The sequence below is a fragment of the Panicum virgatum genome, chromosome 9N, assembly GCF_016808335.1.
Source record: "Panicum virgatum strain AP13 chromosome 9N, P.virgatum_v5, whole genome shotgun sequence".
NCBI classification, from domain to species: Eukaryota; Viridiplantae; Streptophyta; class Magnoliopsida; order Poales; family Poaceae; genus Panicum; species Panicum virgatum.
This window is the reverse complement of record NC_053153.1, coordinates 52,388,673-52,529,251: the sequence shown is the minus strand read 5'-3', so window position 1 is coordinate 52,529,251 and position 140,579 is coordinate 52,388,673. Positions and strand designations below refer to the sequence as shown.

General features: G+C 46.8%; 9 protein-coding genes, 1 long non-coding RNA gene and 1 pseudogene across 20 annotated transcripts in view; 6 read left to right on the top strand and 5 right to left on the bottom strand.

The window, feature by feature from the left end:
• Nucleotides 1–3,062, bottom strand: part of LOC120688181 (transcription factor MYBS3) — a 3,259-nt gene extending 197 nt beyond the window's left edge. Inside the window, exons 1-3 of the mRNA XM_039970362.1 lie at nucleotides 2,553–3,062; nucleotides 856–1,064; nucleotides 1–555 (exon numbers count right to left, since the gene is read on the bottom strand). The exon at nucleotides 1–555 is cut by the window's left edge and continues 197 nt beyond it. Coding sequence (XP_039826296.1) covers nucleotides 91–555; nucleotides 856–1,064; nucleotides 2,553–2,823 — 945 coding nt within the window. The 5' untranslated portion in view covers nucleotides 2,824–3,062 and the 3' untranslated portion in view covers nucleotides 1–90. The remainder of the gene's footprint in view (nucleotides 556–855; nucleotides 1,065–2,552) is intronic.
• A 16,316-nt stretch (nucleotides 3,063–19,378) lies between these two features.
• Nucleotides 19,379–25,627, top strand: LOC120688180 (U-box domain-containing protein 35-like). 4 transcript variants are annotated; one of them, XM_039970361.1, is made up of 12 exons: nucleotides 19,379–19,605; nucleotides 20,179–20,419; nucleotides 20,508–20,626; nucleotides 20,900–21,021; nucleotides 21,098–21,294; nucleotides 21,593–21,849; nucleotides 22,113–22,223; nucleotides 22,484–22,597; nucleotides 22,852–22,953; nucleotides 23,040–23,468; nucleotides 23,738–24,493; nucleotides 24,848–25,627. In XM_039970361.1, exons 2-12 carry the CDS (start codon nucleotides 20,221–20,223, stop codon nucleotides 25,046–25,048), a joined length of 2,607 nt encoding a protein of 868 aa, XP_039826295.1. In that variant the 5' UTR covers nucleotides 19,379–19,605; nucleotides 20,179–20,220; the 3' UTR covers nucleotides 25,049–25,627. The 4 variants fall into 4 exon arrangements, with proteins under 4 accessions (XP_039826295.1, XP_039826293.1, XP_039826292.1 ...); XM_039970358.1 differs by having other exon boundaries at nucleotides 19,433–19,605; nucleotides 20,201–20,419; XM_039970357.1 differs by having other exon boundaries at nucleotides 19,434–19,605; nucleotides 20,193–20,419.
• A 20,308-nt stretch (nucleotides 25,628–45,935) lies between these two features.
• LOC120688179 (homeobox-leucine zipper protein HOX1-like) lies at nucleotides 45,936–47,817 on the top strand. The gene is made up of 4 exons (XM_039970356.1): nucleotides 45,936–46,318; nucleotides 46,461–46,831; nucleotides 46,968–47,047; nucleotides 47,166–47,817. Exons 1-4 carry the CDS (start codon nucleotides 46,114–46,116, stop codon nucleotides 47,464–47,466), a joined length of 957 nt encoding a protein of 318 aa, XP_039826290.1. The 5' UTR covers nucleotides 45,936–46,113; the 3' UTR covers nucleotides 47,467–47,817.
• A 2,983-nt stretch (nucleotides 47,818–50,800) lies between these two features.
• LOC120688177 lies at nucleotides 50,801–55,290 on the bottom strand. 5 transcript variants are annotated; one of them, XM_039970351.1, is made up of 6 exons: nucleotides 55,135–55,290; nucleotides 54,897–54,973; nucleotides 54,627–54,755; nucleotides 53,901–54,509; nucleotides 53,679–53,819; nucleotides 50,801–51,745 (listed from the first exon to the last, which is right to left on the bottom strand). In XM_039970351.1, exons 1-6 carry the CDS (start codon nucleotides 55,262–55,264, stop codon nucleotides 50,933–50,935), a joined length of 1,899 nt encoding a protein of 632 aa, XP_039826285.1. In that variant the 5' UTR covers nucleotides 55,265–55,290; the 3' UTR covers nucleotides 50,801–50,932. The 5 variants fall into 5 exon arrangements, with proteins under 5 accessions (XP_039826285.1, XP_039826288.1, XP_039826286.1 ...); XM_039970354.1 differs by having other exon boundaries at nucleotides 54,897–55,022; nucleotides 55,135–55,270; XM_039970352.1 differs by having other exon boundaries at nucleotides 54,627–54,732; nucleotides 54,897–55,022; nucleotides 55,135–55,270.
• A 3,356-nt stretch (nucleotides 55,291–58,646) lies between these two features.
• On the top strand, nucleotides 58,647–61,028 carry LOC120688176 (annotated as a pseudogene).
• Nucleotides 61,029–67,019: 5,991 nt separating this feature from the next.
• LOC120688175 (phosphatidylglycerophosphate phosphatase PTPMT2-like) lies at nucleotides 67,020–73,036 on the top strand. Its single transcript, XM_039970350.1, has 6 exons — nucleotides 67,020–67,566; nucleotides 67,941–68,063; nucleotides 68,806–68,899; nucleotides 71,554–71,636; nucleotides 71,723–71,812; nucleotides 72,445–73,036. Exons 1-6 carry the CDS (start codon nucleotides 67,312–67,314, stop codon nucleotides 72,841–72,843), a joined length of 1,044 nt encoding a protein of 347 aa, XP_039826284.1. The 5' UTR covers nucleotides 67,020–67,311; the 3' UTR covers nucleotides 72,844–73,036.
• Nucleotides 73,037–74,180: 1,144 nt separating this feature from the next.
• LOC120688174 (WD repeat-containing protein WRAP73-like) lies at nucleotides 74,181–78,433 on the top strand. 2 transcript variants are annotated; one of them, XM_039970348.1, is made up of 6 exons: nucleotides 74,181–74,469; nucleotides 75,042–75,530; nucleotides 76,112–76,333; nucleotides 76,443–76,530; nucleotides 77,224–77,337; nucleotides 77,700–78,433. In XM_039970348.1, exons 1-6 carry the CDS (start codon nucleotides 74,353–74,355, stop codon nucleotides 78,086–78,088), a joined length of 1,419 nt encoding a protein of 472 aa, XP_039826282.1. In that variant the 5' UTR covers nucleotides 74,181–74,352; the 3' UTR covers nucleotides 78,089–78,433. The 2 variants fall into 2 exon arrangements, with proteins under 2 accessions (XP_039826282.1, XP_039826283.1); XM_039970349.1 differs by having other exon boundaries at nucleotides 76,446–76,530; nucleotides 77,700–78,359.
• Nucleotides 78,434–79,493: 1,060 nt separating this feature from the next.
• On the top strand, nucleotides 79,494–87,532 carry LOC120688173 (protein ARABIDILLO 1-like). 3 transcript variants are annotated; one of them, XR_005680996.1, is made up of 12 exons: nucleotides 79,494–81,205; nucleotides 81,281–81,439; nucleotides 81,521–81,601; nucleotides 81,701–81,832; nucleotides 82,758–82,885; nucleotides 83,010–83,097; nucleotides 83,445–83,539; nucleotides 84,055–84,118; nucleotides 84,222–85,045; nucleotides 85,621–85,842; nucleotides 86,022–86,106; nucleotides 86,901–87,532. XR_005680996.1 is itself a non-coding variant. In XM_039970345.1 (12 exons), the coding sequence occupies exons 1-12, from the start codon at nucleotides 79,847–79,849 to the stop codon at nucleotides 87,075–87,077; spliced, it is 2,766 nt and encodes a 921-aa protein (XP_039826279.1). In that variant the 5' UTR covers nucleotides 79,495–79,846; the 3' UTR covers nucleotides 87,078–87,532. The 3 variants fall into 3 exon arrangements, 2 of the variants coding, with proteins under 2 accessions (XP_039826280.1, XP_039826279.1); XM_039970345.1 differs by having other exon boundaries at nucleotides 79,495–81,205; nucleotides 84,870–85,045; XM_039970346.1 differs by lacking the exons at nucleotides 85,621–85,842; nucleotides 86,022–86,106; nucleotides 86,901–87,532 and having other exon boundaries at nucleotides 84,198–84,314.
• A 3,825-nt stretch (nucleotides 87,533–91,357) lies between these two features.
• On the bottom strand, nucleotides 91,358–92,862 carry LOC120688172. The gene is made up of 3 exons (XR_005680995.1): nucleotides 92,593–92,862; nucleotides 92,386–92,524; nucleotides 91,358–92,264 (listed from the first exon to the last, which is right to left on the bottom strand). It is a non-coding gene; the product is annotated as an uncharacterized LOC120688172 (long non-coding RNA).
• A 4,267-nt stretch (nucleotides 92,863–97,129) lies between these two features.
• LOC120688170 (palmitoyl-protein thioesterase 1-like) lies at nucleotides 97,130–113,238 on the bottom strand. Its single transcript, XM_039970344.1, has 11 exons — nucleotides 112,465–113,238; nucleotides 112,372–112,392; nucleotides 112,237–112,290; nucleotides 111,679–111,729; nucleotides 111,459–111,521; nucleotides 107,610–107,675; nucleotides 100,247–100,285; nucleotides 99,532–99,654; nucleotides 98,607–98,699; nucleotides 98,302–98,461; nucleotides 97,130–97,310 (listed from the first exon to the last, which is right to left on the bottom strand). The coding sequence occupies exons 1-10, from the start codon at nucleotides 112,480–112,482 to the stop codon at nucleotides 98,354–98,356; spliced, it is 636 nt and encodes a 211-aa protein (XP_039826278.1). The 5' UTR covers nucleotides 112,483–113,238; the 3' UTR covers nucleotides 97,130–97,310; nucleotides 98,302–98,353.
• A 6,874-nt stretch (nucleotides 113,239–120,112) lies between these two features.
• LOC120688169 (pentatricopeptide repeat-containing protein At2g44880-like) lies at nucleotides 120,113–123,878 on the bottom strand. The gene is made up of 3 exons (XM_039970343.1): nucleotides 121,987–123,878; nucleotides 121,053–121,124; nucleotides 120,113–120,608 (listed from the first exon to the last, which is right to left on the bottom strand). Exon 1 carries the CDS (start codon nucleotides 123,812–123,814, stop codon nucleotides 122,207–122,209), a length of 1,608 nt encoding a protein of 535 aa, XP_039826277.1. The 5' UTR covers nucleotides 123,815–123,878; the 3' UTR covers nucleotides 120,113–120,608; nucleotides 121,053–121,124; nucleotides 121,987–122,206.
• Nucleotides 123,879–140,579: the final 16,701 nt, after the last annotated feature.

The following is a 140,579-nucleotide window of genomic DNA, read 5'->3' as shown; positions in this document are numbered from 1 at the left end:
ACGGTTAATCTTAAATATGAAAAAAAAAAGCCAAGGAGGCAAAGCTTATTTTGCCAGGGTTTCACCTAATGCAGTTTTGTGTGCTGAAGATCAGGCCTGAGCCCTCGTTTGAGGATTTGCATGGAAAGCTGATTGTCTATTTTGACCCCCTAGCAGATTTAACGAAAGAGAAGTTGATACTGTCTCCTGACCAGATTCCCCTATGCTTAGCTTCGACATGCCCACAAGCTCATCAACGTTAATTGGATTCTTGGAATGAACTGCAACAGGCTTGACAATCTCGTGTGTTTCTTGGGGCAGATCATCTCCATCTTTCTGGTTTGGCCAGAACGGAACTGAGAATTGCAAGAACGGTGAGAAATAAGCTGGAAGAATCACCGGATAGCTTGGGTGCAGATTCTCTGGCATGAGAGCAGAAGTTGTGGAACTTTCTGCAACAGCAGAAGTATCTGACTCCATCGATTCTACCTCCTCCACAGGTGGTGGCAATGGTGATTGATTTAATACTGAGGCTTCTGGTTCTTGACTCCCAGGAAGGGGTGGAAGGTCCATTGACTGTAAAACAAAGAGAACACAATTCAGTTCTAAATTATATGCAAAGCACAATAAGAACTACCTAATGAGCCTCAGGACAGGACAATGCCATAGCTGTCCATGGCTATGGCTCCGTGAAATACACAAGCTAAAGAATTAGATCGAAAAAACTGCACTAGCATAAGTAACACGATATATATTGCCACAAAAATTAGTGATGAAGCAACTACTACACATATATATAAGTATGAAAAAAAGGCCATAGCAAGCAACATATGCATTAATATGCATTAAAATCAAGGATAAGATCAATCAGATTACCTCATCAGGCACCATGTCAAAAAGGCTAGACCTTCTCTTCCTTCTGCTCATATTCGATTGGCGTATAAAATATTTTTGAGCGTGACTTGCTACTTGAGTGGGTGTCCTTGAGACCACGAAATTACGAGAAATGCCTCGCCAATCACCTTTTCCAAGCTTTTGTAATCCCAGCAAAAACCTCCGGTGTTCTTCTTCAGTCCAAGGAACACCTACCAGAACAATCTTAATCAGCAAAATGGCATATAAAGTCCAGAATGCAGCGAGGCAGTAATATGCGAAGCTACAACAAGCCAGTGAACAGAAATTGACGAACACCAGCATACTAAATGAAGCATGGGAAAAGTTAGCAACCTACTCCCTCCATCCAGTTTTCATGGGTGCATAAGCAAGTTTCACAGAGACCAAGGAAGTGTTAATTCCCCCTAAACCAAACTACCGATCAGATGTGGAAGTCACAGTAGAGAGAGGGCTGCGTGCTGCGTGCTGCGTGTGGTAGAGAACTAGGACTCCGCGAGGAGTACTCCTTAAACGATGGATCCATACAACGGCCGCCAGACCACGCATTAACGAGCCAGGCACCCATGAATACTGGATGCTTTCCCAACCTTATACACCCATGAAAACTGGATGGAGGGAGTACTTCGCTATTAAACACAACATATAGGGAGGGTACCATCGATACATAAAGGACTAGTCAAACAGCAGAAAACCAGAACAGAGCCAAAAAGGATTGGCATAATCTGAATACAACTGCCCCTTGATTTGCATTAAAACACCTACCACCCACCACCAAGTATAAACCAAGAACTAGAAATCAATGTTCTCAGAAAATCTCACAAGAATCAGCAGCATAATCAACACTAAAGACAGACAGGCTTTGCAGACCATTGGTACTCATGAATCAATCATTTGATTTTGCTCTGAACCTATGAACAACTTGTTTCCTTATTAAGTATGGACAGATTGAATTTGGCACTGCATAATTAGTGTTTGCATCCCAGTGTAGTAGTGCATTTACACCAAGACTTGTCCGCTGGCACATGTACGGTAGACCTAAGACTATGTGTTAGCAGCTAGCGCATCAGTTTATATTGCTCTGCATGTCCTGCCTCATGAGGTGGCCTATACCCCTACAGCCTTTCGGCATCACCAATTTTTCAAAAAATTTCCCAAATAAACTGATGCCACTGCTTGGAACAATCCATACCCCTTATTCTAATAAAATTCTGGAGCTGAGCTTCTTGAAACATCCCCATAATCCAATCAAACAGTTCAGGAGTCAGGACCTCCACAGGTGGTCCTAGTACCAATAACGGATCAAATTCGAGCGCCATATGCATCAACCCAAGTAGTACCAAATCCACCCATTTGTACAAACTACAACAGTACTGGTAGTGCCGTAGTACTATTAATGCTTTTCTCGCAGCTAGGCTGCCCCAATAACTCAGAAGGGGCTAGTACTATGTAGGAATATCCATTTCCCGAGCTTACACGACTCCTAATCACTGAGCATAAATACATAAAAAAAAGGAGCAAAACACCAGGTAAATGAATGGGAAAGCTTGGAGCTATTTGGGACTGGAAGGATCTAGTATCTGGGGTCCCGCATGGGCGCATCAGCTTGGAGTGAGACGGGTGATCGATTAGAGATTTAGAGGGGAGGGGGAGGGTAGAGATCGGTCGCCGGATGCGCTCACCCTTCTTGCGCTCGCGGCTGGCGGAGGAGGACCCCTGGACGAAGTCGTCGGATGCGTAGCCCCCGCCGCCGTCGGCGAGGTCGGGCCCGTCGGCGGGGGAGGCGCCGCCGCTGGTGGATCCGGCGGAGAGGAGGGAGAGGTTCCCCATGCTGGCGCTCTTGCGGATGGCCGAGCCATCGGTGAGGCGCACCCCGAAGATCTTGACCCCGCGGTTGGGGCACGTCCGCGAGTTGTGCCCGTTGTGGCTGCAGTGCGAGCACCGCCGCGTCATCGCCGCGCCGCGCCGCGCCGCCCCCGCCTCCGGCAGTCAGGTAGGGCTCGCGCGGGCGCCTCGGTCCGCGGCTGCGCGAGTCGGAAGAGGAGTGGTGGTGGTGGTGGTGGTGGTGGTGGTGGTGAACTGGTGGTGATGGCCTGATGGTGAGGAGCGGGGGCAGGGGAGGAAGCCGTGTGTGGAGAAGAGAGGAGGCGAGGGGGAAGGGGAGAGGAAGGGGGCGGATTAACTGAACTGCTGAGTGGTGATTGGTTAAGGTGCCTTTTGTCCGTGGACACGGCTTGCGTTGCGCCCCGCGTGCGCGCTCCTCTCCGCTCGCTGCGCCGTGCTCCCGTCTCCTCTCGTTTCGTTTTCATCCCCGGGTCCTCGGACCATTTCATCCACATTTCCTGTCCACTTCGTCGTGTGTGGTGAGCAATGGCAGCAGGGCCGGCTCAAGGGGGAGGGCAGCCGGGGCGACGGCCCGGGGCCCATAGAGAAGGGAGGCCCAACAACATTTAGTATGTCGTAGGTACTATTATTTAGTTTAACTCGGAGTATACGAGCAAGCAGCCAGACACGTAGCTAGGCACGTAGATCTTCCAGTAAATATTAGGAGTCACACATGTGACTGACAATCAAACTATCAAACATAATGAAATATTTTTTTATCCTGAAACAATTTATTGTTCCAGCAATATAAAAATCGTTCCATGTTAAAAAAAATATTTCAATTTGTTAATATTTACCGTGAATTGATATATTAGACCTACCTAACTTCTTATTTTCGGCCCATCCTGCCTAACATCCACTCGGGGTCCGAGTAACGCATGGTCTTCCGAACTTCCACTCTTTTGCACCGCGATCGCAAGTCGAAGTTCACCATTTCGTTTTCATCTGCTTTTGCCCGGGGGCCGGCACCGGATGTTCTCCTTCTCCACCAGACACTGACACCGGAGACCGGAGACCGACGCACTCACGCACAGGCCGGCTGATGTTGCGGCACCGTGACCTGCGCGAACATTTGCTGCCTTGGCGCTAGCACTAGCGCTCTAGCAGGTTGTAGGTATTTCTAGTTTCATATTCTACCTTTTTAGTTTCTCATATTGATATTATTATTTATTAATATCTATTTTATTTTTAATTACTATTATAAATAAAAAATAGTTAGGCTAAAGGGCCGTAGTATCAGGCTCGCCCTGGAGCTTTTGAAAGCTATGAGCCGGCCCTGAATGGCAGACCACGCGTCGGTCCTGTCCGTTTCTCATCTGTTTCAAGACCCGGGAGGGCATATTTCTTGCCGCTGGGACAAGTAGTCGTCGCGATGAAATGCGACTTTTTTTGTAATATATAACTTTTTGCTTAATATTAGGAATTGAAAACTTCATGTACTGTCTTGTAATGGAGATCTCTTGAAGGGGATGGATGGTTGTAGCGGCTGTTGACTCAATCGGATGGGAATTATGCGAAAGCTTTGCAAAATTATTAGCTACTATGCTTACCTTAATGTTATAATGATCCCAATAGTGAATGCAGTCACATGAACATTTGATTGGAATCATCCCACTGGAAAACATTTGAAATATCATAGTCTTCCGGATTCGGGCTGTACATTTGTTCCTTTCTCCTCTTGCCATATGGGTAGGTCCGATTTTGTGACAAGATATGTTGTCTGCGACATGGAATGATGAAAGTTTGCAACGGAACCGATTTCTTGAGCGGGTCGATAATGTAAAGAGGGGTAGAGGTAGATCTAAATTGACATGGGATGAGTCAGTTAAGAGAGACCTTAAGAATTGAAATATCTCTAAAGAGATAGCTTTGGATAGGAGCGCTTGGAGACTAACTATCAATATGCCTGAATTTTGAACTTATTTCTTTCGGGTTTCATCCCTAACCTACCCCAACTTGCTTGGGAAAAAAGGCTATGTTGTTGTTTGTTGGTGTGCGGCGCTGTGACAAAACCGCCAAGTTAAACGGCTTAATTAAGCGTAATGGCCATCATTTGAACGCATCAGACGCATTAACTTAATTAAGTGTAACCTGACAGCCTGTTTTCAACCCACAAGCCGATCGAAACACACCAGAAGTCTCGCGCGACGGCGAGCGCAGACGGTACCAGCATGATATAATTTCACAAAATTAGATAATAACATAAATATTTACAAAACATCTTTAAATTTAGAATTTACATAAAATAAATGACAGCAGCGGAAGAGAATATGACATGAGAGAAGTAAATTTGATTGAAAACCAATAAAACAAAACGATAACTATGAACACGTGAGGACGTCACATCGAGCCCACTGATGCGAATCCTGGTTAGCTTCTATACCTGAAACAGGGTAAACAACAAACCCTGAGTATACTAATACTCAGCAAGACTTACCCGACTATGGGTATACATAGCCCACATATCTAGACATGCAAAGCTTTCTGGCTGGTGGCTTTATTTGCAGAAAAGCATCTAAGGGTATATCCTTAATTTCAAAATTTTAGCTCCAAATTATAGTTATAAAGTTGCCACACATCTATGATTTGCAGATCTATAACAATCAATGTGAAAACATAATTGATTAAATAACATCAACATGTATCATATCATTTCGTTTCATTTCCTTACTACGATGTGACTCGGAGATCAAGGTGCTCATGTCCGAGAGCGACTGACGGCGAATCGATCCGATTTAACCTTGCAAGGTGAACCTAACCAACACGGCACGTATTTGCCCCGTCGGACAATACGAACCAACCATTCCCCTCCCCGTCTCGAACTACAGGACCGCCCCACCATCATATGGTCAGCCGAGCTCAATGTGAGACCACCAAAAGTAAACATATGCAACCCCATTTCTCCGCGACTACTCGACTACCCCAGGAGGTGAGTTGGAGTCCTGTACTTTCGAGGTGAGGCAGTACTCGGCTTACCGGTTTCGACTACCTCCTACTCCCGGTATGCGGTTAGTACAATTCAAACATGATCAGCAGGGCTAACAAGGGTACGGTCCTCAACCGACTCGAACGGGACTAAGACACCCAGGAACCCTGTCCTGTTGCCATACCTATATCTCATCATCATTCCCCCGTCCGGTCTCAAATTTCCAATCATTTCATATTGTATTCCATAACTCATATACTGGAATATAAAGATAACTATAAATCTCGCGAGTAACCAGAAATTACTCGACTTTTGCCCTATAGCTCGCGAGTGACAAGAAATCACTCGACTTCTAAATATCCTATATCTCGCGAGTGCAAGAAGGCACTCGACTTCTATCGAGAACTATTAAGCATAGCATTTCTATCGTCCTATGCATGCTAGTATAACTCAGGGAAACCTAGGGATCATGCAACTAGGGTTCCACTCAATTCCTGAAACGTAATGCACAAGTAATAAATACATATATAGGTATCATAATTTCAAATAATAGGATGTGCACCGGGGCTTGCCTAGGATTAACACTAGGTCAGTGTTTGTTAGATGACACTCACTTGGCGAGTATTCCGGTCCAAGCATGTACTCCTAGTTCTTTGCCTCTTCTGGACATGTCCACCAAACATCGTCTTCGTGTTCGGTTCCAATATCACGTCCTTCACGTGGTTCATCTATCGTACCTAAATGAGATACAACAATGCATATGTATGAATGCATGGAAGTGCAACATGCAAGGCATTCATAAAAGTACAACATACTAGCATAAGCACCTAGAGCTATTTAACTTAACTATCACTCAAGCATCTCATAGAAGATAACAAGCACATCAATCATGCCACACAAATTAACTTAAATTGAACCACTGCAAGCATCCACCATTCATGAAATTAGCCAAACCTTCCAGCCAACAAAATTTAACATGATTCACCCAAAACGATATACTTGATGTATCAAACCATGCAGAAAAGAATGGATTTGCAATACTTTTGGAAAGTGAAATATATAACTAGAAACTAAACAAATGCAAAAACTTAACTTGAAGACATGATCTAGCAACCAAAATTTACCAGCATGATGAGCTATTGATAAAGCATGCAACAATATTTTGCCAACATTTATTGACAACAGAAAATATTTAATTTAGCCCTAGCGAAACAAACAGAACAAAAATAGATTTACAAACATGCACATAGCTTCTGGTTCTAAAATTTTTACAGTGAACTAAACATGCAAAGAGTAAGCTACTGCATAATTTTCATAATTTTTGAACATCCAAAACTACAGATATTATATAGACAAGCGTAAACAAGCATTAACCATGATTAAATCAATACATCATGAAAACATTAAACAAACAGCAGGTTAAATATTTTTCCTAAGTTCTATATGCCAACTCAAAGGTAATACAATTGGTTTTACATTTTTACCATTTTTCTACTATTTACTATGCATTTTCAAAGCTTGCAACCACTTAAACTAATAATTAAACTAGAGCAAAAACTATTTAGAAACTGAAGATCAACCTGTAAGGAAAGTTGTAGATCTTAGGACAAGGAATCCAACAAATTTTAGTTTGCATTTTTCTGATTTTCTATGATTTACTATGATTTTTCAAAGTTTCAGCCAATTATTGCAAAACAACCCTTCGCAGCACTATTCATTTGAGTCTATAGCTATGCAAATAACCCCCTGAACTTGTTTAAATTCTTGGCCGAGGTCCCTGGTCGCGAAACAGAGTAGGGGCGGCGATCTCTGGCCCGATTCCGGTGGCAGGGCTCAACGGCGGCATGGGGAAAGTTGGGGAAAAGCTAGAGGAGGTCGAGAGCTACCTCGGGGAGGTCTTGACGCAGGCTGGGACGGCCGGAGGCGGCGGGGCAGCGGCAACAGGCGGTCGGCGGAGGCTCTGCTAGTTGGTGGCGACGATCCGGCGGCGCTAGGAGGCGACTGCCGGGTCTGGGAGATTCGGGGAGGCGAGGTGAAGCTAGCTTGGGAATCGAATCGGGCCGGGATGAGGTGGAGGGGCGGCTCCATGACGCAGGGGCGGCCGGCGGCAATAGGTGCGGCGGTGGTGGCCGGCCGATGGCCTTGGACGGTGGCGGCGGGGCTCGGGAGTTTTGCGGAATTAAGGGGAACCCGTTCCCGTGGTTAGTCAGGGTCAAGGAAGGCCGGAAGGGGAAGCTCCACGACGGCTCAGGTGGGGCGGCGGCCATGGCGTGCGGCGTGCGCGGCGACGGCATCCACGCGCGAGCATGGGAGGCCGGCGGGGTCTGGGCGACGACGGCAAGCACGCAGGGGAGGTAACGAGGAGGCGAGCTCAAGAAGGCTCGAGAACGGCAACGCGGCAGCAGGGGTTTGGCGGGGACGCACGATGCGAGCGGCGCCGTGGCCAATTTGGCCACGGTGACCACGCACAGGGAGAGGGAGAGAGGGAGAAGCTTACACGTGGCTTGAAATTCTTGACTCAATTTTAAACAATTTGAAACTTCAAACCTTAATTACTCACTCCTAATTGAGGGGTGTTACAGGCGTCACGGCCACACAAGTGGAAATGGAGGTTGGGAATCTTGGTCTAGGTGGGACGGGCGTGGTGGCACGACCCGTGCGCACACCGGATACGGCGTCCGCGATCAAATCATTGACGTGCCGCGTGCCGACAAAAATATGGACGCTGAGGAGATCAGTCAAACCGCAGCAGCCCGCGGTCGCAACTCGCAAGCATCCAGTAGCGCGTGATCGCCCGCGGCGGGCCTCCGTGTAGGCTCCTGTGCGGGCAAGGCTTGATCGATGGGAAACAAAAGGCAAGAGGCGCATGCAGTTCCTGAAACGAGCAGCGCGTGGTCCTTTATACCTTTTACAGGAACATATAGAGATCAGGGAGTCTGAACTCCGAAGTAACCTGCAAAATCAAAAGGGATCAACCCATGAGACAGCTCCCAAAGGCAATAGATTTTGATCGGCTCCGAACCCGACATTGCAATCCCTCCAAACAGTGTGCCGCCGTACCACCAGATCACGTCAAGCGAGAGGCAAGGACGGCTTATCTAAACCCAAAATGTTATCTTTTCAGAAGTCGGAACTGCTATTAAAATAGCTTTCCCGGGAGCTCAGCAGACGAGCCAGATAAGTAGTAGGAGATAACTTAAGGAAAAGGTTAGCAGATTTGTCCTCAGATAATAAACAAAAATCTGGAGATTGTATGGCACCTTGAGCTGACAGTGACTTCTCAGCCTAAATTTGCTTCCTGTTCTTATTAAGAAAAAATTATACTTGATTAAATATGTGGACCAGAAAACGACCGTAACAAAATAAAAAATCAGGAGTCTATATCGTCGCGACCGAGTGACGCGTAATTATCCTCATCATCCGATGCTACAAAAAGGGATGGAGATTGCATACATGACTAGTCATGTAGAGAGAAAGCTGCGTGCCAACCCCCAAATCGTCATGACATAATTTTGTGTGATGCAGCATGCAGGTGGATGGAGGATCACTCGCAAGATCAAGATATTAACCATATTTTATAAATGCTCTAGTTTCATATCAATCAGCTGCGGCACTAGGTTGTATCGACAGTTTTTTTTTTTGGGTGTGTGTCCAGTCCATGTCAAGTCAAACCAAATCCACACACAGAATTATGATTTCGGAGAGTGTGCCGCGGCACGTTTTTCGTTAAGGAACAAAAAAAAGAACGAAGGACGACCCTTCCGGAGAGAAAGATTAAAACTGAAATTAGCTATAGTACACAAGGGGTCTGTTGATCCCGCAGTACTGTTCGCGAACACCAAGTATTATGGTAATTAGCCGTGCAAATGGGTTGGATTGAAATATATTTAATGAGTTGGGTTTGGATATAGAGTGTATTTGAGTGGACTAAAATGGATTGTATTAGGTAATATGTGGGGCTTATGTAAATGCGGGTTGGGATGAGCTGAAATGGATACTTTGTGCAAGACAATATGACTATGGCCTTGTTTAGATCCCAAAATTTTACACCAAAAAATGTCACATCGAATGTTTGGACACATAAATAGAGTACTAAATAAAATTTATTTGCAAAACTTTTTGTACGGATGGGTTGTAAATCGCGAGATGAATTTAATGAGCCTACTTAATCCAATGATTTGCAACAGTGATGCTACAATAACCATTTGCTAATTATAAATTAATCGTGGATTAATTAGGCTCATTAGATTCGTCTTGCGATTTACAACCCATCCGTGCAAAAAGGTTTTGTAAATAGACTTTATTTAGTGCTCCGAAATAGTAAGATTCTTTTCCAAAAATTTACGCCAAAAAAATCTAAACACACCCAATATATAAATGTTGGTCCTGTATTAAGAGCTGGACTCTGAAAATAAACCTCACGTTCGCACTATAAAATTTTATTAAAATTGATTGAAATTTGTTGAAGATAACTCAGTATGACTAGCAGCTATTCTGTCCAAAGCAGTATGACTAGAATTACATGTGGGTCCCACGTTAAGAGACAGACTCTTTAAATAAAACCTGACGTTCACACTATAAAATTTTATTGAAATTGACTAAAATTTGTTGGAGATAACTCAATATGACTAGCAACTACTCTGTGCAAAGCAGTGTGGCTAGAATTACATGTGAGCCTCACGTCAAAAGCCGGACTCTGGAAATAAAACATCGCATTCACACTATAAAATTATATCGAAATTGACTGCAATTTGTGTGAGATGACCCAATATGACTAGTAACTACTCTATGCAAAGCAGTGTGGGTTGATATACACATGGGCTCTACGTAAAAAGCAGGACCCTGAAAATAAAACTCGCCTTCACACTATAAAATTTTATCGAAATTGATTGAATTTTTTTGGAGATGACTGCAGGTAACAGTGTGGCAAGACCTACACTATAAATGTTTTTAGAAAATATATTTTTATTGAGTTGTACCTATAATTTGGCTAATAAATTATTACATTATGAGCTGAAACGTTTGGGTTGCGTTGGTGTGTGCTGGTGGTGGTTAGGAGTAGAGTGGATAATTTTAATTTCTCTCATAATAATGGATTGGTGTGGGTATAATTTGATTTTCAACTCTGCAAGCCTAACCGTAGGGGAATAACTTTCTGTATGGCGCACTTTTAAATGGACAAGATTTGTATGTAGAAGTTTCCTCTCTCCTAATAAACTGACTCCAGTACAGATGGGTGGCAGCGTAAAAATATATCAAAATTCAAGGAGCATGACAATTAGATCTCGTTTGGATCATTTTTAAAGGTAATGCTAGAATTAGACATCCATCACGAAAAAAGAAAAATCAGACGCTCAGACTCATACTACAAAATTCAAGTGCCGATGTTGCAATTTTTTTTTTATGTTATGTAGTGAATTTTGCAGGAAACATTATGTTAATGTTGAGGTAATAATTTTTCATACTCAAATCGGATATCTTGTATACATATTTGTTTTTGCTGCTGCAAGCATTGATTTCGTAATAAGCATTGATTTTTTATGTTGCAACTGTTATGACCGACGAGAAAGGGTCTGTAGATCTCAAGTTTTTACACCAAAAAATATCACATCGAATGTTTGAACATATGTATGGAGTACTAAATAAAGTCTATTTACAAAACTTTTTTTGCATAGATGGGCTGTAAATCGCGAGACGAATCTAATGAGCCTATTTAATTCATGATTTGCAACAGTAATGCTACAGTAACTATCTACTAATTATGTATTAATCAGGGATTAGTTACTATCATTAGATTCGTCTCGCGATTTACAACCCATCTGGGAAAAAAGTTTTGTAAATAGACTTCATTTAGTACTTCAAATTAACACTGGTCCCATCGGATGTCTCGACACTATTGTTGGAATATGGGGGGCTTTTTAGCCCAATTATTCAATAATTCAATGGAAAAGAATTAAACCTCACTACTAATGCTAGGGAGTCATGAGGATGTTAATACCATATTATAATTGAGGAGAGTGATGGTTGGGTAATAAATAGAGATTAAATTAGAAGATTGATGACCGGTTAATGGTGCAAATTGATGGCCATTGTTGCATCTAGAGGTGTCCAGGTTCATCCCCCCTTCCTCTAGGATCGACTATAAAAGGAGACCAGCCCCTCTCATTTTAACACAACACTCTCAAGCTCTCAGGTACTCCTGCTTAGGAGACCTCTCCCTTCTCCCTTAGCTGCTTTCTGCAATCCCCATCGCTAGCGCTGCGAGCACAGTTCTGGTGAGAGCAGGCCTCCGAAACCTCTGCAACGCTGCGATCCTGCTCGGGATAGCGAGGCAATCAGGTTTTTGGGGAGTGTCTTGACGCGGCTGCTCGCTCCCTGATCGACTACTTCGTCTACTTCCCGGTGGCCGAACGAACGTCTACGTCCTCGACTTTCTGGTGGCCGAACGCCTACGTCATCTACTTCCTGGTGGCCGTACCTGTGTGTCCCCAAGTGAACATCAAGATCGTCTCGACTACTTCCCGACGACCATCTGCACTGCATCGACTAAGCTCGGCTACATCAAAAAGCCATGACCGACACAATGTCCAGTCATGGGAACGGCGCACCCGGTGCCTCCGGCACTGGTCCCGCCTTAGGGTACACTCTAAACCAATTCTGGTTTATTATTTTGTTCATGTTTATTAGTGAGAATAATATGAACACCAACACATATTTTGTTAGCACAATATCACTCATTTATGCCATGAAATTGATAATAGCATTTGGAATTAAAATATATCGAAAACTGTCTATATTTCTAACAATCCAAAAACCTGATCTTGTTAATAGGCTTTCGGTATCTAGTTTTGCTGCAACAATCAAACCACCACCTTTTAATGGTTCCAATTACAAACGTTGGCAAGAGCGGCTTATACTATGGTTAACAGTGCAGAGAGTGATGCATGTAAAAGAGGGTAAGTCTGAACAGTTCACTCCAGAGGAAGGGAGTGCGTTTGATGAGGCTGATACCCTCTTTCGAGGCTGCGTCGTTAGTGTTCTCGCTGAAAACCTGGTGGATTCTTATGTCCGACTGCCAACTGGCAAAGCATTGTGGGATGCTCTTAAGGCTCAATATGGAGTGTCTGATGCCGGCAGTGAGTTGTATGCGATGGAGCAGTTCCTTGACTATAGGATGGTCGAAGACCGTTCTGTGGTGGAACAGGCTCATGAAATACATACTCTAGCAAAAGATCTAAAAAATTATAGCAAAGAGTCCCCATGCATATTACCCGATAAGTTTGTGGCTGGAGGTATTATCTCTAAGCTGCCACCTTCTTGGAGAGACTTTGTTACTTCACTAAAATACAAGAGACAGGAGTTCACCATAGATGGACTCTTGATGTTGAGGAGAAGGCGAGAGCAAATGACATACGTGGGAAAGGAGTTGTTGGTGCTTCAAGTGCCAATTTTGTTCAGAAGAATAACTCCCACAAGAATAAGAAAAAGCCACCGTTGAACCAACCAAAGACTAAGCAGACAACCACCTTCAAGAAGAAGAAGAAGGGAGCTTGCTATGTGTGCGCTAGTACGGAACACTTTGCTGCAAAGTGTCCGAACCACAAAGGCAAGGATTCCGCCAACATGGTAATTAGCGAGCCTGGAGGAACATCGGGGTACGGTAATTCATTATCTACAGTTCTTTCAGTTTTTTGTTCACCCGAGTGATGGGTGGACACTGGTGCTAATATTCATGTTTGTGCTAATGCTTCTTTATTTTCTTCTTAACAGGTCGAAGGGACTTCCTCCTTGCTGATGGGGAACGGATCGCATGCGTGTGTTATTGGTGTTGGTGCGGTAAATCTGACGTTTACTTCGGGGAAGACCGTGCAGCTGAAGAACGTGCAGCATGTCCCCACCATCAAGAAGAATCTAGTCAGCGGCTCTCTACTATGTAGAGATGATTTCAAATTAGTCTTTGAGTCCAATAAATATATCATGTCTAAGTTTGGTACTTTCATTGGAAAAGGTTATGAAAGCGGAGGTTTGTTCCGTCTTTCTTTGTCAGATGTTTGTAATAAAGTTGCGTACAATGTTATTAACGTTGATGAATCAAATGTTTGGCATTCGAGACTTTGTCACATTAATTTTGGTTGTATGATGCGCTTAGCTAATTTGAGTTTAATTCCAAAGTTTACTTTTGTCAAAAATTCTAAGTGCCATGTATGTGTTGAATCAAAACAAACTCGCAAGACTCATAAGACCGCGGAGGCTAGGAGCTTGGCACCTTTAGAATTAATTCATTCCGATTTGTGCGAAATGAATGGCGTGTTGACAAAAGGTGGTAAAAGATATTTCATGACTTTGATCGATGACTGCAATAGATTTTGTTACATCTATTTGTTGAAGTCAAAAGATGAAACTTTACACTACTTTAAAATCTATAATGCTGAATTAGAAAACCAACTTGAAAGAAAGATCAAAAGAGTTAGGTCAGATTGTGGTGGTGAGTACTTCTCAAATTTATTCACTTCATTCTGCGAGGAACATGGTATTATTCATGAGAGGACGCCTCTCTATTCACCTCAGTCAAATGGGGTTGCCAAAAAAAAGAATCGCACTCTAACTGATTTGGTTAACGTCATAGTAGATACAGCGGGACTTTCCAAGGAATGGAGGGGTGAGGCTATATTGACTACATGTCATGTCCTAAATCGTGTTCCTACAAAGAATAAAGAGATAACACCATTCGAGGAATGGGAGAAGAAAAAGCCAATACTTTCATAATTACATACATAGGGTTGTTTGGCAAAAATGCGTGTGCCAATAACCATGAAATGTAAGTTTGGACCTAAAACTGTGGATTGTGTCTTTCTAAGTTATGTTATTCACAGTGTTGGGTATAGATTTTTAATAGTGAAATCTGGAATACCTGACATGCATATTGGTACTATAATGGAGTCCAGAGATGCTACATTTTTTTGAAAACATTTTTCCCATGAGAGATGGAACAAGTTCATCTAGGCAAGAGTTCATCGAGGATGATAGCTCTGCTGAGCCGATAGAACACAATAAACCTACACTTGTGGAAAATCCTGAGGAGGATAACAATGATGCTCCTAGAAAGAGCAATGATTTCATTGTACACCTCATGGATGATACACCCTGAACCATTGAAGAGGCATATTCATCTCCTGATGCTGACTATTGGAAGGAAACAGTGAGGAGTGAGATGGATTCTATTATGTCTAATGGAATCTGGGAGGTCGTTGAACGTCCTTATGGATGTAAACCAGTTGGGTGCAAGTGGGTGTTCAAGAAAAAATTTAGGCCAGATGGTACTATTGAAAAGTACAAGATTAGGCTTGTGGACAAGGGTTATATCCAAAAAGGAGAAGATTTCTTTGACACTTATTCACCAGTTGCCCGATTGACAACAATTCGAGTGTTACTTTCCCTGGCAGCCTCTTATGGTTTTCTCGTTCATCAGATGGACGTTAAGACGGCTTTCATCAATGGAGAGTTGGAAGAGGAGATCTATATGGATCAGCCAAATGTATTTGTATCAATGGGTCAAGAAGAAATGGTTTGTAAGTTGCTGAAATCTTTATATGGTCTCAAGCAAGCGCCTAAGCAGTGGCATGAAAAGTTCGATAGAACTTTGACGTCTGCTGGCTTTGTTGTGAACGAAGCTGGCAAATGTGTGTACTATCGCTATGGTGGGGCTGAAGGAGTGATTTTGTGCTTGTATGTGAATGACATACTGATCTTTGGCACTAACCTTAATGTGATTAAGGAAGTCAAAGACTTTTTACCTTAAACTTTTGAGATGAAAGATCTGGGAGAAGCTGATGTTATCCTTAATATAAAACTGGTAAAAGAAAGCAATGGTGAGATGATTCTTACACAATCTCACTATGTGGAGAAAGTGTTAAATCGTTTTGGTTATAGTGATTATAAATCTGTCTCAACACCATATGATGCCAGTTTAATTCTAAGGAAGAACAAAAGGATAATGCGAGATCAACTGAGATATTCTCAGATTATTGGGTCATTGATGTATTTAGCTAGTGCAACAAGATCTGACATCTCGTTTGCTGTAAGCAAACTGAGTCGGTTTGTTTTAAACCCGGGAGATGATCATTGGAAGGCTCTTGAAAGAGTAATGCGATATCTAAAGGCCACAATGAACTATGGAATTCACTACACCGGGTACCCTAGGGTACTAGAAGGGTATAGTGATTCAAACTAGATTTCTGATGATGCTGAGATAAAGGTCACAAGTGGATATGTGTTTACACTTGGTAGTGGAGCTGTTTTCTGAAAGTCTTGCAAGCAGACCATCTTAACAAGGTTGACTATGGAAGCAGAACTCACAGCATTAGATACCGCCACTGCTGAGACTGAGTGGCTTCGTGAGCTCCTTATGGACTTGCCGCTAGTTGAAAAATCGATACCGACAATTCTAATGAACGGTGACAATCAAACGGTAATTGTCAAGGTGAACAGTTTAAAGGATAACATGAAGTCATCAAGATATGTGAAAAGTCGATTGAAATCTGTCAGAAAATTGAGAAACTCTGGAGTAATAGCCTTGGACTATGTTCAGACGGCTAAAAATCGAGCAGATCAGTTTACAAAGGGTCTTTCACGGAATGTGATAGACAATGCATCTATGGAATTGGGCTTGAAACCCACGTGAGTCATTCTATAGTAGAAAACCAGTCCTATGTGATCGGAGATCCCGTGAAGTAGGATGGTGAAACAAACTAAAGTCTGACTGAGAGAAGAGAACCTTTGTAAAAAGGCTCATTCTGTGTATAAGGTGCATTTCTCTTCTAATTTGTATGGCATGTTGGTCTATACCTTAATGTATTCCAGATGGTTTCTTTAAAATAAATGAGTTGTTTTCTTGAAATAAAGATGCTGTCCTACAGAACATCTGAAAAAAACACACCTATATGAGTATGACTACTGGTCATAGTCTATGAGAACTGGGTATTCTCTAGAAACTCATGAAAGGCCTGGAGTATGACTTATAAGCTCCAAACCGCGGGGATGCTTATGCAGCCTAGTACCAATGTGGGGCTCTGGTCAAATTTATTTACACAAGATTGGCAATTCAAGGCATAGTCCATTGTACAGTTGTGAATAAGTGTAGCATTTGTCCTAGATGAAAGTTCAACTTAACAGTCTCTGTCAAATACTGATATATCAATGAGGGAATGAGAGCATTTTTGGTGTGGCTTGAAATTCTTGGTGGGGATTGTTGGAATATGAAGGGCTTTTTAGCCCAATTATTCAATAATTCAATGGAAAAGAATTAAACATCACTACTAATGCTAGGGAGTCGTGAGGATGTTAATACCATATTGTAATTGAGGAGAGTGATGGCTGGGTAATAAATAGCGATTAAATTAGAGGATTGATGACCGGTTAATGGTGCAAATTGATGGTCATTGTTGCACCTAGAGGTGTCCAGGTTCATCCCCTCTTCCTCTAGGATCGACTATAAAAGGAGACCAGCCCCTCTCATTCTAACACAACACTCTCAAGCTCTCAGGTACTCGTGCTTAGGAGATCTCTCACTTCTCCCTCAGCTGCTTTCTGCAATCTCCATCGCTAGCGCTGCGAGCACAGTTCTGACGAGAGCAGGCCTCCGAAACCTCTGCAACGCTGAGATCATGCTCGGGATAGCGAGGCAATCAGGTTTTTGGGGAGTGTCTTGACGCGACTGCTCGCTCCCTGATCGACTACTTCATCTACTTCCCGGTGGCCGAACGAACGTCTACGTCCTCGACTTCTTGGTGGCCGAACGCCTACGTCCTCTACTTCCTGGTGGCCGTACCTATGTTCCCCAAGTGAACATCAAGATCGTCTGACAACTTCCCGACGGCCATCTGCACTGCATCGACTAAGTTCGGCTACATCGAACAGTGCTGACCGACACAATGTCCAGTCACGGGAACGGTGCACTCGGTGGCTCCGGCACTGGTCCCACCTTAGGGTACACTCTAAACCAATTCTGGTTTATTATTTTGTTCATGTTTATTAGTGAGAATAACATGAACACGAGTACATATTTTGTTAGCACAATATCACTCATTTATGCCATGAAATTGATAATAGCATTTGGAATTAAAATATACCGAAAACTGACTATATTTCTAACAACTAGTAGTGCTGAATTTTTATCCTAAAATTTGGATGCCTCGTCGTCGTTGCTGCATGTGGCCGTCCCCACGAAATGGAATGTAGCTGCAGTTCATACTTGACCATACATAGTTGCAGTAAAAATGTCCTCCAAGGAACAGGTTCCCAAATCAGAACTGTTACTATGGTAAACGATGGATTCACACTCCCAGACTCACTCACGCAAGAGATGAGTGAGCGCAATGGCCTGCTGGACTCGAGTGATTGTGTTTGCTGCGTCCATCCGGAAGCGGAGCTGGATCGCTACCTTACAGAAGATTTGGCGGCGGCCTTGATTTGATGGAGGCCGGAGCACGCGACGTCATTCGCCAAGCGGAGGGGCGCTGTGGACTCCCGCCCGGGGCATCTATTTCCAAGCGGATGGGAGGTGTCGCGTCGCACAGATCTCTGTGCGCTGCCGTCTCCCACGCCGCCTCGACCCGGCTTCGTCTCTACCGCCCCCCTCCGTCCCCTCCACCGCCTCAGCCGGCGTCCCCTCCACCGTCTCCCCCGCTGTCTCCGCCTCTCTCGGCCTCCTCTGCCGCCGGAACAGCCTCCGCCTTTCTCCGTCGTCGCCTCTTCGCCGCTGCCGCGTCTGCCTCCACCGCGTCCGCCGCCTCCGCCTCCGCTGGAGCTCGCCGGAGCACCTCTGTCGCTGGAGCTCGCCGCCTCCGCCTCCGCCTCCGCCGGAGCTCCTCCGCGGCCAGAGCTTGCCGCCTCCACCTCTTCTGCGACGCGCGTGATTCTAATCGCGCGCACGATAAATAGACACCCCTCCCGCCGGCCACCTCTGACGAACGGGACGGACTAGCACCACCGACCGGGGCTCCTATACATCTTGTGGAAGGTGGATAATCTATTCATCTTTAAAGCTCATTCGGCCCAATTAGCTGCTGCAAATATGTCTAATATTTTGATAGGATTAACTCAACAATTTTTTTAAATAGGTTCAACATTTGACAGCAAAATGTTGAAAACTATATAAACAAATGTTGAAATTGGAATCATGGAATGTTGAAATGTTGAATTCGAAATGTTAAACGCGACCCGCCATCATCTTCTCCGGCGAGGTAGCGGCGCGGAGCCCGTGCGCCGGCGTGGCGCAAGCGGCGACAACGGCGCGGAGCATGGGGCGACAGCGTGGCGCAAGTCGCGGTGCGCGGACCCAAGCGGAGGCGCACGGTGGCTGGAGGCGGCGGCCGGATGCGGCACGCGGGGGCCGGAGGCGGCGGCGGCACCTCCAGGGCGCGGCGGGCGGTGGGACTTCGGGGTGGCGCGCGGGGCACAGCAGTAGCCATGGGTGGCGGCGGGGCATAGGAGAAGAAGGAGGCATGGGAGGTTTAGGATTTGTGTGTAGATCCAGTAGTTGTAGATGATTGCACGAATCTCAAACACTAGAAGATATGTTGAAAAAAAAATTCCGGAAGATGGATAGGTTTCCAGCCACCGACCGCTCTGCCGGCGTGCGTCTCCGTTTCTGGGCTGGGCCAGAACAAACTGCACGCGCCGGAGCCCACTAAAAACCAGCTTTCCAACGCAGTAGTCTGGGCCTCATATTGGCAGTGCGACGGACCCGCTGCTGCGGCTTGCTTTTTCTTTCCCCTCCCACACGGGTTTTGGTTGATTCCGCTCCTGGACTTCCGCCTCCGCTCCTGCTTGGTGGCGGTGGCGAGGCGGCGAGCGGCGGCCGGCGGCTCGACTCGGGAGAAGCCACGCCGTCGCCGTCGTCGGAGTTTAATACGACAGCGGAGAAGGTAGGGTTCGGGTTCCCGATCGCTTCCCTCATTCCCCTTTTTTTTTCCCCCTCAAGTAGAGGTCGTGATGGATGAATTCATGAAACGCGAATGCGTGCGGGTGTTGCGCTCTACTCCGTTTTGATTCCCATTCATCTGCGAGGCTTGCTGGCTTGTTGTGTGCGCGCGCGTGCGGGCGGGGCGCACGAGTGGGTGGGTGCGCTTGCTCGTGTGCGAGGGTGCTTGCTCGCCTGGGGCGCGTCCGTGCGTGTACTTGTGCTTCGGCGCGCGGCGGTGTGCGCGGGTGTGTGCTTGTGCGCCCGTGTGCCTGGCTTGTTTCATTTCCTGCTCGATCCTAGGGATGTGATGTTCTAAGGGTTCTCCATACGGTTTGGCTGCAATTGTTTTTCTACATTGTAGATAGATGCAGTGTCCCATGGTGTTAGCGGCATCTTCCCCTTGCAGTTTCTGAAGAATAGTTTGCAGAAATTTCCTACTTATGTTGATTTTATACCACAGCTAGTGGATGATGCAATTACTGGACTCAGGGTCCTGTTGTTTAGGTTGTTGATCATACAGTGTTCCTCACTTTAGGGCTCTTGTACAAGGGATACAGGCAACACAAATTGCAAAGCAATGGCCACCAAGGAAGAAGCTGTGGTCCCTGAATCATCACCATCTAGTGATCCACCTATCACTATTGGGCTGGCCGTGAGTAGCTCCAAGTCCAGCAAGTATGCAGTGAAATGGGCTCTGAAAAATTTCAGTGCGGGAGAGAGGACAAGGTTCATGCTCATTCATGTCCGGCAAAAGGTCACACTTGTCCCGACCCCGAGTAAGTAGCCATTCTTCAATTCAAATATGCACATTCTCTTGCAGTTGCAAAGCTTGTTGGCACTACAATTTTGCTTGGTTTTATGTAGTGGGCAACTATGTTCCTGTTGATCAAGTGAGGGATGACATTGCCAGTGCATACGAAAAGGAAGTCGAATGTGAGGCCCAAAATATGCTCCTTATGTACAAGAACATGTGCAATGGAAAGGTCCGAGGCTTCTATTCAAGACAGCATTTCTTGTTCTTTGTAAAATTTCATTCTCAAGTGCACACTCAAACTGAATAAAAATAATGAAATAAATGAAATAACTAGAATGTGCAAGAATAATCAGGCTTACCATTTGAATTAATTAACTGTGTTCAGTATAGTCTTTTCAAGCACATCAGATAAATTTATCAAAACAGGAGAGAGCTTCAGCCAACAATAGTTCTACGAATTTTCAAACAACATGCTTTACGTATGTGATGCCTTGGTTTTCAGGTTGAAGCAGAAGTATTGGTTGTCAAGGGTGATGACGTGGCAGAAACTATTTCAGGTGTTGTCTCAGCTTGCCAAATCCACAAGCTTGTTGTTGGTGTCTCTTCTCAGGGCAACTTTTTGAGGTACTCAAAACCTGCCCTGTACTAATTGATTATGAAATGGAGATGAGAACTGTGCTATTTTGGTGAAATGGCTTAGGAAATCCAAGGGCACTAGGACATCCTCTCGAATATGCAAGAGTGTTCCAAGCTTTTGTATGGTGTATGCTGTTTCAAAAGGTGGCTTGTCCATGGTTTATTCTCCTGGATCGGAAGATGGCAACAGTTCTGAGATATTCCAGGTCAAGGAGAGTTCTAACAACGAGCTTTATTCAGATGATAAGTCATCAGTATCAGGTAAAGTATCTGGAAATTTCCATTGTGTTGCCAGGATAGCATGATAAATGACTCCAACTTGATTTCTTTGCTCTATTTTACCGACCAGAGTAGTTGTGTGGACCCTCCTTGTACTCATGAAGCTGATATAGAAAGCATGTTTGCTACATTTGTACTCGTGAAGTTTGGAGCACCTAATTTCCTTTTTGTGATCTGAATGGTGTATTATTGGCCCTTTGGATACCAATGAGAAAGGAATGGAGATCATTTGGTTCAGCACAAATCAGTCCAAGAAATTTATCCTTTTCATCCCATGCAGATATTACACCTTCCAGAATTTCCGGATCCAACTTGCCAGGGGGAAATCTGGATAGTTCCTCCTCTGCAGATCATAATCGGCCACGCTCTTTACAAGAATATCTCACTGGAAGCACTTTAACATCTATTGTTGATAAAGATCAAAGTGGCAGTCCTCGTGGTGGTGATCAAATCACTGAATCTAGTAACTTGCCAATCTCAGACAAAAGTCCAACTGTGAGCAGAGCACTACAGGAATTGATGCGCTCAGAGGACAAGGTTAGTCATGCATTTTTCTTCAAATTTCTCTTCATCTTGCTGCATTATGAGGTTGAATTATCATACATGAGAGTCCATGTCAGACCTCTATATCTCCTCCAGTCAGTTGTCTGTACTAAAGCAGATCCACAATCACATATTGCAACATGTGCGCTACTTACCCTTTCTTCTTGCTTCTCAAATTGGCCTCTGTAATGTCTTTTAATTTGAAAAATATGGCACTTATGTTGCATCACTTACCTGATTTATTAATACTTAACTAGGCAAGCACTCCTTGTGCTGGTCATATTTCTGCACCTACTAATTTGCCTGTCTCGGATAAAGCTGCATCCGCAAAGAGTGCGCTGCAAGAATTAATGCTTTCAGAGGACAAGGTTAGTCGCACAATCATCTTCACACTGCACCTTTTAGCGATATACTGATACATGGAGTTGAAGGTACATGAGAATCGGTTTCAGATCTCTATGTGTTTGTACTAAAGGTGCTGTGAAATCACATTTGCCAACATTTGTGCAGTATTTACCTTTTTTCTAAAAGTTTTTTGTCTTCTCAAATCTTTGCAGTTTCATTTAATTCAACAGATTTAACACCTTGATGACTTCATTTATCTATTCTATTCAAATTTCTTAACTAGGCAAACACTCCTTGTGCTGGTGATCAAATATCTGGATCTAGTAACTTGCCGATCACAGACAAAGCTACAACCGTAAGCAATGCACTGCAGGAATTGATGCTTTCAGAGGACAAGGTTGGTCATGCAATATTCACGATCCTTTATGCATCAAATACATTTCAAACCTTTTTGCAATTAGTTATCTGAAGTTGGCAATGTAGAGTACCCTTTTTTTAGCTCTAAAAATTCACTCTTAGTTTCTTGTAGCTCGGAAAAAAAATACACTTAGTTAAATCATTTAGCTGACCTATGTGAACTTCTTGACTAGGTAAGGTCAGGTTTTGCTAATATATTTCTGAGCTTACATAATTCATTTTTTCCCAACATAGGATAATGCCAATTTTGAGCGTGAAAAGCTCAAGATTAAACTAGGACATATGAGAGGAGTGTTCAAACTCGTTGAGGATGAGTCCACCAGCGCTTCTCAGCAAGTAAGTTTAGAGGTAGTGTTCTTTAATACTAGCAGCTAATTACTTTCCAAATTCACATCATCTTACATATCTTCAACATATGTTAGATGATTGACTTAATTGAAAAACGTGCTCAAGAGGAAGCTCGGCTGGTGGAGGTCCACTCCAGGATCAACACTGCCATTGAGGCAGCACGGAAAGAGAGGGAGCAGCGGTATGCTGCAGAGGCGCAAGCCAGGCATGTGAGGGACCTTGCAAATGAAGAAGCTCTGAAAAAGCAGCACGTGCAGCTTAGAGCGTCAAGGGAGGCTGATGATATGCAAAAGCTGGAGAAACTTCTTGAATTGGGAGGCAAGTCATACATAATGTTTACATGGGAAGAGATGGAGTCTGCTACATCATCTTTTTCAGAAGCACTTAAGATTGGGTCGGGAGCTAACGGGACAGTGTACAAGGGCAAAATCCACCAAACAACTGTGGCCATAAAACTACTGAAGTCTGACGACAGCCGTGTTACCAAACATTTCAAACAGGAGGTATTTCCTGCATCATTACAAAGTTCAATTAATTGTCAAGATCATAATTGTAACATTGATTAAATGTATGTACTAACATTACAAATTAAAGCTAAGGTATGCAAATATGCCCCTATGCTAGAACCCAACATGCTACTATGCTAGGTAGTTGTGCTGTACTGAAATCTACAATCAAGTCCATGAATATACAAAACTAGATGCCTTGTCTTTTTATTTCATGTAGTCATGTTGGTACATGAAATTCTTATGGGATGCACTCTCTTCTGCAGCTTGAGGTTTTGAGTAAGACCCGTCATCGCCATTTGCTGCTGCTGCTAGGTGCCTGTCTGGACAGAGCCTGCTTGGTGTACGAGTACATGGAGAATGGCAGCCTTGAGGATCGGTTACAATGCAAAGGAGGCACATCCCCACTCCCATGGTACTACCGTTTCCGTATTGCCTGGGAAATAGCATTGGCACTTATCTACCTACACAGCTCGAGACCAAAGCCAATTATCCACCGTGACCTCAAGCCTGCAAATATACTCCTTGACAGCAATTTCACTAGCAAAATTGGCGATGCAGGCATTGCAACATTACTCCCTTTAAGTGAGACCTCATCAACACATACAATTCGCAAACACACAGATCTAGTTGGTACACTGTTTTACATGGACCCAGAGTATCAAAGGTCAGGTCAAGTTTCGGCAAAATCTGATGTATATGCCTTGGGCATGGTATTCTTGCAGCTGCTGACTGCAAAGTCACCAATGGGGCTAGTAGACACTGTTGAGCGAGCAGTGGAAGAGCGTCGCCTTGTTGACATCCTGGACCAGCGTGCAGGAAAATGGCCTGTAAAAGCAGCATATGAGCTTGCTCAGCTTGGGCTAAGCTGTTTGGAAATGCGAGGCAAGAATCGACCTGACCTGAAGTCTAATGTTCTTGTAGTTTTAGAGAGGCTGAACAAGATTGCCAGCACCGCACTTGACTCAGTACGGCCAGTCCCAACTGCACCACCAAGCCATTTTATCTGCCCTATACTCAAGGTATTTGTTGCATCGCGTCCTTTCTATCATACCTAATTGCATCAAGGCTATGTTTAGGCATCTAGTTCGTTATCTTCATTAAAGGCAGCTGAACCATTTTAAAATTTGAAGAATATTAAGGTGTCCTATTGAAAATGGTTCAGCTACCTTTCATGAAGATACCTAATTGCATTGGAACTAAGCTGATGTATTTTATAATTTGAAGAATTTTATGGTGTACCTGATGCAAAATTAAACTACAGTGAGATTCACTGCCAGTCCGATATTAAGTTACTCATAGTTTAGTGCCTCCATTATTTTACTTGAAGGATGTGACGTGAAACTTTGTATGTTCTTTTTCTTTTTGCTTTGCAGAGGGTAATGCAGGATCCATGCATTGCATCTGATGGGTACTCGTACGAACGGGTTGCAATTGAGATGTGGCTGCATGAGAATGATGTGTCGCCGGTGACAAAGACACAGCTTCCTGACAAGAACTTGGTGCCTAATCATGCTCTGCTATGTGCAATTAATAGTCGGAAGGGAGAAGCAGGAGCTGGTGGGATCACTGGCTGAACTTAACTACCCATCGATACTGCACTCGAAGCTAATGCTGTACAGGTTCGTCTTGGTAACCTCCATATACTGTAGTCACAGTGGCGTTGTGGGTTCTGTGAACTACCCATGGATACTGCACGAGAAGCTAATGCTGTACAGGTTTGTGTTGGTAACCTCCATATACTATAGTCACAGTGGTGTTGTGGGTTCTCTGCACTAGAAGCTAATTCTGTACAGGTTTGCGTTGGTAACCTCCATATACTATAGTCAGTAGTCACAGTGGTGTCGTGGGTTCTCTGCACTACCTATGGATACTGCACTAGAAGCTAATGCTGTACAGGTTTGTCTTGGTAACCTCCATTTACTGTAGTCCCAGTGATGACGTGGGTTCTCTGTAAGTCGCAGTTTTGCAGCATCTCCTAGATGATGCCTAGGATAAACTTTGAAGGTTACCTTTTGTTCAGACCAAATTATAGTTCTGAATCTGCCGAGTATAACATGGATTCTTTACAGGATTTGATTAGCGGAAACTCTAGTAACGGTATATTCCAAGGGTTGGTTTCTATATCTCTGAAAGGTAGTGAAATTTTCCGTCAATACTGCCTCGTGTGTTTCTTTTGTAATGGTTGGGATTAGTGATTCGCTCCCAGGTTTGTCTGGCTCTGCGTTTGCCTGTCTGCTGCCTGGTACCAGAAAGATGCACCCAGTTTTGTTCTGGATTTGCTTCAATTTTTCCTCAAAATTATGGGAAAGATTGTTCTTAATTTTGAGATTATATTGAGCAGTTCCGAAATGACAAAGTAGCATGCATGTGTGATCCGTGAAGGGCACGTTTATGGATCATTTGTTTGACGATGGATCCTGATCGAGTATGGGATCTCATCAGAATATTGGGCCAGTTTTATCGTTGGCCTGTTCGTGCCATTCTTTACAGCCCAATGATGCCTGGGCTGCCGATAGCTCGGACCTCACATTGCAGTTGTGTTGTTCATGTGGCGGCAGAGCGCGCAAAAAAAAAAAAAAAAAACACGCTAGTGTCCGGTGGTTACCTTACAATCTATGCATAAGTGCATGAATAAAATACTAGCAGTAGCAAGATATCATCAAATCCCGGAGTCATTAGTTAACTGCATATTTTATTAGCCGTAGCATGCATGACTGCAATTTTTTTCCGAACAATATCGGGGGAAGAACCCCACCTACCTTTGATTGATCGAGAACTTAAGCGTTTTACAAGTTACAAGTTAGTCCTTGGCATACCAAGGCGAGAGTACAGAGGCCCACGCGAGGGGCGCGGGGGTGACATGAGGAAGAGATTAAAGGAGGGATGAGAGCCAAGTTCTCCAAGCTCGGAGCTCAGCCTGGGAGGAGCGAAATCTACCGTGCCATTTGGCGATGTCTGCAATCACACGAGAGATGATGTTGGTGGGGTCGGAGTCACGGTGGTCGAAGATTTTGGCATTGCGTGCTTTCCAAATGTGCCAGAGCAGAAGGATCACAACGTCAGGGCGGACGCTGTCTGGCAGGTGGGATAAGCTTCCACATCCGGCAAGACGACGCCACGGCCTTAATTTTTCTTCCGCCCTAGTGGCTTTGAACTCAAGTCAGGTGATGACTCGGCTATATAGTATTTACATACGTATACTCCAATAATTGGTCGCCTCGCCTCAAAGTTGACCACAAATAGTAACGGGAGCGATACACTCCGTGGCTGTGATCATATCCATACGTTTTTTTTTTTGGCGAGGTGAGTAATGGATACATATACTGGAGTATTACTGGTATCCTACTTGCTGGACTTTGACCAAATGCATACCCTATCTTGTTAGTAGGAGCAGCATGCAGTAGCTGAAAGGGAGAGTTCCTCAATCAAGGGAACATGGTCCCCTGATTGCCGCCTGGAATCATTCCTTCTTGCAGTTTCTAGTAGCAGTCACCACTCACCAAGACACCAACTAATAATTCCTCATCAATTTAATCCACGCCCAGACCCCAAGTCTCCAACCGGAAGATCCTGCTGGTGCTGGAGACGAACACACGTAGGCACCCCCCACGTGTTAATTGTTGGCGCAAGTGCATTTTCTGTCCATCTCTTTCAAGCCGTATTTTAATCCGATCAAATACGGATAGCTTGAAGAGGAAGGGTATGTGTTTGGGAGGGTTCCGGCTCCTTGCAAAAAGGTGGAGCCGGAGCTGGAGCTGGTTTTTTGACTCCACCGGCTCCACCTTCTCGTAGGCAAAGCTGCTGCTTAACTTTCTCACATGCTACAATATGGAGCCGCTCCACTTCCAGAGTGTTTGGTAGAGCTCCCGCTGGAGCCGCTGGAGGAGCCGGAGCTGGAGCCCTGCCAAATAGGCCCGAAGTGTCATGATTCCCCTTCATGTGGTGTGGCATATGCGAGTATCACTCTGAAATCTGAATGAAGTAAAGTCTGCACAGCCAAAAGATAGCTGAGAGGAAAGGAGGGAAACAATAGCAAATCTGCACGGACGAGCATATTTTGATGGATGTTTTAATTTAAAACTGTGAATTTTTTTAGAACAAACGTGCGAAATTATTTATCATAAGATTATTAGTATTATGAAAATCCAAAGAGCTTACTATTATTTGCTACTTACCCACTCCGTCTTGAAATGTAGGCATTCTAGAGTTCAAATTTTATACTCAAATATAAGACATTATAGATTGAGAATGGATCAAATCATCTTAATTGTACATCATTTTCGGGTCTTTCCCAATAAAAAAACATGCATGCAACCATATATTGTGGAGGTGCATCTGGGGAAGGTGCATGGAAAAAAGCATGATACTTTAATTATCACATATTTAATTGATCAAATAGAGTCCCAATGTTTAATATTAGAGGTAGGAGAGTCTTTTCTCTGTCTCCATAATCTGTTGGAAAATTTTTAAAATAATCTACATTTCATGACGGATGGAGTATTGATGAGTGCCCCGTTCGTACTATGAATCTATGATTGCCTAATCAAGTCCATTAGTATGTGCAATGGATCACTCGGTCGGCGCTCCAATGATGGGGTGTGAAGAGATCAGTGGAACCACCATCCTTTAGAGCAAGTTTAATAAATTTAGCCAGCACTGGCTGGGATGCGGGCGGAATGGGTGGTGGACCCCGCTGATGTCTCGCTGCTCACCCAATCGCATGACGCCCTGTGCGTCTCCGCCGGCCTCAGCCGGCGTTTTGCGAACAGCCCGTGCCATTCTCTTTCCTCGTCCACATCAGCTCCCAGCCAGCATCCAGCCACCCATAATACCTGCTCTTACCACCACTGGAGAGTGGGGTCCGAGTCAGGACTCGAGTGGAGCAGCGAAGGGGAGACGGGGGACACGTGGGGCAGCTTGCACTCACCGACGGGAGCACGCTAGGAACTCAGTCATGACCACCAGACAGCTTGCCCGGTTCGTCGTGTCACTGTCGCAAACACCACTGCACAGTGCATCTTTCTCCTCAGACGATCCCGTCGTCCCCCTCCTCCTACCCTCTCCCCAGAAAAATATTGAAAGAAAGAAAAGAAAAAAGATACCATGATACTAAAACCTTATTTAGATGCACGCCGTAAATTTTTTTTAAAAAATGTTTTCATATTTGAAGTATTAAATATAGATTAATCACAAAACTAGTTACAGAACTTGTTTTAAACTACGAGATGAATCTATTAAAACTAATTAATTCATCATTAGCACATATTTATTGTAGCAGTTATTGTAGCAATTTACTCTCTCCATTCATCTATGCAAGGCCTATTTTGCTTGGATCAAAGACAAGGGAAGCACTCCCGTCATTAGTTTCCCTTGGGAAAAAACAACCAGCGTTTATTGCGGATTCGATTACTCTCTGCATGCGGTTTCACTCCCGAGGCATGCATGCTGTCGGGTACCATGATTAGGGGCACCATAATCAGGGGACTAAAATCGCCTTAAAAATGCAAACACATGTTACGCAACCTGGCCCACGAAGGCCTACAGCCTTCTTCCATCTTGGAAGAAAGGAAAGGACTCGAAGAAGCCCAACACGAGGCCCACGCACACAGTGCGGCCCATCCGCACCCCCCTCGGACCCGTCGGGTGATCTCCGCCTCGCTCGAGGGATCCCCGCCGGCGCCCTCGACCACGCCCCGCATCTCCGTCTCGCTCGAGGGTAGCGAGCCTGCCCTCGGGGAAGCGGATCGTCTCCGCCTCGCTCGAGGGTAGCGAGCCTGCTGTAAGGATCACCGGGGTGTCCGACCCTAGAGGGGAGGGGGTGAATAGGGTCGCTAATCGCTTTCTAATCTAGGGCTCAATCTATTTGCTTAAGATAAACCTAACACGTCCTACACATGCTAGTTATGACTAAGATTTATCTATGATACTCTCTACTTACCCCTAAAAGACTTGCAACCTATAGCCAATCCTAATCAAACTAACTAGGAAAGTAAATGTACGCAAGATATAGTAAATGCGGAAACGTAAAGAGGTAAGTAAAGAGGTAACGGAGAGAATATACAAACTCCCGTGAAGACACCAAGACACACGATTTAACGTGGTTCGGTTAGGACACCAAGTCCCTCCCTACGTCCACGGCCACTTGTCCAACACGAACAAGTGTGATGCCAAGTCTCTTCGCTTGATCACCGTCTTGCGTTTGCCACCAAGGCTCCCGGCAAGCAAAGGCTAAGTGACCCCAAGTCACCAAGACAAGGCCACCGCCACCGTCTCTCTCGAAGCGTCACCAATGTCACCGTCTTCACTATTCGAGCTTCTCACTAAGAGGGGTCTCCTTCCCCGCACAAAGTGTCGTTTCCGCTCCACACCAAGTCGGAGGGTCACACGACGAATACACAAGATGCTTGCCGTAGCAAGACTTCTCTCAAGGGAGCTCTCGCAAGAACTAATCCCTATTACAAGCACTAAGCACTCTCACAAGTGTGCTTAAGCCTATATGATGTACAATGAAGCTCTATGGTGGTTGGAGGTGTTCTTCAAGTGTAGTAGGCTTCAGCAACTCCAGCACACACTAAATGACCCGGTCTTGGGGATATATATAGCCACACATCCAAAACTAGTTGTTGGGAAAGGCTGACGAAAATCCTTAACGCCGGTTAAACCGACGCTCCAGTTTTGTCAACACCGGTTCAACCGGTTAATGCTATTTCCCAGCAACTAGCCGTTACTGCTCCAACGGCTACTTGATCAATTGCACCGACGCTCTTGAATTCTTCATCGGTTTAACCGGTGAGTGCAAGTTCAGAAACCCCCGAAAATTGGAGTCTCTGGACAACTGCACCGACGGTCACTTTTTCTTCATCGTCTGTTCAACCGGTGCCTCTGGGTCTGTCTTCACTTCAAGTCATTGCACCGACGCGTTGTCTTCATGCATCGTCGGTTCATCCGGTGTATAAACCTTGCCTCAGCTTCTGGGTCCATTGCACCGACGTATTCAACTTCCCTAACGTCGGTTCAACCGGTGATACTAAACTTCCTGGTCTGCTCCAAGTCAATGCACCGACGTATGTGACTTTCTCAGCGTCGGTTTAACCGGTGATACTAAAGTATCTCTGTCTTGATTTCTTTGACTTGGATTTTGTGACAGACCCGCCGAGTTAAAACGCTTAACTAAGCGTAACCGCCATCATTTGGTGCATTAGCTTAATTAAGTGTAACTTGACAGGCTGTTTCCAACCCACAGGCCGACCGAAACACACCAGAAGTCTCGCACGAAGGCGAGCACAGAAGGTACCAGTACGATAAAAACTTACAAAAATAGTAAATAATATCAAGGCTTTTACAAAACAGCTTTAAATCTAAAATTTACAACAGAAAAGATAGCAGCGGAAAAGAATCTAACTTACAGCTAACTTACAGAGCATTTTTACTAGAGAATAAATATAACAAACTAAATAAGCCGAGGACTACCGAGACGTGAAGACAAGGCGCCACATCGAGCCCACCGATGGGAACCCTAGTTAGCTCCTATACCTGAAACAGGGTAAACAACAAACCCTGAGTATACTAATACTCAGCAAGACTTACCCGACCAGTGGGTTTGACTTAGCCCACATATCTAGACATGCACGGCTTTTGGCAGGTGGTTATTTTTGCAGAAAGAGCGACTAAAGTAGTTTTCTTACTTTCATTATTTTAGCTCCAGGTTCTATATAACTGAACTCTCATCTAATATTTGCATAGACCCACTCTAGCAAATCATGGTGGTGCAAGCAAGAATAATTCAATGTACTCAATATTTTATATAAATATACATAACTCATATCCTAACATTTTTCTACGAGGTGACAAAGAGATCAAGGCCCTCATAACCGCGAGACACGGCGAATCGATCCGATTTAACCTTGCAAGGTGGACCTAACCAACACGGCACGTATTTGCCACGTCGGACTATACATGCCAACCATTCCCCTCCCCGCCTCGAACTACAGGAACCAGCCCAACGACATATGGTCAGCCGAGCTCAACGTGAGACCACCAAAAGTAAACATACGCATCCCAATTCTCCGCGACTACTCGACTCGCCCCAGGAGTTGGGTGCGGGTTCCTGTACTTTCGAAGCAAGGCAGTACTAGGCTTACCGGTTTCGACTACCTCCTACTCCCGGCATGCGGTTAGTACAATTCAATCCCCGATCAGCACTGCCACAACGACCGGTCCTTAACCGACACAGACGGGACTAAGACACCCAGGAACCCTGTCCTGCTGCCATACCTATGTCTCCTCATCATTTCCCGTCCGGTCTAAATTCTCCATTTATTCAATATCAACTCACAACTCAAGTACTGGAACATGAATACATCTTATATCTCGCGAGTAACCGGAAATTACTCGACTTCTAAACATCCTATACCTCGCGAGTGCAGGAGACCACTCGTCTTCTACCGGAAACATTAAGCATGGCACTTCTATCGTCCTATACGTACTAGCATATCTCAGGGAATCATAGGGATCATGCAACTAGGGTTCCAAACAATCCCTAAAACGTAATGCACAAGTAATAGATAAAACATATACATAGTGAATTATAATTTAAATTAATAGGACATGCACCGGGGCTTGCCTGAGGGTAACACTAAATTAGTGTTAATACTATCAAGGCCTTGGGCCCTTCCGACCATTGGGCCGGGTCTTCACGGGTTCCTTCCCAATCCTCCTTCCGATCCTGGGCTTCACGATCCATTCGTAGACGATGTTCTCACCACGGTTCTATATGAATGCATATGACGTGACAATTAAATGCACATGAAATAAGTAATGCAATTATAATTTGACAATCACAAAATAACTATCGACCGAGTATAAATACTACGATTTGCATACAACTACGCCTGCCAGCACTACTGCTACCGGTCAGACCGGTCTACAAAACCGGTTAGACCGGCCGGCCGAAAATAAACCCTAGCTAAGTCATATAACACTGGCTTAGCTCTCTAACTTAATTTAACCCGATTCTTCTTAATTGTAAACTATTCTTAAATTTCCAAATATACCAACACATGAAGAATTCACTAACACCTCACTATGTTTTCTAGGCCGGAAACTTGTAGAGTGAACTACACATGCCAAAACTAAACCACTACCTCGGTTTCATAATTTTTGGACTAATAGATTTTGCTGAAACTAATTAAATGAGTCTAAACACCACTTAAACTCTACTATGGGCAAAAAGGACATTTCGCAAGAACAAACATTTTTCCCTTGTAGATACAGACGTAACCAATCTAACCAAACTAACATTGTATTTTTACCATTTTTCCTTGATTTATTAGGCAACCTGCAAGTCTTCGCTGAAATAATAAAAATAAAAAATAAAACAACCACCGGAGACTCCGGGTTTTACCCCAGATTCTCCGGACACAATGTCCGGAATTTCCGGACGCTCATCCGGAGTTTCCGGAACCCCTAATCCGGAGATTCCGGATTTATATCCAGAGTTTCCGGGCAAACCTAGATAAAAGGCCAACGACTGTGCACGCCATGGTGGCCGGCGACGCGAGCGATGCACGGCAGGGAAAAAGGGCCGGGGAAAGGGTGGGGAAGATGGAGGAACTCACCACGAACCCATTTGTGCGGTCGATTGGGGCGGAGGAGGATCGAGGAACCGGATCGACGAAAAAGGGTGGAGCTCGGACGGTGCTCCCATGGAGGTCGACGGTGGAGGGCCGATTCCGGCCGAGAAAAGCTCGGGCGAGGCTCATGGAGGTGTGGAGAAGGTGCGAGGAGTGGTTGGGAGGGCTCTCATGGAAGGGATCGATGAACGGCAGCCGGAGATGGCCGGGGCGCCGACGTGAGCGAGCTCGGCTCAGCTTGAGTCGAGGAGGAGGAGGAAACGAGAGGGAGAGAGTGAGAGAGTTTATAACGCTTGAAAACAGCAAAAGGACCAAAACAAGAGATATAAAGTTCCAGGCCCGGAGTATCCGGAAGAATATCCGGAGTATCCGGGTAAATCCGGAATTTCCGGTTTCATACCCGGAGTATCCGGGTTCCCCTGGCTCCAGAATTTTGGACTGAACTTGAGTCGATTTTGGTGACTTGATTTGTACCCGAAGGATTAGGTCTCTAATTAACTAGTTAAGCCCTTGATTAATCTTGATTATAGGTGTTTAATACCTGGGGTGTTACAATCCTACCCCCTTAAAGAAATCTCGTCCCGAGATTTAAAGGGAAAGGAAAGGCCGAAAATGGACTTCTAAGTACCGTACATGGCCATGAAATCTTATATACTTGCTTAAGCTCCATGCTAGATATTCCAATTGAGGTCAAGAAAACAGTGGGAAAAAGGACTCGAGAAATTTCCGACTTGGGTTGGAACAGAAATCCTTACTTATACATCATGAGTTTCAAGGAGCTCCTGAAATCCCTGAAGAAAGGGCATCAAGGCAAGTTTGTATTCAAGAGTATTCTTGCTCAACTTTATGTATTAATTAAGTCACATGATGCAAAAATTACATGATGCAAAAATGCACATGTTGCTATGCAGATTAATAGATTACGATCCCCAGAAATTCAAACATCACACAACCCGTTAGCATACTCTCCGAGAGCCTACCCCCTTAAAGAACAAACGCAGAAGAAATAAATTCCAAATATTGCACAAAAAGGAATGATGGTGTAGTTTCATCCACACGTACTTAAGCACTAGCGCGCTCCCAGGAGCACAATCGCGTGGCGGCCGCACACGCGAGGCCCTAGGTCCCGTCGCGGCGCTATGGTTCGTGGGACAAATCTCCACTATATAAGAACCAAATAACACGATGGAATACAAAGAGATTAAAGAGGTAAGCAGCCAGAAAACACGTTCAAAGGCATGAATCCATATGGTCCGTTAAACTACCACCAAAGTTTCCCTAACCTTGCATAGCCCAACAATGCAACATGATGTGATGCAATAGTGTGGTTGCCATGCAACAAATATGGGACCCTACTAGTGCTGGATGACTATACTTAATGTGATCAATTTTCTAATTTATTTATATTTATTTGAGCAAGAATGCAAGCGGAACCATTTTAGGTATAGGAATTCAAGGCGATTAGAAATAACGAATACTCATACTAGAAGAACAACAGGGTGGTTTTAGTTATCAAGAATAACCCGGATGAGTGATCTTTGAGCATTTGAACGAATGACCTAGGGACAAGGATGTACGATCTCAAATTAACATTGACCAATAATAGTGGAAAATATCAATATTTGGATAAAATAGAATGGTCATGGAACGACAGATAGGATATGGTTAGCTGATTATGGTGGAGAAAGGTATATCAAGAAAAACGACCAACAGTTTTATTTAAGACTAGCCCCCTTATTTTCATTCTCAAGACAACAAGATTTAATAATTCGTACATCCTAAACGGTGAACACCAATTCTCTCATATTTAGGGGGTGTATCTAAACGGCTCAAACTTTGGTATTCAAAGTTCAGTCAAACTCAACGGTTTATTTTGTTTAACTTTGCTTTACTTGAGCAATACCTATGTTCAAATTCCAAATTTCTCGATGGTTTTACAAGCGACATAGGTCAAGTCATATACTATTAACAATTTTAAAATATCGCCCGTAATTAGACGGAGATGGTTCTATATACATATATATATATATATTCCAACAAGAACTGGATTCACTTTTCCTGAGTCAACTACCTTCAAGATGAAAATTGGCACAAATTAGAATACCTTAAGTAATACACAAATTTGAGCCAACTTTCCTAAACTGCGATACCAAGCTAACGTAGAAAAGCTTTAAGTTTTCTTAACAGCTGTACGAAAACAGAGTTCAACCATACTAACCATAAACCAAATTTCATTTCTAAACTGGACCGGCACAGCCTATGAACCGGCTTCTCCTAGTATTGAGAATTTGATGAAAAGCGATGCAGTAATATGTGAGGAAATTTATATGGACATGACACACAAAGCAAAACAAATGTATGACATGATACATGCATGACCTACACGTCCTCACAAAAGAAAATATTTTTGCCAATCCAACTATGGCAATATACAGATATCTTTCGGTGGCACAATACGTACTCTCCCTATATACACTAGCAGTCTACTATGAACTTTCCCTACGTAAGCGGGATTAGTGTACCTGCAGAAAAATCACAATATATACATCTATTCATAACTACTACATGGCTAGAAGTTAGTTGATATTATATATATAGCCACCTGACATATCCTATGCTATATAGGGCTTACGATCTAATCTCTTCTAATCCCTTAATTGCAAATCAATGTAGATTTTCGGAAATTCATTTTTTTTAGTCTTGAAAACACCAAAATAATATTGCTGGTACCCCCTGGTGCATTTCAGCTCTGATACCAGCTGTGACAGACCCGCCGAGTTAAAACGCTTAATTAAGCGTAACCGCCATCATTTGGCGCATTAGCTTAATTAAGTGTAACTTGACAGGCTGTTTCCAACCCACAGGCCGACCGAAACACACCAGAAGTCTCGCACGAAGGCGAGCACAGAAGGTACCAGCACGATAAAAACTTACAAAAATAGTAAATAATATCAAGGCTTTTACAAAACAGCTTTAAATCTAAAATTTACAACAGAAAAGATAGCAGCGGAAAAGAATCTAACTTACAGCTAACTTACAGAGCATTTTTACTAGAGAATAAATATAACAAACTAAATAAGCCGAGGACTACCGAGACGTGAAGACAAGGCGCCACATCGAGCCCACCGATGGGAACCCTAGTTAGCTCCTATACCTGAAACAGGGTAAACAACAAACCCTGAGTATACTAATACTCAGCAAGACTTACCCGACCAGTGGGTATGACTTAGCCCACATATCTAGACATGCACGGCTTTTGGCAGGTGGTTATTTTTGCAGAAAGAGCGACTAAAGTAGTTTCCTTACTTTCATTATTTTAGCTCCAGGTTCTATATAACTGAACTCTCATCTAATATTTGCATAGACCCACTCTAGCAAATCATGGTGGTGCAAGCAAGAATAATTCAATGTACTCAATATTTTATATAAATATACATAACTCATATCTTAACATTTTTCTACGAGGTGACAAAGAGATCAAGGCCCTCATAACCGCGAGACACGGCGAATCGATCCGATTTAACCTTGCAAGGTGGACCTAACCAACACGGCACGTATTTGCCCCGTCGGACTATACATGCCAACCATTCCCCTCCCCGCCTCGAACTACAGGAACCAGCCCAACGACATATGGTCAGCCGAGCTCAACGTGAGACCACCAAAAGTAAACATACGCATCCCAATTCTCCGCGACTACTCGACTCACCCCAGGAGTTGGGTGCGGGTTCCTGTACTTTCGAAGCAAGGCAGTACTAGGCTTACCGGTTTCGACTACCTCCTACTCCCGGCATGCGGTTAGTACAATTCAATCCCCGATCAGCACTGCCACAACGACCGGTCCTTAACCGACACAGACGGGACTAAGACACCCAGGAACCCTGTCCTGCTGCCATACCTATGTCTCCTCATCATTTCCCGTCCGGTCTAAATTCTCCATTTATTCAATATCAACTCACAACTCAAGTACTGGAACATGAATACATCTTATATCTCGCGAGTAACCGGAAATTACTCGACTTCTAAACATCCTATACCTCGCGAGTGCAGGAGACCACTCGTCTTCTACCGGAAACATTAAGCATGGCACTTCTATCGTCCTATACGTACTAGCATATCTCAGGGAATCATAGGGATCATGCAACTAGGGTTCCAAACAATCCCTAAAACGTAATGCACAAGTAATAGATAAAACATATACATAGTGAATTATAATTTAAATTAATAGGACATGCACCGGGGCTTGCCTGAGGGTAACACTAAATTAGTGTTAATACTATCAAGGCCTTGGGCCCTTCCGACCATTGGGCCGGGTCTTCACGGGTTCCTTCCCAATCCTCCTTCCGATCCTGGGCTTCACGATCCATTCGTAGACGATGTTCTCACTACGGTTCTATATGAATGCATATGACGTGACAATTAAATGCACATGAAATAAGTAATGCAATTATAATTTGACAATCACAAAATAACTATCGACCGAGTATAAATACTACGATTTGCATACAACTACGCCTGCCAGCACTACTGCTACCAGTCAGACCGGTCTACAAAACCAGTTAGACCGGCCGGCCGAAAATAAACCCTAGCTAAGTCATATAACACTGGCTTAGCTCTCTAACTTAATTTAACCCGATTCTTCTTAATTGTAAACTATTCTTAAATTTCCAAATATACCAACACATGAAGAATTCACTAACACCTCACTATGTTTTCTAGGCCGGAAACTTGTAGAGTGAACTACACATGCCAAAACTAAACCACTACCTCGGTTTCATAATTTTTGGACCAATAGATTTTGCTGAAACTAATTAAATGAGTCTAAACACCACTTAAACTCTACTATGGGCAAAAAGGACATTTCGCAAGAACAAACATTTTTCCCTTGTAGATACAGACGTAACCAATCTAACCAAACTAACATTGTATTTTTACCATTTTTCCTTGATTTATTAGGCAACCTGCAAGTCTTCGCTGAAATAATAAAAATAAAAAATAAAACAACCACCGGAGACTCCGGGTTTTACCCCAGATTCTCCGGACACAATGTCCGGAATTTCCGGACGCTCATCCGGAGTTTCCGGAACCCCTAATCCGGAGATTCCGGATTTATATCCAGAGTTTCCGGGCAAACCTAGATAAAAGGCCAACGACTGTGCACGCCATGGTGGCCGGCGACGCGAGCGATGCACGGCAGGGAAAAAGGGCCGGGGAAAGGGTGGGGAAGATGGAGGAACTCACCACGAACCCATTTGTGCGGTCGATTTGGGCGGAGGAGGATCGAGGAACCAGATCGATGAAAAAGGGTGGAGCTCGGACGGTGCTCCCATGGAGGTCGACGGTGGAGGGCCGATTCCGGCCGGGAAAAGCTCGGGCGAGGCTCATGGAGGTGTGGAGAAGGTGCGAGGAGTGGTTGGGAGGGCTCTCATGGAAGGGATCGATGAACGGCAGCCGGAGATGGCCGGGGCGCCGACGGGAGCGAGCTCGGCTCAGCTTGAGTCGAGGAGGAGGAGGAAACGAGAGGGAGAGAGTGAGAGAGAGTTTATAACGCTTGAAAACAGCAAAAGAACCAAAACAAGAGATATAAAGTTCCAGGCCCGGAGTATCCGGAAGAATATCCGGAGTATCCGGGTAAATCCGGAATTTCCGGTTTCATACCCGGAGTATCCGGGTTCCCCTGGCTCCAGAATTTTGGACTGAACTTGAGTCGATTTTGGTGACTCGATTTGTACCCGACGGATTAGGTCTCTAATTAACTAGTTAATCCCTTGATTAATCTTGATTATAGGTGTTTAATACCTGGGGTGTTACAGATTTCTTCACGGTCTCTTCCCCCTCGACCCCCGTCCGCTAAACGGTTAGCGGAACCACCGTAGGGGCGGCCCTTCGGGCCTACCTACGCCTATCTTCTCTTTGTCATCACTTGAACCTAAAAGCCTAAGAATGGTCATCTTAACAATCATATTAGTCCAAGTGTTGTGTTGTCTATATCAATCACCAAAACATTATATTGAAATATGGCATGAGAGGCCATTTTCGCTACACCTGCCCACGAGCAGGGCGAATCATCTCCGCCTCGCTCGAGGCCACCCCTCGACGGAAAGGACAAGCGGCCCTTCCGCTCACCCGCCCGTCGTACGGGGGCATTAAATTCCAACAACTTCTCCACAACGCCCGGGTCAGACGGCGTCAAGCCGCCATTCCCCACAGTGGTTGCGACCGGAGTCTTGTCCGCCAACTCTGGTCACTGCTCCGCCATTCCGGACGCTGTGGCGACACTGTGGGAACTTGCATCGCGGTACGAGACGTGCTCAGCACTGATCCAGCTACTATTCTACCGACTCCTGCTGTCCGGGCTCCATCTCGCCAGACCAACGGCCCCGGACCCGCCCCCCTCTCAGGGAGGGGTCCGGTGTCACCACGTGTCCCCTGAGGAGGAAGCTCAACACCAGCAGCCGGAGGCCCGGACCTCTCCCCTCGAGGGGTCCGGGACCTCCACGTGTCTCCCGGACTCCCAAAGCGCACTCGCCAGCACTCCGCCCAGGAGGGGTCCGGGACTGCCACGTGCCCCACCACCGCTGGCGCACGTATCTATATACAAGACCAAGGCCTACAGGGCCCTCGGAACGTCGCCACGCCACGCCTGGAGGACGGTACGCCCTACAGCGACGACCACGCCGCACGCTGGGGCTGTCAGGACGCCGGCGCGATCTCTGCAAGACCAAGGACGATGCCCAGGACGACTGCCACACCCGGCACCATACCCCACAGTGTACTTTCCATAGTGCTCGACTACTGCACCCCCGCGATTTGGGGAAAAAACGACGACTTCCACGATCCCCTGCGCATGTACACCGTCCCTCCTTGTGTCTATAAAAGGAGGAGGCGGGCTTTCCTTTAAGGGGGGATCGTGGTCAGCTCATTCGGTAGAACACCACGCTCAGTCTACTCGCAGAGCACATACGCTCTCCTAGCCCCAACATTGGCACTCGCTTCAACCAACTCCTCCTCTAGCAGAGACTTGGGAGCTTCCCTCCCTCTCTCGCCTCGCTTGTACCCGCTACTACAAGCACCCCCGGTGCAAGACAGTACAGTGCACTCGCACACCCCTTTGCTGGACGTACGGCCGCGCGGCCGGAACCAGGATAAACCCGTGTGTTACTGTGTTTCCTCTTGCATCAACATCTGGGACGAGGAAACACGCAGCAACATCACTAGTTGGGTCCGGTCCCCCGGGTTGAGACACCGACACATGCGATGAATTACTACCGCACCAATTTCTGAAGCGTCATTCCTGAGGAAAAACCAAAATAGGCCTGGTATATTTGGATTTTTCAGATTTTCTAATGGGCCTTGGATAGTTGGACGGAGGAAGTAGTGTTTAATTATGGTCTAATTAGGCTCATTAGATTCGTCTCGTAATTTACAAGCAAACTATGCAATTAGTTTTTATTTCGTCTAGATTTAATATTCCATGCATGTGTCGTACACATTTGATGTGATAATTTTGGAATTTTAAACTTTGCATCTAAACCAGACCTAAGTATGTACATGTAGACTCTGGTAGTATTATGCAATACTACTAGTAGTAATGAATCCTTTTCTCGCAAAAAAATACTCCACGGTATTCTACTACGGTCGGACTCCTAAATTAATGCAAGCGGTAACTGCCCCTCTCTGCTCTTGTGCCATTCTCAAAGATGGATCACTGTATCTTGCAGTCTAGCACTGGTCCTCTGACCATTGACAGCAGACTTCGAATTAAACTGATGCATGATTGCTCAACTAATAAAGCCTTGAGCTCACGGCCACCACGTACACCCGGACGCGCATTATGTGTGTGCGTACGTGTGGTCGCTTCCCACTAACACACATTTAACTACAAGATACGTACGTGCCTCGACGTCCACGACGACGACACTAGCTTAATTAGAATCCCTTGCGATGACGACGACGTACGTTGCGAGTGATCTTAACCGCGACGTGTCCGAGCGAGGCGACGCCGTTGCAGCCGGCCAGCCCCAGCTCGTTGGATGTCCAGTTCCCACAGGCCACGGGATGGATGTGATCATCCATCAGCGAATAATTGAGGCGGTCGCACGACGCGTCAGCACAGCATGCACGTGGGAGCGCAGGTGTGGGGAGCGTGGAGCCAAGCCTGGGTGCGCGCTGCTCGTCTCAGCCCGCAGCCAGCGGCCAGCGCGCGGGCGTGCACGTGCGTGGGGGCACCAGTGGACGTTCTCGCCGGGGCGGCCACGTCGCCGGAGCCCAGCTGACCGGTCGAGCCAGCTGGGCGCTCCGGCTGTCTGATGAGTGATGACCTCGCGGCCAAGCAAAGCAGGAGTAAAAGCAGACCAGCGCGCGACAAGCTTGACTTCTTGGCATGCGATCGACTTTCCAACGACGACCGACCGGTTGGGGGGAGGGGTCGTCCGATCATCCCCTCCATCAGATTCGCGCATGGCTGCGCGCGCGACCGATGCACGCGTGGCGCTGCACGCACGCAGGGGGCGCGCCACGCCCGCGCGAGACGTGGCCCCCCGCCGGGCGTCCCCGAGAGGAACTGGTAGCACATGCAGCGCATCAAATAGCTACAAGTCTAGCTAGTAGGACGCGTACGTTGCATTGATCCGTTGCGGCTTCTTTATTCTTCTCTGCCTGGCTGCCTGCATGCGACGATAGGGCGATGACCCTCCATTCCTCCTGCTGCGGCGATGGCCACGCTACACGACGTCTGCACCTGTGTACCTGCTGCCGACTGCCGTGGATGCTGGAGTACGTACGTGCTAGCTGGTCGTAGTCCCTTAGTATGCCGACTAGCAGAGAGTGGAATGAGTCACTGACGTGTGAAATAGAAGGATCTTCGAAGTCGTAGCAAGGGGTAGGCGTTGCGGTGGCTGTTGGGGGGATGCACATTCGGTGACACTCCCTTGTGACATTCTCGGTGACATTGAGTCACAGACATTGAGTATTTCATTTCGAAGTAGTACATATATAATAATTGTAAATCAAGAGCAAACTAAGCATGATCAGGCCGCCTAATCCGGCGACAGAGCCGAGCATAATCCGGGGGCACACATGAGCGTATCTCTGTGTCCCAGATGACTATCTCGGAGGACGCAGGCAGGTGCACGCGTCGTTTTGTGCGACCCGTCGCCTGGCTCGCCCAATTGCCGGTGGCCGCGCGCAGGGCATGCTGATCATCCCCATCAACAGCCGCGAGAGCCAATAATTGGCGCGAGGGATACACGGGTCGCACACATGCACCGCGTCGTCCTTGATGCATGGTGAATTGGTGGTGTGTGTAGGACTCTCTACGGGGGCAATGTCTAACGCCACAATCACTGAGCAAGCGAGACAACCTACTTGTTGACACGAAAATTCGGTAAACATTCTTAGAGGATTCGGTCAAGGAAAGAAATCAATCAGCCAATGAAAATATATCCAAAAGATACCGAGCTAAAGAAGGAAACAAAAAAACCATGGCGTGGCAGTTTAAATTTACCTATTAATTAGACAGAGTCGGTTGTTTTTCCTTTTAATTAGCCTATGGTTTTTATCTGGAACTAGCTGATAATAAGTTACCTTTAGGGTAATTTTGCTTTTGGACACTCCACAATGTTGGTTTTTGCCATAGGACACTACTCAATGTTGCTTTTGCTGCAGGACACTCTTTAAGTGTGAATCTTTGCTACTGGACACCGCCGCGAGGAGGCGCGTCCCGCCCCGCCGCCACCGCCGCGATGGAGGTCCAGGGTCGGCGTGGAGGCCGGCCGCCATGGCCGCGCGCCCCGCTGGCGAGGGAGGGGAAGGAAGCCCCGCGGGGCGTGCGCGGGCGCCATGGCCACGGGCCCGAGCTCGGAGCGCCGCCATGGCTGCCGTGGCGCGCGGGCCGCCACCTCGCCATGGCCGTCGCGCGACGGAGGGAGGAAGGGAGGGGGGAAGGCCGCCGCGGCCGGAGCACGGGAGCGGCCGCCGCAGCTCCTTGCCCTCCGGCCCGGCGCGGAGAGGGAGGGGGCGGGAGAGGGGGAGGGGGAGGATGGAGGGTGGAGGGCCGCCCGCTGTGTGGGGAAGAAAAGGGGAGAGAGACAGGGGAGGGGAGTTGGAGGTGGGGAAGGAGAGAGAGAGAATGGGGAGGGGGAAGGCGTCGGTGGGGATATAAAAAATTAACTAGTGGGTCCCGCGACTGGTAGTTGGTATAGAGAGTAGATATAGAGAGTGAATGAACGCGGAGAAATTAAATATAGAGAAGAGAATTTCGATGACCAGGCAGAAATATTTTTTTAGAGAGTGAATTTGAAGAGTGATAAGTGCGGAGAGCTTAAGCGTGGGAAAGAAATCCTGAAAGTTTGTCCCATCAGCAGCAGCGAGTGGAGTCGAGTCGGATGGGAGGGGCGGGCGGGCGCGAATGTCAATGATTGGTGCCGGTGGGCGCTGTCGGGGCCGCGCGGGGCAGGCAGTCGCGCGCGTGGGGGCTCCGGCTCCCCCTCGGTGCGCTCCGACGTGGCGGCGCGGCGGGGCCGGCGAGGCGGGCGCGCCCACGTGACCCCGGCCCCGGTCTCCCTCCCGCTTCCCCGCCCCGCTCCACGTGACGTTGTCTGCCCCGGTGGCTCCACGTGACACTAGCCACTAGAGGCCTAGCACTAGCACCAGCCGAGGCTGCGTCCAGCTCGAGCTCATCTCCTGCATGCATCAAGGCATCATACCTCGTGCAAAGTTCTCGGCTCCGCGGCTCGACCCATGGCAGGCCAAGAAAGAGGGAACCATAGGGAATGATCGGGCACGCTGCGCGCATGGCCGCCAGCCCCTTTCCCTTTTCTTTTCCTTTGTCCGTGACAGAAAGGTGAATGTGAATATATCCCAACCAGCGAGAGTGCAAAGTCTGCAAGAGCGAGCAATCATGGAAGGTGGGCCGTGCCGAGACCCAATCATGAACTCGTTTCGGTTCATGATTGAGGCGATGATGATGATAGGATGGGCATCAGGCCGTCTTACGGCCAGTACAGTGCAAAAAGTGCAAACCGAAAGAAAAGGCGCATCCGCAACACTGCAAACAGGCGATCAGGCCCTGCCCAAGTGCCGATCCCGCCGCTGCCGCTTGCCGGTGCAAAGCTGCTGGCCGCGGGATCCCCGCCTCCCCGGCCGGGCAACATCCCATCAGGCCATGGGCAGCACCGCTGCACATCGCCATCGGCCATCCGGCCATGCCATGGGTACGCGAGCGGAAATCTGGCTGGGCCGGAGGCGACGAAGGAAAAGAGGCAGTGCAGGGCGGGGCGGCGCAGACAATCGGGTGAGGGCGCGCGCTGGCGCCGGTTGGGCGCGGGGGGACAGCGTGATGGCCGACGAGGGCCGGCGTCGGCATGCGCCCCGGGGCTCCGGCCAGGCAACACCTAATAATTGCCCCACGGCTCACGGCCCAATCGCGCCCGTCGTCCATGCCGTGCCCCTTCCCAATTCCATCGCATTCATGTCACCGCGCCCGCCGCGACATCACCACTCGCGTCGTCCGTGACAGCACCCACCGTTCGCTGCGGCACAAAATTCACCTCGTCGTTTTTTATTCTTTTCTTTCGTGGTTGATGTCATAAAGACCAGCACGAGCTAGCGGAGACGGTTCCAAGTAGACAGGGGAACTTTCGTGGAAAGAGGAGAGCACGCGACGCACCAAGGTGGTAGAGAAAAATTCCAGATGGGTACACAGAGAAAGAAGCCGATCGGCTCGTCTACGGTCTACCCTAGCCGTGTGGGCAGTGCCATACGGAGTCCAGTCCAGCAGCCTCTCGATCTGCGTACGGCAGCTGCCGCTCCTCGACAACTCGGAACCACCATTAAAACCCAAAGCCGAAATGAAGTGCCCCGTTTGATTTTTTTTCGCTACGGTGCCTGAGCACGTTTTCATTAAGAAGAAAATAGTTACAGACACAATCTTGATACGGCCAAACAGAGCTTAAACGACACAAGAGCACAAAGGACTAAAAACAAAAAAACACTGAAGAAACGCACACACAAGCAAGAAAAAATACAACGACATCACAGAACAGCAGCAAGCAACACCCGAACCCAATAATCTAGCCGAAACCACATAAATGAATCTGCAAAAAGAACTACACCGCCAAAAATACGAAGATCTGCAACACAGACAAAGTGACAAAGCATCCACCCAACCAACCAATAACAACATTTGATTTGTTTCCAACGACTATCGAAATGAAAGATCATGCATCCATGAATACGGGAGTAGATCCGGATTATTTCGTGCCGTACTAGTACTACAACCGTAGATCCGGCAGTACACCTGGGTGGGATGACGCCAGAACTTCTCGCAGGGGGCTCGAATCGATCGAGGGTCTGCGTCCCTCCCTCCGTCTCTTTCTCCCGTGTCGAGGAGCAACAGTGGCCGCAGCATCCGTCCAGGCCAGCGGCGCCGGGATCCTGGCGGCACCGGTGACCCGGACACCCGCGGCCGGTCGCACGCGATGCCCGGGCCCAGCCTCGTGCGTGGTGGGGTGGGGAGCGAGCTGGACTCGGCCGCGCCACCCGATCGCGATCGCGATCGCGATCGCGGCGGGGACAAGTCAAAAGAGGCGCCACCGCGCGCTACGTGCCGGACCCCCACGGCCAGGGCGAGAGCGAGGCTCGGCTGATCGAGCTGATGATTGGGCTGCGCCGGCGAGGGTGACGCGCCTGCTAACACCTCATCATCATCAGCGCTCCTCCACTCCAGGCCTTCATTTTTTTTGTTTTCCTTTGCCTCCTACTATTATGATATTTTGACCTTTCCTCCGCCCCACAAAATATCACTTGATTTACGCCATCACTCCGCTAATGATCTCTCTCTCTCTCTCTCTCCTGTGCGCTCTTTTAAAAGCAACACCCTCTCTACCCTCCCTCTCTCATTGCCAGACCAGGCACCACACCGAGGTCGATCGACCCACCGTCTCTTTGTCTGCAAGACTGCACGCAGCCTCCGGTTTCCCGGAGAAGCCCCGAGTTCAGAGTAGCCATCGATGGAGATGATGGTTAATGCGAGGGATCAGGAGCAGCACGGGCTCGGGCTCAGCCTCAGCCTGAGCATCGCCACCGCGCACCCTGTCGAGCCGCCGCCGCAGCGAGCTATCAGCGTCGCGCCCATCTCCTCCCACCCCGCGCCGCCGATGCCGCCGCAGCCGCAGTGGTGGAGCGGCGCCGGTCTCTTCTTCTCCCCCTCCTCCGGTGAGCACTGCTATTTTAGGAGCAGACTAGGCTGCTACACATGCATGCGTCGCGGTTTATTTTTTTTCCCCCGATCTAGAGACACACCGATCGAGTGGCGTTCAAATACTGACCGAGATCGACCGGGCGTGCCTGCATGCAGGGATGGATCGATCTTTGGAGAGGAAGCAGCAGCCGGGCGCGGTGGCGGCGTGCCACGGCCACGAGATGCCGTTCCTGCGGGGCATCGACGTGAACCGGGCGCCGGCCGGGGAGGCCCGGAGGGGAAGCTGCAGCGAGGACGAGGAGCCCGCCGCGTCGTCGCCCAACAGCACGCTGTCCAGCCTCAGCGGGAAGCGGGCCGCAGCGACGAGGAGCGGGGGCGACCAGACCCCGAGGGCCGGCGGCGGAGGCGTCGGCAGCGACGACGAGGACTCTGGCGCCGGCGGCGGGTCGCGTAAGAAGCTCCGCCTGTCCAAGGACCAGGCCGCCGTCCTCGAGGAGAGCTTCAAAGAGCACAACACCCTCAACCCCGTACGTATAATAATCACTCCCGACTCCTGACCATTTTCAGAATTCCAACACCAACCAATCTTCAACCCTCGGGACATCGCAGATTATCTTAAAAAATAAAATCTGATGGTGTTTTCCTGCATCGTCTCTTTCTCAGAAGCAGAAGGCGGCGCTGGCGAAGCAGCTGAACCTGAAGCCGCGCCAGGTCGAGGTCTGGTTCCAGAACCGCAGGGCCAGGTAGTAAAGAAACAATTAAACCCATTAATTACTACGAATTAACCTGATGATTTCATCTGTTTATTATTTAATCACCCCATTGATCCGTTGCTAACCAACCGGTAATCAAATCGACCAGGACGAAGCTGAAGCAGACGGAGGTGGACTGCGAGTTCCTGAAGCGCTGCTGCGAGACGCTGACGGAGGAGAACCGGCGGCTGCAGCGGGAGGTGGCGGAGCTGCGCGCGCTCAAGCTCGTCGCGCCGCACCAGTACGCGCGCATGCCGCCGCCCACCACCCTCACCATGTGCCCCTCCTGCGAGCGCCTCGCCACCGCCGACGAGGCCGGCCGCGCCGCCCGCCCCGCGCCCACGGGGCTGCCCTGGGGCCCCGTCCCCGTGCGGCCCGTGTTCGTCGACGGCCCGGCCCGGAGGTCATGATCATCGACTCATCAAGCAGACGCGCCCCCCGAACCCCAGCAGCGGTGGAACCGCCGGTGGTTGTAGAAAAAAAAACGTTGGTGGCTGGTTTGGTTTTGGTTAGCCACTGCTAGTAGTACTCTACTAATATGGCATGAGATGTGCTTGCTAATTACAGTATTGATTAGGTTGGTTGGATTTGTCTTTATACCAGCAGTTTAGTTTTTAATTTTCGTCCTATAATCTTTGTTTTTTTGGCACTGTCTTATTTGCTCAAAATAGACAATGTCTTGCTCTTCTTTGTGTACTCATAAGTGAAGCAAATGGTTTTAGTACTTTGCAGATATACATGCTCATGTGCTTGTTTATTAACCTCTGTATCTACTTGGGTGCTATATGTACACCATCTCTTTCGAGGCAGGCATGTGAAACCTCTGTCGACGATGTCGGTTGTTGATATGTGTTCGCTTGGCTCTGATGCTTGTTCAGATTTCAAAGTCGAAGCACAATTCTTGAAGACAACTTTCAAATCCAACATACATTTCGGAATTCCGACCTCTATGCAATCATTGGATTAGTGCAATGATTATGCTCTATAAGAAAATTGTCAAGAGGGACTGTTACCCAGATGGTCTTTCTTTTCCTTGCGTCGCATTAAAGTCTGATGAAGTTTCTGATCGATGCTGATGTTGGAGTCCGATGAGGAAACCTCCCTCCATCTTTTCCTCGCCGTGTTCTTATCGTTGAAGCGTTCCTGACAAGTGACAAGTAGCATCTCCATCCAGGAAAACCGAAGGAACCCACAGGCGCGGAGCTGAAAGGCTGGTGCCATCCACCAGACCACGAGAAGCGAAGAAAAACAGGGCGGTTTTTTCTTTGGTTGCCTCTGGTCGCGGCGAACGCAGCACGGCAGGATTCACATGTGCCGCTGAACTAGCAGGCAGGCAGCCCGCAGCCGGGTGGCGCCGTCTGAAATGAGCCGGCAGGCCTACGCTTTCAGCGACGAACTTCCGGTCAGTCAAATCTCACGAGTCGAGTATATTCTCTGCCGCGTGCTACGGCGAAAAAAAAATCCTGTCGAATCTGACCGAAAAGAACGTAAGCTGGATTCAAATCTCCAGAACAGTTTTTCAAAAAGAAAAAAAAAGATCTCCAGGACGAAAAATCAATCGCAGGATCCCAGCGACAGGGGCCAGGTCGAGAAGGACGCGTGTGGAGATCCTACGGACCAAACAGATCGTGTGTGTTTTTTTCGAGAAGTAACGAAGATTAGATTAGCAATGCCACGAGCACCACTAGCTCCAGCATTAGCGCAACCGCTGCCATTAAACTATAGCTTAAGTAGGCGCAGGTGTGCGGTGTGCCTGCATGATTTGGCTACGCCCTCGTCAGCGAGGGGAGGGGGGCAACGCAATCTTGGTTAGATCCGGGCGGGCGGGCGCGCGTGCGCGCACCTTCTTCTCATCGACATCAGAACAGAGTATACTATAATAGAACTAGCAGTAGACCCTGGTGGCCTAATCTAATCCGGCACTAATCTAATCTAGCCGCTAACCACCGTTCCCCCCAGCACCCCATGTGAGCGGGGACACTGAAACAAGGCGCGCGCGCCCCCTGCAGTCTGCACACGCGTATCCGCTCACCCGCCCGGCCGCCCCCACCGCCGTGCCCTAATCATTTGCCATTGCCAGACAGAGATGCGTGCCACCGATGATGCGCCGCTAATAATGTAATGGAGTTGGAGCGAGAGAGGGGGGGGGGGGCGATGGGTGTTGACCCGGGGGAGCCCACGCGGAGGGCCTCAGCTTAACTCCGGGAGCCAGAGCTGCATGCAAGCCAAGCTACTGATGGTAGGGAGCTGGCCTGGCCTCCGGGTTCTGACCCCGGGACACCTTGCTCCCCTGCCTGCCTGCCTGCCTGCTTTTGCGGCCACTCCACTGAATCTTTTCCCGCGTTGAAGGTTTCCAAGCTGAACAGGTGGGTAATCATGGTACTTTACTAGTACTACTAGTGCAGTTGTCCTGTGACAGTCTTTTGCGGCCATGGTGTTTGCCTGCACAAAGCTCCTTATTAGAAAGGCTGCAGAGTGCTGGTTACCGCTAAATGCCTAATCATTCTGGGACCCGTCTGTATTTTTTCTTGGTTCTCCCTTTTCCTTCTCAGGCTTTTTCTGGAGCAAAGAAAAGCGTGGGCGAACACAGATCGATGAAGCCTCTAACTGGGGTGATGGGCTGATGGCACACTGCCGCTGCTGCAGCGATTGTTCAGCATAATCTACATCGTTGTTCTTTTTTTGCAGTGGGCCAAGTGGTGGCCGTGTTGTGGGCCTGTGGCTCATATCCTGATACTGGGCTCCTGCAACTACTATTACAAGTCGTGTCAGTTTAGCAAACTGGAAAGCTTCCTTACTTGTAAATTCCGTGCGCTGGTTACAATTTCTTGTCAGGAATCTTCAGTAGTCGGTTTCGACGCTTGATCACCAGTTCACCACCATCTCCGGTATCCTCCCCTCCATAGTACTATTTTGACTCAAGGAAATTCAGACTCAATTCTTCTGTCCAGAGTATACCCAGGTCCGCTGATTCAGACTAAACTGGACGAACACGGTCACAATTCCAGAGGGAAGTTGCTGCATCCAGGACATTTTGCGCAGCCCTTCTCATGTACCACCTAAGCATGCCAGTTTCTTGCAGAGTAGCAGGTTTTCTTTTGGGCAAAAGTACACCAATCTCTCACTGCACACAGAAAAACGAATGCAACGCATCACGCATGCCCTCATCTTGTATTCAAGTCAATGCAGTAAACGCTGACATATTGCTGAACCTTCAGAACATATATCTGAAAGAACCAAAGTGGCAGCCTGAACAAACTAAACACCTCCATCTTGCACTTCTTCCTTCGGAAGTCAGCGATAAAACCATGTACGATGTCACATTACAGCCTACCAATTGAAGCAATCTTGTACAAAGGATGACGAATCATCTCATACCATAATGAAAATTATCTCAACTGCTTTAGAGCCTAACAAAAATTTAGGGTATGGGTATTTGTCCGAAATTCGGACTGCATTGCTCTGTTCAGAATATTCAGTTTTAGACTAGATTGAATGAACACGGTCAAAATTCTCGACTGAAGTTGCTCGGTTCAGTGAAAGTTCAGACTAGCTTACCAGCATTGTTTAGCTAAACTTGCACTCCAGTATTGTAGGAGACCGGAGGCGCCTGCTGTTATGAGCAAGCTTGGCACAAGATCCTCTCATAAATGGAAACACTACTTGATTAGCTAAATCTACATTTTCTAGTTTCGTTTTGCAACCAAGTCGAGTTTGCAAATGCTTTGCATCGACAAAGAGAAGTATGCAGCCAATAACAGGTCAACTTATTCTGAATTTTTACAACACATGAAGTGACCCAACTGAACCTTAACTGACAAACCAACATCTCTAAGAACACATGTTTCAGGATCATTTCAGCTACTGTGATGCGAGTCATGACTCATGAGGCCCGTTTCGGGCCATCAACAGAAGAAGGATTTTCTGCGTCTTAAGGACAACGCAGTCGCTCTCTGAGCTTGTCGGAGTACACAAATCAATGACATGCATCTTGTCCATCTTCTCCACCTTCAAGGGTGTCCCATCATCACAAAGCCCCGGGCCAGAACTGCACGGCCTTCCACCGCCATGAAGCCGGCTGCCGGGGGTCTGAACTGCTGTCTTCTCCACAACGACATTGCTTTTTTCGCTGGTTTTCTGGCGTGTGCTCCTTGTGTGCGACGACGTACCCCCATCGACACAGGCCAAAGTTCGCTTCATAAGATTTTTATGCTCTTCAGTGCACCCATTCCCTGCTTCTTGATTTTCCTTTGCGGTGTCTGAATCATGTCCTGGACCTTTGACTGTCCCTTTTTCAGATTTGGCCGCTCCATCTCCAGGCTCAGTTCTAACACGTTTCTTCTTGCTGCTATTGAACTCGTCTTCATCCCAGTCAGGATCATCCTCAGAGTCATCGTCCGTGCTACCTCCATCCACTGAGCTTTCATCTCCAAACACCTCGGCAGATGTGTCTTTTGTATCCTCGGTTGGCAACTCAGAACTATCGTCTGGGAGCACGTCTTCCTCCTCTTGGCTGTCATTGTCCTCCACATTATTGACATTGTTATTTTCTACAAGAGCAGGAGTGCGATCTCTGCTGGCCTCTCCACTATTGCCTTCGAGTGCAGAGACCTCATGCATGAACTTTGAGAGAGCGATTGTCATACTTGCACAAAGCTTGCCTACTGCATTGCATAACACCTCTTTCTTCTACAGTCCAAAACATGTGCAAAAGCACAAATTCAGTTATAGAGTTCCAAGGAAATGATGCCGGATAAATCTAGCTATAAACTGACCCCAACAGACGAGGAATCACGCGAGGCAAATGGAAATTGCATCTCCTCTCGGTACTGTGCATATCCTGCGCCTTCTCCAACAGGCGACGCAAAAGCGAAGGGAAACTGCCTAGGAGAGAGACAATGCAAATATACACACACTCTCTCTCCTCAAATGCATCACGACGGCCGGGGCGAGTGCGGCGCCCGGGGCGAGCGGGGCGCGAGGCGGCCGGCGGCGCGCAGGGGGAGCAGGCGGATGGCCGGCCGCCAAGCCGCCGTGCGCGGGCCTCGCCGCCGCTGCTCCTCCGCTCTGCCACGCCATGGCCTCCGCCGCTGCTCCTGGGCAGACACTGCGGCTTCCCCAACGGCCGGCGCGCACGCGAGCTCCGCTGCAGCGGCCGAGAGGGGGAAGGGGGAGCAGAGGGCTGCCGCACCGCGCTCGGGGAGGAGCAGAGGGCCGCCGCCGCTGCCGGCGATGGAGGGAGCAGAGGAGGAGCTGGCCCTGGGCGTCCGCCGCCGCTCGCCGGTGGAGGAGGAGCAGGGGAGGCGCCGCCGCTCGCCGCCGGCCGACGGAAGAGGTGCAGGGGATCGGAGGGGCCGCACGTCGCAACGGCTCGCCGGCGGAGGAGGAGCAGGGGAGGAGTCGTGCGTCCGGGGCCGGAGCTCCAGGGCCGGCGGCCGCGAGCTCTAGGGGAGGGGCGCCGGAGCAGGGGCCCCGCGCGGCTTGGGCTCCCTGCCTTCCTCCCTCCGCCGCCTCGTCCCCTGCTCTCCCTCCTGCTCATGTCTGGCGGCGGCGGAGGAGTCGAGGCGGTGGCGGCCCGACGGCTGAGCGCGGGGCCGGCGGGAGGAGCCAAGCCGCGCAGGCCGCGGCGCGGGAGGCCGGCGGCGGAGGGGCGGGGTCGCCGGGGCGCGATGAGGACCGGCAGGTGCGCACGGAGGCGCGGCGGCCGGTGGACGAGCAGGGGGCCGGCGTGCACGGAGCAAGGGACGAGTGGGGAGGAGCTTGGAGGCGCGAGCCCGTGGGCGTGGGCGGGGTTCGGGCGCGGCCTGCTCTTGCTGCCGTGGCGAACGGGGACGCCGGCGCGGCCGCGGACCTCCGCCTCCTTCTCGCCTTCCTCGCCGCGCGCGACGGCCGCTTCGACGACGCCGGTTGAATGAAGCTGCGGATGGCGGCGTCGGGGGAAGGAAATGCAGCGCTTTGTTGGAGACGGTGCTGTGCGAAGGAGAGGCAAAACACTGTAGACGAAAGGCAATCGTCGATTTGCATCTAAAAAATGCAAGTTCTTGTTGGACTCATGTTACCTGTGCACTGTACCCGGCCGCGACATTTGCTGACACAAAATCTGCTATTTCTGGGGCGCCTCCAAGGATGGCAGACGCCCTTGATGCACCCTTAGGCCGTGTTTGGTTGTAGGGTGAAAGATTTTTCACCCTACTTTGACCACTGATTACGAGTATTAAATAAAGTCTAATTACAAAACCACCTCCACAACCTCCCGTGTAAATCGCGAGACGAATCTAATGAGGCCTTTGACCGCATGATTAGAGGATAGTACTGTAGCATTATTGTAGCAAATCATCAATTAATTACCGACATTAGATTTGTCTCAAAAAATTACACCCATCCCTGAAAAGGTTTTGCAAATAGACTTCATTTAGTACTCCATGCATGCGAGATTCTCTTCTCGAAAAACGTGCACGAAAATAACCAAACACAGCCTTAGATTTAATGTTATCAGGAGCCTTCTTTTTCAACTGCATGCAATGTTGGAAGCAAATACAGAGTAGGATCATAAGTTCCTAAGAGATAGAAGTACGCTTCCCTTTCAGACGAAGAGTGGTACAGTCGTACAGAAAAAACTTACAAGGCATTTTCCGAAAGAGCCATTGTCCTTCATGTCCATCTCAATGACTTTGTTAACAAGCTCCTTGTTCCATGCTGAAATCCTTGGTGTTCCATCGGGAATTTGTATGTCACGGGTATCAAGTGAATCTAGATACAGAATGTACAGCAAAATTGGTAAAGCTATATCAGAGAGGATAAATGTTATTTTTTCCTCCAAGCTACTGATGCAAAGAGTGCTCACCACAAGGTAGAAAAGGCAGCCCGGCACACTGTTCTTCCTGCCATATGCGCTTATAGACTTCCTGAGCTGCTCCACAACAAACTTGCACCAATTCAGCTCCCTGTCCCTGATCAACCCAATGTCCACCAATGCCGGGAAGCAACGGGGGCTGATTCTTAGACCAGTGGTCGGGCAAAGGAAGCCTGAGATCACAAGCACCATGAACGTCCGGAGGAAATGCTCGTCTGCGGGCTTCATGTGCTTGAGGGAATTTTCTAGGCTTTTGATGGTTGGCGAGTAGCTGTCTGTAACACCGAGCTTGTCGAACATGAAGGCGATGGCCTTGTCGTCCAAGCAGTACTTGACATCACCCCCGCCGTTCGGGATGCCCAGCACTCTATGCACGCTGTCGCAGGTGACCGGAATCCTTCCCCGACCCTTGATCAACAGCTCACAGTAGTCGGTGTCGAATCGCCGGAGGAGCCAACCGCAGAACCCCCAAGGGAATGTCGGGCAGCTGATTTTCAGGAGGCCTCCAAAGCCTGCATCCTCTATCATCTTGCGCTGTTCCGGGGTAAGGTGAGGGTACAGCCTCACGATCCTGATGGGTGATGCACGGTGCCGTGGCTCCTGAAGAACACAAACATAGTGCATGCTGATGTGTCACCGAACTCACCTACAACTGACAAGAAAAGAGAAATTTTGTGCAGGTAGTTGGGAGAAGGCAGGTGCGTATTTTTTTATCACCTTGTCGGCCTGTGCATTGCTGTTGTTGCTCCGTGCCCCTGATTTTCTTGACCTGCATTTCCTTCTTAAACCAGCCCTGCCCATCTGTTTCTCCTCCTCTTCAGAACTGTGATCGCAGCAACAAGTAATCTGAAATCCGCTTGTTACAACTTGTGCCGGAGCCCAAGTGCCAAACCCATAGAAATGAAGCTCTAACTATTCTACCCAGACAAGGATCGATCTCGATCCATGTGACGTTGAAAGATGAAAGAATAAGAAAGATTCAGTCACCTTAATGCTCAGCTCTGATGGTGGGTTCCCAGGGCCTGATCCCTTCTGTTGCTTCTTCCTCGTCAAACAAAATTTCCCTGGATGCAAAGTTGCAAACACACAAACTGAGATGCCGACATGCCGTCCCTACATATGCAGCTTCAAGCACATCAATACCCCAACTTTCCATGAGAAAACCATCACAGAATGCTTTTCTTTTATCAAATTAGTAGGCAGCGAAAGCATATCGGAATCCTACAGGGAAGTCTTTGAGGCGAAATGCTACAGGGGAGGATGGCGCCGGCGAAGATCGGAGAGATTGAGGACCTCCAGGTGCCGATGAACTGAGTCACTGATGGGAGATGAGCGAGGGAAGGGGATGGCCACATCACCACTTGGCAGTGCAAGGCGTGTACAAGCAGCCCGTGTCCCATCGGACCTGGTGAACCGGGGCCACGTCCCGGACAGTCCTCACGCATCTCGACGTCCTGCGGGCCCCACCACTGAAGAATCTTGTCTCACCGCTAATTCCTGTCCCACACAGTGGTAATCCGTCGATGCATAGGTAGCCACCATGGGGCCGTTTAGTTTAAGTGCCGTTTGACCACTAATTAGAAGTATTAAATATAAATTAATTATAAAATTAATTATACAGATGGACGGGAAATCGCAAGACCAATCTATTAAAGTTAATTAATCTGTTATTAGAGGTTGGTTACTATAGCACAACATTGTCTAATCATTGCATAATTAAGTTTATTAGATTCGTCTCGCGATTTCATTCAGGGGTTATGGAATGAGTTTTGTCAGTTATTCACATTTAATATTTCAAATTAGTAGTCAAATATTATAAGTTACTAGCAAGTGAGAATTTTCAAGAACTAAACATGCTCTTCAAAATTCCATACTCGTTGGGCGAGTAATCGCCGGTGTCGGCGAGGTGATGGCCGCGGCGGCGATCCGACCGATGGGCAAGCAAGGAGGCGATGGACCCGGCGAATCTTTGTTTTTTCCCCAACCGTCTTGCTGGTCGGTCCTCTACCCCTTCAGCCCATAGGAGTTCCGGCCCAACCAGGCGTAAAGGCCTCCCTGGGCCCAATCGCAGAAAATCAAATCGTGCAGTGAGCCAGTGAGTGAGTTCGGTCTGACCTTGATAACAGGCAAACAAAATCCAAAGAAATGACAAGCCTATTATCACGGTAAAATAAGCATAGGTAAAATAAGCTTGGTTGCTAAAATATATTGGGTCCGTTTGGTTGGATGCTAGTAAAATATTGGCATGCTAATATGTTTGACAATTTTTTTACCAAAATTTTAGTAAATTTAGAATAGCATTTGGCTAGCTGGACTGCTTTTTTAGCCTTCAACCAAATCAGTGCCAAAATTTATGGACTTGCTCATATTTTGACATGCCAACATTTTAAAAGCCAACCAATCAAACTCTATATTCCCCTTTCAAAAAAAAGTACTCCATATATGTTATGTACCATGTAGTGGCAAACAGGACCTTCCGACATCAAAATAAAAAAAACAGTAATGTCGAGTATAAGGTTGCGCCTCCGTTGCCCTGCAGAAAGACGATGGGTTCTGGGTTCTCTGATGGGGTGAATCTGACCCGTCCCATCAGCTGATGCAGTGGCGTCGACTGAATTTTCCAACTTTAGGTTGTGTTTAGATCCCTAGAAAACGGGTAGAAAAAGTCGCATCGGGGGCACTGTAGCACACTGTAGCACATTTCGTTTGTTTATGGTAAATATTGTCTTACCATGACCTAACTAGGCTCAAAAGATTCGTCTCGCAACGTACATCAAAACTATGCAATTAGTTTTTTTAATTACCTACATTTAGTACTCAATGCATGGGTCGTTTGTTATATTTAATGTTTCGATGTGATTTCGATGTGATAGAAAGTTTGGAGTTTTTGTGGGATCTAAACACATCCTTTCTGCCCCCTGTTAGATTTATCCCACCATCAGATCGCTCGCGTTGATCGGACGCCATCATCTACTCCGGCGCAACGGCAACCACACTGCCGTCCCCCGGCTCATGGTCCCGCGTAAGAACTAGGCAAACTGAACTCCTGCCGTGCTCTCCCCTTGGAATCGCACTGAACTAGTAGTAGCCTCGCATTTCTTTGAGCAAGAAGATCACTACTCTTAGCGCCCGAACCTGTGCTCGTGACAACTGACACGGACTGATTCTCTGCTTAAGAGACTAATCCCCAACCCCAAGCTGTTTGTTTAAGCCGATGGGATAAGCTTCTGCCGGCTCCAATCGTGCCCGTTTGCTTTAGCTTTTGGCAGTTTATTAGTGAGCTGCATGCTTCATCATTAGCTGCGTGCTTACGCTTTAGGTTCAGGATTCGCTGACCGCCGAAGGACGTGGCGCACATCTGATTCCGATGCGATAAGAGGCTCAAAAGTTCGCAGCCTTAATTAAAAAAAACCCGGGCCACTAGAAACTTTCAGCAGCAAGGGATTTTGTTTAGTGAGCTGAAATCTCAGTGTGTTCCCCGGAGTTCAGTAGCAGGGCGACGCTCCGCTGACAGAACTGAATCCAATTCGCAGATGGATAAAAAGGAGTCGCACTTGTTCAACGACGATCAGCCACAGGTGCATGAACTACAAGGTGAAAGCAAGCAAACTAGAATCTCGGTTTCTCCTGTAAACATCCACTAAAATTTCGTTGAACCGTCAAGGTCGGCGTGCGTGAGGTTTGGGCAAACGAGCATGACTCTGGGGTTTCAGAGTCGAGACCAGGTGAAAGGAGGAGACCGACCCGACGCCCCGACCCCGGCGAAAGGAGGAAAGCATGGGCACATCCCATTCCCCGTGCTCGCCTCGGCGAGATCAACGGGGGAGCAAAAGTGTGGCGAGGAGCCGGGGGGTTTCTGACCGGCGGCGTCCATCCACACGCGCGAGCGCGATCCCCACATGGCGCGGCATGAGCGAGAGATACAGAGCACTCTCTGTAGCTAGCTTACGGGAGCCAAAAGCAGGCGGGGGAATCCCGAATCCACGTCGCGCCGTATCGTACACTCTATATGCGACCGCTCCGATCTGGAGCCGCGTCCTCCTCGCGTGGTGCATATGCAGATCCGCCGCGCGCTGTTCCCACTTCCCAGTGTGGCTGCTCAGTTTTACCGATGGTGTGGTCGCTACGAGCGCAGTGGCCAGCCATAGCACCGGTGTGCTGCTGTGCGTGCGTGCATGCCCTTTTCGCCTTTTTTTTTGTTAAGAAAAAATATGCACGGTGACTTGTGGAGTGCCAAATTAGCTTGATCAACCCATGCGTTTCGGAATGCTCGCTCTGGATCTGTTCTCCGTTGATCGGCTGGAGCTTTAGAAAAAAAACATAATCCACAATCCAAACCAGGCCTCAATTTGGTCGGAATGGAAGGGAAATGGTTCCAAGCGAACTCTGCCACCTGGTCTGTTCCCTCAGCCGTCGTGGTCTGCTTTTGAGTTGTGCAAGCCCATCGTCAGAGATTCATCATCGGCATCCAGCAGGATAAACACATGGATGTGGGTGGTACCACCCAACCACTGGACCATGCCTTTACCATCTACCACAGCCACTTCTTCGTTCGCGTAACATCCACGAACAATTTTGAATGGCAGCGCCGGTGGATAGATGCTCGTGGAGGCATGGCATCGGAATTCAGAAGACGACGACAGCCGCTTCACCATCACGCTAGAAAATCCACGCATGCGCATGCAGCTCCGGGTCCTCCTAGTCCTACCTCGGAGGGTCTATATCTATCCCCCTTTTCTCCCCGCCTTCAAATTCCTCCCTTCCCCGCTAAGCGATTCTCCTCCTTCCTCCTCCGACTTCCACCACCGTCTCAAACCGCCACCGGAACAAGCAAGAAAGATACCACGACCACCTCGATCGATCGCCGGGTTCGATCCACACTGTGACAAGGGCATAAGTGCGCAGCATCAGAGAGAGAGAGAGAGAAGATAAAGGGGAGCTCAACTTTATTTGGGGCGAGGGAGCAGAGCATCGACCGCCACACCGCCGCGACGGCGAGCAGGGGAGTAAAGCGAAGCGATCGCGGCGGCATAGAGAAAAGCTTAAAAGAGGTGGTCGTCACGTTGGGCGCCTCTCTCTCTCCTTCCCCACCTTTTTTCCCCTCTTGAGATCGATGGCAGCGCAGCAGCAGGCCGCAGCCGCCGCGTCGGTGCTGCAGAGCCTCCCGTTCAGGGCGGCATTGCTCGCGCTCTGCGTCGCGCTGCTGCCGCTCCTCCCCGCGGCGCCCGAGGCCGGGGCGGGGGGAGCCGGCCAGGCGTTCCTCGCCAAGGCGTGCGAGCTGCTGCACCTGCTGTTCGTTGGGATCGCCGTCTCGTACGGCCTCTTCAGCCGCAAGAACAGCGCCGACGATGGGCGCGCCGGTGCCGCCGCCGCGGAGAAGGACGCCGCCGCGGGACCGGAGCCGGCCAAGGCGGACGCGCGGTACGCGTGGCGGATGTTCAGGGACTCGATCGCGCCGTTCGACGACGAGGAGGACGAGGAGGTGCTGCCGGAAAGTCCACCCGGTGGCAGGGAGAAGATGAGGTCTTGGAGCGCGCTGCACCGGCCCGAGGAGCCCGTGGTCGTCGTGTCCAACGGCGGCGGCGGGCGGAATGGGCACGCCGCGGACGCGCAGGCGCCGCTGTCGCTGCCCGTCCGGACGCTGAAGCCGCAGTCGGCGCAGGACGCCAGCGCGGGCGGTGGCGAGACGCCGCGCGCGCGGCCGCGCCGGGGCTCTCAGGACCCCTCGACCGGCGGCGCCCGCGACGAGACCGTGCTACCTTCGCCGATCCCGTGGCGGTCGCGGTCCGGGAGGCTCGACGCCGGGCGGCCCGCGTCGCCGAGCCCCTCGCCGTCTCCCAAGAGGCTCTCCCCGGCGTCGTCCATGGCTAGAGAAACGCTGGCCAAGGCCAGCGAGGAGGACTACTACGCCAAGCGGAGGAGCCCGTACAGGTCCTCGTCCATCTCCTCGCCACCGCCGGCACCACCTCCGCCTCCGCCCCCGTTCCTTGTCCACGGCTACCACCCGGCGGTCGAACGCCGGACGGCGGTGGGGAAAAGCTTCAAGGAGGAGCTGCAGCACCACAGCATGAGAGGCCGAGGGGAAGACCATTATTCGCCCAACACGGGAATCTTCAGCTCCTCTGCTCACAGCGGCAACAACTCCTCGGCGGCAAAGCCAAGAAACTCTTTCGACGGCGGCGGCAACTCGTCGTCGGCTTCAGTTGTTAAGTCGGTGAGAACGGTCAGGGCAAGGGAGCCCGCAGGCTTCAAGGCCAAAGCCAGGAACTGCCTGACGACGCCGGCGATGGCCGTGACGCAGTGGGCGTGCACGGATTGGAGGAGTCGTATGGTTACAGAGACTACCAGTCCATTCCCAGGTTCCAGTACGAGAGGTCAGTGAGCGATCCTATCTTGGGTGGGGTGGCCGTCTCCTCGGACGACACCGAGAGCAGCGACGACGACGATGTCGGCGCGTACTCGACGAGGACCAACTCGCCGAGGGAGTCGACGCCGGAAGTAGACGAGAACGAGGTGGACAAGAAGGCGGAGGAATTCATCGCCAGGTTCAGGGAGCAGATCAGGCGGCAGAGAATCGAGTCCATAAAGAAGTCCGCGGGGCCGCGGGGCGTCAAGCACCACGCCAAGTAGGTGATCATCCAGATTTCAGAGATGGTCGACTGTTTTCGTTTTAGTTAGGCTCTTCCCACCCCCATAAACCCCTAAACGCAAAAAAAAAACGTCACATCGAATATTTCGACACATATATGGAGTACTAAATGAAGTCTATTTACAAAACTTTTTGGATGGATGGATTGTAAATCGCAAGACGAATCTAATGAGCCTACTTAATCTATGATTTGCAATAGTGATGCTACAGTAACCATCCACTAATTATGGATTAATTCTAGATTAATTAGCACCATTAGATTCGTCTTGCGATTTACAACTCATCTGTGCAAAAAGTTTTATAAACAGACTTCATTTAGTACTTCAAATTAGAAAGATTCTTTCGAATTTTTTTTGCATTTCAACTAAACAGGGCCTTATTATCTAGCTGGATCATCCAGATTTCAGAGAAAAAAAGGATGCTGCATATGATAGTTGCCTGGAACCACTTGTAAACAACATTCATGTAGGCAGGGGTGGAGGGCCTGTTCTGGCCCGGTATGGCGCGCGCCATACCTAAAGCCCAGGGGCGGAGGAGCTGGTGGTGGCGGCGCATCCATGGCTGGCTCAAGAGAAGCCGCCCCCGAAGCAGCGAGAGGCGGAAGCGCGGACGGAGCACGGCGCGGCGAGGGCGGAGCATGGTGCGGGCGAGGGTGGAGCACGGTGCGGCGAGGACGGAGCATGGTGCGGGCGAGGGTGGAGCACGATGCGGCGAGGGCGGAGCATGGTGCGGGCGAGGGTGGAGCACGGCGCGGCGAGGACGGACCGTGGGCGAGGGCGAGGGAAGAGCACGGCGTGTCGGGGGCGGACCGCGGCTCGGCGAGGGAGCGGGCTGGAGGGAGGGCCTCCTCTCGCCGGCGTCGCCCCTCGTCCCTGCCCCGGCACCCCCCCGGCTGCTCAGCTCCCATCCCCCGGCTGTCGCGTGGGGCTGCTGCGGCGGTGGGCGGCGGCGGCGCGGGGCCTTCCGTTGCCGGATACCTCGCGGCCCCTTCCTCCGCCGGCGAGCGCGGTGCTAGATCCCGTCAGTGGTGCGGCGCGGCGGTGAACTCGAGCGCCAGGGAGCTCCGCCGCGATGCGTCGAGCGCCATCAAGCTCCGTCTCTCTCTCTCTCCGGGCTCCGGCGGCGGCCGCCGGTCGAGGTAGCAGGGTCAACGCCGGCGACGGGGCAGCGGGAAGCGGTGGTGGTGGAGGTGGAGCGGGTCTGCACAATTCGAGCGCGAAGAAGACGAGCACCGCAGTGGCGCGGGGTGGCAGCGGTGGCCGGCGCGGGCGCGGGGGACCAACGGCTGGAGGCGAGGTGTGACCGGCAACACGCCGCCACACCTAAATTTTTTGTCGTCCTCCGCCACTGCATGTAGGTGATGAATGGAGGTGTTGTTCATGCAAGTCATGATCGTATTTTTTTTGGCCAAGAGATCGATCGGCTTCTGCAATCAATCTCTTGGTGGCTGGCTGATCAGGCATTTGTTTTGCCTCAAGCGACCACTAGCTTAGGCTGCGTTTAGTTGGTGAAATTTTTTGGATTTGGATACTATAGCATTTTTGTTGTTATTTGGCAATTAATATCCAATTATGGACTAATTAGACTTAAAAGATTCATCACATCATTTACAGTCGAACTGTGCAATTAATTATTTTTTCAACTGCATTTAATGCTCCATACATGTGTCCGAAGATTCGATGTGATGAGTACTATAGGAAAAAATTTGGCAACTAAACAGGGCCTTAGTCGGCTTATTTTGCTACTGATTGGTAGTAACAATAGAATATACCATCTCAAAATAGCTGCTGATCTAGCTGTCAGTATGTCACCTCATGCGCTTTCACAGGCTAGCTTACGAGTTACGATAATACTAGATGCCATTCTTTTTGGTACATCAATCAACTTTTATCAGTACAAACTCAAATATATAACCAAATCATTTTTATTAGATTCAATTAGTACATTGTTGGTAATTCAGCTATTCAAATGCTGTCGGTTTTACCAGGTCGATATCACTGTTTTTTTACTGTGTGGTGAGTTTTGGTCAGGATCTGGTCCAAATAGATTTATTAATAAAATATATAGGTTTTCATTTATAAATAATACAAACAAACTTAAAAGTTGAATTTGAATTAGATCCCACTAGCCTATCAACCCGTGCTCCCGCACGGACTAATTAGAGTTATTTTAAGAATAAATCATACAATTAATTATCTCGCACATTCTTATCTATTGAATATTCTAACACATACTATAAAATATATATTTATCATAATATAGTTGCTCTCATCTATTGAATATTCTAACACATACTATAAAATATATTTATCATAATATAGTTGTAATAGATTTTATTTTGCACCACACCTCCACGTGTGTTTGATATATATATTTAATTAAACTATTTATTTATGAATTAGTGTTCTTATTTCTTTCATCGTACATGAATACACAGTGACACTTATCATGGGTAGTATTTATATATATATAATAATATAATAATGATAGAAATAGTAATTTAAAATTTTATTATATAATTTAATATTTTTTATAATTATATAATTTAGATTTAGATTTTGGGGTTACTTTAAATTATAACAATGACATAATTGGATAATTTATATACAAATTTAGGGGGCGTTTTGCATTTTTGTTTTAGTGGCATAGGTGGGTAATTTACACGAATATTAGGGGGTTACTTTAGATTTTTTTATATAATGACAGAGATGGGTAATTTATTAGAAAAGATAACGGATCCAATGACTATTATAATTACATTAGTCAGATGGATGGCCAGATGTTTCTGATTTTTGTGAGAATTTATAAAACTTCTCAATTTTTTTAGAGTGTCCACCTAGGATTCTAGGTGCCTTCACGTGAAGACTTTAAAGTAGCCTCCAATTAGTAATAGTAAGATAAGATGCGATGACGCTGGCAACATAGCTGCAAATCTGTCTGTGATCCATCGCTAAGTGAAAATTCGATATTTGATATCGAATTCACGCGTCTCACTGCAATGTCTAACCGTCGGCAGCTGACGACCTGTTATTTGATTTGCCGAGTTATTAGTTTCAGTTGTTCAGGTTCAATAGATGCTTACGCCTATGAGTTTACGACGCTGTGGTCTCCGAAGGTAGAAGACGTGCAATGTCCTTTTTTTTTTGAAGGAGAAGACGTACAATGTCGCCTCTATTTTTTGATGCCTCGTCCGGTTCCGAAAGCAAAAGATACGATTTTGGTGTTGTGAGAAGCATGCTTCATATATGGGTTTTTGGGCCCTTCCTTGGGCCTCCAGTGGTCGCCTCTGCTGCATGCGTCCAAAGCGGGCCTTGGTCATCCTCCCCTCCACCTCCACGTTTCGCACCATCAAATAGGCCTGTCATTCGGGTAATTCGAAAATTTCGCGTCGGATAATTCGGGTTTCAGAAATTTCGAATTTTCAAGAATGCTACCCGAAATATGCTTTTAAAAAAGAACCTGACAATTCGGATACTCGAAAATTCGAGTTCGGGTATACTCGAAATACCCGAGAATCTAGAAGATGTTCTATGTGCATACATCTGCATCCAGGATTTGTGCCCATTAACCAAAGCCGCACAACAAGAAAATAAGCATACAAAACAAAGCCAGGAGAGTTTGCATCACATGCATCAAACAGGCCAAAAGGCGTGAAGCAACGAAAGAAAATAAGCAGAGCACTAGCATTAAAATAGATCGGCAGATCGACACCCATAGAATCTAAGATCCAACCGGCCTTAAGTGGACATTTAGTGGCATCACTAGGGGTGCCAATGGGTATCCATTAGCTGCCCCTTCAACCCTCTCTAGTTCAAAATTTTATACTAAATCTCCAAAACCATATTTAAATTTGGAAAATTAGTACAAAATTTTGAACTAGAAGGGGTTGGAGGGGCACCTAATGGATGCCAATTGGCACCCCTAGGCATCACATCGTGGACTTGTGGCCAGCCAGCACCGAGGCAACGAAGCTCGAGCAGCTGCTCCGGCACCTGCCATGCGGGGCACCAGATGCTGATGGGGATGGGGAGAGATTGAGCCGCCGCTGGCCTGTAGCTCGACGAGGAGGCAGGGGTAAGGACGGCGCCGCCGTCGGCCGTCGCACACTCGCTTTGCGGGCACCTCGGCCACCTCCGCCTCGAGACGAGGATGAGATGCGCGGCGGGGCGCCGTGGGGGGTCTTGTGGCTAGGGCGCTACTGCGCTAGGACTAATTTTCGGGTTGTTCGGGTATTTCGGGTACTGTGGCCGTAACGATCCAGCCCGGGATAACGGCTAAGATCTACTCTGCACGTTGAGTAAACCACACCTGCTAAATAACTCTCTTGCGCTTTCGTCCTCGCTTCGCGCAAAAGGTTGCAACCAGAGTTATTTACCTTCCCGAGACCGCCCTTTTAAGCTGATTCGCTTGCCCTTCCGTTACCAGTACGGGATTTTTTTCGCGTGCTACAATAGAGCTACAATACCGCGCTACAGTACCCCCGAAACCGGTCCGGCCCAACAGTGGCCCATGGCTGGGTTGTTACGGTGGCCCAATACCCGAATTACCCGTACTAATTTCGGGTACCGTGGGCTGAAATCCGAATTAGAGTTCGGTTTTTTCAGGCTCGAATTTTTTGGGTTCGGGCTCGAGTTTTTCGAATTCGGTCTTCGGGTTTCTGGTTTTCTACCCATCCATTTCATCAAACTCCCTCTTCTGCCTACATTGCTGCCTCGGGGTGCCACATAGTGGGTGGGACGTGGGATCGGCATCCTACGGCTATTGGGTGGGTCAGTAATTGCCCACGAGCTAGTATTTTCATTTTAAAATAAAACAATATAAATTCAAACTCAACCATGCATAATGCTCTACCTCAAATGCTCAAAATAGATTTAGTAAAATTGAATCTGTGATGAGATGAGCAACTTTGGCTTAGGTTTTTCTGACCGTATTTGAATGAATTCAAACATTAGCTGAGAGTTTTTGACATGGCACAAGGTGTTGTATGTTACATTCATGAAGTGTTGCGATCACACTGAATATGCTACCATGCTGGTTATAGTGAACTTTTGCAAGTATTTGTTTGTTTCTTTGATTGCCTCCAGTGAGGCCGGCACTAACCCTTCCAGTCTTTCGTGTGACGATTGCCTCTCTATCTTCCTTCCAAACATATATGCAATTTGTTTACGCTGAATAGCGTCAGTTGCAAGCGAAGCGACCAATTATCTAAGGTCATTCTCAATGCAAGTGTCATAAATTTCATTCTCATTAAATGACATGTCATATAGGAAAAAGTGATGACATGACATAAAATTTAAGAAGAGAGAGAAGAATAGAGTTTTATGGAGATGAAATTTGGTGTGAACAATTATCAAGTGCCATGAAACTGGAATGAATACTTGGTCATTAGTACCATCAATAATTAAATGCGACAGCTTATCTAGGAAACTGTGTGATGAAACTATATATTGAGGGAGGTGATTTTATTTTAGTGTCAAGCTGACATGACACTTTTGATAAATGTGTGATGAAACTATGCATCAAAATTGGCCTACATCTGAGGGTGTTAGACGAGTTCATCATGCTGGATTGGGTGGGAGGCTGGGAGCTAATTGGAGTAGGCGCCCCCACCCCACCCCGGAGGCCCGGAACCAGCAGCGTGCGCCCCCCCCCCCACCCCACCATTGGAGTAGGCGCCCATATCGGCACTGCCACCGTCGCCACTACTTTGATTATTAATTACTGTCAAACGAAGTTAGTTTACAAAACCAACTTCAAAACCCCGCGCTAGTGACCTTGAAGAATTTAATGAGGTATTTGACCTCACGATTAGAAGATAGTTACTGTAATATTATTGTAGCAAATCATCGATTAATTACCGTCATTAGATTCGTCGTGAAAAATTACACCCATTCCTAAAAAGATTTTGCAAATAAACTTTATTTAGTACACCATGTATGCGAGATTTCTTTTCGAAAAACATACAGCTGGAATTTTTGCACATCCAAACAAGGCCCATGTCGGGCAACGGACCTTCCGCCACGTCAGGGAGCGGTTCTTCACCGGCAACGCGTCACCGCCTCACTTTCTACAGGCTCCTCTCAGCAACTTGCACCATATCCTCATTTTGTCCTACATCAGCTTCCTGGTCAGCAACTTTTACTCCCGGCTCAGTTTCTGCCGCCTCCATCGCCGCCGCCGAACCGAACGTGCTGCCGTGGCTCCTGCAGCTCACGTCTGCGGCGGCGGCGGCGGCAGCGGCCGCGGGTTGCTGTGGCTTCTGCAGCACACGCCTGCGGCGGCGGCGGCGGCAGCGACCGCGGGTTATCGCTAATTTCCTCTTGCCGTGATTACTGATTAGGCTTCTCAGTATGGCCCACAAATCAGTATTGGATGGACGAGGCACCAGGAGGCCCACCTGTCAGTGTTCTGGGGGCACGTCGCCGAGTCATATGGTGACGTGCGGCCTTGCTGCTTGGCTTGGGCAGTTTCGACTTTCGACTTCTTCCAGAGTTCGGGCGGCGAGGTTGGAAGGGTGGGGAGGAGGCGTGAGCGCGAGGAAAGTGGGGATGGAGAGGCTTCCGATCTCGATTACCCCGGTTGCCGAATCGAGAATCTAATTCGGTTCCACTCAAAGCCTCAGATCGGATTCCAACACCCCAAATCGGCCCCCTGCTTTCCCCAAATCGATCGTCTTTGGGGATTTTGTTTTTTTTGGGCGATTTTTTTGGGGGCACCGATCGGATCGGGCTGAGTTGAGTTGATCGGGGAGCGATGCGAATCGAGGAGCTTCCGGGCGATTCCGGAGGAGGGGGCGGGGGAGATGTTGGGGAGGAGCTTCCGCAGCTGGGTCGCGGGGATTGCGGCGCCGCGGTGGGGGAGGGTGGGGTGGTGATGCGGGTGGCCGTCGACGCGAAGCGCGCGGCAGTGGGCGTCGGCGCGCGGATGCTGTTCTACCCGACGCTCTGCTACAACGTCGTGAGGAATCGGCTCGAGTCGCACTTCCACTGGTGGGATCAGGTCGACGAGGTGAGGATTTTTTCTTCTCCTTTTTGATCGATGTTGTTGTGGCTGCTTTGCTGATCCGGTAGCTTTGTCCGATCTATTATTTGGTTGCTGTGGGATTTTGAGTTTACTGTGCGTCGGCATCGGGCTTCGTACTGGAATGTTGCTTGCTTCTCCTATGGTAAGGCGTGGCAGTTTCCCGTCATGGTTTTTGGTCTTTTAGGTTTTGTTTTTCTCCTTCTTGGCATGGTGATTTTCTTCTGGCTCTGGATTTCATTTTATGTTTGCTGATAAGTTCTGAAAACACAAAAAACTCTGCTGCCTTTTCCTGTTTCAATTCACTCAGAATTTCCGCAGGTTCTCCTCTAACTGCCTTCGATCTTTTTTGGTTGGATCAGCATGTTCTGCTAGGTGCTGTTCCATTCCCTAGCGATGTTCTCCGTCTAAAGGAGCTTGGAGTTTGTGGTGTGGTGACACTGAATGAGTCATATGAGAGGCTTGTTCCCAGATCGCTATACGAGGTTAGTATATTACAACTGACTGGTCGAGTGCATCCAATTATACTGTTCTGCAGCCATTTTTTTTGGTGATATATTGGTTGTTTGGTGGATTGTGATCTCATGGTATGATACTATGATGTAGTTGTAATAAACCAAATAGTTGGTCAGATTAATTAGGACATGATTCTAAGTTTAACTTTGAGGACTTTTAATCTGATTTTCCTACAACAATATTGTGTTGAATGTATGCAAACCATCAAGTGCAGCTTTGTTGGTTGGTTCCTCCCATCAGATCCTGTGTATGATCAATTCCTGAAGCGTTCATGAGGGATTCTGTTTGTCTGATTGAATGATGAATTGAGATTGTTTGGTAGACTGGTCTTTGAAGTCAACTATGGTGGTAATTGAGGTGGATTGTGGAGCTGATACTGATAACTGGGAATTAAAATTTCCTAATATAGTGCAGTGGTTATGGTTATGAGAACAATAGCGCTGATGCTGCAACATCATTGATTTTTTAGAGAAAACATTGTTGATTAATAGATTTTTATTAACAATCTGTTGTATTGTTCTCCTTTGCACCATTTGGACTACTGTATTCCTTTACATGTTATCTGTGTTTGATGTGAATTCAGATGTTGTATAGGGTGGCGATAATTTACCAATTGCCATGATATGCTACTATGCTAGTTATTTCTTATTTTTGTCTGTTGTGATCTCTTCTCGGAAGCAATAAGTAATCGGATAATATTTGTGATTTTAGGTTCATGGAATCGAAAACCTGGTGCTACCAACAAGGGATTACCTTTATGCACCTTCTTTTGTGAACCTTTGTGAAGCTGCTGATTTCATCCACAGTAAGAATCTTTTAAAAGAAATCTCCTTATGTATTATGTGAAGGTTACAGTTTTTTGCTGGATTGTTGAGCTGAACTCAACACTTGTGATATGACAATTCAAACTCCTTTTTAGGGTGCTCTGAAGAATAAAGTGCTCCATTCTTTTCTATATGATGTTTTAGGAGTGGTAGTTCTTTCTTATTTGATATCATCTTAATAGGAGTTAAAAGACGTGGTTAAATCTCCCTGGATTTCCTTATTTAGTGTATGGTACGATAGATGTGCATGCTAATTAAAGATTTAGGAGACAATTAGACAAATCAATTTGGTGAGGTAGTAACTTGAATGTTTAATATCAGCATGTGCACATCTTCCAATTTTCTTTCTTATTTTCAAACAGAAAAGAACTGAGAATGTGTTATGGTTGTTGTTGGATCGAGGGATTGGGGAGGAAGTGAGGGGCTACTGCGCTACAGTACCGTGGAGCTACAGTTCACGCGGATACTGTTCACAGCAGTGCTACGGCGGCGGCTAGGGTTGTGGGGGCGCTAGGAACGCCGGCCGTGGGGCTTTGCCCATGGCCGGCAAGAGAGAAGGGATTTCCTTCTAATCTCTTCCTTCCTTAGATTGATACATCTCCTCTCCTTATATAGAGAGGTTTACTTGATCCCTAAGCAAGCGACTAATTAATCCTAATGGGCTAAGGCCCAATAGGCCCTTGACTCCTCTAACACTACACCCCACCTGGACATGCCGCTCGTCCTCAAGCTGCAACCTAATGATGACGCTGATGATTCGACTCGATATAAACCTAACACCTAAAAATAAGCCTTTTACATCTCGGCTTATTTTATTATTCTCAACCTGAAATAGACTAGGACTCTTTATTTTTGTGGCCTCCTGAACAGAAGGTGAACACCATCTACGAACCGGACCTGTACGTCTATAGCCACCTGGATCCCAGGGAGACCATCGGAACGAGAGGGGAGGACAGGTATGGCCTCCGGAAACTAGTCGCAACAGCGACCAGCGAAGACGTCCTCGTGGCGGCCGGTGACGGAACGTGATGGCGCTAGGCAATGTGCCTCCGCCGATAACAAGGAGGAAAGCGTCTCCCCTATCGCTGCTGTAGAATTGGAGTTCGCTACCTTGCGTGAGCTTGAAGACAGTGGCGAGTTGGCGCGAGCACTGGTGGCCGTCCGACGGGGCGAGGTCGCGCCCCCATTTGCCGAGGTCGATCGCCGTCAAAGCCACCTCGTGCATCTCCAAGCGCATCTTCTGCAGCCGGCACCGCGCTAGGAGGCCGCATGCTGCAGCCTGCAGCCGCACCGCCGCCGATGCCTGGATGCCATCCACGCCCCTGAAGAAAGCGCGTGCGCAGTGCTGTTGCGGTGGCACGGGGCTGGTGGCGGTGAACGGCGGGATTGGCGCAGGAGGGAAGGACAACGGCGCCGGACTGCTGCTCTCCGCGGCAGCCAGGAGCCCGCAGGCTGGTTGCGGGACTTGCGGCGCGAAGAAATCCTCCAGGATAACTGGATCTAACGGCAGAGGCGGTTGCGTTGAGGGTGATGGCGTGCCTTTGACTGCCGACAGCCGCGTCAACTGGTGTGAGGTCGCCGCGATGGAGGAAGGCGGCAGGCACTCAACCGGCGCAAGGGCTACCGTCGGCGGCCACCCGGGTGTGGATGGCGGGCACACGGACGGCGACGGCGGCGACCACATGGGCGTTGAGGGCGGCGACCACATGGGCGTTGAGGGCGGCGACCATACGGGCTTCGAGGGCGGCCACGCGACTGGGGCCAGGGCCGCCATCCGTGCGGAGAAGTCATCCACCTGGCGCTGCAGGCCGTAGATTGCCGCTGCCAACGCCGCCAATGCGTCCGTGGGCGGCACAGACTGCTGCGCAGGCAGCGGCGGCGTGGCGACCGTGTCGGTGTTGAAAACTGGCGGCGCGGTGGGTGAACAAGGGCCAGCCATGGCCGCCGTGGTGGGGAACATGGACGGCGCAGCAGAGTGGCAGATCGGGGCCTGATCTCTGATACCAGATGTTATGGTTGTTGTTGGATCCAGGGATTGGGGAGGAAGAGAGGGGCTGCTGTGCTACAGCACCCGCGGAGCTACAGTGTCCGCGGGTACTGTTCACGGCAGTGCTACGGCTCTGGCTAGGGTTGTGGGGGCGCTAGGAACACCGGCCGCGGGGCTTTGCCCACGGCCGGCAAGAGAGAAGGGATTTCCTTCTAATCCTTCCTTAGATTGATACATCTCCTCTCCTTATATAGAGAGGTTTACTTGACCCCTAAGCAAGCGACTAATTAACCCTAATGAGCTAAGGCCCAATAGGCCCTTGACTCCTCTAACATAATGTCTATGTTTTATGAACTGCATTGTTTTGTATACTAATCTACGTGAAACATGGCTAGATAATAATATGATACACTTTGTTCTTTACCTGCATTCAGTTCCTTATTGAGTGCCCTCTCATTTTTATCCTGAAATTTGTCTTGAGCATATAATAGGAAACCTATCTATGATTCTGCCTAACTGGAAAAAGTCATAAGTAAAAGTTCATCACTTCAATATATTTATCTTTTCTCTTACCTTTCCTTTAATTTTCTGATTTGGAGCATGGTTTAAATGTTTAATGGTTTTGTTTCAAATTTATAATACTTGAAGGAAATGCTTTATCTGGGAAGTTGACTTATGTCCACTGCAAAGCTGGTCGTGGACGTAGCACTACGGTTGTTATTTGCTACTTGGTATGTCAATTTGCTCTACTAAATATTGTCATTCACTTGATTCTGTAATATGAATAATGTTGTGACTAACTGACTATGCTCTCTAGGTGCAATATAAAAATATGACTCCTGCAGAAGCTTATGAACATGTCCGCTTGCGTCGGCCTAGGGTGTTATTAGCTTCTGCACAGTGGCAAGTAAGTTTCACAAATTTTTCTCTTGCTTGCATACAATTGTGTCAATAGTTTTTTTTCTGAACACTGTTTACATAGAAGAAAAAGGCTGTCAGGTATCTGTTGGGCTCATTTTAGTCATGACTTCTCTCAGTAAGCTATATTGCTTGCTAATTTAGGTAATCTTTTAGTTGTTTCTGGGAAATATAGTTGGCAGAAGAGCTTTGTATGTTTCAATACTCCATTTTTAATCAATAGTTAGGCCATCTGCCATACTGTCAAGATTCCTTAAGATGTTAGATGATATTTTAGTAGATGAGGAGGTCCTCAAAGCTTGGTGATCGAAGAGTTCAATAAACAGCATTTGACATAATTGTGTGTTCTTGGCAGTTTTCTGCTGGAACTGCAAATATCATTTCATGACTCATTTATCATTTTTTTTTCTTTTTGTTCGTTCAAGATACAATTCGGAAGCATGTACCTGGATATTTTCAAAGGATTACAGCATAAGCTGATATATTAACCGATCTTGAACAAATGTATGATCGCTTAAAACAGAGCGGGTGGTGTTGAATAGGCATTTAGCTTGTGCTCTGCTGGTGATGTACCAGTGAATGCACCACTAATTCTGTGGTATTGCTTATCTTATATTATAGGCTGTGCAAGAATTCTACCAACTTAGAGTGAAGAAAACTGGGAAGTCTATTTGCCTCGACAATCCTATCATCAAGCCACCGTTGTTCCTTGCGTCTCGCAACCTTGTTGCATTTGATGACAGCGCATTTGTGATGGTCTCAGAATCAGACCTAGAAGGGTATAATGCGGATACGTTGGCGCTTAATATGGGCAGTGGATTGTGGGAGATAAGCTTAATATACCGTGTGCAGTTTGCTAGCAAGGCAGCTTTTGCTGGTTTTTCATACCTGTGGCTTCGATGTCGCGCCTGCAAGGAGGCTCTACCTGAGAACGTGGGGAGAGAGACCTGCTCTCTTGAGGCAGAACAGATGACAACTGGGCATCCCTGTCTACTGCAAGGTGTCGTGGTTAACCCATGATTGTCTGAGTTCTCTTGTGTTTTTGCATTGCTCGTGTGCATATTAAAGAGAAGGACGTGCAATGTGGGTCGGTAACTCGTGTCTGCAGCAACCAAAGAGTGAAGTTGCTCGGGTTTGTATATATATCATGTAATAAGTTGACTGCTACATGTATATTATGTTAAATGAAAGGCGTCTCAACTTGCTGACCAAATGCGTTCCGTCAACACTGAGCAAAGCTGCCATGATCGGGCTATCTTATTTTGTGCTTGAATTGCAAGATACTAGTAATTTGATTTTTCTCGTCGTAAACAAGTCACCATGGATTATTGTTTTCTTTGAAGGGAATATATCTAGTGCAAACCCACCCTTTCGTGCCAACCATGCAAACTCTAATATGTGCAAACCCACCCCTTCGTGCCAACCATGCAAACTCTAATCTGGTCCACATACGTTGGTCCAATGGGCCACACGATGTTGCAAACCCACCCCTAGCTAGTTATTTGTTGATTACTTTACCCAAAGACCCCTAGCTATTTGTTGATTGCTTCTTTACTCAAAGATGTGTCAAATCTCAAATGTATGCATTTGGACTCCCCTTTGATCTTTGTCGATGTTTATTCCATATTGTGCTGCATCATAGATCAGAGCCTGCACATGCAAGGCTCGTGCGTGCACGTATCTTCTGGGCTCAGTTGGATTTGTTAAGTGAGCAGATCTGCCATTAGCCATAGTTGGCTTGTCATCTAGTACTTTTGGCTATTTCTATTTGTGGTTCTCGTGATTTTGTTATGTTCTTTTTTAAAGATAATGGTTTACCAATATATTAGTTGCTAATGTGCCCGTTTTTACACTCCTTTTTTTTATAGAAAATTGCTCATATATCACTCTTGAACCGTTTTTCATACAGACCTCACGGCCATCTGTGACTATTTATCTAAACATGTGCCACGCTAATTCACTAATAATAAAGTTGCCATGTACGATGACATTTTCTTCACACGTCACAACTTATGTTCTCCAGATGCGTGCTTGAAGGAGACATGAGCAGCAGAACTTGAAAAGATAAATGTCATTTTACCATGGATATTGGATATGTAAGATTAGGTATATAATTTTAATTATTTTATTTTACATTTATTTCCACATGTAAATTCCAGTTTAAGATTTTAAAGTGCATTTTGATCAATGTAGCGTGCAACCAAGCACGCTAAACCTGCCAAATGTCAATTGCCAACAAAGTTTTTCCTACCCTATGCTAGCCTGTGACCATGGGGCTGCCAAGATGGACCCACCGTCTGTCAACGGTCAACTCGGCAGTCGGCACACACATACAACACGAAGTGAGTAACGCTGTGACGGCGCATTTCCATTTTACATCTCTACCCCTACGAGAAATTCAAATCCCCAATGCGAACCTTCCAAAGTCCAAACCCCACCTCGCCGGAGCGATAGGCCGCCGGCCAGCGAGAGGACTCACTTCCGTTCCCCGTCACCTGGAGGCCTGCCTCGGGTGAGAGGGAGAAGAGGATGGAGTTCACGGAGCCTTACAAGCAGACGGGCCCATGCAGCTTCTCCCCCGACGCGCGCTTCCTCGCCGTCGCCGTAGACTACCGCCTCGTCGTCCGGGACGTCGTCTCCCTGAAGGTGCCCACGCCATCCCTTACGGATCTCCTTCCCCCGTCGATCTCATGGTTCGTGAGGGAATGCGGGTGTAGGGTTTGTGTTCCTTTAGTAATCGCCGAATCTGGAATTCTGGAATAGGGTAATGTGACATTGTGCTGCTCTAATTCGAGCTTGCGGGTCCATAGAATGCGCCTATTTCTGCCGATCTTAAGTCCCAGAGGTCAGGAGTAGGCTTTGTTTAGCTCAATTTCGTGGTACATTCTGGATCGAAGAATCTGCACCAAATGGTAAGGGGGGAGGGTCATGTTCGCCTCCGAACGGGCGTATCAGCTAGTATTTTGCACTATTTTATTCGTGAACTGTGTTTATGATTTATATCAACCTATGCAAATTTTCAGTACTGTTATGGTTTAAATTTTTAAAAGTGGTCACATCATGTATATACCTTGAAAGTTTTCTATTTACCATATGGAGGAACTGAGGAGGTCAAGGTTTACATGAACTCATATTGCTATAACAAATGCATCCACCCTGACATTTGAGAAGCTACACTATATGCCTGAGCTTGTGTTTGTTTGAATTCACCTGTGCAGGTGGTACAATTGTTTTCATGTGTGGACAAGATAAGCTCTGTGGAGTGGGCTCCAGATTCAGAATATATTCTATGTGGACTTTACAAGCGGCCCATGGTTCAGGCCTGGTCACTGGGCCAGCCTGACTGGACCTGTAAGATCGATGAAGGCCCTGCAGGGATTGCATATGCTCGCTGGAGCCCTGACAGTCGTCATATACTCACTACATCGGAGTTTCAGCTTCGTCTCACAGTGTGGTCTCTCGTAAATACAGCGTGTGTTCATGTCCAGTGGCCAAAGCATGCTTCTAGAGGTGTTTCTTTCACCAAGGATGGGAAGTTTGCTGCAATCTGCACCAGGCGTGACTGCAAGGACTACATAAATTTGCTCTCATGTCACTCCTGGGAGATAATGAGTGTCTTTGCTGTTGATACAGTAGACTTAGCTGGTGTTGAGTGGTCACCAGATGATAGTGCTATTGTTGTCTGGGATTCACTTCTTGAATACAAGGTATGCTTGTTTTCTCCACAAATCCCTGTTACTGTTTATTTGACTTGCGACTATCAATTCACATGCCTGTCTCAGAGGATCATCTTAAGTCTTTAGTTATCCTCTTTCAGATGTATTCACGAAAAGCATATTTACTATAAGTATTCATCATCTTATATAGCACTTGTAGCTGTCGAATATTCGTTCTGCTAATTTAACTTCAACAAATTCGAATAAGGTGTCCGTTGCTTGTGAGTTACCTTGTTTGTCTCGTTCCACAGGGAAGCATATAATTTGCCTTTCATTTACATCCCTAGTGCCTCAATTAGTTAGTTGACACCTGACATTGTTGGATATGGTGGTCATATGCACATGATTGTTTTTAGTCTTGATGATTGAACTTTTAGTTTAACCAATAATCTCTTGCCAACTCTTATGAGGTCGTTTTAGTTTATCGTAAAATAGAACCAATCTGTTGTTTTTCCTACTTTAAACTGAGCATAATATAGTCATACAGAGATACCAACTCTTTATGTACGCCGATCATCTGAGGACAATGCCTGTTACAGGTTCTGACATCCTTTCTCCCCCCTCATTTACAGGTTCTGATATATTCGCCTGATGGAAGGTGCCTGTTCAGGTATCTAGCTTATGAAAGTGGGTTAGGTGTGAAATCTGTTGCTTGGTCACCATGTGGCCAGTTTTTAGCAGTGGGCAGCTATGATCAAGCAGTGCGTACTTTGAACCACCTGACATGGAAAACTTTTGCGGAGTTCACACATACAGTCTCTATTCGAAGTCCCTGTAATGTGGCTATATTTAAGGTAATCCTCTCATTTTCTATCATTAACTGTCATATTAGTGTAGCCGCATGGTCCAAATCTTCTTCTCTAATTAATAATCTTATTTCAAATTCTAACTGCCAAATATCAGCAGGAAGTGGATGACCCATGGCAGCTTGATATGTCAGAGTTATGTCTTAGTGAAGGCTTCTCTTGTAACATGCAAGACAATGGTGCTGGTGAGATTAGGAGTGATCATTCATGCTACTCCTGCTATTGTTTTTTTTTAAAAAAATTAGCATTGACCTTGGGGCCTTGTTTTTTTAAACATTTATTGCTTGATGAATTTCCTATTGAACTGAAGTTGGCTGTTGTGGTTCGATATGAAACAATCTTTAAGATGCTATATCCTATCTAATAGACTTGAAACTAAAACACTTGATGGCACATTCTCAGGTTATTTTGTGTTCCTGTAGTCTGTTGTAGACTTGTAAACGTAGTGCTCCTACATGTTCTCATCTGATTTGGCTATGCACTGCTGTACTTCTAAAGATATGTTTCCTTTTTATGGATACTGAAGTGAAGATGCTTAATATGGATCCTTTTATTTTCGTCAAATTGATATCACATTGTAGATTACAAAATGTTTCTTTCACATTGTTATGGCAACAAAATAATTGGATTATTTGTTCCATGTTATTTATAGAATGATTGATAGAAATCCCATACTGACTGTGATACCATACTTCTGTTGAAGCTATAGTAGCTTAAAACCATGTTGTTGATAACTGCAGTCTCCATGTTATTGTCCTCCTATCACACTATATGAATGAACCCATTGCAAATTGACATGTTGTGATGCCTTTAATTTTTGAACTTGTGCTTACATACTTGTTTAAATTATCTAATGAATATTCCGTTTTTGTTATCAGAAAATGGCACTGAGGGAGGAGGTTCTAGAGTAAAATATGCTGTGATGGATGTTCCCATCACCTTACCTTCCACGAAACCAGCTACTGACAAGCCCAACCCCAAACAAGGAATTGGTGAGCTCCTCTTGTGTTTTGCCACTTCAGCTGATGCTTGTTGTGATGTCATATTCATGCATATGGGTTATCAGTTGTTTCCTTACTTGATGACTAATGCACTTGTGTCTAGTATCATGAGCTTGTGATCTCTTTTGTTTCTAACAGACTAACACATCACTCGTCTTATTTCTTACTTTTAACACAAACTGCACTTGTAATCCGCAATTTGTCTTGAATTCATTTGTGAGTTCTTCTATTCTGCACAACATTTTCAAACACAATTGATGTTGTAAGTCCGGTGTATCATGGACAAAACCTGTAACTCGGAAATTGCATTCTTCAAGGAAAACACCTCTTTCTCACCTTCAAACATGTTGCAGGTATGCTATCATGGAGCAGTGACAGTCACTATTTCTTCACCCGGAACGACAACATGCCGACTGCTCTTTGGATATGGGATATCTGCCGCCTTGAGCTTGCTGCAGTGCTTGTGCAGAAAGACCCAATCCGCGCCGCGGCTTGGGACCCTACGTGCACACGCCTCGTTCTGTGCACGGAGAGCTCTCACCTGTACATGTGGACACCGTCCGGTGCCTGTTGCGTGAGTGTCCCCTTGCCGAATTTCCGGATCGTCGACTTGAAGTGGAATTCAGATGGGAGCTGCCTACTCCTGAAGGACCGCGAGTTTTTCTGCTGTGCTGCAATCGTATCTGCCCTGCCTGAGGAAGGACCTGATCAATCTGATGAAAGTTCCGAAGATGATGAATGATCTCTTCGTATGCGTAGCTTCTGCCTAGTGGAACTGTAACCAGCAATGGAGAGAGCTACATTGTATAAGTATGATATGCTAGCAGTAGGTGAATTTGGGGCACCAGCTACTGTAATCGGTGTAGGAGGAAAGATGAATGCTTCTTTCATCTCTAAACTCATATAGATGATGATGCTACCGCTCTAGGTCAAATTTCTGTGTATTATCTTCTAGATTTGTTGTACCTGGTCAATTCTTTTGCTGTAGAAAGTATGAAACAAATCTCTGCATATGAACGGTGCAGGACATAAGATGTACCGTCATGTTTTATATGCAAGTAAACAACAAAAATTGTTTTAAATATAATTTAGCTGGAAATCTACTTGCAGCCGGAGCACCGAGCACGTGCTCTTACTGCCGTTGGAACTGATCTCGCAGTAGTCTCATGGCGTGCTGCTAATTGTTAATCATAGCCTCTTAACTCCCTTTGAGTCAAGATGAACTCCTCTTGCCCTCTAGCTGCAACTAATCGTCCCACGAAAATTGCATGGTAATGGCAGATTACCACGACATATCCCGTCATCGGATTAAAAGCTCAATTGCCCCTAGCCTTATGGTCTCGGGTCAATCTCGATGCACAGTTTTGCTGTATTGTTTCAAAAGTCTACCATCTGTACTGTTTCAAAAGTCTACCATATCATCTTTTATATTGAATGAGACAGTATCTCGCTGTACAGTTAATACTATTGCATTGCACTGTTTCATAACACAGATGCAACATTTAATTCTTGCATGATGAAATGATAAAAAACGCCATGTGAAATTATGTAACCTTTTGTAATTGTATGTAAATTAAGTACTAGAACATTAGAGAACGGTAGCATACTAGAACATGACGATGTTGGCAAATAAAATGGGTTATATGAGGCCATCCATCGTATTTGAAGATTCACATAGGTAAATAAACATTGTCATAAAATTATATCAATTAACCTCAATATTTGTACAATATTAAAGAGAATCACATATATAAAAATGATTAAAGGGCGGGCGATTTGGAGGGAAGGGCGAGCAATTTGGCGCGTGTACCAGAGGCAAAAGCAGTTTCATAGGATGAAAGTCTCTCTTTTCTCTCTTTTTTTAATAAGCTTACCAAGTCACTAAAACTAATATCATAAAATAAAATCTAATGACAACGAAATTTTTACAAATCCGATTGAAACTGGACTGAAACTCTCATGAAACGTGATTGAAACTGGTCTGAGTTTCCCATCTCAGCACCATACGGCATCGGTGCCTCCACACTCCCACTGACGCTGCCGCAGCCGGTCGGCGTATTTGGCCTGCAGCTCGGAGTACGCGTCCTCAGCTGCGTACGCGTGGTCGTATCCGCATACTTTGTATATAAGGTCTGTCCCCGCCTCCGCCTGAGCTCCTCCATCCCCCCCTTCCAGCAGCCCAGCAGGAGGTGAGGAAAGGGGACGGAAGAACGCACACCGGGTCGGTGGCCCGGTCGGATCCACCCGCCCACGGAACGGATCGAAGCTACCGGCCTCACCTTCGCCGCGCCGAGCTGGAATCGGACACCGAGATCGGTGCCGATTCCGTGCCCCTTACCCGATAAGCGGCGGGAGGGTGGTGGCCCTGTCGATCTCGCCGCGGGAGGTGCATAACTACCTTCCGATTTGGGGGATTCGGGTGCGTGCTTGGGCTTGGTGTGGTGGCGTGGGCTCGCCGGCGGCGGGTGGCGGAGCTAGGGTTTGGGTTTGGGCGGGCTCGATGACGCGCCGGGTGCGGCGGAGGACGTGCAGGGAGAGGGAGGGAAGGGTGGTGCGGAGCTTGTCGCGCGTGGGCTCGGCGGGGGTGGAGGATGAGGAGGATGCGCCCGCCGCGGTGCTGGACTGGAAGGCGCTGCCGGACGACACGATGCTGCAGCTGTTCTCGCGGCTGAACTACCGCGACCGCGCCAGCATGGCGGCGGCGTGCCGGGCGTGGCGGGCGCTGGGCTCGTCGCCCTGCCTGTGGAGCGAGCTCGACCTCCGCGCGCACCGCTGCGACCGGGAGGTGGCATCGTCGCTCGCCGAGCGGTGCGGGAGCCTGCGCCGTCTTCGCCTGCGCGGGCACGAGGCGGTCGAGGCCGTCCCTGGCCTCCGAGCGCGCGGGCTCCGCGAGGTGGTGGCCGATGGCTGCCGCGGGCTCACCGACGCCACGCTCGCCGTCCTCGCCGCGCGGCACGAGGACCTCGAGCGTCTCCAGATCGGGCCAGACCCTCTCGAGCGCATCTCCAGCGACGCCCTCCGCCAGGTCGCGCTCTGTTGCTCGCGTCTCCGCCGCCTGCGCCTCTCGGGTCTCCGTGAAGGCGACGCTGGTGCCGTCGGAGCACTCGCCCGCAACTGCCCTCTCCTTGAGGACGTGGCTTTCCTTGACTGCGGCACTATCGATGAGGCTGCCCTCGCTGGCATGCACTCTCTCCGGTTCCTCTCCATTGCAGGATGCCGAAGCCTGAAATGGGCTACTGCATCCACCTCCTGGATCCAGCTTCCCTCCCTTATTGCAATTGATCTCTCCCGCACTGATGTCCCCACAAATGCTATCTCTCGCCTCATCTCCAACTCCAAAACCCTCAAGCTTATATGCGCGCTCAACTGCATTTCTGTCGAGGAGGAACTGGTTCAAGATCCTTCTGTATTTAGAAACACCAAGGGCAAGCTCGTGCTAACTGTTAAAAGCCACATCTTTAAATCCATCGCCGCCATGTTTCCTGGTGTGGATGTGAAAGAGCAAGAGGTGTTCAATCAGTGTAACTGGAGGCACAATGACATAGCTGGTGATACAATGACCTGGCTTGAGTGGATCCTGTCGCAGTCACTTCTGCGAATTGCAGAGTCCAACCCACAAGGCATGGATGAGTTCTGGCTGCAGCAGGGCACCGCACTGCTGCTTAGACTATTGAAGAGTTCGCAGGAGGATGTGCAGGAGCGCGCAGCTACTGCCCTTGCTACATTTGTAGTTATGGATGATGAGAGCGCGAATGTGGATCCTGCAAGGTCGGAGGCGGTGATGCTGAATGGAGGCATCCGAATATTACTGGACCTTGCAAGGTGCTCAAGGGAGAGTGCACAGTCAGAAGCAGCGAAGGTAATAAATTTTGCTCTGCCTTTTTTGTGTTCTCGCATTTACCATTTTCTCACATTAGTTAGTGTCCCCATGCAGGCTATTGCCAACTTGTCAGTTAATACCAAGGTTGCCAAGGCAGTTGCAGATGAAGGCGGTATAACAATACTCACTAGTTTGGCTAAGTCGATGAATAGGCTTGTTGCCGAAGAAGCTGCTGGTGGCCTTTGGAATCTCTCTGTGGGTGAAGACCACAAGGTTGTTATTCTTCCTATGCTGATTCTTATTGCCTAACTTCTGATTGGGGTACTTCTGGTAATAATTTGTTGGTATCTTCAGGCGGCTATCGCTGTATCTGGCGGTATCAAGGCCCTGGTCGATCTAATATATCGTTGGCCTGCTGGAACTGATGGAGTTCTTGTATGAAACCTTTAATTGTCAATTTCTTGAATTTCCAATTTCACTTGCTAAGTAGCTGATACAATTAGTCTATATATGTTACTATTTGTTTTTCTTTAGGAACGTGCTGCTGGTGCTCTTGCAAACCTGGCTGCTGATGACAAGTGTAGCTTGGAAGTTGCAAAGGCTGGTGGTGTCCGTGCTTTGGTTACACTTGCTCGATCATGTAAACTCGAAGGTGTCCTAGAACAGGTAAAGCGCAGATCACACCTTCATTCTTTTTTCTTTTTTCTTTTTCTATACGACACTATTACATGTTTATTGCTCTCTTGCTATTTGTAAAATAAGTTCCACAAAACCAGTATGATGTGAATTCAAAGCACGGCTAGTAGCATGTGAGCTCTCATATTTAGTTCTACCTTCATAGCTACTCTCTCAGCCCCAAATTATAGGTCTTTTTTTCTAGGTGCATAGCTTTTGCGATGCACCTAGATATACGCAAAACGACCTATAATCAGGAATGGAGGGATTATACATGTGCAGCTGGACATGTTACACGTACCATCTGCATCCTATTGTTATGTACTGAACTTTTGCTGTGCCATATGAGAAATAAGCTGGCCATGGGATGGATATGTCTCAATAAAGACAGCACTAGCAAATGCATGTGGTTATCATTTCCAAGGTTTCATTACTGTGCACCTGAATACTAGCCATCAACCTATTGCTTGCCTATTTTTTTTTTTTGTACACCACATTTCCGGTCATGCATGCTGCATTTATCAGGATTTGGTGAAGGTTTAGCGTAAATTCTACTTGAGATGTTACCAATGAGCTTGTTTGTGTTCTTTCATTGTATATTCCATAATTCATTACTTTTGTCCTTATCAAGAGGGTCAAACTCCTGTAAACTCATCAAGACTACTAAGTTTGGTAGTTTGGTGACTAGTATGCCACGTAATTTTGAAACACAGTTTAGTCTAATGTATCAGGATTTAGTTTTAGATGCTTCGAGCTTTAATGTTAGATTTAGGCCTTTTCTATTTGCTTTCAAGACACTCCTGTGACATTTTTATGTAGAAGCTCCCAGCTTATTGCTTTGTATTTTTAATGCCCAAAATCTCTATATTTTTTGCTCTCTTGTTAGTTTCTAACTCTACTCTTCTTATATGTGTAGGCTGCAAGGGCTTTAGCTAACTTAGCTGCACACGGAGACAACAATGACAACAACGCTGCTGTAGGTCAGGAAGCAGGTGCTCTGGAGGCACTAGTGCAACTAACAGGTTCTCAAAATGAGGGTGTAAGGTATGCTTCTCATTTATTTGATATGCTCCGACTTTCATGGCCTTCAAGTTTTAATGTTTGCATTCTGCCTGAATTGTTCGCCCGAATCTACATTAATGTTGCGTAATTTTTATGTATCAATTAGACAAGAAGCTGCTGGTGCTTTGTGGAACCTGTCATTTGATGACAGAAACCGTGAGGCCATTGCTGCAGTGGGTGGTGTTGAAGCTCTGGTAAGCCCTTTCCCCCCACATCCTCTGCACCTCATGCCATTTGGTGACTATTACCTGTTAAGTGGTACATTTAAATAAAAACATACCTCTGAAGAGGCTCTTAGACTAGGGAGTGATGCGGACTGCTGCTGTCTTAATATATAAGAATTATAGTAGGCTTGAGTTATTTGGTTGCAGTTTGTATATAAGAATTATCTTGAATTTGATGGTTACGTACGGGGGGAAAGATACTAAACCAATACAAATGAGAGAAATAATTGGTAATACTACTGGCGTGCCTAAGTATTCCTAGGAAATCTTCTATCCCATCCCTTGCAAATTTTCAGATAACGACTTCTGTTTTTTAGGTTTCCCTAGTGCAACAGTGTTTGAATGGTTCAGAAGGCCTTCAAGAGAGAGCTGCTGGCGCATTATGGGGCTTATCTGTTTCAGAAGCAAACAGGTTACTTTAAATGTTAACATGCTCTCAGCAATTTGTTATTTGCTATTGCTGTTTCTGATCATATTTTATTGAGTTTACTTAACTTTAGAAGTTTTCTAAAAGGCATTACCATTCTCGTATAGTTTGTACATATATGCTAAATGAGAATGAAGTTTACATAGTTTTATCCCCTTCACTTTACTAAACTATATGCTGATGAAGTACATTTGCACCTATTACTAAATTGTTTTGTTTCATGATATCCTTACAATAGATCCTCTTGCCGATAACATGTGTAAGTTATGAATATTCATGGAAATTTCTAATTAACCTATGTTGATAAAGCGGTGAAAGGCAGCTTGGGTTCACTGGCCCTTTGATTCATTAAGGGCCAATTAGAAATCTAGTAAAAATTAACATTTATTGATCCATTTCACTGGCCCTTTGATTCTTTAACCTTCTTTGTGCCAATCTTTTAGTCATTATTCGATCCCCATATTATTGGTGATAATTTGAATTTTCTTTATATTGGTTAGTATTGCAATAGGACAGGGTGGTGGAGTTGCACCTTTGCTCACATTGGCACGCTCTGAGGTTGAAGTAAGTTCCATTTGCAATTTATGTAGCCAATAAGTTTGACAAATTTCGGTTCAAGTATTTATACGTTCTATTAATGAAGAATTTTTAATTGTGTATGAAAAAGGCCTTCTGTTGGCACCAGAAAATATTATCACGAGACTTAACTCTATGCTTCATGCATTAATCAGAATAATGCTCAGATGGATACATCATTGCATATGTTGATGAGATAAGTTTGTGTTCACAATTCATTAATATTTTAGGTTCTAACTCATGTGCATGATATATGTTTTGTATTTTTTTTAAGTGACTTTAAATTTGCTGCATTATAGGCCCGTCATAATAGTTTTATTTGTATCCCTCCATATCTTGAATGCTTGGAAAAATTGCTAAGGTTGGCTTGCAAAACACGTGCAAGTTCAAATTTTAGTTTAACTGCCTTATTTCAAGCAAAGCAGATCACTTATTTCAAGCTGACTTTAAATTTGCTGCCTTTAGAAGCCTGTTGTGATGTTGTTTTATTTGTATGAACACATCATTCCCTCCATATGGATGACTTGCAAAACATGTGCAAGTTCATTTTTTTTAAATTTTAACTGGCTTATTTCCAGTAAAGCAGACGACTTAATCAGTGCCCTCAATTTCTTGTTAAGGTTTGCTCCTACTTTGGGGTGTTAAAGTGATTTTATAGTTCTCATAATTTGTCAATTCTCAATTCTGTCTTCTGGACTAAAAGATGTTCCAACTTAGAAAATTACATTCTGTTCCACAGGATGTTCATGAGACAGCTGCAGGGGCACTGTGGAACCTTGCCTTTTATTCTGGTAATGCCCTCCGCATAGTTGAAGAAGGTGGGGTACCTATTCTTGTAAGCATTTGCTCGACATCAGGGTCAAAAATGGCCCGCTTCATGTCTGCACTAGCCCTCGCCTATATGTTTGATGGAAGGTATGCTTTTTATTGACTTTTCTCAGTTGATTGCTTCACATGTTTTGCCTTTGACATTGAAGTCTGGTATTTAGTTCGTACTTTGTGTAGTTGAGCAAGGAATAAGCAAGCCGACACTTTAAGTTGTGTTGAAGTACTGATTTAGGCTTCAAAATTCTGTATGTTTTATTGATATATATGATATACTATACTGGTAGTATATCAAAAATTATTGTATCACTTTATGATTTCTAGGCTTGAGCTGATACATTGGCTTATGGAATAGTTGTTTGACTTCAATCAAGAATTTGTATACATTGGCTTATGCAATAGTTGTTTGATATATGATATACATTGGCTTGCGATGATATATGATATTTTGCATCAGAACTAGTGTATTGTTTTATCAAATAGACCTCCATTTTATTTGTAATAATTTGAATAGAAGTTAACTATAGATGCTGATACACATGCAATAGTTGTTGCAGTAATCTGTTTATCAAGAATTTGGTAATTGCTATCTCTGTAAAAGATTATCTTAATGATGTATATACATATGACCAGATGGTCTAAATTTGAACCTTTTGAACTGACAGAATGGATGAAGTTGCTTTGGTTGGGACATCCTCAGATAGCAGTTCCAAAAGTGTTAATGTTGAGGGAGCTAGAAGAATAGCATTTAAGCATATAGAGACTTTTGTGCTCACTTTCTCAGATCCACAAATGTTCTCTGTGGCTGCTACCTCCTCGGCACCAGCAGCGCTGTCTCAGGTTGCTGAAGTAGTGTTCATACATGAAGCTGGACACCTGAGATGCAGGTTTGGCTCTTCACTTAGTTTTAAACCTTTATGAAGTTTAGCTGGTTATTCTTACTCCGAGCATACTGAGTTTTTTTTTTTGATGTCTCATATTTGTCGCATGCATCTTATTTTGATCTTTTGTCATATATGTAGTTAGAGAAACATAGTAGTACTGATACAGTGCTCACTTTTTTCAGTGGTGCCGAGATTGGTAGATTTGTTGCCATGCTTCGGAATCCCTCACCAATTCTTCGTGCTTGTGCTGCCTTTGCCCTTCTTCAGGTTTGTTTCTTTTATTATCCCTTCTCAACATCTAATGCTGTATTTTTTTAAGCCTCTGTATCTAGAGACATGACCTGTATTTTATTTGGGGTAGTAAGAAATTTCCACAAAGATGTATTCGAGTCCATTTGATGCTTTGGGTGTTACCTCTCTGTCCGTTAGAAGAGCAGTTTTGGCTGTTTCTGTTTGCAGTGATATTGTTATTACTATTTCTTTTATTTGTCAATATCTTGTATAGTAATATAAAACACACGATTCTTGTCACCCATTTTGAATCTGCAATTGAAGATAGGAATTGAGTTGTTATGGTAAGTTAACACATTTCGTCATTAAACCATGGATTTGATTCATCACATCCATCATTATGGTATACTCTTTGATCGATATAGTGCAACCCAAACCAATCCCTAATCCTTATTTTAAAATTTTGAAAGTTCTTAATAAGCCCCTTCGATATTTTGAATCTAAATACCTAAATACTAAGAAAATTCTCAAATGCGCACAATGACTATTCACAGCATCTACAGTTTTTTCAGCATCCAGTAGTGTTTTTTTTCTCTTCCCATGATTCTGTCATTTGTCAGTTCCAGGTTCCAACCTTTGTATATCTTCCTTGTGATTGATATTTTTTTGTTTCATTTCGGTTACGCCAATGATTGATTACCCATGTCTATACTTGGCTTTACAGTTTTAACTACTCATTTTCATATATGCATCTTTCTCCTATGCTCTTGCTCTATAACTTGTATATCTTCCTTGTGATCTGATCTGATGGGTACTCTGAAATAATGCAGTTCACAATCCCAGGAGGTCGGCATGCTGTGCACCATGCGGGTCTCTTACAGAAAGCAGGAGCAGGTAGAGTGTTGCGTGCAGCAGCGGCAGCAACAACAGCTTCTATTGAAGCTAAAATCTTTGCAAGGATTGTCCTCAGGAACTTGGAGCACCATCAGTCAGGAACGTCAACATGAATGCACAGGGGAGGCGTCCTCCCATCCTCCAACAATGGCGCCTTTGTTGAAGGGCTGAAATGCTGCGTGACCAGTGCAGAATCACATCTTAGCTTGTGCAGACAGTGACTAGAGGAACCCATGCCAAAGGAAGCCTCACAGCCACCAAAGGAAGAGCCCCACAACCGTGAACTGACCTAATGAAATCAATTCGGTGGCAGCCTTTATTCCCTTGCTGATGTTTAAGGTTGAGTGTGCAATTTTCTCGTGATCATTTCGTGTGTACAAGTAGCAACTTAAAAGAACTTTAGTGTCGATGAGAATTATGAACCGGCATATAGATTTAAGTTATGGATATTTATCATTTGTTGATTAGTGTTGAGGTGCGTGGCGACTTGGGCAATCCGTCCTGTTGCAACATACATGTAACTTTGTAAATGTACTGATTGTTGTTATATATTTTCTTCCCCATGATTGATGGCTGTGCATTTGTAGAGTAACAGTGATTTATTCTGTTATAGATTTAAGTTATGATATTTTCCATTAGGTATGCAGTTCATATCATTGAGAGCACCAGGCCGCAGAGACGAGAGGGCCACCAGCGGAGGGCTGGACGAGGAGCAGTCGGGGAAACTGCTCCGCCTGCCACATGCTTTGCATAGATACTGTAGCTTGTTACTAGGATCAGTGCTTCTAGACATTTTTCTCATTTCCCAACAACCATAAGAGGCTCCCATTGTATGTATAAATCTGTAACACATCTGCACAGATTAAAATGAGGTTTCAAATTGGTTTAAACAATGAGAAATTTCACATAACTTGTAGACACTTTATATACGAGGAAATTTTAATTTGGAAACTTTGCGCTCAACTTGGAGAAATGTTTGAATCTCAGAACGTTTTAGAAGGTAGAAACACATTTAGCACATGAAAACTTTCTATGGAGTTATAAACTTTCAAACCCTCTTTTTTAAAACTGTTCAGCAGTGTTTCCAGATAAGTCATATAAAGTTTTTAGGACAAAATGTGACAAATTTTGTGAATGAATCTTGATTTTTTTTTTCAAAATCATAAAAAATCAAATTGTTTTAGAGAATATTTTTCAACCTTTGTAAAAGTTAAATAAAAACTTTTTTCTATTTCAATAAAAGATCATAAAATGTTCAAATGAGTGCTTAAGACAACGCAAGACAAAACCATCACAATTCGCCAATGAAAAGGGGGAAATAGATTTAAAAATAAATTTACAATATATCTCCTACGTTAATCTCATTGGTAGCAATTGAAGTGGAGGCACCACATGAGGCTATTCGCAGTGGTTAGTTTTTTTAATTGTTTCCTATGTCCCACGTCATCTAGAGTGGGCTGAAATTGTGAATGAAAAAATTCTATAGTTTAAAATTTTCATTCAATGGTTTCATATGCTTACCATGCCTTAGTGTTGCATGGTGTTGTGAAGTGGAACACTCGTGGAGTTTCACTCGGTTTCCAACTTATGAGGATGAAACGAAATGATTTTAGTGGAGTTTCACTTGATTTCCAATGTGCTAGAAAGAGTGTAAATCAGGTTTCACCATTTTTTGCCGAAGCGTCAGCTCATTTAATGAGAGTAAAATTCCCAGTGACAATGGCTTCGGCAAGCCATCACCTTTATATAGAGGCCGCCAAGCTATCAAAATTCCCCCCTTGCCATATCTAAAGGTGAAAGGAGAGGAGGAGAAAAAAGAAAGAGAAAGGGATGTAAGAAAGGGATGTAAGAGAGGGAGAAGATTTCTATTTCTCTAATGGATTACCTCCTTGATGGCATCAGAAGTAGATGTGCCATGACCACCGAGAAGGCGATGGCAGAAGCTGCAACCTAAAGTTTCCCCTTTTGAAATTTGAGAGTAGTGGGCGGAGGGTGGAGAATCGGTGGTCCTAGGGTGAAGTGACTTTGTCCGTGGGGTGTTCGAAGTACCATATCTAAACCTTGTTAGGAGAAGCAATGCAATGCATCAAATACTTTCTGGAGTGACTTAAGGTTCTAAGGATAGATTTGCAAATGTGATAGGAATTCTAAGTCGCCAACTCAAGTATGGATTTGCTCAAGAGAAGATGCAATGTTGAAGTCCCAAGTTTGACAAAATCAAAGTATGGTAAAGCTGAAGTGTTTCAAGACTCAAGTGGCTGAATAGTGATTTATATTTAATCTTGAGTATAGGTATGTCATACTATCATGGGTCAGTAGCATGGTAGCACCTAGTGGCACTAAGAGGTACTCTTTGACCTAGGGTGTGTGATGAATGATCTTGTCACACAAGGGTTCCATAGGAGACCAACCTAAAGCTTCTCATCAGTTAGCCCATAGGCCATTCTATTAACACCACCAAATAACCCATCTTCCTCCCGACCATGAATCTGAATAAAGTTGATAATTGAGAAGTTTGAACCTCCATCTTAGTCCATTCTAGTAGCACCACCAACCACCCCATCCACCTTTCCAAGATTCCTAAGAGGGGGCGGACCGGGTGGGGGGTGAATTAGGGTTGCATAAATTTTTCTTGTGGAAATTAAACCTACACATAAGCCTAATTACTCAGTGTGCCTAAATACAAAGTATGGCCATTCTAGTCGTTTCAAAGTTTTGCAATCTTGTTCCAACCCTATACTAGTATGGCAATTCTAGGAACTGAAATTGCGGAAAGTAAATATAGGTTTATGATGCCGATTCCCCCCCCCCCCCCGAGCTATCAAAGAGTCGTCACTCTTCCCTAGTCCACATTGGAGCACCCATGTAAGGGTATTGCTTGACCATGATTCATGTAAGCATCAAGTGCTCTCTAGTAGATATCTATTCTCTAACTCCGGATTAGTGAATTCCAAACCAAGCCCAACCTTCTTGGGTTTCTCACAAGGCAACTCCTTGACAGCTCTCCAAGAACACACCACCAACCATCTATGTGATCTGTGTCACCAAGAGTAACAATCAAAGAATTTCACTTGACCTGCACAAGACCAAGAGATGGGTGGATGCACACTTGCTACTCTGTAAGCACTAATGATGTCCTTAATCTTCAATTAAGAGGTTTGTGAATCACCCTAGTGCTTCACTTGCTCTTGACTCCAAAATATGAGTATGAAACTTTCTTGTGCCAAGAGTGCTCAAATGGATGAGTAGAATTGCTGAACAAAAATTTATAGTTCAAGGCAAGAGAACTGGCCGTTGGCCTAAAAGGAGATTACGTTGTGACCACTGACTGACAGTGTTAGCCCAAACGTTAAACAGTGAACAGTCGGTCACCCATCGTTTAGCAAAAAGTTTGTATACACGGCCATTTCAATGGTCTTTTAAATGGTCGAAAAGGTTTTATACGGCTTTACACGACTAATCGGCCTACACAGCTACCCATGAGTAGCATTTACACACCGTGTAAACGGCCGTGTAGGCGAACAGTGTGACTGATACTATGGTCCATTGTGGTACCCACCATATCAATCTGTGACCTCCTTTTGCCTTGATTCGAATGGCCACTGACAACATATGAATATATGATATTGTGACACTATCCATAGATACCATAGTATTCTACCATGTACTCAGAGGCATACCAAGTCATGTAGCAGACCCACAGATTGCACTACAAGAAACCATTTATTCTGTGACGGAATAATTTCATCATAGATCATTGAAAATTCGTCATAAAATTTTGTTCGTGACGTTTTCAGGTAGCATCATGTATTGAGCGTCACAGATTAAATCGGGTGACATTTTCTTTAAAAAACGTCACAGATTGAAACAATCCATGACGTTTCTTAACGGTCATAGATTAGGTTTGAGCCCACGCAGCCCAGCCCAGGCCCAGTGTTTGTGACGAAAATAAACATCACAAACTATGTCATGGATTGAATTGTCAGGTGATGATGTAATTGCTGACATGGATGGTGACATGGCAACTATTGCCGACATGGATGGTGACATGGCTGATGACGTCTGCTGACATGGACATTGACTTTTCATTCATGGCACATGTATTAATTGGCCTAGTTTAGAACTGGGTTACAGGCCCAAAATTTCAGCCCTTACATATAAAATAACTCATGTACACAGCCCATCTAATTAAACACAACAAATTAAAATTTTCATTCATTACATGAAATAAGCTTTGATCCATCTCAGCATATACACACACACAAGAAAACAGGTTTTTATTCAGCGTGAAACCATAGTCTAACTTAAGTTTTAATCTAGCACAAGATCTTACAATAATTGCACCATGGCAATTTTCAACCAGTCCACTACTATAAACTAGCAGCAACAACAGCATGCAATCTCAAAGACCATTTAACCCTGTAGCTTAAACATGCTCATATCTGACTTAGAACAAGCTATCTGACCCTACACAGTACACGCAATTACCATAGGTGCCTTGGCCACAATTTGCATCCTGAGGGAAAAACATAACACAATTCAGTCCAGATCACACTAAACAAGAGATTAATCATGAATATGCAAATAGGTGATTGTTTTTTGAAATCTAAAAGAAACCAAGCCACAGATCCAAATCACACTAACAAGACATTAATCATGAATGTATGCAAGGATAGGTGATTATTTCAGCATACCTGCCCGTGGTATAGCACATGGTGAAATTAGCCATGGAATAAACAAAGCATGTTTTGATTATTTGCAAAAGGACAATGCTGGTTGCATCTCCAAATTACTTGGCACAATAATACACTAGCTTAAGTACAGTATTTACTAGCTAAGTCTATCAAAGGAGGCTGCATCTTTAAATCAACTATTTGCTTTGAAATGGTCAAGCTCTTATCCTTGTACCGAAATGAACAATGACATCAGGACACAGAAGATACATACAAAAATACAAGATAACATGGTACCATTTATAAGCTTTTATGTAAGGCAAGGTTATTGTTTTTTTCATGTTTATCATAATAAACAGAACGTCAAGCACTAGTTTCCAAAATCAATTCAGAGAACATGGGATAATAAATTAACAACATAGCAGCAGGTATTATTTTTCCCGCACTCACCAAAGATGTCCAAAAACTAAATGAGGCCAAGATATCAAGTTCACACCAAACAATAGTGCATTGATGCAGTTGCACCATGGAAAAGGAACCTACTACGTACCTGAATTTTGTTTAACTCTTGCATGTACCTTGCTTTGCTTCGGGGAAGAGCATTAGCTACACTTAGTGCATATCTGCCTGCACACAGTGGGAAAAGAACCAGTCACCACATAGTGGTCTGTAGCAATCCCATCAAGAAATGTCTGCACTTAGTAAAATTGATTGCAGTCTCAGATAGCTGCATGTAGCAACTGCTGACCTGCATATTACTACTGCTCGCTACTGCAGTCTACTATTGCAGCAAACTGCAGATCAGGCATGCACAAGGCCAGTTAGATGGAGGCCAAAACATCATCAAACACCTAGCTCAGTGAGTACCCGAACTAACGGCTCTGGATCTGCAACAAATCGATTCCTTACCACTCAAGAACAAGCCTACAGAAACTGGGAGGAGAGAGAAGATTACCTCTTAAAGCAGCTGCATCACGCTGGAGGACACGAGAACTTGTGGATGGACCATTTCACAACCAAGTTCGAGGAAGGAAGGGCGCCTGAGCCACCAGCCACAGAAAAGACCCTGCCGTGGAAGACTCCAGCAAGTTGCGGACCATCCCGAGCCAGATGTCCGCCTGCCAGAAATGCTTGTGAAGATCTTGTTGAGGTTGTCAATCTCAAGCTTTAGTGTGGATCTGCAGCTGTTGACTTAAAAATGGCCCAGCAGCTTTGTTAATGACATATAAAAGTAATAGTTTAATATATACAAATATATTTTTCATATATTTTATATTGCACATAAGTTGTGTTTTCAAAGTTTCAATAATTTTAGAACTCATTTACCATTTATAAGAGTTTAATAATTTTTTATATTTTTATTGAAAGTAATTGCAATTTGAACTTCATGTATCTCAAATAGTATTTAGAAAATTTTAAAAATATATATATTAATATCTTTGGTAACATTATAGCTCATATACTAAAAATGGATAAAAAGTCCTAAATGTTTGTTATGGAAAATTAAAACTTTTATCTCGAAATGACCATATAATAATTACAAAAATATCTAAATTTGGTCCAAAAAATCTAGAAGTTGACGTGCTATCATATTTTTGTTTTCTCACATTGTGTTATGACAATAATTCTAAATTTATTAATTGCGATAGATTTGCTAAAACGTCACATGTTTTGGGCTGGTTCATGACGAAATTGATAAACTGTCACTATGTTATGGGCATTATATCCATAGTTACAGATCCGTGATGATATCTGAAAACGTCACGAATATTTCGTCAAAATTCGTCACGAATTAAATGGTTTCTTGTAGTGTTGATAGGGTGGTCCACCAATGCAACCTCCAAATGAATGTGGCCTCTTCTTTCTTTCCTTACAACGCCTACTCACATGAGCACCATATGATACTATGGTAATGTTCATGAACATCATTGTACCTTACCATGAACTTAGAGATGGAACGAACCATGTAACATACCCACCAATTGATAAGGTGTCCTAAGAAGGCACCCACCGAATCAATCTATGGTACCATCCCATAGAGAGAGTCATAGACCGACTCGGTAGCCATTCCATGACCCATAGTATCAATCTGTGGTATAGGTGCTCCTAAGTCCTAACTCTTTAGAAACTTGACCAATATTCAACTCCTTTGAGTTCCTAACTTTCTTCCATGCTTCATATGACTTTATTTGAGCTACCTAGTGCTATATTCTCGCAAGTGTGCATCACATCTATACTCTAAACTTGTCTAGGTCAAGTACCAATCTTTGCCCGCTTAATTGTTAACCTAAGGAGAAAAGGAGACCTAAAAACTACTCGAAGTGTCTCCCAGCACCAGACGACGCTTAGAAGTAGCTTATCCTCTATCTTCGCGTATATCCTTTGTATCAATACAATGAAACAATGGGGGCCAAGAATACCATGAAAGACCATCATTGCACTAACTTAAGATTGTCATCGCAAACACTCATTGGTCGCAATGATTAGGTTGTCATTAATTGCTAAAAACAAAATAGAGGCCTAGATGCTCCTTGAAATGAAAACACAGTTGTGCTGCTTTGTTGAGAGCTGACAAAGCTCCTCATATGTTGATGTCAGAAGGTAGGTGTGTTAAAGGAGAATTTTCATATGGTTTTCAGCTTGCGGTTTAGCTTGAACTTCCATTCTTCCAATGTTTTTGTGTGCGCATTCTATTGGCTCCCACAGATTCTTCAGATTCAGCGAGATTTCTCCTTGGTCTGTTTTCAGCACAGTATAACTTCATGATTGTTTGAAAGAGATTGCTACTCCTATGTCTTGATTTTTATCTCGGTTTCAAAGAGATTGCTACTTGTTTTCATGGTCAAGGATTCAGATCCCTGTCGGTTTGGATTTCACGGCTGAATAGTTCATCTGAATTTCGCAAATGAGCAAAGGGATGAAAAAGATGAGAATAGGCATTAAGGTTTGAGGGGACCACTAACGGAGAGGTAAAAAGGCTTCACATAGGACGGTAAGCTTACCAGGGAGCTTAACTTTGGCCTCAATGATCGGAAAACACACCCTTTTGTATTCTGCAATACAGCCTAACCCCTAATGCAGGTATCCAAACACTAGTTTTTTAGGCAATCCAAAGTTTCAAACACTATCTTTTTTTTAACCAAATGGCAGGAGCTTTGCCTTTCAATTAAGAAGAATCAGAAGTCTTATGTACAAGAAAGGTTAGCCAATCCACACCCGGATGACTAACCCAACCAAGCGCCGTGGCACAACACAACACTGCAACGAGCCACCGTTGCTGAGCTGGTTGCGAAGAAGCCAGCAGCTCCAACTTCTTGAAGCAAACCCCAGACGACGACCACCAGGCAGACTGGCAAGAAAAGACCATGGTCGCACAGGTCATCGTTGCCAAGCTCAAGCGCAGCGCGAAGAGCAGCTCCGACTTCCTACCGTGAACCAAGACCCCGCACCCGAAGACCACCAAACAACACTGCAACAACCCAGAGATGAAGAAGGACAGTCCGCCCCATGTTATCCTTGCCGAGCTGCATCCCCTAACACAACAGCTCTGACTTAACATCACAGGACCAGTCCCCATATGCTAGGCGGCTGCCAATAAGTGAAGGGCGAACACCAAAGACGACAAACGTCGAGGCCAAGACGACTTCCAGGTGCAACGCCTTCAAGAAGGACACGACGCCAAAAGCACCGTCGTCGCACGTCTAAGAAAGGATAGGGTTTTCACCCTGGAAGAAGACAAGAGAAGGCGAAGGAAGCACGACACCCCCGATGGAGAAAAATAGCACCCACGGGCATCACCGTCGTCAAGGCTTTCGCCCATAAGTACCTCCGCTCTCCCCTTCCGCACAAACGCTAGGCCACAATGACCCTCTTTCCTGCCACCACTGTTGTTGAAATCGTGCCATCCATGATAGCGCCTCCACAGGAGCGTCGACACGCCAGTTGTACATGGCAGCCACACAGCTACGCCGGCTGCTACCCCTCGGGGCGAGCAGCATGCGGCACCGACTAAGAACCGTTGCGCACGCAACACAGATGTGGCCACGCCGCAACTTACCACCTCCAGGACGCCACCTTGGCCACGCACCCACGGTGGCTGCTCGCCGCAGGCAGCCACCCAAGGTGCTGCGAGCAGGTACAAACCACGGTGCAGCCAGCCATACTAGGCTGGCCGCTGCCAGCCGCACCACCATGGTGCCGCCGGCACACTAGCCGCGTCAGCCCCCCCACTCCACGGCCGTAGCACGTGTGGAAGATGAAGGAGCTTGGCAATGCCGTGCTTGGCTCGCAGCTACAAGCTGCCTGCCGGAGCCCACGCTGTAGGTAGCCGCCTCTGACCACGCCGCTCTAGCCCTCCACCACCACCGCCGTTCCGTGCGAACACGCGCGGGGCATGGCAGCAGAGCACGGCCATGGTAGATCCGGGCAAGGGAACACCGGATCCAGGGCCCCTAGTGAGGCCGGATCTGCAGCCCCAGCCACCAGGCCGTTGGCCCTCTCCACCGGCTGAACCTCACGCTCCGGAGCCCCACCAATAGGCGGGAGGAAGAAAGGTCCAGCGGTGGCGGGTTCGTGCGCCACTTGAGTCACCTCGGGAGAGCAACGTGGGAGCCTCTTCGACGAGTTGTTCTCCAAACACTAGCTTAAAGCAACCAACAACTAGGGATGAAAACGGTCGGTGAAAGGCTCAATCACTTTCACATTTTTTCATCGAAAACGAAAACGATATGATATTATCGGAAATGAAAACCACATCGGTATTACGGAAATTTCGGAAACGAAAATATACGATCGAGAACACATCGATAATGATCGAAACCTTTCGAAATGATATTTTGAAAAATGATAAATATGCCAAATCATAGACCACAACTCTAACCATATGACTTGACACATTTCATGCACAAATACTGATGGTTAAGATGTTAATCCAAGTATCCATCCATCCATGACATGTATCTCATTTTGTAGTACTAAAAATTTAGACAATAATCCCACTATCCAAGCGACCAAGAAACTAAGTCCTATGAATTCAGGTTGCTAGGTTGTGATTTAGGGTTTGGATAAATGAGTTATGACTCTCTAAAAATATAGATATGATATTCTAAAAATATAGATAGCAGGGTGCTGGCATTGTACATGAATACGGTATTTCTGTCGGTAAAATATGTTAGAATACCCCAAACATACGATGGTTCTCGAAAATGATCGGAGTTGCTCAAATCATCTTCGTTTTCACTTTCCCACTGTTTTACCATTTTCGTTTTTTTGATAATTATTTTTATTTTCGTTTTGCCTTAAAAGTCAATAAAATATCAAAACAATTCTCGAAAATCGGAAATTATCATTTTCGTTTTCATCCCTACCAGCAACCAACATTTGCATACATTTATGCTAGCTTGGAAAAGCCTGGCTTAAGCCCAGCGTAAGCTTGGGCATTCCCCTTCCCGTAGTAGAGCAATCAATCACACCCTATTATACTTCTTGAATACTGAAGAACCGATCAAAACATCACTAGGCTTTCATTTCTTCCCTTCACGTTTAGCGTATTTACAAGGCATCAATACGGGATCCAGCTGATACAGACATTTCCCAAATATGAACGTGGTTCGCTTCTAATAAAGCAGCCGCGCGCCTTATACACTCTCAAACTTACAAGATCCGGCGTATGCTGGCCGGGTCCCTTTCCCCTTTCCCCTTGCTACAGTAAGGAGCGGAGGCGATAGGCGATCCCCTTGCTCCCGGCTTCGATCCGTTGCTTCCCCCTCCTCTCCGACGCCCTCGCCGGCGCCGGAGAGGGAGGGGAGGCTCAATCGGCCGGTGAGCTGTTTAGTTTCCCTATATTTAGCTTGGCTAGGTTCTAGGGTTAGGGTGGAGTGGGGTCCCGATGTGCGCCGCTTCTTTTGCTGCTCTGGGTCGCCGATGGTGGTGATGCTTGCGGTGGTGCTGGCGGCTGTGTCAGCAACGCGTGCTTCCCCCACGACGACGACTCATGGGCTACCGGCGGCGGCGGTTGGGTCACCGTCTTCGGTTTCTTCTTCCAGCGCTTCTCCGGCGGCGGCGGCGGCGACACCATTTCTGGTGAGGGCCGTTGGAGGCTTTTGCTCCTCCTCGTGTTCTCTGATGGAGACGTCGTCGATGATGTCTCTCTCAGAGCGCAGGATGAGAGGTTAGGCTTACCTTTCCCCCAAATAATTTCTGGCATCGGTGTGCTCGCCAGAGATGGCTTTGTGGGGTCTTTCTGCTTCGTCTCTGCGAAGGGATGTGAGCTTCCAGTTATCCCCCAAGGTGGGATGTGGATTCCGGCGGTCGAGGTTCGCTCCGGCAGTGGCGGATGCTCCTGGCGATTCCTTGGCGACGAAGATGCCGAGGTCCTTTCAGTGGTTTACATACGGCTTCATGGTGGGTCGTTGTCTCTTGCGGCGTTACCTTTGTTGGTCTTCCTCGTCGGGGTCAGCTGGGCATGGCGGCGGGCGGTGAATGGCAGCTGCGGCGCGTCGTCGGGAAGAATGGAGGAAAGCCTGGAAGAAAAGTCTTTTACATTCAAGTCCTTCGGGCACCTTGTTGTATTTTTCTTTTCTTTCCGGGTCTCTGTTGTACTTGGGATGTACTTTCACTTAAATGAATACATATCCCTTCGCAAAAAAAAAATCCGGCGTATGCTCTGCTTGGATGACGCATCAGGCTTCAAGTAAGGCACGATGTACTTCTTCATGTCAGCTTCTGGAGATGCGCAGGTGACCACCTGGCACAGACACAAATTTAACACGCCCAGCCACGTCCAGGGTCTTCAAGCCAATCCAATCTTCAGTGTAGAGCTTTGTCTACGTACAAATATCTTGGTCATAAAATTACACTAAAAAGGACACCATAAGCATCATGCATGGGAGTTTATGCACTGGTACGAGTCATACCATGGTACTGTCCAATGCAAACACGCTGTTTAGGCAATACAGGGATGGAGTTTACCTCTTGAGGAGGGAGCACTGGGTTAAAGGCACCGTCAGGGTAATAACCGAACCATGCAGTTTCCCGAGGTATTAAGACTGCATCATCCTCAAACTGTAGCAGTTTAAAATGTGGATTTCAAATGAAGTATTACAAATAAGGAATACAGAAGACAAGAAAAATCGAGATAGAGCATATATGAGCTGTCTATTTCCTCAGATTATGCACCATGCCCTGTGGTTTGATGGTTATTTAAAAACAAACATGTTATATTTGATGATTATGCAAACCCATAGTATTAAAAAAAAAACTCAACCGGTGGGAGAAAGACCACCCCCACGGCATTGTAGTAAGAAGAAACCTCAGTCAAGCCAGCCGAGAAAATCCCTAAATCCTGGCTTCACCTTATAGGGCCGCGCCGACCACCCACTAGGTTGCGACCGCTGCAACTACCCTCTGGTAGGAGGGCCTAAACCAACCACAAAAACCACAGGCTGGCGCCCTGCCACTATTTTTCGGCTTGCCAACGACGGGGTTTTTTCGCTGCCACCATGATTTGAACCCTGGCTGGTGTCTTCCTCAACTGGGAAGCTTACCACTACTAAAAGAGTGTTGGCAACCGATGATATTAGAACCTTTGCTTACATGTAAATAGGTAATGTATAAGATATGCATTTGCTACGACAGCCAATGCAGAACTTTTTTTGCCATAGTATGTGTTTAAGTGCGCCATTTTGTATGAGATATGCTTAAATAAACAAATATTTGCTCTGTTTACTAGAAACTCAAATTTGCACATGCTAGCTTCCTTTATTTTCGTTTCGAGGCTAACAGGAACACCTGTTTTCTGCTCATTCCAACAGTAACTTGGCTCATACTATGCTATGATACATGCTAAGAAAATATGAAGACAAGAAGACTGCTACACTGGACGAGATGAACCTACCATGATCAATACCAAGTTCTCCAAGCAGCTGAATCTTTCTTTATATGTAGCATTCCTTTCACTTGGTATCTCATTGTTAAGCTTAGGAAGAAATCTGCAACCCTTCAAATAACCTTCCATATCCTAAAGGATAAAAAAGGGAGCAGAGTTTAACAGACCACCGTGTAAATAAAAATAACTACAATTGTACATGATATAAACATTTCTTATGCTTTAAGATTCCTGAGAGGTGAGATAGAAAGGTACAAGGAAGCTTTGAAAATGGTAAAATTTGCCAATTAGGAAACTTAAAAGAAAGAAATGTATGGTTATGCTGCTAGGCATATTTTAACTAGGAATAACTAGATGAAAATTTAACATTCTTAAAAAAATTAAACATGTATGAAATGTTCAGTGACCAGGTGTAAAGTGATTATTAGATGTGCTGCTGTAATTTTACTTATTTGATTATTGCAGAAGTAGAAGTTTTGTACTACCCCCTCCGTTCCAAATTATAGGTTGTTTTAGCCTTTCTAGATACATATATTTTTCTATGTGTTTGGATATACACTATGTCTAGATACACACAACCATGCAAGTAAATAGGTTGAACTAAAATCCTAGAGTACAATGTAAAGGCATGCATATCAGCAAGAATTATTGGCACAATTTAAGCCAGGAACAAAAAAATATAGGAAACAATTGTTACAAGGGGGGTAGTAGGGCTAGTACTCACAGTGGGTATCTTTAGGTAACCACTAGGGGCAAGATGTGCCTGTAATATCACTGTTGGAGTATATTGAGCCCATGTGTATAGATGCCCATCTAGAGGCCCATGTATAGGTGTTATATATACCCACCCTTCTAGGGTTGGAGGAATACAGGCATTATTCTCTCCTACATGGTATTAGTAGCATAGGTTTCCTCCCTCTCCTCTCTCCACTCTCCAGCCCACCGCCGCCGCCGGCCGCCATGGCCGGCCGCCGGCCGCCGGCCGCCGGCCCCTCCTCCTCCTTCCCCTCCCTCTCTTCCCTTCCTTCCCCTCTCTCTGCGCCGGCGCCATGGCCTGCCAGGCCCGCTGCCTCCCAGGCCCTGCTCGATCCCGAGCAGGGCAGGGCCGCCGCCGCCGGCAGGGGCCTGGGGGCCGCCAGATCTACCGCCCCGAGGACGCCGCCGCCGCCGGATCTGCCCTTCCCAGGCCTGGAGACGCGTCTCCTCTGCTCGGGGCTGGATCCTCCTCTGCTCCACCGCCGCTGCCTGGAGCAGCGCCACCGCCGCCTGGGACCGCCCTGCCGCTGCGCTGGCCGCCCAGGCTGGCCCTGGCGCGGGCGTAGGCGCGGGCGGGGCCCAGTCCGGGGCTGCAGCCGCCGCCACCACCTAGGTCATGCCCGACCCTGGTGCGGGCGCGGGTGGGCCTGCAGCCGCCGCCGCCGCCCAGAGTGGGCCCGCTGGCGCCCAGATCGGTCCTGCCGCCGCTGCCGCCCAGGCCGTCCCTGGCGCGGGTCGGCCCGCCGACGTCGCCGCCGCTGCCGCTCAGGACGTCCCTGGTGCGGGCGCGGCCCCTCTGGTGCCTGCGGGCGATGCCGCCTCCACTGTTGCCACCGCCGCCGCTCACCGCACCGCGGTCGCTGCCGACAAGCAGCCCGCCGCTGCCACCGTCGCCGATCCCACGTGGCCCGAGCTTGGGATGCCTCCCATGGATGCGCCGCTCTCTGCCGCCGCCTTCCGAGGGCAGCAGGCCGATGCCGCTCTCGCTGCGGCCCTCCTCGCCGCCAAGACGGAGGCTTCGGCGTCCCAGGAGCGGGTCCGTGTGGCAGCCCTCACCTGGGAGCGCAAGCGCGCCATGGCCGACGCCCTCGCTCTCCGGGTCGCCGAGGCGGAGCGCTACCTCTGCATCTCCTCCGGCCAGCCAGTCGACCCCGAGCACGGCGCCTTCTCCTCCCACCAGGCCCCGCCAGCTGGATTTGGAGCCCGGTACGACCCGACCGACCCCTGGTCGCCCAGCTCGACCTCCAGGCAGCCGGCGTCCAGAACATCAGGGCCCTGGTCTCCGACCTCCTCGACCCTGCGTCCTCCTCCTACGGCCGCTGGCGGGATCAGGTCCTCCTCACCCTCCGCCACTACGCCCTCGACGACCACGTCCTCGTCGACTTGCCGATTGAGGCGCGGGACGTGGCGTTGCTACGCCTCGACAACGTCGCCATGTCCTGGATCTTCGGGACCATCTCCCTAGATCTTCAGGACCTCGTCAGGACCCACGGCAGCACTGCGTGGCAGGCTTGTGTGGCGCTCGAGGGGCAGTTCCTCGGCAACGCCGAGTACCGCGCCCTCCAGCTCGACGCCACTTTCCGCACCTTCGTGCAGGGGGACATCTCCATCGGTGAGTACTGCCGGCGGATGAAGAGCATGGCCGATGCTCTTCACGACCTCGGGGATCCTGTGTCCGATCGGGTCTTGGTGCTCAATGTCCTACGGGGACTGAGAAGCACTTACGACCACCTGAAGGGCTGGATCGCCCGCCAGAGGCTCTTCCCCACCTTCCTGCAGGTCCGGGATGACCTCGCCCTTGAGGAGATCACCAGGGGTCTCGCGCCCGGATGGTCCTTGCCCAACCCCGCCGCGCTCGTTGCTACTCCACCGGCCTCCTCCGCTGCTCCTGCCACCTCCCTCCTTGGTGCTGCTCCCGCCGGGCAGACCGGAGGAGGGGGGGGGGGGGGGGCGTGGACGTCGCCGGCGACGGGGTGGTGGTGGTGGCACTGGTGGCCCTGATTCTGGGGGTACCGGTACCGGTGGGGGCCGTCGGGGCGCGCCGACCCCGACTCCCGCTCCTGCCCCTACCCCTGGAGGTACGCCCTGGCCATCCTTCAGCAACCCATGGTCAGGGCGCATCTCGATGTGGCTGTTCCAGGGTCTGGCAGGGGGGCCTCGTCCTCAGCTCCAGCCGGCGGCCATGTTCACTGGTGCTGCTCCACTCTTCGCGCCGTCCTGGACCCCGCCAGCTCAGCCCAGCCAGCAGCCGACCTGGCCGGGGGGGGGACTAGGCCGCTCTGGCACAGTCCTTCAGCACCATGGGACTGACGCCGCCGGCCAGCACCGAGTGGATCGCCGACTCGGGTGCCTCGTTCCACACCACTCCTGATGCTGCTATCCTCTCTTCTGTCCGACCCACAAACTCCTCTTGTCCTTCTTCTATCATGGTTGGTGATGGGTCTTGCCTTCCTGTCACCGCCGTGGGTTCTGCTCCTCATCTTCCTAATGTTCTTGTTGCTCCTCGAATGGTTCACAACCTTCTTTCTATTTGCCAGTTTACTGCTGACAACTCCTGTTCTATCGAATTTGACTCCTCTAGTCTTACTGTGAAGGATTCGGCTTCCCGGCGTCCTCTTCTCTGATGTGACAGCCCGGGGTCCCTTTACACCCTTTGGCTTCCTGCTTCCGCTGCCTTGCCTTCTGCTTCTTTGTCTGCTGCTTTTGCCATGACGCCTTCTTCCACCACCTGGCACCGCCGGCTTGGTCACCCTGGCCGCGACGTTTTGGCTCAGCTCAGCCGTAGTACCGATGCTCCATGTACTAAGGCTCCCGTTAAGCACCTTTGTCATGCGTGCCAGTTAGGTCGTCATGTTAGACTTCCGTTTTCTTCTTCTTCTTCTTCGCATGCTGCGCATGCTTTTGATCTGATTCACTGTGACCTGTGGACATCTCCTATACTCAGCATGTCTGGTTATAAATATTATCTAGTCATTGTTGATGATTTTTCTCATTACTCTTGGACTTTTCCTTTGCGGGCCAAGTCTAAGACCCTCCCCACGCTCCTCCACTTCTTTGCCTGGGTGTCCACTCAGTTCGGCCTCACAGTTAAGGCCGTCCAGTGTGACAACGGGCGGGAATTCGATAACTCCACCTCCCGGTCCTTCTTCCTGTCTCGGGGTGTTCAGTTGTGTATGTCTTGTCCGTATACCTCTCCTCAGAACGGCAAGGCTGAGCGGATGATTCGCACAACGAACGACGTCGTGCGCACCCTTGTGATCCAGGCTTCTCTGCCCCCGCGCTTCTGGGCTGAGAGCCTCCACATCGCCACCTACCTGCTCAACCGCCTTCCGTCCACTGCTTCACCTGCTCCCACTCCACACCACGCTCTCTTCGGTACCCCTCCTCGCTACAACCACCTTCGGGTCTTCGGGTGTGCGTGTTACCCTAACACCTCCGACACCGCTTCTCACAAGCTGGCGCCCCGTTCGACTCGTTGTGTGTTCCTCGGGTACTCCCCTGACCACAAGGGGTACCGATGTTTTGACCTCACCTCTCGCCGCGTTCTGATCTCCCGACACGTCATCTTTGACGAGTCGGATTTCCCCTACTCTACCTCCTCCACACCTTCTTCTGACCCCAAGCTGGAGTCTTTGTTTTAGACTGACCCGGTGGTTCAGCCACCGTTACCTGTCTGTCCTTTTCCTGCAGGTTTTCCCAGCACGCCGGCACCGTTTCCGGTGATCCCTGCTGCGCCGAGCGCGCCCCCCGTGCCCGCGGTCGCGCCACGCGTGGTACCCGGACCTTCGGTCATTCCGCGCGCGGACCCGGTGTCTCCCACTGCGCCACACGCGGCCCCAGTGCCTTCACCTGCACCTGCGCGGTACGCTCAGCCGGTGCAGGTGTACCGGAGTCGCTCGACATCGACCCCGACACCGCAGCGGTACGCTGCGTCGGTGCAGGTGTACCGGCGTCGTTCGGCGCTGACACTGGCGCCGCCTCCTGCTCCGGAGGCTCCTGCGATGCCGACGCCGGAGCCGTCGCCGCCGCCGCCTCCTCTGGCTCCCTCTCGAGCCGAGCCGGACGTCTACCACCTACCAGTCATCCATCAGGATCCTCGGCATATCCATCCTATGGTGACTCGGTGGATGGCGTCTCAGGCCGCGATTCTCTCCGCCACCGAGGGAGAGCCGCGGGTCTCTCCGGTACCCTCCTCTGTCCGCGACTCCTTGGCGGATCCTCACTGGTGTCGCGCGATGGAAGAGGAGTACGCTGCTCTTCTTGCCAACTGTTGACGCTTCTTAAAGCGCCAATTTACGTACCGCAAGCGCACGGATCGTGTATAGCTTTTCCCTTAGAGTATTCCCCCAAGGTTTATCAATCCACGGAACAAGTGTATTACTATGCTTAACTAAGCACTAATGATGTTGGTAAAAGATCTATATTGAGTGTTTGAGTGTGAAATAGATCTAATCTAACCAATCTAATCTAATCTAGACTAGTGAGCAATGATAGATGTGTGCACAAGATATGAAGAGCATTTGTCCATAGGGTCTAGGATCACTAGAGATGTAATCGCCAAGCAACGAAGAACAGATCTAATCTACCAAAGGTGTGTTCCAAGATCAAAACCTTTCCCTCCCGCATACTGTCACTACACGAGGATAATCAGTAACGAATCAACAAGAACACGATAGTTGATGTAATCTAAGTAAACCATGCAAGAGCAAAGCAAACTCAAAGCCAAGTCGCGAACTATTAAGCATCAAAGCATCATCAATAAGAATCGTGATAGATCAATCTCATAAAGGATTCGGCAATTACAACTCAAGATCTCCTTACAACCCCATGAACAAACGAGGACTTTACCCCATGAAGCTAAGCGAAGCGTAGTCGATCATGGTGACGAAATCTCCGGCAAGGGATGGATCCCTTGCTGTCCTCCAACTTGCAGCGGCGCCGATGGACGGTGAGGCCTCCGGTGTCGCCTTTCTCTTGTGTCTAACTCGAATGTATCTCTGGATGCTCTTCTCTGTGATCTCTGCGATCTCCTCTGCGGTCCTCCCTGCGATCCCCCCTTTTTTGACGGCGGCTTCGGGGTATTTATAGGCAGATATGGTCAGTGGTTTTGGTAAAACATAGATTAGGGTTGACGCATACTTCGTGCCGAAGAAAACCGAGACCGATTGGGCTCCGAAAAGGGCTAGGCCGGCCGGCCCAAGGACTCCAGGCCGGCCGGCCTGGGCCTTTTCTGGCCCCTTTCGGTCCCATCTTTTGCGTGTTGATTTTTCCTTTTATTCCTCATCTTAGCCCAGTTGTAACCATGCGCCAAAACATCTCCAAAAATGTCCCAATTCCTGTCAAAATACAACATGCTCCAAAATCCAGGACAAAATCGAAAATGGTCAAGTTCGGGTGCCAAGTGGCGGGTTAGTACATGAATCATCCCGAAGAATTTACCAAAACAACTAATAATTGTATAATAAAATGGATACTTAAGGAGCGCCAACACCAACCAGACGTGGGACCTCGTGCCGCGTCCGTCTGGTTGCAATATGGTGACTGGCAAGTGGATCTGGACGCATAAGCGTCGGGCTGATGGCACACTAGAGCGCTACAAGGCTCGCTGGGTTCTCCGGGGGTTCACTCAGCGGCCTGGTGTGGACTATGATGAGACCTTCAGCCCAGTCGTGAAGCCCGCTACGGTGCGCACGGTCCTCTCGCTTGCGCTCTCGCGCTCTTGGCCTGTGCACCAACTGGACGTGAAGAATGCATTTCTTCACGGCACTCTGCCAGAGACTGTCTACTGCTCTCAGCCAGCGGGATTTGTGGATTCGAGTCGTCCGGATATGGTCTGCCGGCTCAACAAGTCTCTCTATGGACTGAAGCAGGCTCCTCAGGCTTGGTACTCTCGGTTCGCCACGTTCTTGCTGACTTTGGGGTTCACCGAGGCCAAGTCTGACACGTCTCTCTTCGTCTACCGCCGTGGGGATGAGACTTCCTATCTGCTGCTTTACGTTGATGACATTGTGCTCACATCTTCTAGTCAGCGGTTGCTTCAGAGTGTCATCACCTCTCTGTAGCAGGAGTTTGCTATGAAGGATCTCGGTCAGCTCCACCACTTCTTGGGCGTCACTGTTGAGCCTCACCCGTCTGGTCTTCTCCTGCACCAGCGGCAGTACGCACTCGATATCCTGGAGCGGGCAGGGATGACTGATTGCAAGCCCTGCTCCACTCCTGTCGACACTCAGGCGAAGCTGTCCGCTAATCTGGGTGATCCGGTGGCTGATCCTACTGCCTACCGGAGTCTGGCTGGTGCTTTGCAGTACCTCACCTTCACCAGGCCGGACCTCACCTACGCTGTCCAGCAGATCTATCTCCATATGCATGATCCTCGGGAGTCACACCTTGCTGCGCTGAAGCGTCTCCTCCGCTACGTCCGTGGCACTGTGGACCTCGACCTGGTGATTCACCGCTCGTCCACCGCTGAGTTGGTGGTCTACACCGACGCTGATTGGGCTGGCTGCCCAGACACTCGTCGCTCCAATTCCGGCTACGCCGTCTTCTTGGGCGGCAACCTGGTCTCCTAGTCGTCCAAGCGGCAGCCGGTTGTCTCTCGCTCTAGTGCCGAGGCGGAGTACCGGGCTATCGCTAACGTCGTAGCGGAGGCGTCTTGGCTACGACAGCTCTTGGCGGAGCTCCACAGCCCGCTCGCCAAGAGCACTTTCGTCTACTGCGACAATGTCAGCGCCGTGTATCTCTCCACCAACCCCGTCCAGCATCAGCGGATGAAGCACGTGGAGATCGACCTACACTTCGTGCGCGACAGAGTCGCAATCGGCGATGTTCAGGTACTCCATGTCCCGACTACCTCCCAGTTTGCTGACATCTTCAACAAGAGGCTGCCCTCCTCGACCTTCTCGGAGTTTCGATCCAGCATCAGCGTAGCCGGTGGCTAGTTGTGGTTGCGGGGGGGGGGGGGGTATTTGCCCTTTGTACTCTATTCTTGTCCAGTCTTGAACACCGCTGCGTCGGTAGTTCAGACTGCGGGGGGGGGGGGGGTGTCAGCTTTCTTGTTGTCCAGTCCTGAACAACGCTGCGCCGGTAGTTCAGACTGTGGGGGGGGGGGGGGTTGTTGGAGTATATTGAGCCCATATGTATAGAGGCCCATCTAGAGGCCCATGTATAGGTGTTATATATACCCACCCTTCTAGGATTGGAGGAATACATGCATTATTCTCTCCTACAATCACAACCCTTAATTTTGTTTGAGAACAGAAAAGGCTGTTGAATGACTACCAGTAATAACTGCATTATAGAAACTGTGACATTGCAGAACAGGTTATACAAACCTGGACATAGTCTGAATATATCTCCAATTTAATCAGATTATCAATAAGAATGCAAAGAAACCCAGACTGCATCAAAAGGAGAAAAGGTTTAGTAGCATAACAATAATGATACTATGTAAAGAATGTTGGTGTTTGTCACACCCGGTTTTAAGGACAAAACCGAATGCATAGCTATATGTATGCCAGGATCAAGTTTCATACATATAGAAACATTATAAGTGTATAATCAGTAACAGTATCACGTAAAAGAGAATTACAACAAATAGAAGATTATCAGAGTTATACAGCTTATCCTGGAAACGAAGGCTCCAAACTTCACAGGCAATCGACTGGGGGTTGCGTACACCTAGAACTCAGCATCATCTTCAAAATCTTTATACACCTTCTCCTTCTGAGCAGCAGTAAGTAAGGGTGAGTACACTTATGGTTGGTACTCAGCAATGCCACAAGAAATAACCAGAATATGATTTATATCCATCTTTATGTTTATTAATCATGTGAGGGTCCAAGCCGCTCGTGACCGTGAGCACGGCTGATATATCAGTTTTACACTATGTAGAGGTTGTACACTTTCACCACAATTCGCGTAAAAGTTCCGAAGAACTTTGAACCCAACCACGCAATGTGCTAGCTAGGCACAATATCACACTTCCGAGGTGTGATTGCATAGGGACGTTACGAGGCCTTTACAAAGATTCCCTAACCTATGACAATCCGCTAAGGTTTCAAGTCAAAGCGGTCATAACACTGTTCCTCTACCTCGACGCGAAGCTCCGAGATGGTTCGAAGACGGCGGGGGCGCGACAGAATGGCCACGCGGCGGCGGCTCCGAGCTCCGATCGGCGCGGCGGCGGAGGATAGGGTTTTGCACGCGGTAGGAGGCGGCTCTGTGGCGAGCGGCGGTGGAGCAGAGCCGGCGGGCGCGGGCGCGCGCGCAGGAGCGAGAAGGGGAGGGGGAAAAAAGGGTCGGAGAGCTCCCTTGCTACCTTGCGAAACTCTGGGGCGGTGAACTTGTCGAGGAGAAGGCACGGGGTCGACGGCGAAATGGCGACGACTCGCGAGAAGGAAGACACCACGACGAAGAGGACGACGAGCTGAGCACTAGGGTGGTGTCGGATTTCACCGGAGATGCACGGATGCGGAGGATGGTGGGATTCTGGGGAAAAGATTATTTTAGGGATTCCCAAACAAGGAGGCTCCCTATGGGTAGTCTATATTTTTGTGTGTCGTTGCCATGAGAGGTTGGTTTAATATATAGGGAGAAAAGTCTCATCATCCCACATCAACTAGAAATGTGGTACTAAACCTCCCTCCCATGTTAATGGGTTTTACGTGCCTTTAGCCCATTAGGGAACACACGAATGGGCCCTTGAGGTCCATTAGAGATTTATATACTTTTGATAGACTTAGCCCATTTAAAATTCGGAATTAATTATTTCGAAATTAAAATAATTCTAGCAAAATCTAGAATTCATATTTAAAGTCCGAAAAATATTCCAAATGGCCCGAAAATTCTAGGAAAAATCCTAGAAATATATTGGGACCTAACGAACTCAAATAAAATATTTGGAGCTCATGAGAAGATTTGGAAGAGCCTCTAAAAATTAGAGTTTGCTCTAGGGAAAATGGGAAAAGAATCCAGAAAAATCCGAAAAATTCCCGGGAAGAACTTTTGATGATAGAACACGTTTTGAAAGGTTTTCACACTCAACAATACTATGCATGTGACATGAATGCATCACCAGAAGAACAACATCATTTAATTTGAAAAACAACCAATATTTATTTTCTTTTACACTAAATTCTCTGTGAAGAAAAATAAATGTTGAGAAAATTTTAAAATTATGAGAAAATTGTTGTTTTATTTTTAATTTTAATCACATCCTGAAATTCAAAAATTTCAGGGTGTGATAGTGTTCCAAACTCAGCTCGGTATAGTCATCCGCTTTTCCTTTGCGCTCTTGCCGACGACCGTTGCTATTTGGGATGGCATCTCCTTCCGTTCCGTCATCCGGTGGTGTGCAGATTACGCTATGTCCGGTGGTTTTCAATGGCACAAACTAACGCTATTGGGTTCCTCGTTTCCGATGGCACATGCATGGTCTTCGTCTTTGGGAGTTCATTACTGGTGATATACCCTGCCCACCTCCTCCTGTTGTTCCTGTCAGGCCTACTATTCCTGATAAGGCTACTGATGATGTGAAGACGAAAATGCTTGATGAGTATGATGCTAGTATGGAGTCCTATGCGCCTCAATTTGCTGCATACATGACATGGTTGGATGAGGATGCTCGTGCTGGTGCTGTTTTTGCTGCTAGAATGGAGGAGCATCTTTCTGCAGATATTGTTGGTTTTGAGCCTGCACATCAGATGTGGGTTTTTCTTTGTCAGCGTTATGAGCTCACTGGTCAGTCTACATATATTGCTGCTCTACGTCAGGAACAGCTATTGCGCCAAGGTGATTCTACAATTGATGATTTCTATGCTCAGATGTCTGCAGTGTGGCATCAGCTTGATTCTATTGGTCCTCCACTATCACCCAGCACTTGTGGCTCGTGTAAGGCTCAGAAGGTTGCTCTGGAGACTAGGCGCACTTATGACTTCTTGAGTCGTCTTCGTGATGAGTTTGAGCAGCTTCAAGCTCAGTTGGTTTCTCGTGTGCCCTGTGTTTCTCTGATGGAGGCTCTTGTTGCTGTTCGTAATGAGGAGCTAATGCGGGTCTATTGCAGTCTTCGTCTTCTTCAGTATTGACTGCTTGGTCTTCTTCGTCTCCGGCTGTCGCCCCTCCACCTAAGGCGCCTCTTCTAGCAACGCCTTCTTCTGAGGGAGGAGGGGGTGGTCGTCTTCATTGTGACTATTGTGGTAAGAAGACTCATGTAGAGATTGCTTACACTACAAAATGAGGTTTTGCAATACCATCAACCTAATGACTATTGCATGAGGGATGTAGGAACGGCTTGTGAACTCTATCGCAATTCAGTTCTAGCTGCTCCCGTGGAGCTGCTATTGTTGGATGAAGTGAAGAAATGTGAGGCATCAAGGCTGCACCACTGCAGTGGTTAGGGATTATATTGTTGTTACTCTCCGCTATTGATATGAACTTGATTGGTAGGTAGTTTAGCAAGAAGTGGACATGTCGCCCTTAAGGAAAGGCTCTGACAGCATTCAGGGGGAACTAGATTGATTTCTTGCTTGGGTTTCGTGGGTACAACTTGATCAGTTTATATAACACTAATCCTGGATATGGCTTATCTTCCAAGCAAACAACTAAACAAACGGAATCCCTAGTAAAACAAATCCACTGACTATAATTCCTCTCTTAGCTAGCCAACCAAGTTAATTTGCACCAAGCTAAACAAACTCAAACCAATGCCAAAGCTGATGTCTTCCTTTGTTGCTACACTGATATTTGTGGCAAAAGAAGGAGTCAATAATAGTCATGCTCAGAAAAGGCTACATTATTTTTGTTTTAGCAAGCTTTTGGTTTAAACACTCGCCATTTTTATCGCATCAAGAACCTTTTATAAGCAAGTGCCAATCGTTATAGTAATTGACTAACAAGTGCGCAATCGTAGTATGTGAAGAAATAGTGCATAAACTCGGTCAATGTACATAGAGCTAAAATATGAATCTTGGACCAGAGTTAGTAGTGTTTAAAGTATTGCATCATGAGATGTGTAGCAAATACTGATTTTCTAATACATTGGTCAATAAATTATAAGCATATGTGCCACAAATTTTGTACATGTCAAAACCTCACTCATTTATACTTGATGGCATTGCAATCTACACTAACTGTTGGGACACTAAAAAAATAAGAATAAATTGGGATGAATGGAATAAGCTTACACCACAAAGTGGCACTGAAGCTGTACCAGCATGAGGACCCCCAATTGAGATGAAATTCTTGACCTATTCCCAAAAAGGATGTTACAATAAGTAGAGTATACAGCCCATGAATGGCTTAACCATCATTCAGAATAATAAATATCAACAACACATTAACATATTAGCAAGTTAACTCAATGGTTGATAAATAAAATGAAGCAAAGAACAAAAATCAGCTCACCGGTGGTCCACAATCACAGTACTCAATTACGGCCCGGCCAATTAAGTTCCCCTACATAAAGGAATAGATGGGATAGGCTCAGAAATTGTTAACTCCCAAATCCCGAGCGGCACTAATAACCTCAGAATCTAGTGACAGTACTTAACAGCAATCAGAGAAATTTCCTGCTAAACCAACAAGAAATTTCTCAAAGCAAGTTCCAGACTTAAGTGTACTAAAGCAGTGCAACAGCAAAGTATGTCCATATAGGAAATAGTTACCAGAAGCTCACAGGCAGCATTATCAGGTTATGACAAGTCAATTGGAGATCTGTAACACCTTATTTCTAGATTTTTTAGTAGTATGAAGCAATTGAGATTTGCAACATTCTAGTAATGCTTCTTTTTTAATATATCTAAATTCCATAGATTTGTGTTAACCAAGACTGCGGATTAATTTTCATTTTCGGTAAAATAATTAAAATTGGTACACAGGTGCAGCAGAAAATATTTCAAGAAAAGATAAGAAAATATCAAGTTGTTGTCATGAGTCACAAATAACACTGCAGCATGAACAAACCTGAGACAGGCCGACTATGTTGTAACCTTCGCTGAGCTCTTTCATTGTCTTGACCTGGAAAACAAATTCCAGCAATGGTACAGAACCTTGATGACTCAGGGTTACAATTCAGAAAAGAAGAAGATTCTGCATCACCTTCTTGCAAACTGTATTTGCCTGAAGATGAATATATGACATGAAAACTTATACATGGAACTATCCAATTGCAATATTGAGTAAAAAACAAACCTGCTCTTGAAGTGGCATTAACCAAGAGTCTCATGCTCCTCTTCCAATTTCACTGAGGAAGACACATTTTCCATTAGTAAAGTCAAGACTCAAGACAATTGCAGGTTTTTTCCAGTAAAATAGGAGCTATATTTAAATAGAAACAAGATTGACAAAATGACAATTGCAGGTTTTTCCAGTAAAAATTACCTATTAAAGAAATCTGGGACATCAATATTGTAGTAATGGCAAACCAAACTAAATACCAACAGTAGATAAGATGTGAATATTGAGCTAAAAGTAGAGAAATAGGACTTTCAAGTTATATTCTACAGATCAGCCATGAAGGCATAACCAGTAAAACTGTTTTCAACACTGCTGCCACAATCTGCCAACCTAGTTCAAAACAACCTAAATATGTCATAGAATCAGTTATCAGGGGTCGGCCGTCGGCATTGAGCCCTTATTTATTTGCTTTGGTGATGGATGAGGTCACAAGGGGCATAAAAGATGATATCTCTTGGTGTATGCTCTTTGCTGATGATGTGGTGCTAGTGGACGAGAGTAGAGCAGGGGTAAATATGAAGTTAGAGCTGTGGAGACGCACATTAGAGTCAAAAGAGTTCAGACTTAGTAGGACCAAGACTGAGTACATAATGTGCGATTTCAGCACATCTAGGCATGAGGGTGGTGACGCTAGTCTCGATGGGCAAGCGGTGGCCCATAAGGACATTTTTCGGTATTTAGGTTCGATGCTACAAAAGGATGGCGACATTGATGAAGATGTTAGGCATAGAATCTGAGGAACGAGAGTACTCTATCCTGCCTGTGATGAGTGAATTGTCAACCATGCAGTGTGATCGTGCGCTTGGTCTTTGGATTGCAGGTACACGGGCGTCGAGTGTCGACGGGGAGCTACCGTGGAGGTGCTGTGGCCGATGGACCGTGCGGTGGAAGGCGGTGAAGGGCAGCCGGGACCAGAGCTCGGACCGGGCAGCAGCTGTGGTGTCCACTCCTGGATCAAGGGCGTAAGCGGCGACGGAAGGCGGGTTTCTTGGTTTGCGCCACAAAACCAAGGAGGCAGACGGCGGTTGAAGACGCCAAGTCGTGGAGGCACGGGCGTTGGTCTCGGGACTGACGGAGGCGACGGGCGTCGACGGCATCTAGGGCCTCGCTGCGGGCGAGGAGGTGACGGGCGTCGGGCGGCGTCTAGGGCCGTCAGAAGGCCGAGGCGGGAACAGCGTCTAGGGCCACGGCGTGGAGGCGGGAATCTTCCCGCGCGTGAGGTTTTGGCGGTTTTCTCAAAACCGGCCACCTACCCGGGTTTCGCGGACCCCTCAAAACCGCGGACCTGATCTTCATCAAGATGGCGGCATCGCGGAGAAGACTTCGTTTCGAAGAAAGAACCTCGGCCGTCGGATGAGATCGTGTACAGGGGGTGCTGCAGGCCAACCGGTCTGACCGGTCCCTGGCACCGGTCTGACCGGTCTAACCAACCGGTCTGACCGGTCCAGCGTACCGGTCTGACCGGTCCTATGGGTATAAATACCCCTTCACTTGTGTGACCGGTCTAACCAACCGGTCTGACCGGTCCAGCGTACCAGTCTGACCGGTCCCGTGGGTATAAATACCCCTTCACTTGTGTTAGGTTAATTGCGGCTTTTGTATTGCGTCCGTGAATGGTTCTATCTCCTAGGCCGCCGCCCCTGTGTTCCTCTCCCTCTGTTCCTCTCTTTAGAGTAGGTTTTGATTATGGATTTGTGAGACTTTGTATTGGATTTGATTGGGAAAGGAGGCCCCATCCTCCTTGTGCCCTCAGGGCTTTTGAATCAATCCAATTCCCTAGTTTTTGTGCCCTTGTGTGATAGATTTTGATTTCGTTTTTGGTGCACATGATTGCTAGGATTCTACGAGCTCTTTGTTGTGATTCTCGTGCTTCTGATCCTGTCCCAAACCCTCTGGAATCACGAGCTCTTCTGAATTGGATTTCTTGAGTTTTTGAGAAAACCCCAATCCTTCTTGATTTCTCCTCGAATTCTCGAGATTCTTTGATCTTTAGGACGAGATCTCTTGGGGATATGTTCACGGGGTAGGGCGAAGCAATCCCCCAAGTTTCATCGATTTTCGTGGTCGTTTGGTCGAAATTCACCGTTTGAACCAAAGCTTTTCGGGGTTTTCTGGGTGCCACCGGTCAGACCGGTAGGCGAGACTGGTCAGACCGGTCTGCTAGTTTTTGAACAGCCGCGACCGGTCAGACCGGTTCAGTGCACCGGTCAGACCGGTCCTGGCAGATCAATTCTGCAGTTTCACTCAATTCGCTTCCGATTTGCTTCACGTTTTCGCTCGCACGTTCGAGGCCCTTTTGTGTTGGTTTAGCTTTTCAATAGCTACTCCAAACTTTAGTTAGAACGCTTGAGGGCTTGGGTGATTTTGGGACATAGGCCGACGATTCGAATTTCGAAGAAATTTTGATCGGCTCCCATTCACCCCTCCTCTGGTCGCCGGCTTTGGTCCCTCAGAATCTCAGCTGGCTGGTTGAAATGACGTCAAGCTTCTGGTGTCCTCTGTGACAGGAGGGTGCCACAAAAGCTAAAAGGTAAGTTCTATAGGACAGCAATTCGCCTGGCGATGTTATACGGTGCTGAATGTTGGCCTACAAAAAGGCGATATGTCCAGCAACTGAATGTAGCAGAGATGCGAATGTTACGGTGGTTTTGCGGGCACACAAGGAGAGATAGAGTCCGGAACGAAGCTATTCGGGAAAGGGTAGGGGTGGCACCAATTGAGGAGAAACTTAACCAATATCGGTTGAGATGGTTTGGACATGTCCAACGGAGGCCTCCGGAGGCGCCGGTGTGTAGTGGGGTGCTAAAGCGTGTTGATAAGGTAAAGAGGGGTAAATGTAGACCTAAACTGACTTGGAATGAATCGGTTAAGAGAGACCTTAAAGATTGGGATGTCTCTGATGAGTTAGCTTTGGATAGGAGCGCTTGGAGACTGGCTATCAACGTGCCTGAACCTTGGCTTTTGTGTCTTTTGGGTTTCATCTCTAGCCTACCCCAACTCTCTTAGGACAAAAGGCTATGTTGTTGTTGTATTGAATAATAAAATATCACCTAAAAACTAACCGTCAGCTTTGACAGAACACTGGAATATAATCCTAAAGGGTTTGGCCCTCTCTTAAGACAGTCAGAGGGGTGCCTTCTTCCCATGGTCGATTTTTTAAAAGACTGAAAAACAGATGGGATACTTTGTTGTGTGTTCAGACATGCTTTGGTGGTCAATGCTACAAATGAAGAACACAGTAAAAATTAGAAGATACTCAAACAGTAATGCAGATGCAATATCCGAAATGTGTCAGAGAACAGGATATGATAGATTTTCCAATACATTGAGCAACATAGTGTCACCTAACAGCTAAACATCAGCTTCGACAGAACACTGGAATATAATCCTAAAGACATATTTTCTTAGGAATGAGAAAGGAGTACTCGAATTTACAGTTCTCGGAGCAAAGTTCAAAATACATGTTTATTGTTACCCTAGACATCCGTCATGAAATCGCAGAGTAAAATAAAAAATGGAATCAGGCAGCCAAAGCATGCCTATTTGCTGGTACACATAACAAATTGTGTTCAAAGAGATTCCCCAGCAATGTGTATAGCAGTAGCACCAAAGCTTATTTTGGGGGGGGGGGGGGCTTAAAGTTGTAAAAAAAAAGTCAAAGAACAAATGACTTTGGGGATATCTCTAAGGAGCTAGCTTTGGATAGGAGCGCTTGGAGACTAGCTATCAACGTGCCTGAACCATGATCTTTGTGTCTTTTGGGTTTCATCTCTAGCCTACCCCAACTCTCTTGGGACAAAAGGCTTTATTGTTGTTGTTGTTGTTGTTGCTGCTGCTGCTGCATGCTATTCCATTCTACAAAAGAATCTCGCATGCATAGTGTACTAAATGAAGTCTATCTGCAAAACTTTTTGGAGAATGAGTGTAACTTTTCGCGATGAATCTAATGACGGCAATTAATCACGTCCCTCTCTCCGCCGCGCCGCTGCGGCGAGGACGGCGACGCGAACGAGGCGAGCAACGGGAGGATGGGTCCTCTGTTGGAGAAGGAAATATTTGGGTGCCTGACTTCTTCACTGTGCGTGACCCAAACCTTGGAATGTGTAGCTGGTTTGGGTCTCCGTTGTTGGAGACCGTCTGAGCGAGTAGCCCCGGGTGTTCGGGTAATTGGAGTAATTCGGGTCTGGTAATTCGGCTAATGAAAAATTCGAGTATCTAAAAATACTATCCGAAATTGATCCAAAAAAAGCAATATCCAAAATTTCGGGTACCCGAAATTTCAGGTTCGGGTTTAGGTTTTCCCGAAATATCCGATCAATTGCCAAATCATTGTTCCGTTAGGCAACAAGTAAAAAAGGGATGCAATACAAAAGTAAGATCAACATATCGTTATTATTGCACAAATCAAACAAACAAGCAATCAATAAATAAAACAATTAAATTTCTTTGAGTTGTTGGGGGTCAAGTGAGTGGATTATGCCATAATCTATTGGGTTTTAAAAGAGTTCGGGTAATTCGGTAATTCAGGTACCGAGAGTCAAAACCCGAATTACCCGAATTAAATTCGAGTTTCTCAACTTCCTACCCGAGATAGTGATCGGATAATTCGGATTCGGGTAATTCGGGTCCGGAGTTCGAGTTCGGGAAATTGTACCCACCCCTATGAGCGAGGGCGGGTTCCAAACTCACAATGTATAAGATCATCTCCAACAAATTACTCATATCTTATATCTAAAAAATATTTTTTTTTATTATCAATAACTATTGTTGTGTTTTAGATAATAGTTGCTGCAGAAGACAACCAAAATGCAATCACCAAGAATAAGATAGAGAAAAGAAAGGGAGGTATGTTTTGGTGATTACCAAAAATTTATAGGTAATGAAAATTGGATTGGTAATCTACTAAAATACCCCTATCACCAAAACATTAATATTAAGAAAAAAAATGAGTAATCTGTTGGAGATGCTTTATAGCACTCACTTGCCTAACAGACCCTAGCACGCGACCCCCGCATGTATGGTCCACGCGTCGACGGCAGTTCTACCAAGCACGCCTGCCACGCGGGCCCCATGTTTGTAGGCCCACATGTCAGTCAAGCTACTTCTGCACGTTCTTTTATTTTAGATCCACGCATCAACCACATTGCTTACAAGAATGGTCTTGCTTTGTCTATTCTCCAAGAGTCTGATGGATTGAATCATGCAAATTACTAAAAAAGAAAGATGTTGCCCACAAGCAAATTATTGGTAGGCCACTCTACTAAATTTGAAGGGGTCACCCCGCTGTTTCCCAAAAAAAAAAAAGGGGGGGGGGGGGGGGTCACCCCGCACAATTTGGTGTTGCTTATCCTTGGATGTAGTCATATATAGAACAGAAACTATTTCGGCGAGCAAACCTTGAATAGAGTGTTCACTCAGTCGATATGCATTACTATTACAGGGCTATCTGAACAAGGAATGGTGTTCAATAAGTACCTTTGACAGCTATCTAGTAAAATATATATTCTAGAATCAAACGATTTTATGTGATTATGAAAGTACTTTTCAAAATATCCACAATTATAAATCTCATGTTGCCAAGAGTAAATATTTTTTTCTCGAACGTGCAGGAGAGCTGCGCATCAATATATTAAGATAAGCCAAAAGTAAATATTAACATTTATTGATAGTCAATTTTTAAAAAGCTTGGCGAAAAAGCTTGTCCAAAACGTCAAACATTTGTGACTGGAACCATAAGGATTACGGAGTAGTTTTGAGTACATTCTTTTTCTTTAGATGTACTCCTATAAAGTATGCAGCTTGACAGAAGTCACAAATTTCACTGGTTTGCTATCCTTCTGTAGTTCCTGCCTCGTAACTGCCTGCTCGATTGGTTTGGTCTGTGAACATGCAGTTTCCTTTGACCAACTTTTTGGTGATTGCAATTGCAAGGTCACAGGATCAAGTACCACTTCTCCCCTTCATTCCATTGTATTCAAGTGCAGCGTGATTGAATGCTACAACATTCAGAAAGTAGACTTGAAGAAAAAGATGGGTAACAGAAAATACAAGATCTGCAGAATATTACAGCTGATACTCCTTATGCTTTCATGCAGTGGACAGCTCCAAAATAAACCTGCATTTTCAACAGGAAAAGGCAGCAATAGTTCATAAGCAATGTTACCAAGAACAAAGAGAATGCGAGTATATTCTGTAAACTTCTAACCTTAATCTAGCAAAGTTGGCAACCATCCTGGAATATGCTTTTACACCATATATGCTTGTAATTATTATTCCCTCCATCCTAAATTATTAGTGGTTTTTGGCTTTTCTAGGTGCATAGTTTTTGTTATGCATCTAGACATATGTTATGTCTAGGTGCATAGTAAAATCCATGTATTGCGAAAAGCCAAAACGACTAATAATTTGGGACGGAGAGAGTAGATTACATGTCAAATAATATGTGGTGCCATGGTGGTGTCTGCAAGTCCAGCATGAAACTGCAGAATTCTAGAGGCGTTCAGTCATACCTCTTGGGGGCTAGTTCTGAATTCTGATGTCATTTCTTAGGTCTTAGCCATAACTCAAGAATGACATACTGAGCCACAGACTTAACGAATGATTCATACTTACAAATTCAATAATACAGCAAGCATAAAAATGTCAGCTAGCCAATTTGAATCAGCTCAGATCGATCCTGTACTATTGACAGTTTTCTTTTCGATGTGCAACTTGGAGTAAGAAAAATATCTGCAAGATAGATTAGTGTCTAGTTGTTATGTCCAAACCTGTGGCAAATAGCCCGGACTATGTCACAGAAAAACAGCAATCCATTTAGACAGGAATCCTACAAGCCTAGAGTCTTCCGTTGTACTAGGAATGGTACATGATAACAGCTGATCAGTACAACTTTTAGCAGAGTTCTGCTCTCGATGATCACAACTCATTCCAGTGTCACAGAGGAAATGCACAGTAAGCAATGAAATGTTCGTACATTGTGAAAGAGCCTCTAGCCTAGTGGTTAGAGCATCTGAGTAGTCAGGCCCGTGTTTGAATCCTCGTGGGTGCAAAGAATTCACAGAGCTGGTTTTTTTTTTAAAAAAAATCCCCTTGCCGGCAACGTCAGGGTTTTCAATGCCGGAAGGAGGTTGCTTCTTCTTAACAAAGAGCCAAGGGGCGGTCTTAACCCCACTGATCCTAGTTTCTTTTTTCAAGTATTCCTATTGTATAATTGGGAGGGAGATATGTCAGCTATATTCGAGACCATAACTATTATCCGGAAAGAATCAGTGTTATTTGGAGGTGGAAAATCGTGCTTGTGCTAGTTACAAACTGTAAACATCTATGCCACATGTTTGCTATTTTGTGTGTTGTTTAATCCTAGGCCTGGCCTGGTTGATACCATCATGCACAACAGTTGGTTGTGCACATGAATTTCCTTTTCTCCAAAACGTAGGTGATTGGAAGGGCATAAGACCAAAGACAATGTGCACCAATTCATTTCTTTAGTGCAGGTATACAAAATAGAGAAACGGGCAAAAACACAGAAAAAAGGGAGGAATGGAGTGGTAAAACAGAGGATTAATAAAAGGAAAAAAAAGAAAGCAATGCAAAGAGCCTGGAATGCAGTAATCCCATGATATTGGAAACATAAAATATAGTAATAATAAAAGGACATCAGTGGCAATGATTAATCAACTAACAAATATAAGTATGATTACTGTGGTATTTTTTTTCCTCCGATATACCTCTTATATGTGGGAGATAGGGTCCATGAACTTGGTCAGTCCATTTCATCACATTCTTAAGTCTTAACTTTCTATTCTCTCCTATCCTTCTCATCCCCATCTGGACATTCTTGTTGCTCTAACATCTCTAGCATTGCACCTTCAGCTCTGCCTCTATCAAATCTCAGGGAGCAAGCAGCAAAACACATCAAGAAGGTTCTGATTGAGAAAGGGTAAGCGGCTGCACGTCGTTGGGGCGCGGAACGAGGCCCTGTTGAAGTTGGCGGTGGTGAGGCACTCTTCCCAGAGATGGTGAATGATATTTCTGGCAGCTTCAGCTTTGAGTCAAACTAGGCATGCCGTTGAAGCGGATGGTTTTGCCTCATGCTTTACCTGAAGGAGAGAAAACAAGGGATAAGAGTAGATTTTTATTTTCCTGTGAAATCGTGAGGAGATGACAGTAAACCACAGGAATGGAACCCCTGTTTCCTTCATTCCAAACAAGCAAAATGCTGTCTTTCCTTTGGATTGGGGATTCCTGTACTTTTCCTCCAAAAATACTTTACTCTAAACAAGGCCTTATATATATTCAATGTGCAGTGCAGTAAATAGAGTGATCGAATTCTAAAATAATTAGAAAGTGAACTTGGAAAAACAGTTTCAAATCCATTAGAGTGGCTAGTTTTTATGCTGGTTTGCCAAAACCTAACGCAACCCTCCTCCTTTACCCGGGCTTGGGACCGGCTATGCTGAGACGACTCGGGAGGATAGAGTCTTCCAGTCAGCATAGGCGGAGTTAACTTGGAAAAACAGTAGCAGAAGAAATAGATATACTACCAGAGATGTCAAGTTCTGTGCAGGACCACTGAAACTTTCATGTTTCCAGGTAGAAAAAGTTGCAAAACAGATCTGCAATTCCAACAGGACAAAGTCAGCAATAGTACAGGAATCAGGACTATGGGTAACAAGAATGAACAGAATTTGAGTATATCTGCAATAATTCTAACTAAACAGCGATGTGAGTTAACCCAATGTGAAGTCTTTCGCATCAGATGCTTGCAAACATCATCTGTGAAATTATAACAACTCTCCCCAGTCCCCAATCAAATGAGAGCACCAAAATGATAGTAAATGCAAGTCCTCCATGAAACTGCTTAATTCAGAGTGTGGAATATCAGCGGTAACTCGGCTAAACCTTCATCTGATGTAGCCATAATTTGATAATGATATGCCAATTCAGAAAATTAAGAATGATGTGTATGATAAGTATTCCACAGTGCAAGCAAGAAGGGTCAGGCTATTTCCATAAATATTCCACATTCTAATATGTGTTATTCAATGAGCTAGTGATCTTTTTTCTCAAAGCATATGATCATCTTACTTCCAGGTCCAAACCTCTGGACACAAATAGACCCACATATAGAAATTATACAAGGCAACAAAGAAGAATCTTTTGTAGCACTAGGATCTGATCAGTAGAATCCAAAAAAAGAACAAGCAGTTTTCTGCTCTATCTCAATGATGTCATATCTTTTTTTTTTTTAAAACGGCTCAATGATGTCATATCATTCTCAAAGTGACTGAATATAGAGAATTTAAGCAATGGATGGCATGGAAGCTGTAGTTTGCATGAAGCTACAACTGTTTCATACAAGAGGAAGGTGTAGTTTGCATGAAGCTGCAACTGTTTCTTACAAGAGTGACTAATCAAAATACAGAAAATAAAGGACATGAAACTCAGAACAAAAGGATGACAGGAAAGACAACATACCGAAAGCAGTGCCACAATTATAAACTCCATTAGAATTACCATTCCTTTATTCCTATAGGAATATTTAACCATATTGGTTTTCTGGATCGTGGCATAGCAAAATGCAGCTTCTGCTACCATAGTTTCCAATAGACAGTCATAAAGTTGAACCCCTAGAGAGAATATTTCATACAAATGCTTGGTCAGTCTCCTCTCGTACGATGTCAGCACAAAGATTTACTCAGATAACAAGTCCGGTGAAGTCAAAATCCTCCTCTGTGGGAACTCCCATGTGCAATTGAAGGCACCCAGTAATTTCACATATGACCTCCCACTCTGGATGAGCCTTGTCCCCAGAAACAAACTCCGAGACACTGGTCCCAATCTCAACAAGACTGCATCCAGCCTCTTTTTTACCCCCAAGCTTATGTACCTCATCTTTCATGTTCAACGAATCATGCCACATCTTCTTTGCAGCATATAGATTTCTCATGATTATGTAGTTCCCAATGTTCCTTGGTTCCACCTCAACCGCTCTCTTCATAACACTCTCTGCCATATCTACAGCACCATGGCATGCACAAGCAAAGAGAAGTGAGCTTAAAACTATGCCATTGGGTCCAGAGGGCATTTTTCCGATCAACTCCATGGCTTCACTCAAATACCCACAGCGTCCTAGAAGGTCCACCATGCATCCATAATGCTCTACCTTTTTGCTGATCCCTAGCACCTCCATTTCCTGAAACCACCGCTTACCTTCGTCCACAAGCCCCCCATGGCTACAAGCTGACAGAACTCCAATCATGGTCACACTATTAGGGGAAATCCCATTTCTTCGCATTTCCTCAAACAAACCAAGAGCCTCTCGGGGGTAGCCATTCACTGCAAGACCATTTATTATAGCATTCCAACATGTAACTTCCTTAGGGTTCAATTGATTAAACACTTGCCTAGCTTCGTCTGCATTTCCACATTTCGAATACATGTCGATTAGAGCTGTGGCAACATTAGCCCTCCAATCCAATCCCTTTCTCCTAGCAAACTCGTGTGCCCATCGTCCAAGGTCCATAGTACCAGTATCAGTGATTGCAGGGATAACACTTATAAGTGTCACTTCATTTGGCTCAAATGGACATGATTGAGACTGCAATTCTCTAAAAAGATTCAGTGCCTTCCCAGACTCCCGGTTCCGGCAGTAGCCCCTGATCATCACATTCCAAGAGTGCAAATTCCGCCTTCGTGGCATCGCATCAAACAACTCCCTAGCGGCCTCCATATTCCCAGCCATGCAATAACCATGCATCAAGCAAGTCCGAGAAACAACATTCCTCTCCGGCATTGCGTCAAAAACCTTCTGTGCCGAGGGGACGTCACCGACCTTCACAAACCCATCAATCATGGCATTGTAAGCCGGGGTATCCTTTTCCGGCATCAACGAGAAGATCTCTTCCGCCGACCTCATATCTCCACTCCTGGCGTACCCGACCATGATGGCCGTCCAGGAAGGCAGCGTCCGGCGTGTCATTGCATCGAACACAACGCGCGCAGAGGCCAGGTCGCCGGCCTTGGAGTAGAAGTCAACGAGAGCCGTCGAGGCGTAGACGCAGGAGGAGAAACCGAACTTGATGACCCCGGCGTGGAGCATCTGGCCCTCTATCGAGCTCCTGCGCCCCAAGGCCCCTGCGGCTTCGGCGGCGGCCTCCTTGAGGAGCAAAGGGAAGGTATAATCGTCCGGTGCGAGTGGCGAGATGGGCCGGCGGTTCAGGCCGGAGGACGCGACGGCGAAGGTGCGGCGTCCGCGGCAGAGCAATGCGGTGGAGATGTAGCTGCGCTTGGAGGGAAGCATCATGCGCGGCGCGCTCGTGTTCGGCGACGGCGCGCCGGTGGCGCAGAGGAAGTGAGGAAAGAAGAAAGATGTGGACCGGCTCCGGTGACCGTTCGTACGAAAAGTTATGGGCCGAAGAGGACTGAGTTGTTGGGTCCGCCCCCTCTGGGACAGGTTCAGCCCAATCGGCTACTTCACCGCCGCTGGGCCAGAAGAGGTCCATTAAAAAATCTATTTTGTGGGAATCAAAACACCAAAAGAAATCTTGCGTGCGATAAAAAATAGTGATTTTTCTTTTGCGGGTAGATAAAGAGTCTGCCCGCTTCAGCTGACCGGCTGCGCTAGAATAAGCACAACCGAGCATACTCAAAAAAGTGATTTCTATCGCGCTTTTCAATTTTTCATGTTTCCATTTTGAAGATTTCATTGGTGCTTACTGCTTACTGCTTTCGAGTTCTCGAGTCGTAAGTACCACCATTTTCTATCACCGCTGGATCACACAAACACCAAAACAAATCTTGCGTCCTTACTGCTTGGTCTCCTTGCATTGTGGGAATCCATTATTAGAAAATGGTGGTACTTACTATCTGAAGTTTGAAGAATTCAGCTTGTCTAGTAACAAAGTATCTTATCAGAAATATGGTAATCATTAATTAAAAAATAAAAAATACTCATTCCGCTCCAAATTTAAATCATTTAATTTTTTGGAGAGTCAAAACAATTTAAGGGTGTGTTGGCAGAACTCCGAGAGCTGATTATCTGCTGAATCTAGCGGGAGCTCTGCAAAATAATTTTCCAGAGAGAAGTGATTCTCTACTTAGGCCCCGTTTGGGAGGGCTTCTGGAGCGGCTTCACGAGCGGCTCCAGGTGAAGCCCTCCCAAACGTTTGTTTTGTAACCGGCTTCACGTGTGAAGCCATCGGCGGCTTACACAGGCAAGGTGAAGTCATGAAATCGTGGCTTCACGCGGCTTACACATCAATCTAACAAGTGAAGCTGTTTTGCCAAATATTTTCTAAAACGGCTCCAATTCCACCAGAGAAGCCTCTCCATCTGAGGAGCCGGAGCCGGAGCCGGAGCCGGAGCTGTTTTTGGAAGAGCCGGAGCCCTGCCAAACAGGCCCTTATTCTGTGAAGTAATTTTGTGAAATGAACTAGGAAGGTAGGAGCTGAAAAAAGTAGCTTCTCCTGATTTTGCGAAGTGATTCTCCATCCTAGAGTTTATGCTAAAGAATAAAAAAGAATCATTTTTAGCCACAGAATCACTTCTCTGGGAGAATCTGTTTCCATAGAGAATTCAAATTAGATAGAGCTCTACTAAACATGCCCTAAGTTTGATAAAGTTTATACAATAAACAAATAACATTTATAAATCAAACAAGTATCATTAGATTTTTTATTAAATATAGTTTCTAGTATATCTATTCGGTGCTATAAATTTTTGTAACTTTTTATATAATTTTGATCAAATATAAAAATAGTTTGACTTTTCGAGAGTTGAAATGACTTGCCACATTTGGGGGAGGAGAAAAATAGACTAGCAGCACCTAGAATAATCACGTGACTCGAGATGACCAGTCGCCAGGCACTCGTCGACGAACTGGAAACATCATACTTTTTGCATTTTAATTCATTTTACAAAATAGTTTTATATTTAGATCTTTAGAGATACGATTTGCGTTGTTAACATTATGATTCATGACGCTGAAGTAACATATCTCTCCGTACCATATAGGTCATAACGTCAAGATATCCCGTCTTTTTTTGCTTTTTAGCCCTTTTTTAAAAGATTTACACATTCAGGTCTTTTTTAAAATGATTTGCATTTTTGAACTTGGGGATCGGCGCCACGGGTCGTGGTGCCGATGTAACACGTCTCGGCGCCACAGGTCGTCGCGCCGAGGTCTGGGCTGCCCTCCAGCGCGGCAGCCACGCTAGCATGGTGTGGCAGGCACCTCGGCGCCACAAATCTTGGTGCCGACCCTTTATATAGTAACTAGCGTCGAGATCTCGCCCGCCCTCTCCCTCTCCCCGTCTCGCCGCCCTCCCGCCCGCTGCTGCGCCGCCGATCGTGTCCGCCGCCGCCGACCCCGTCCGCGCTGCCGACCCCGTCCGCCCGCTGTGCCGCTGCCGCCGCCGATCCCGTCTCCTGCTCCTGTGCACGTCCGGCGGCGGCGGTCGGCCCGGCCACCGGCGCGGGGCGGGGCCGCGGCGCTCGGCCCTGTGGCCGGGTCGTGGGGCTGACGCGGCGCTAGGGGCGGCTCGGGGGCAATCCGGCGGCTGCCGCGGCGCCCTGCATGGTCAGGCCTCTGTCGTCACCCCTCCCGGCGCCGCCCCCAAACGGCTAGGTAAATTTTTTTTACTCAATTTCGATTAGGTAGGATCTGTTAGACAATGTTAGTTAGGAAATTAAGGTAGGTAGATAGCAATGTACTTAGCAATTTATAAAATTTAGTTCCTGCAACATAGTTAGCAATATAGAAATTTTACTTAGTGCAATATAAGTAGCAATTTAGAATATTTAGTTATTGCAATATAGTTAGCAAATGTAGTTATTGCATTATAGTTTGCAATGTAGTTCTGTATAGTTTGCAATATAGATAGTGCAATATAGTTAGCAATAGAATTAGCAAGTTAGCAATATAGCTATGAAATTAGGAAATGTAGTTAACATTGTATTTATCTCTTTTTTGGATAACGTCCGGTAATAACTTTTACGTTGTGTGTATACTAACTAGATGGAGAATGTAGTCACCTTATACCATGGAGGAAGTGTGAAGCTAGATCGGTTTAGCAATGTCGATTTTTATTGGAATGCAAATGGTCTCTTTGATATTCGATTCACGACCGACGTTTAGTGAGTTGACTGCAAGGGTTCGAGATGAGCTTGAATGGAATTCACATGAAGAAGCAGTCCCGATTGAAGGGGTTCTTCAGCATGGTAAAATGGGTCAAGTTTACTATAGGCAGTTGCTCAGAATTGCGTCAGAGGTTCAATGGGAGAAGTTCGTCAAGACGGTTAAGAACAATGAAATTCCAGGATTGGATGTGGTTGTTCGCAAGTTGAAAACCGATCCACGGCCTCTTGTTTGCTCTCCCCCTCGTAATTGGAGTTCACCGTGCCGTGAGGTATCCCCAGCACAAGACATTCCAGCACCTCATGACCCTCCACCAATCGGCGACCATGCAACACATATGCAAGATACGGTTGTGGTCCCGGATGCAGAATCTGCCCCCAATGGGGTTGACAAGGGTCCTCAAGATGTTGTTACAGCACCTATGGAGATTCCTTTGAGCCAGAACCATCCAAAGTGTCGTAGTAGCATGTTTCATTATTTTCACCATTATTGATTCCAATGCATTTTTCCAATGCCATTGTTAATTGTGGTTCAACTGCAGGAGAGAATGCCGAAAATGGTGGTGTTTGTCATGTGCCTCCCTCCTCCAATACCGGCCGGGCATCGAATAGTGTCAATGTTCAGAGAGGATGATGAGGAGACGTACGAGACGGCAAGAGCCATTGATTCAGATGATGACAGGCTTGTACCACCATTGAGTGAAGAAGATATTGAGCTAACGAGACACTTCTGTCCGAATCGTGATCCAGTAGTTCCTGAATTTAGTGATCTCAGAGATTGTGATGGTGCTTATGCTGAAGGTAGAGATGATGAGCTTTTGGAGGCTCCTGATGTCGAGGACAACATGGAAGTTCGTAAGGGTCTTGTTTTTAAGGACTTGACTACATTAAAAAGGTGGTTGCAAGAGTATGCTGTGAAATGTAAGAGGCCGTTCAAGGTTACTCACTCATATGTTGAGCGGCGGTACACAGTTGTTTGCAAGAAGAATGATTGCAATTGGAGGGTATGTGCTCGGAAACAAAAGGCCACCGGAAAGTTCAAGATCACCAAAGTGGTAGGGGAACACACATGTTCAGAGAAAGAACTGCATACGAGGCATCTACAGTTGACCTCTACCCTTATAGCTAGCAGGCTGATAGCAATACTGAAGAGTCAACCCAATTTGAAGATTAAGTCGATTATAAACATCACTGAGCAGATATTTAACTACAAAATAAAGTATGGCAAAGCATGGCGGGCAAAACAAAGGGCTTGGAAGATTATATATGGTAGCTGGGAGGAGGCGTATGAGAAGTTGCCTTCACTTTTCAATGCAATAAAAGCAGCTAATCCAGGTATGCATTATGAGTACATTCCAAAACAGAATGAATGGCGGGAGGACGTGAGGCAGATATTCTTCCGGGCATTCTGGTGCTTCCCGCAGTCTATTGAGTCTTTCAGGCATTGTCGGCCTGTGTTCTCTATTGATGGCACTTTCCTGTTGGGCAAGTACATGGGCACACTCTTGGTAGCCATTTCTTGAGACGCGGACAATGCATTGGTTCCTCTAGCATTTGCCTTGGTTGAGAAGGAGAACAAAGACAGCTGGGGGTGGTTCTTGTGTCTTGTACGGGTACATGTTGTAGGCCCTGGTAGGGAGGTTTGTGTCATTTCCGATAGGCACCAGGGTATACTCAGTGCGGTACAGGAACAGATCCCGGGGTATGCACCCTTGCATGATCGTTGGTGCACTCGGCATCTTGCAAAGAATTTATTTAAGAAAGATAATGACAAGGACAATTTCGCTCTCTTCGAGGATCTTTGCTGCCAGAATCAGGTGCAGTTTTTTGAGGAGAAGCTGCAGAAATTGAAAACGACAACGAATGGTCAAGGTAGGCAATGGCTTAGAGGATTGTTGAGAGAGACTGAGGATTGGTGCAGAGCATATGATGATGGTGGCTGGAGGTGGGAGTCCCAAACTAGCAACATGGCAGAGTCTTTTAACAGTGTTCTCAAGGGAATCCGGGGCATGCCTGTGACTGGTTTTGTTGCATTCACATTTTCAAGGTTGGTGGAATGGTACAACAAAAGTCACGCGCAGGGGTTAGCATTACAGAGAAGCAACCAGATGTGGGCACCTAAGCCTATTGAACATCTTGATAAGGCAAAGGAGAAGGCTCGCACACATGATGTGGAATGTTTCGATCATGACACAGGAAAATATGAGGTCACCGTTTGGGGTGGCACAACTGAGGATGGTGCCTCGCGTCCCTCAAGGTGTTACGTTGTTGTACTGGTTGATTTCTCATGCACGTGTGGGAAAACAAAGCAGTATCACTCTCCATGTTCCCATTACATTGCGGCTGCTCGACACCGCGGCTATGATTTTGAGAGCAGGTTACCGTTGGAGTTAAGTGTGGACGCCCTTGTGCGAACGTGGTCCCCCCCACTTTGAGCCATACCTAGATGAAGGACAGTGGCCACCATACACGGGTCGGAAATACATTGCTGACCCAGGTTGCCGGTGGAACAAGCTTGGATCTATAAAGAGATCGAGGTACAACATGGCAATGGACCAGATTTCAAGACGAACCAGACGCGGTAGAGCAAGACCCTTTGTTAGTGAACTAGAGGAAAACAACTGTGGGAGATGCGGCAGAGTAGGACACAATTCGCGCAGATGCAGTTGGCCACTTAGCCAGGTACTACTATTAGGGGGTTAACTTAATTTGTCGTAGTACATTTCAATTAGATTCATTTTTTTGCATTGCTTTACATAATTGATTCTTACCATTTCAACTAGGTTGCCTTTTATTGCTTTTATTGAATTCATTTATTACATGTTCATAATAATTGCTATGTTTACATGCTTCATTTATTTGTTGTCCATGTATGTCCGGATTTCATAAACTCACATTTATGGTTTACTTTTTGCAGGATGGAGCCACCGCACCTTCTAGATCCTTATTACGAGCAGAACCACCGAGGGCGACGTACTGCAGAGGGGGAGGTAATTGTTTCTTAATTTTTGTCCTTTTCATTCACACTATCGATTCAAAAGTATTCAAACCAAAAATTCTTTGTAGGAACTGGCCCCCCAGCATCTTCAAACACATGACGGATTGGAGGACATGCGTACGATGAGAGGTACACTCCTCTACTACGGAGGGCAGGCCTCGACGTCGTATCATACTAGGTTCGCCGCGGGTTGCCTCACTTCAACCCCGCGGCTATCACTGCTTTGGTTGACAGGTATAGTTATTATCTTGTTATCTTGTTGTCCTTGGACGTTCGTTCGTAATAAATGTGGCAGAACCACCTGAATTATCCCGGCTCAAGTGCGCATGCCGTCACCATAAAGGCAACACCGGCTCAAACGCACTTCAAACGGAACAATTCTTGGTCTGTCGGGTAACGTCCCGATACAACCACCGGTTGTTGGATCGAACAAGCATACCCTGCACGAAGGCGAGTCCAGAGATATTACAACCACAATTTTACAACACAGGTAAAGTAGTGATTACAACATATTTTGAAGTACTTATTACAGATCCAAACTTTGTAAAACAGTTATACAAACCACAACTGTAAGTTCAGAGTTTGAAAAGCAGCGGAAAAAGAACACGATGGCTACAACACGTCGCATAAGTATACCAGGCTAGCCCAAGCATGGTATCACTCGTCAGGGTCATTGCCGGCCGAAGACGTATCCCACTCTACGGACCAGCCAGGAGGCAAAGAGCAAGGCCAAGATAAACTAGCGATCTGATCCTCAAGACTCATACCTGAAAAAGGGTTTCAACAGCAAGGCTGAGTATTCTAATACTCAGCAAGGCTTAACCGTCAACGGGTATACATAGCCCACATATCTAGACTATGCAGGGTTCTGTGAGGCTCTGGTTTTCCTTTTACTGAAAAGCAATAAAGAGTAGGTCCTTACTTTCAAATTTTAGCTTCCAAGATTCTAGTTGATTAACCATTCTATGTAAGCAACTACTATTCAACCATGGTAGAACTTTAAGCAAACACCAAGATTGATCATAATAAAGTTGCTCTTGTTACTCTGTGTGGCAAAGAGATCAAGCAGTCCCAAACTGTGGGAAGCAGACGATTCGAATCAAATTTGTTAACCTGGCCAGACAGACCTAACACACACGTTTGGAACACCGTCGGGTCGTTTCCAAACAACTGTTTACCTTTCTTTCCGACTTGTGGATAGGGTCACTCTCCTCGACTACAGGGCTCCAAGGTCCAACCTTGTCCCTCGAAGTCGCAGTGTTGCGCAACATAAAAATAAAACCTATCCCTAAGAGAGAGTGAAAGGTATATCCACTCCCCAGTCCAATCGGCTACTAGGCTTACCGCGTACCATATTTACGGCATGTGGCTAGTATGTTCAAAAACTTAACCAGCACCACCACACACCGCGACCTTAGCAAGTTCATCAACACAGACGGGGTCTCATACAAGGTCATGATATCGAACACGACCCCGTCCGTCGTCTTTATATTGATAGCAGGAAGTAAACAAACAATTCCTATAGAACTCGCGAGTGACAGACAATCACTCGACTTTTACCGGTCCTATAAGCTTAGCAATTATTCGAAATCAGGTCTAGTGTTTAGTACATAGGTTCCTAGGATCATGCATCTAGGGTTTCAATTCAAATCCTAAGAACTGTAAATGCACAAGTAAGTAATAACATTAAATGGTAATAATTTGAAATATAGGTTATGTCCGGGGCTTGCCTTCTCGGTAGTCACTAACTATTTCAGCCCTGGGCTCTTCCGAACTTTAGTCCGGGGCTTCAGTTAGTACAGCAGTGTTCACTTGAGTTTCGAGATCACCTCCTTCGGAATCCGGAATCAGCTCGTATGTTCCGTCCGACAGAGCAGTCGTATCTAAATCTAATGCAATAGATGGAATTACAATCACACTTATTTCACGATAAATTTGTAGTCTACAAATAGCAAACAATCGTATTACATGGGCAATCGTTTATAGAGTAGATAACTAACATATCTAACTACACAAGGCATCATGATCAACGGCACAAAAGAAGCTTACTAACTTCATAAAGTAAGTTGTAGTTGAATCCTATAGCTTGCAATTCATGGTTTGCTAATAAATCAACCACTCAGCACACATTAAGTAGTAAAATCAGCAAAAATTACATCAAATAGAAGGTAATCAGAGTGATCTACCCTGCAAATTTCCTACTAAAACATGCAGCCATTTATTCAGGTCAAATCCTTTATTCAGACAACACCTAGAACAAGATTGGATTCTACAGATCGAACTATAGCAAAACAGAGGCTATAAATTAAATAGCATACCAACACAGTGCTAAATAAGCTGCTGTAAAAATTTCAGGATTTATTCTGCACATAATTAATTCTAAGAAAATAAAAAAACTGACAGAAAGTTAACAAGATTCATTTTTAGCTTCTGTTCTAGTCATGAAATGGTGCTCAATTTTTACAGATAGCAACATAAGACTAAAACAAGGCTGTACATGAGAACTATTTTGTTCTAGTAGGATTTTCTAAGCAAGTAAACTATTTAACATGATTAAAACTCACTTAATAAGTATTAAATCCAAGAAATAGCTAAACATGAGAACTGACAACGAAATTTTTATAGAAACTCTGGAATCACATGATTACTCTACCATAAAAATTTCATAGCCAAACATGGTTTCAATCATCAGTTAAAAAAAAGATAAAAAAACTAGCATTTAAACACTAGTAACACAAATCTATTTTTACAGCAAAAACTCTCAACTAACACCCAACATATTATGACTCTACTGCAAAGATCTCTTCAAGAGGATTCCAAAACATCAAGATTTGCCTTTTTCTGAATTTTGTATGAATTTCTATGGAATTTCAAAGTTTGCAACAAAAATCACAAAGAGGTCCCTAAAGGCACTATTCACATGAGTCTTGAGCTATTCAAATAACCCCCTGGGTTTTTGTTTCTTTTCACCCGAGGTCCCTGGCCGGTGGGGAAGAACAGAGCAGGGGTAGCCGGCCAAATCCCGGCGAAAGTGGGGGTCGCCGGCGGCGAGGCTAGGGTGGAGGAGTTAAAGGGGTTCAAGCCGCACCCCTGGGTACCCTTGGTTCGCGAAGAGGTGGCCGGAGGAGGCGGATCAGTGGCGGAGCGGCGGCTGTTGGAGTTCGAAGCACGACGGCGGGGTGGTTCCAGTGGGGATTGGGCGTGGAGGAGTGGTCGGTTAGCTTCATGGAGACGAGGCAAAGCTAATGGAGGGGTAGGCGCGGGCGGAGAAGAGCTGGATCGACGGTTCCGCGGCGGCGTTGAGCTCACCGGCGTTCGAGCGAGGCGGCGGTGGTGTTCTGGGGTCTGGGGTTGGGGAATCAGCGCGAGAGTGAGGGGAATCGGTCGAGGAGAGGCTCTTGGTTCTGATGCGCGCGAGAGAAAAGAGCGGCGGGCTCTGTCCCGGGCTCTCCACAGCGGCGTCGAGGTGGCGGCCGCGGACGGTCTTCTGGGCGCGTGGCAAGGCAAGGGAGGCACCAATGCGAGGGGTAGAGAGCGGTGGAGAGGCCAAGCGCGACGCGTGGGAGGGGCACTTCAAGCAGGAGGTGGCTCGGGGGCCCTCCTTCGGCGGCGGGCGGCGTGGTTCGGCGGCGTGGTTCAGCGGCGCTAAACAGCGGCGGGGTGAAACAGAGAAGCAGGCAGGAGGAAGAAGAAAGGTGGACTGAGTTGCAATTTTAGAAAATTCCAGGGACCTAACTGTAAACTAGAAATAACTTTTAATATAGGGCTCAAATGAAAAAGTGCCCAAAATGAAAGTTGTTCAATTTTTCAAGATCTACAACTTTAATGTTGTACAAAAATTGATTTGACAAAAGATTGAAGAGTTATTTTGAAAACATAAGAAGGATTTTGAATTCAAAGGACTTTTGTCTTTTTCAATGCAAATTCACTTTAAACTTAGACTGAAATGAAAGATTTCCTGCCAAGCAATGATTACACTACAATTTGCAAATACACCCTCCACAAAAACTATAATCACATATCCTATTCAATAAAACTATAAAGTTGACCTTGGAACAATTCATAATTACACAAAGGTCCTTAAAATTTTAAAATAGGCCCTTGCTCAAACAATTTCACACATGAAGCACAGGAAATAAATATAGTTTTATTGTGCAGACACCTAGGGTGTCACAACAAATCATTACATTTTGGTGTGTTTGATGTAGGTGGAGGCCGGAAACTCATACTTTCCACATTCCGTGTGGTGAGATGATAGTCACCCTCCAGGATGTCCAGAAGATCCTTGGGCTTAGTATTAGTGGCCGCCCAGTGATAGGGCATTTCCGGTCAGATGGTTGGAGGGGTAGAGTGGAAGCATTCCTCGATAGAGAGTTTCCAGCAGCGGGACCAGCTACCCGGACCTCAGGTGTGCCTATCAGTTGGCTTCGGCAGCAATTCGGCCACTGTCCGAACGATGCAGATGAGCAGACAGTTAGCCAATATTGTCGGGCTTGGATACTTCACATGTTTGGTTGTGTCCTGTTCCCAGATAGCACAGGTGACATCTCATTTTCTACACCGTTTTACTTCCTATTAACACAATTGTACACCTTTTTACCGTCCATTTTACTTCCTACTAACACCGTTTTGTGCACAATTCTGCAGGAGATGTCGCATATTGGATGTACCTACCTTGCTTGACTGACTGGGACATGGCAGGGGGATATAGCTTGTCACGCCCTAAACTAGGGTATAGGCGTGGCAGACTCGAGCTGGCCGGAGAATACTCCGAGGACTTGGGCATCACCGTTTGGAGGGCAGCGACTTGCATCCCGTGGCCGCCGAAAGATGACGGCACGAGACACTTCCCGATGTCCTTTTGTGGGGAAAGAACCCCGATGGTTGGCCGTCCAGGAGTGCGCGCACCAATCCTCCCATTGCCCCTTGATGCAGGTCTTCTGGAGGGTGACGATGCGTGAGCTGGAGACGACCGCGCGAGGGGGAGGCCGGGCAGCCTCCCCTAGGCTGGTCGGCCTGGGCAGTGGCCCGCTGGCCTGGCGGCGACGCGAGGGTGTCGGCCATTGGGATTGGCTCGATGATCCGAAGGCTGTAGTCTGAACATTGGCTCTGGATTGACTTGGATGGAGCAGAAGGGGTGGAGCTGTCTGTGGCTGCGGATTGTGGAGTTCTGGGTGAGGATTGTGATGCCATGGACGTGATCTAGGCTCAAGAATCGGTGGCCGAGGTCTGGGACTGCAGGAAAGGAGTGGAATGGCAAGGAGGAAGAAGCCTCCCGGCTTAAATCAACTCGGATCAGTGCAGCTCCTCCAGAAGTGGAACGTTCACATGGTTAGGAGCGTGGCCGTGCAATGGCTCTCCGGAACGAGTCCGGGGGAGGCCGGACGGCCTAGGCATGGCCGGCCGGCCCCACAGTCTGAAGTGTGGGCCCCGGTCTTCTGGTAAATGCTCTCTCATCAAGCGTAGGACTCAATTCTTGGGGTATTTTTCCTAGGGGTAGAAAGGGAAGAAAAGAATAGAATAGAAAAGGGTTCTATCCTTTGATAAGGCCGGTTTCGGGTCTGGCGAGGACCATAGACGAGATTTTTCATATCTCGGAAAGCTCGAAAACATCTGCTTCCTCGAGTTCCGGCATTTCTTGTTCTAGGAACACTTTTAATCTTTGGCCATTAACCTTGAAAGTGTTCCCGTCATCATCTTGGAGGGTAACCGCGCCGTGATCGGCGGCGTTAAGCACTAAGTAAGGGCCTTGCCACTTACTTCTGAGCTTACCATGACCAAACAATCGAATGCTGGAGTTAAAGTGGAGTACCTTATCCCGCACCTTAAACTGCTTGATCTTGATTCGCTTATTGTGCCAACGTCTCGTACGCTCCTTGTATAACTTGGAGCTATGGTACGCTTTCTCCCTCCACTCATCCAATTCAGCTAATTGGATCTGTCTCTTAATTCCAGCTGATTGGAGGTCCATATTCCACCTCTTGACTGCCCAATGGGACTTGAATTCTAGCTCAACTGGAAGATGGCAGGTCTTGCCATAGACCAGTTGGTAGGGAGTCATCCCTATCGGAGTCTTATAAGCTGTCCGATATGCCCAAAGTGCCTCGGGTAATTTGCTCTTCCATCCCTTCCCCATGGCATTTACGGTCTTTTGCAGAATGTTCTTAATTTACTTGTTAGATGTTTCTGCCTGACCTTTGGTTTGAGGATGGTATGGAGTAGAGACCCGGTGGTCTACTCCAAGTTCGCTAAGACACTTCTTGACGGTTTTATCGATGAAGTGTGAGCCTCCATCGCTAATCACGACTCGTGGAACTCCAAAGCGCGGGAATATTGTTTCCTGGAACATTCTTCAAGAAATTGGAGTGGCATGGATCCAACTGACCCAACATTCTTTTGGAGCTTCTTGAGTCGGTCGCAACACAAGGAAGTGCTTCTACCCATTTTGACACGTAGTCCACAACCACCAAGATGTACTCGCACTGCTCTGACATAGGGAAGGGACCCATGAAGTCAAATCCCCATACGTCGAAAATTTCCACTTGAAGATTGCTCTTCAAGGGCATAGCATCCCGAGAATTGATGTTCCCGTGCTTTTGACATCTTGGGCAACGCCGGACTAATTCTTTGGCGTCTCGATACATGGGTATGGAATGCTCTGTAATGTCCTCCATAAGGCAAGGAGTGACAACACTCAAGAATTCTCCGGGTCTCACAAAGTGGGACACAGCGACGAAGTAGACCATCAGCATAGACCTTAAACAGATAGGGGTCGTCCCAAAGGTGGAATTTGCTGAGGTGAATTAGCCTCTTCTTGTCTTCTCCTGGAGGTATGTATCCGGTCACTATGAAGTTCACTAGGTTAGCGTACCATGGACTGGATGTAGTGACCTTCAGGAGAGTATCATCTCTCAGATAATCGTTGATCGAAAGATCCGATCCTTGGATTTGCATCCGGGAGAGATGATTAGCCACACAATTATCTGCTCCTTTCTTGTCCCTGATTTCAAGATCGAACTCTTAAAGGAGCAGAATCCAACGGATGAGTCGTGGCTTAGCGTCCTTCTTGGTGAGTAGGTACTTAAGTGCAGCGTGATCCATGTACACTATCACTTTAGCACCAACCAAGTAGGACCTGAACTTGTCCACGGCAAAGACCACGGCCAAAAGTTCCTTCTCTGTTGTGGCATAGTTGAGCTGGGGGCCGGTCAGTGTCTTACTGGCATCAGATATGGCATAGTGTTGCTTATCCTTGCACTGACCGAGCACTGCTCCGATGGCATAGTCACTAGCGTCACACATAATCTCGAAAGGAAGGCTCCAATCGGGGGGTTGTATGATGGGTGCGGTAACGAGTGCCTTCTTGAGGGTATAGAAGGCTAGGAGGCAATCGTCATCGAAGTCAAAAGGGGCGTCCTTGGCAAGGAGATTTGTCAAGGGTCGGGCTATACGGGAGAAATCCTTGATGAATCTCCGGTAAAAGCCAGTGTGGCCCAGAAAACTTCTCACCCCTTTGACATTCGTCGGGGGTGGCAATTGCTCGATTACCTCTATCTTTGCCCGATCCACTTCTATTCCTCTTTCGGACACTCTATGTCCGAGGACATTCCCTTCTCTGACCATGAAATGGCACTTTCCCAATTAAGGACCAAGTGCGTGTCTTGACATCTCTTGAGAACTTTATCCAAATTCTCAAGGCATTCATCAAAACTCTTTCCATAGACCGAGAAGTAATCCATGAAAACTTCCATGATGTTCTCGATCAAGTCAGAGAAGATCGCCATCATACACCGCTGAAAAGAAGCGAGTGCGTTGCAGAGGCCAAAGGACATTCGCCGATAGGCGAACGTGTCGTACGAGCAGGTGAAGGTAGTCTTATCTAGTCATCAGGATGGATAGGGATCTGATGATAACCAGAATAGCCATCGAGGTAACAGAAGTAGGAATGCTTGGCCAACCGTTCAAGCATTTCGTCAATGAAGGCCAGTGGGAAGTGATCTTTCCGGGTGGCTTTGTTAAGCATCCGGTAGTCGATACACATTCGCCAACCAGTAACGGTCCTCTGAGGTATGTGCTCATTTCTCTCGTTCTGGACCATTGTCATGCCTCCCTTCTTTGGGACTACTTGAACTGGGCTAACCCATTTACTATCTTGCACGGGGTATATGATACCTACGTGCAGTAACTTTAGAACCTCCTTCTTGACTACCTCCCTCATCGCATCGTTAAGCCGTCGCTGGTGCTCTCTTGATGGCTTATGGTCCAGTTCCATAGGGATGCGATGGGTACACAGATTGGGGCTAATCCCTTTCAAGTCCTGTAGAGAGTACCCAATGACGGATCGGTACTTCTCCAGTACTGCAACAAGCCACCAAGTCTCACTCTCTGTCAGCTTATCGCTGATGACAACTGGCGTGGCTATGTTGTTGTGAAGAAAGGCGTACTTCAATCTAGGAGGTAGTGGCTTCAGCTCTGGGAGAGTAGGTTGTGGTGGCTCCTCTCTGTCCAGCTTACTCTGGCCGTCCGGTTCTAGCTCCTGGGTGAAATGAGTGGCAACATCATCGAGGGAGGGTTGAGATAGTCCTTCCTAGATGGTGCACACAGCCTCTTCGAGTTTGTCTTGCTCCGGCCTAGCTTCCGCAATGGTGTTGCAGGAACGCACTAAGCTGACCGGGATAATTTCTCTGCCAACCTTAACCTCGAGAATGGCTCGGTCTCTGTTGGGGTTGACGAGAGGCTCTATTGGCCTTCCGACTAAGAGGAACTCTACGCCTTCAGGGATATCGAAGATGTGGAAGTCTAGGTAGACCTTGTTGGTTTCCATCATAAATGGAACAACTCGAAGAATATCTTGACACTCCACGATCTGGCCGTCGATCCATTTTAGGTGCTTACGAGACAGGGTCAAAGGCTACTTGGGTGAAATGTGGTCTGCCAGAGCTCTACACATTACATTTACCCCGACCCTTGGGTCGTAAAAGGCCTCTTGTGGCCGGCAGGCGTCCCCAATAGTGCAGAAGAGAAGTCTGGGATTACGGTAGCTCCGGATGATGCTACCGCAAGATTCCACTTCTTCTGTCCATTCCCGGCTCATAATCGCAGAAAGACCCTCAATCTGCGAGGTGGCTTTGGGGATGAACGCCTCAGATCGTGAGCAAATGTACTTATGTTCCTTCGGCATGTTTGAAACATGGCTGAGTTCAATGTACTCTTTCTCTGAGAAGAGGTCAGGTATGAACATAGGCAATTATTCAAGGAGTGGCTCATGATCTAAGGACTTGGGTGGTTCGGTGATTTCCTCTAGGTGTGGTGGAGGTGGAGAGGAAACAGTGGAAAGGATGTGGAGTGGCTGCCTTTCAGTGGGCGAAACTTCTGGCTCGGGAGGATTGTCAAAGATATCGGTGTATGGAGTAGAGTTAAGGACCTTCTCTAGGATGGTCCTAACTTCAGCCGCTATCTTATACATGACCGATCCCTCGGAAGTGAGGTTTAAGAAACGCTCTCTTTCTGGATTGAGGCCGTAGATGAAGTGTTGCATCAACATCTCCTCAGCAATCTTGTGAGGGGGACCTGAGGTCGCGAGATGCGTAAATCGCGCCCACACTGCCCCAAGTGACTCATTGTCGCCTTGCTCAAAAGTGAGCAGTTGAATGCGACGCGGGATCACTTTGGGGACAGGGAAAAAGAACAGACAAAACTCGTCCTTCAGCTGAATCCAATCTCCTCCAACTCTCACTACAGTCCGGTAGTACCAGATTTTCGTTCTTTCCGTCAGAGAGAACGGGAATAGCTTCCACCGCAGGGTGTTCTGGTTCATCCCAGGTATGATAAGGAGAGAACAATTCTCCTCAAATTCTTGCAAGTGAGTGTAGGGGCATTCGTCTCTTCTACCAGAGAAGGTTGATGAACGAACCAAGGCTACGAGACTGGGACGGATCTCGTAACCATCAGATAAAATGGGATGGCAGGATGGAGGCGGTTCCATATACTCGTGGTATGGAACTGCCTGATAACTAGGAGAAAACTCCATGTGGAAAGGTGGATGGATGGATGGATAAGTGTACTGCTGAAAAGATCTAGTACTAGTACTAGTGTTGCTACCATTCCCCGGCAACGGCGCAAGAAAGCTTGTTGGCACTCCTTAGCCTAACGAATTACTCCGCAAGCGCACGGAGACCGATTGTAGCTTTCACCAGGTGAGTAAGCCTGGGATATCAAATCCAAGGAATGATAAACTTCGACTAGTGGTTTGGAGCGATTCAGCCGGACTTGCTGAGGAGCAGAGGTACGAGGGTAGAGGGCTTATCTTTAGATAGAATCCTAATTAGTAAGATAACTTGAAAAGCTACTAACTTGATCTGTTTCGGCGGCCTAAGCGAAGGGCTCAGAAAGGGATGAGAAGGGGCCCAACATACTTTCGGCAATCCTACTGCTATGAAAGCACCCGAACGTGGTGGACTACTAGGGACGGACAAGGCTGTCACCACTTGCCGCCTACCACTGCGGTACCGTGAGGTGAAACACAACCCAAGGTAACTACCAAGCCTAAACTATCGAGTCACTGACTTCCGCCTCGCGCTAAGGAAAGAAGAAACCCCAAATGGATAGAACTTGCTTTCCACGCAGACAAGGGATCCCACAGATCAAAGAGAGTAACTAAGCAAGTAACTTAAGTAAAAAGTAAACTAGCGAGGAACTAAAGACAAGCGAGGAAAACTTACTCGATTATAAGATTCCCCCGAGGTGGGTGCAAGATGGGGTAAGGTCGAGAGAACTCGACTCTGCCCCTTTAGCCCGGCTTCCGCCAAAGCTCTCACCTCACACTCTCCCTATTCTACTAAGGATGAAACTGAAATTGTGGGGCTGTCAAGCTCCCAAGGTGTGTGTTACAAGTGAGGTGAGGGGGTCCTATTTATAGCTGCCAAGGTCGGTGAAA

Bases quoted from the DNA above. Each gene is read 5' to 3' on its own strand.
- LOC120688174 (XM_039970348.1), top strand. From the start codon at position 74,353: ATGGAGTTCACGGAGCCTTACAAGCAGACGGGCCCATGCAGCTTCTCC. The intron at 74,470-75,041 runs GTGCCCACGCCA...TCACCTGTGCAG, and splicing joins GGGACGTCGTCTCCCTGAAG to GTGGTACAATTGTTTTCATG. The intron at 76,531-77,223 runs GTGAGATTAGGA...TTTTGTTATCAG, and splicing joins CATGCAAGACAATGGTGCTG to AAAATGGCACTGAGGGAGGA.
- LOC120688169 (XM_039970343.1), bottom strand. From the start codon at position 123,814: ATGATGCTTCCCTCCAAGCGCAGCTACATCTCCACCGCATTGCTCTGC.
- LOC120688175 (XM_039970350.1), top strand. From the start codon at position 67,312: ATGCGAATCGAGGAGCTTCCGGGCGATTCCGGAGGAGGGGGCGGGGGA. The intron at 71,637-71,722 runs GTATGTCAATTT...TATGCTCTCTAG, and splicing joins CGGTTGTTATTTGCTACTTG to GTGCAATATAAAAATATGAC. The intron at 71,813-72,444 runs GTAAGTTTCACA...CTTATATTATAG, and splicing joins TAGCTTCTGCACAGTGGCAA to GCTGTGCAAGAATTCTACCA.
- LOC120688170 (XM_039970344.1), bottom strand. The intron at 107,676-111,458 runs GTAAGCTTATTC...CTTTTGATGCAG, and splicing joins CTTCAGTGCCACTTTGTGGT to TCTGGGTTTCTTTGCATTCT. The intron at 100,286-107,609 runs GTTTGTATAACC...GTGATATTACAG, and splicing joins TATATTCAGACTATGTCCAG to GCACATCTTGCCCCTAGTGG.
- LOC120688177 (XM_039970351.1), bottom strand. From the start codon at position 55,264: ATGTGGCCATCCCCTTCCCTCGCTCATCTCCCATCAGTGACTCAGTTC. The intron at 54,756-54,896 runs GTGACTGAATCT...AGCGGATTTCAG, and splicing joins CATCAGAGCTGAGCATTAAG to ATTACTTGTTGCTGCGATCA. The intron at 51,746-53,678 runs GTAAGTTTTTTC...TTTGGACTGTAG, and splicing joins GCTCTTTCGGAAAATGCCTT to AAGAAAGAGGTGTTATGCAA.
- LOC120688179 (XM_039970356.1), top strand. From the start codon at position 46,114: ATGGAGATGATGGTTAATGCGAGGGATCAGGAGCAGCACGGGCTCGGG. The intron at 46,319-46,460 runs GTGAGCACTGCT...GCCTGCATGCAG, and splicing joins CTTCTTCTCCCCCTCCTCCG to GGATGGATCGATCTTTGGAG. The intron at 47,048-47,165 runs GTAGTAAAGAAA...CAAATCGACCAG, and splicing joins TTCCAGAACCGCAGGGCCAG to GACGAAGCTGAAGCAGACGG.
- LOC120688180 (XM_039970361.1), top strand. From the start codon at position 20,221: ATGGCCACCAAGGAAGAAGCTGTGGTCCCTGAATCATCACCATCTAGT. The intron at 20,420-20,507 runs GTAAGTAGCCAT...GGTTTTATGTAG, and splicing joins CACACTTGTCCCGACCCCGA to TGGGCAACTATGTTCCTGTT. The intron at 24,494-24,847 runs GTATTTGTTGCA...TTTGCTTTGCAG, and splicing joins TTATCTGCCCTATACTCAAG to AGGGTAATGCAGGATCCATG.
- LOC120688173 (XM_039970345.1), top strand. From the start codon at position 79,847: ATGACGCGCCGGGTGCGGCGGAGGACGTGCAGGGAGAGGGAGGGAAGG. The intron at 81,206-81,280 runs GTAATAAATTTT...GTCCCCATGCAG, and splicing joins CACAGTCAGAAGCAGCGAAG to GCTATTGCCAACTTGTCAGT. The intron at 86,107-86,900 runs GTTTGTTTCTTT...GAAATAATGCAG, and splicing joins CTGCCTTTGCCCTTCTTCAG to TTCACAATCCCAGGAGGTCG.